General features: G+C 40.4%; 1 protein-coding gene across 3 annotated transcripts; it reads right to left on the minus strand.

Moving 5' to 3' along the window:
* Positions 1-46,189: 46,189 nt before the first annotated feature.
* Positions 46,190-114,077, minus strand: PIK3C3 (phosphatidylinositol 3-kinase catalytic subunit type 3). Of its 3 annotated transcripts, XM_053931658.1 has the most exons (25): positions 113,969-114,074; positions 111,707-111,895; positions 111,074-111,217; positions 108,705-108,834; positions 104,720-104,806; positions 102,603-102,698; positions 96,657-96,728; positions 95,458-95,562; positions 94,902-94,994; positions 94,530-94,715; positions 92,470-92,624; positions 91,148-91,235; positions 89,867-89,934; positions 87,148-87,253; positions 86,136-86,252; positions 84,466-84,597; positions 82,279-82,407; positions 81,879-81,948; positions 81,197-81,261; positions 78,904-78,988; positions 77,775-77,849; positions 69,131-69,299; positions 63,559-63,649; positions 50,780-50,905; positions 46,190-46,931 (listed from the first exon to the last, which is right to left on the minus strand). In XM_053931658.1, exons 1-25 carry the CDS (start codon positions 114,034-114,036, stop codon positions 46,917-46,919), a joined length of 2,661 nt encoding a protein of 886 aa, XP_053787633.1. In that variant the 5' UTR covers positions 114,037-114,074; the 3' UTR covers positions 46,190-46,916. The 3 variants fall into 3 exon arrangements, 2 of the variants coding, with proteins under 2 accessions (XP_053787633.1, XP_053787634.1); XM_053931659.1 differs by lacking the exon at positions 102,603-102,698; XR_008428494.1 differs by lacking the exons at positions 46,190-46,931; positions 50,780-50,905; positions 63,559-63,649 and adding an exon at positions 77,191-77,363 and having other exon boundaries at positions 69,214-69,299; positions 113,969-114,077.
* Between the last annotated feature and the right edge of the window lie 30,102 nt (positions 114,078-144,179).

A 144,179-nucleotide genomic window follows, 5' to 3' on the forward strand; every position in this document is an offset into this window, starting at 1 on the left:
CCCTCCCATTAATATTAGGTTATTACTTTCCTTACAAAAAATTATAAAAAGGACAGGGAAAATAGGAACAAGGAACCATTGTAGAACTTCATTAACTGATTTTCTTCCTGTCGTTATACCAGAACCGTGCAGACAATATCTACGCAGATGTCTGCTGCTATTAGCCTTGTTTTCTTCATATGGGTCCAGATGGCTGGAAGCTGGATGGCGCCACAACTGAGAGAAAATGTTTGGATCACGCTTGCAAAGTCCCTCCAACAAGACAACTTTTGCTTAGCCATGGGTAATGTCGATAACCGCTTTCCAGTTGCCTGGTGGGGATATCCCTGTCGCCCAATAACTACCCATACACAGGTAAAAGACCCAACTCCGTAGACACCTGGGATGAGTGGACAAGGATTTTACCACATGCACCACAGGAGCCTCAGGAATTGGACTTGCTGGGCTCCACACAAGCCATGTATTGTGTGAGGTTCTCTTATCAACCCACGCAACAAAATTGGGCAGAAATAACAAAAGTCCACCCGGTTGGCTCACATGAAATTGACAAAAAAGATGTATCTCCCCGTGATAGGAAATACAATGCGGCTAGTTGGTGTTAATTATACCAGTAACATCGTATCCAAGTCCTCTTCATTTCCCAGGGTGCTCCTGAGGGGCGTCTTTCTCATCTGCGGTGACAGGGTGTAGGCAGGGATCCCATCTAAGATCAATGGAGGTCTCTGCAGCCTTGGCCAGCTGACTATGTTAACTCCCAATCATAAATTGGAATAAGGAAAAACAATTGGCTTGCCAAAAGAGATCTTATACAGAATTCAATCAAAGCTATGATTCCCAAATCTACAACTGGAATAAAGGAAAGAGAGTTGCAGCGTCCATTTTCCTGCCTTGGTACTCAGCAACAAAAGCTCTTGGCAAACTCTCTCACTTGGGGTGTTGGCTGAGCAAGCAGGCCAACGCCACGTCCGCCGCACTCTCCGATCTACTGGCAGACGACTGTAGGAGGAGGGGTTGGGGAAGGCAGCCTAGGGTTGCCATAGGAGACGTCAGTTATATAACTTCCCCACCCCTTGTAACGGAATTGTATCCTCCCCCTGTTCTGTCAGTCATGGTTCACTCTGCCCCTTAGCCCAGAATCTTCTTTGTTCCCTGTTTCCCCATTGGTTCCCCCGCTGCCGTCGTGTCCACTCAGTGGTCGCTCGAGTGACCCGGCTAGGTGACACGGCGACGGCAGAGGGCACCCCCTTTGGGTTCCCCGAAGGGCTTACCAGGGGTGCCTCTGGAGGAGTGACGGGATGGCGAGACCACAGAGAAAAGAGGCTGACTCTCCTCGGGGGCAAACGTCAGGTTTTATTGTTAGCTCTAAGAGCTCCAACAGCATCTAACTCCAGCCGACCGACGAGAGCCCCAAGAAAGGCTCTGCGGCGACTTATAAAGGGGGGAGTGGAAGGGGAGAACAACCAATAGGGACAAACCAGGGAGTGACTTTCGAGGAAACAGATAGGGATGACAACCTATTAAGGGGAGGTAGGGGAGGGGTCCCTGGTCCTGATCCAATCACTCGACGCCCCTGATGGAAGTTTCCAGGTGGTGGGAATGGGCCGCCGGGTGATGGACAGGGCACCAGGGAGGGGACACAGGAATGACTCAGCAGTTCTGCTGAGTCCAGGGGTTGTCTAAGGGAAGAGTGATAAGGAAGGAACCAAAGGGATGTGGGGGAGCAACAGGGGCAAACCATCTCAACAACACGGGTAATGACAATAGTAATAACAAACACAATACAACACCCCGCCAAGACCACTCCTTCCCCTTTCCCTCATTGGTTACTGTTATATCTCCCCTCCCTTTAGCCCTTTCCCGGTTGGTCCCTTGTACCCTGGACCCTCCTACCTTTACGCAGTTAAAAGACCCCTCACCCCGCCCCTGTGGGCTCTCGGAGCTTGCTTCCCTTCTGTCTCGTTGTCTCCCCATCTGTGTTCCCTCAAATAAACGGACAGGATTTCAGCAACCCAAGTGTCCCTCCCGTTCTTCTGAGGGAGGACCCTCAGATATCCAGCTATCCGAGCCTTCTTGCCGACGGGCTACAAGCCCACGCAGCTCGGCAATTGGCGCCTGAACAGACCGGACACCAGCAGGTCCAGTCCTTGACCATCTCCTGGAGATTGCCTGATCTGCGACCAGCCTTCTCCAGGATCACAAGCGGCGTTCGGCACCAATTCCAGAGACAGTCATGCTTTCTTTGCGGAAGACTTCTGTCTCCTGGTTCTGCTGACAACCGCCGGACCTTCGAGCCCCAGCTGCGCGGCATCTGCGAAGCCGTTGGACCAGCAGAGTTCCACCGGACCCCTCTTTGACATCCCTTTTTTCGCCTGCATCCCACATAGGTACGTTTACTGCGCTTTTTACAGCGCCTGACCAGGCTTTATTCCCCTTTTTCTTTTCTATTCCTTTCGAAGAGGGTGATATAGCTGAGAGACGTGTTACATAATGGGCAATTGCCTGTCTCCAGCTCAGTGGGAGTTTTACCTCCAAGTTAAGTCCCACCTTGTTTTGGGGAACATTTCTTTTCATAAAAGGGAGTTAAAATATTTTGTTAAATTTATTTTCGAGCATTTTCCTGCTACCACGTAGGAGGATGCTTCTTTACCTGATTTCTGGGGAAAAGTTGGGAGAAAAATTTCTGATTTACACGTTCAGGGGAAGTTTTCAGTGGGTCGTTTTTTTCCTCTTTTCCATTCAATTTTTAATTTATTAAAAAAGAAGGGGGAGAGTTGGGTCCCCGGTTCTCCTACCCCGTGTTCCAACCCCCACAATCCTATTCCCCTTTCCCCTAAGGGCGGATCGGGAGACAGATCCTGCCATACTTTGGCACAGGGCTGCTGCCGTCTCCTTGCTGCTTCCCGATCCTCCCTGTCCCATTCATGTGTTGGGACTGGCCACCCCAACACACACCACTCCTGTTCCCTCCATCTCAGAGACCCCAATCCCAGTTTAAAACCCTGCTGTTCTTTACATGATTTAACGGGACTCGCCTGCCTCGTGGCGAAAAAGGACCCACCACAAAATGGCGTCCCTCCTTCTCCTTCACCCCAGAAAATTCCCGCCACCTTGCTCCCGCCTCCTCCTCCCCCTCCGTTGAGTTCTGTCCTCGCGTCGGGTCCCTCCCACTCCACTGCATCGACAAACGTGGTGTCGGGACCCATCCCCTCCATCCCTCTGACCACACCCTGGGTGGGCCCTCTGGGGGTGGGACCAGCCCCCAAGTGGGCCCAGCCCCCATGGGTGGGAACCCCCCACCAGAAAGCCACACCCCGGTGGGTGGGTCGGGACACACCTCCTCCTCTCCTGCCACTTCCAGTTCCCACACTACCGGAACCAGAAGTAGGCCTGGCCGGAAGCAGGCCATCTTGGCCTACCAGGTCCCCTGTCTCCGGGACCCATCGGCCAGGGAGAGGCACCGAGCCATAACCCAGCCTGCCTCATCCTTGGAAGAGGATGAGGAAAGTGGCAGCCCCTGGCCTACCAACAAGTCGGGGAGGGGTTGGGCAAAAATCAGAGAGGAGGCAATCAAGGATGGGGATTTAGAACTAGTGCGGGACTTGGGCACCTTTGCGGCACCGGTCATCCTCCGGCGGGGGAGGGAGCCAAAGTGGGAGCAGATTCCCTATGCTGAGGTGAAGGAGTTAAGGAAGGCCGCTAAACACTATGGCAGGAACTCGCCATTTTTCAAAAATGTTTTAGATTTAACCTTTTCTGGACGTTTGCTAGTCCCCCATGACTTAAGATATATCGCCAAGGCACTGTTTTCTCCCACCGAATGCAACCTGTGGGAGATTCATTGGAAAAAACTGATGAAACCTCTACTGTGAAAGTATGATCTCTCAGAGGTGGTGGGAGAGGGGGATGAGGTGATGGAGGCCCTTGCTGGAGAGGGGGAGTTCAGCCATCCGGAGGATCAGATCCTACTAGCGCAGGAGCTGCTGCAGGACAATGCAATGGCAGGAAAAGAAGCGCTCCTGAAGATCCCGGATGGCAAGACCCCCCTCCAAAACTTTTCATCCATTATGCAATGTTGTAGTGTGTTTTGTTTGAAGTTCATGTCTGCCCCCTGTTCTCCTCCTTAATCCCCTCCTCTCCCAAGCTGCCAATCTTCCCCAGGTCCTCCCTAACCCCCTCCATTCCAAGTTGTCAGTCCTCCCTTTCCCCACCCCTTTTCTCCAGAATGTTCCTTGTCAATCCTCCCTATCCCTACCCTTCCTTCCAGAGTGTTCCCTGTCTATTTTGTTATACTCGACACCCTATTTGTTACTTTGTGTTATTCCACTCCCCTACTTCTCCTGATAGGTTTATAATAGTTTAGTCCCACCTTAGACCACTCCTCAGCTTTACCCTCATTGGTTAATGTTCCTGCACCCCTCCTCCTGAGTTACTGTATAAAATCTCTGTTCACTCCCTGAGTCTTGTCTTGGGGCTCCATCTTGTCCATCCCATAAATACACTCTGGTTTCCCCAAAGACCCGTGTCTTCGTTATCTGTCCCTGTGCCGAACCTGCCGACAGCTGGGATTGCAGAACTCGCAGGGGGACGGTCTGGGATTGCAGAACTCGCCGCCCGGCACACCCCGTGACGGCGCGCTGCAACAAATGGTAGCAGAGGATGGTTCCCTTCTTCATCCTCTAAAATAAACGGGCCAATCTGTGGGGGCGCCCACCTCACTGAGGAGGAAGAGGGGAAGAAGAACATCGGCAACCGGAACCATCAACGAGTTCTGCCAAAGACCCTAAGAGGAGCCGAGCGGGGAAGATTGAGGCTCCAGGACTCTCTATCATCCTTGCCGGCGTGCTCTCCACCCCAGCTGTGCCTTGAGGGGTGGACTTACCCCAGACACGAAGAGAGGCGGCTTGGTGGACGGCTCACATCGGGCTGAGCCAAGGCAAGGCGCCCGCACCAGGACAAGCGCACCAGGGACCGATAGTGGCCGCGCCCAAGGGCTCCAGGGATGGGCCTTGAAGCACTGGGAACACCCAGGTCCCTGGGGGTGACAAGCCAGGAAGGAAAAGGTCCCCAGTTATCGGCTTTACACCAGGTCGGCGCACCTTAATAAGATCCTCCAAATCCTCAATCACCTGGGCTCGGAGGGTAAGTGAGCCAAAGCAGAGTATACCCCTGAGGGGCGGGTGGTTTTGGTTTCCAAAGACTGTGGCCGAGCTTGCGGAAACCAGAGGGTACCCTCTTGAGTTTTTCTCCACAGAGTTGGGAGACAAAAGGGATTGGGACATCCTGGGAGAATTTATTTTTCTTATTAGGAGAGTGTTTTTTCTGCCCTCTCTTCCTAACTCTGGGCTAATAAAAGACCCAGAATCCAAAGCCATCCAGGGCCCTTTCCCTCTAATAACCCAGGGGAGAGGGTATGCCTGTGTTTCTACAGATCGAGGACCAAGACAGATTACGGGGAAATATGTAAAACCCTTCGTAGATGTGCCAGCTCAACAAGACAACGGGTCCCTGGTACAAACTGCTGAGAACACCTCATCGCCTGACGGAGCTTCCACTGCCTGGAAGAGGAGGAGAAGAAAGATGGTTCCTCCCAACATCATGACACGTGTCCTGATCACCAGAAGATACTTTTCCCCACCGGACACAACACTCCCTATCACCCAGTCACCCCCTGTGTTTTTTCCCTTTCTCTAACCTTCCCTTTCCCTCAATCCTTGCCTTTCTCCCTTAATTTTAATTTGCCCTTATTTAATAAATAAAAACGGGGGAGGTTTGGGTGGAACCACTGAGAGGAATTTACTATTTTAAGTTATGTTTTCTTTTTGTACAAGACTCTGAGGATGACCACCACCCTGAGGACATCTTCAAACCCTCTGATGCTCCTGATCGCCATCGTCTGGCTGTCACTGGCCAGGAGCTGGATTGTTCCACAGCTGAGATAAAACATATGGATCACGCTGGAAAAGTCCTTGCAGCAAGATAACTTTTGCATGGCCATGGGAAGTGTGGACAATCCGTTATCTACGTGCCTGGTAGGAATTCCCCTGTCGCCAAAAGAATACCCATATGCAGGGAAAAAGCCTAACCCTGTGGACACCTGGGATGAGTGGAAGAGGATTCTGCCACATGCACCACAGGAGCCCCAAGAATTGGACCTATTGGGCTCCTCATAAGCAACATACTGTGTCAGATTTAGGTACCAGCCCTCCCAGGAAGACTGGGACCAAATGGCAAAACTCCACCCGGCTGGTACCCAACAAATAGAAAGACACGATGTATCTCCCCACGATCGGAGATACATTGCAGCCAATTGGTGCAACTACACCTTGCACATCATATCTAAGTCCTCCTCAGTTCCCAGGATGCTCCCCAGGGGGGGTTTTCTCATCTGCTGTGACAGGGTGTGGGCAGGGATTCCCTCCCAGATAAAAGGAGGCCCCTGCAGCCTTGGCCAGCTTACTACGCTGATACTGAACAAAACCCAAATTCTAGATTGGAAGAAAGAAAATCAATTGGCATTCAAAAATAGATCCTATGACCAATTTGATGAAAACTGTGATTCCGAAATTTATAATTGGGGTAAAACAAAGAGGGTCGCTGTATCCATCTTTTTACCATGGTATGCAGCAGAAAAGGCCCTCGGTGAGCTTTCTCACCTCGAGTGCTGGCTTAGTAAGCAGGACAATGCCACGTCCGCTGCCCTTTCCGACCTGCTAGCGGACGAAGAAGTCACCAGGCGCGCCACACTGCAAAATAGAGCTGCTATCGACTTTCTACTGCTCGCCCATGGCCATAGCTGTGAGGACTTTGAGGGGATGTGCTGCTTCAACTTGTCATCAAAGAGCACATCCCTTCAAGCCAACATCCAGCGGATCCGAGAACAAGTTAATGACATCAAGACAGAGACCTCAGCTGTGGACCCCGTAAATAAACTGCTATCCCAATGGGGTGTCCCAGGGTGGGTTGTCATCATTCTTACAGGACTTTTCTGGATTTTTCTGATAATTTTTATTATATAATTTGCTTTATTTCTGTTTAAACGTATGCTTGTTAAAACATTAGGAAATGCTTATTTAATAAATAAAAATGGGGGAGATGTAGGAGGAGGGGTTGGTGAAGGCAGCCTAGGGTTGCCATAGGAGACGTCAGTTATATAACTTCCCCACCCCTTGTAACGGAATTGTATCCTCCCCCTGTTCTGTCAGTCATGGTTCACTCTGCCCCTTAGCCCAGAATCTTCTTTGTTCCCTGTTTCCCCATTGGTTCCCCCGCCAAGACCACTCCTTCCCCTTTCCCTCATTGGTTACTGTTATATCTCCCCTCCCTTTAGCCCTTTCCCGGTTGGTCCCTTGTATCCTGGACCCTCCTACCTTTACGCAGTTAAAAGATACCTCACCCTGCCTCTCTGGGCTCTCGGAGCTTGCTTCCCTTCTGTCTCGTTGTCTCCCCGTTGTCTGCGTTCCCTCAAATAAACGGACAGGATTTCAGCAACCCGAGTGTCCCTCCCGTTCTTCTGGAGGACCCTCAGATATCCAGCTATCCGAGCCTTCTTGCCGACGGGCTACAAGTCCATGCAGCTCGGCAGACGACGAAACCACCAGGCATGCTACCCTCCAAAACCGAACGGCTATCGACTTCTTGCTACTTACCCATGGCCACAGCTGTGAAGACTTTGAGGGACTATGTTGCTTCAATTTATCATCAAGGAGCACCTCGCTCCAAGCCCACATCAAGCAAATCCAAACACAGATCAATGACCTGAAGACTGAAGCCCAAGCCATGAACCCAATGAACAAAATCTTTGCACAGTGGGGCATCCCCGGGTGGGCAGCCTCATTACTCAAAGGACTCGCATGGATTCTTCTCATCATTTTTATCGTTCACCTCGCCTTAACCCTCTTTAAGAAAACTGTAGAAAAAACCTTGGGGAATAGTTATTTAGTTAATAAAAAGGGGGGAGATGTGGGAGGAAGTCTTGAAGGGGATCTGTCAGGAATACCATGGGAAACTGCTGTAGTGTGAAGAAGAGCATGGTCGCAGAGTTCCCGCCTTCTACCATGTCCATCACTGGATGTACCTTCCCCAGTTAATGTCTGTCAAACAGTTATGCCATCCCTGGTTCTGGAAAGTTCCCTGTTCTATGTTCTGTAATTGTTTCTTTCCCTGTAACCATTCCTTCCCCCGCCTCCCATTGGATTGTACCATCCTTACTCCTCCCTCTGGCCCTAATCCCATTGGTTCGTATGTACCCTGACCCTGCCTCCCCTCCTCCAGTTATAACCTGTTGCATCCCAGAGTTTGGGTTTAGATTAGAGTTTTTAATTTATGTTAAAATAAGTCAAGTTCTGTAATCCCGCATTTCCCCTGTGTTGTTCCCCCCCGCGGTTTCTGGCCCCACGCTGCCCGCTGCTGGATCCTTACCCCTGTGCCGCTCCTGTAACCACCCTGCCGTCTGGCTCCGGGAAACCCCGTGCTGGCCACCCCAGGCCACACGATCCTGCTCAGCCCGTGGCTCGGTGCCCGCCCCTGCGGGGTTCTCTGGTTGGTCGCTGTTGCTGGCGTCACCGCCGCGGCAGCCGCCCCTATTGGCCGGCAGGCCGTGGATCCTCTCGCCCGCCCCTCCATAAAACCCTATCCCGCCAGCAGACAGGCGCCATTTTCTCCCATGTGAGTGCCGGGAGCGGTCGCGTCTTTCCATCGAACCGCGCCACGTGACCAATAAACCGTTCCTGCTAAGCACGGAGTAAATGGACAAATTCCTTTCCTCTTTGCCGGGTCCCTAGCGCACGGTAACAGAGGCTGGCCAGCCCACGCGCCCGAGACACGGAGCCGTGTCCGGGAACCCGTGGCAGCAAACCCCGGCAGCACGTGGAAGCTATGCCACAGCCAGGCTCCCAAGAGCCGCGTGCAGCCGGGGAGAGTGAAAAACCCACGCTGCAATTGGCGCCCGAACGTGGGGCCGAGGCCAGTGCTGAGCTGATCGCGTGGACGGAGGTTCACCGTGGAGCTCCAGGAACAGCGTCGCGAGCCGCCGCCGCTGGCCAGGGGCCGCGCCGCTGCCAAGGGGGGAGCGCCGCCGCCAAGCCAGAGCGGGCAGCGGTCTGCGCCGGATCACAGCTCCGTGCCGGACGGAAACTGAGAGCAGGGGCTCTCCAAAGTACGTCAGTGAAGTCTCCGTCGCCCACGGGGGACCAGACAGTGTGTCCTGCGTGGGACAGGAAGTGCAAACTTTCGCAGCCAAGAGGGCAGCAGAAAGGACACTTTTCGGGACTCCCGGACCCTGGTGGCAGCTTTCCTTTGCAGACACTTCAGTCTGGTAAGTATTAGTCGTGGAAATGTGTCCAGCTAATAGGGGGAGGACTGGCCGTGTTCCCGAGGTTGGGACGTGCGGCACACAGCACGAACGGCAGCCGCTGGAGTCGCCTGCGTTTTTTTGCCTTTTTTTTCTTTTTTACTGGCCCAGGGGTGAGGTGGTTTGGGTGGAAGAAGCATGGGGGACCGTGCTATCTGCCCAACAAAAGGAATTTTATTCCCAAGTTAAGGAAATCCTTTTGGTGAAGGGCCCCTACCCAAAAAAATTAGTGAAGAAATTTGTCCGGTGGTTGTTCTTTGCTTTCCCCCGTCTGTCTACCAAGGATGCGCGCAAAGCAGAATTTTGGGAGCAAGTGGGAAAAAGGCTAGCAGAAGGGATCGGTAGGGATCTCTCCATAGAAGACTGCTTCCCTAAATTCCATTTGTTAATCTCAGATGTAAAATCAGACCCCGCGCGAAACTCGGTTGGGGAAAGGAAAGAACCATCCAGAAAATCTATTACTCCCCCTGAATCTGTTTCCCCATCCCCTTCTCCTACCCCTTCTTCCCCTAACCCGGGTGGGTGAGGGGGGGCACCCCGTCGATCTGAGACACAGGGCAGCTCCACAAACGTGGACCGTGTTCCTGGCTCCCCCAAGCCACCCCGGCGTCCCTGCCTTAGCGAGATCAGTCGATTCGCTGAGGCCACGACCCTAAACCCCTTTTCCAATCCCTTTTTCCCAGTTGAAAATTCCAGTTTCGGCGCTACCCCACGCAGTTCTGTTTCTTTAAACCCCTTTCTTTGTTCCTCTGAGGAGGCCAAGGCCACGTGGTCGATCCCTTTGTCTTCCCAAGATGGAGGGCGGCCACATGGCAGGGTCTCTTCTTCCCACAACCCCTTTCTGTTCTTTGTTCCCGGTGTCCCCGCCTTTGACCCAACCCCCACCTGCCTCCCTGTGGGCGTGGGCGCCGCCCCCTTGGGAGGTCAGGTTACCCCCTCACCCATTGTTCTCCCTCGAATGGGTGTTCCCTCAAGTCCTTTGCATGTCGTCCCTGCTGAGTCATCGACTCCGCCCTCCTCCACCGGGGAGAGCTTTGCCATCTCCACCCTGCTGCCTGAGGGAGGCAGCCCCCGTCCTGTTGCCCGCACCCTGTCCCCATCTTCCCATGGGTCCTGGAAATCTGGGCGGGAGGGAAGAGGGGGGAGGGAGGATGGGAACCCCTATCCCCATCTTCCCATGGGCCCCGGAGAGCCGGGCGGAAGAGGAGAGGGGCGGGGATGGGAACCCCTACCTCCAAGTTCCCATGGGCCCCAGATGTCTGGGCGGGAGGGAAAAGGAGAGGGGGGGGAATCGGAGCCCCTGCCTCCACATTCCCATGGATCCCGGAGACCCAGGAGGGAGGGAAGCAGGGGGATGTGGGTTTCTGAGCATTTTCCAGATTCCGTGGAACGGGTCGAGCCGACAGATGAGAGGCATGTAGAGGGATCGGAGGTTCAGGACAAGTCTGTCCTGGAAGCGGCATCCATGAACACTGCTGCCTTGGATGCCGTGCCTCCAAAGAATGCTGGTCCGAAGCAGCCTCCAGCAAGACGCCAGTGCTTCCACGGTGATCAGAGAGGACATTTTGTTGTTCAGTGTCCATTTCTGGGCAGGGCACCCCCAGGGACAGTGGGAGGGGGGAGAGGGGGGGAGAGAGACCCCATTCCCCCCAAAAAAAAACCTGAAAAAACAACGCGCACCTGCCTCGCGTGAAGATAAAAATAAGGCAGGCCACGGCACCTTAAGGGGAGCTGTGATTTATCAAGCAATTGTGCAGGTGGTAGTTCAGAACATCAGGGTGCCTTTGAGTGCGGCAGATGACCCCACCAATCGGGGGGTTGCATCAAACAGCAGGCGACGCAAAAAGAAAAAGGACCCTACGATCTCCTTAAAAAATGTTTTTCCCCAAAGCCCCAGGAAAACTTTCCAGCCACCCCAGTCTGTGTGTGTCCCAAATCCCCATGTTTGTAATAAAGTTGTCCCAGTTTCCCTATCCCTAAACACCCTAAGAAGAACCAGCACCCATACCATCTCCAGGCCCTCTCCACCTGCGTAGCAGTCACCGCAGTTGCAGCAGCAGAAGAAGCAGAAGAAGAGGCCACTGCTTGAGAGACTGAATCAACACCACTGCTTTCTTTTTATATTTTATTAAGCGGGGAGATGTTGCATCCCGGAGTTTGGGTTTAGATTAGAGTTTTTAATTTATGTTAAAATAAGTCAAGTTCTGTAATCCCGCGTTTCCCCTGTGTTGTTCCCCCCCGCGGTTTCTGGCCCCATGCTGCCTGCTGCCGGATTCTTACCCCTGTGCCACTCCTGTAACCACCCTGCCATCCGGCCCCGGGAAACCCCGTGCTGGCCACCCCAAGCCACACGATCCCGCTCAGCGTGCGGCTCGGTGCCCGCCCCTGCGGGGCTCTCTGGTTGGTCGCTGTTGCTGGCGTCACCGCCGCGGCAGCCGCCCCTATTGGCCGGCAGGCCGTGGATCCTCTCGCCCCGCCCCTCCATAAAACCCTATCCCGCCGGCAGCCAGGCGCCATTTTCTCCCATGTGAGTGCCGGGAGCAGTCGCGTCTTTCCATCGAACCGCACCATGTGTGACCAATAAACCGTTCCTGCCAAGCACGGAGTAAATGGACAAATTCCTTTCCTCTTTGCGGGATCCCTAGCGCACGGTAACAGAGGCTGGCCAGCCCACACACCCGAGACACGGAGCCGTGTCCGGGAACCCGCGGCAGAAAACCCCGGCAGCACATGGAAGCTATGCCACAGCCGGGCTCCCAAGAGCCGCGTGCAGCCGGGGAGAGCGAAAAACCCACACCGCAATAACCCCTGGCCCCTCCTTTGGAGAGCAGAGCTCTCGGGACTCAGATCTCAGAGCTCAGGCCCTCGGAGTTGGCTTCCCTCTCAAGAGGTGGTCTCCCTGTGCTTTCCCTGCCTTCTCCCGCCCTGATTTCATCTACAATAAACACTTGAGAACTGCATCGCTCTGAGTGTCGTCCCGTCTGTTGGTGGACTCATACTCCTAGTCATCTGGGGCTCCTGCTGACTGGTCACCAGGGGTTTCCCCACAGGACCTAGGTCCAGGATGCCTCAGTTTATCCCTGTACCCCCCTATACCCCTATGGTTCAACCCATGTCGCTCCTCCCTAAACCTGCCCCTTGACACAGCATAAATGCTGAGTCATTCCTGTGTCCCCTCCCTGATGCCTTGTCCATCACTCAGCATCCCGTCCCCACAGTCTAGAAGCTTCCATCAAGGGTGTCGAGTGATTGGATGAGGACCAGGGACCTCTCCCCTGACCTTCCTAATACGTTGATATCCCCATCGATCATCCTAAAAGCCACTCCTTAGTCTTTCCCCATTGGATGTTAAGCTTTCCCCTCCCCTTTCCACTCCCCTGTTTATAAACAGCTGTCAAGTCCCTCTTGGGGCTCTTGTTGGTTGGTGCTGTTGGAAGTTGTTAGGGCTTGTGAGAGTTCCGAATAAACCTCTTGATGTTACCCCCAAGAAGAGTCAGCCTCTTCCTTTCAGTGGGCCTGTTGTCCGTCACTCCTCCAGAGGCACTCCTGGAAAACTGAAAGGATCCCAAGGGAATGGCTTCCGCTGTCACCGTGCCCATCTAGCTGGGTCACTCGGGCGGATGCTGAGTGGACACGACAGCAGCTTGGCGCCCAACATGGGGCCTGAGAAGACCGCCGGACCCCATGGAGGAGGTGACTGGACATTTCAGGGGATCTATCATTCCTCCGAGGATTTATCCTTGTGGACTACTCTCCTGTTGTGCTGGAGTCCTTGCCTCATTGGCCGTCAATCTACCCCGGTGGGAGCAGACCCAGTTTTAGTGGGTGGTGCTCCCGGGGAAGGGTCTGGTAGCCTCTCTGGCACCCGAGAGGTCAGACCCCCACTGAAGTCACCAGCCGAGGTCTTTTGTTCCTGCCCGGGCCTTCACTTTGCAACTGTGGGTAAGTTGCCTTCTCTTCTTATCCCTTCTCTTTTTGGAGTGTAGGGATTTTCTCTGGACAGCTCTGCCCATTCTGGGTATTGCCCAGCCTTTCTTTTAGCCCCTTCTCCTTCCTTTGTGTAAAGCGGGGGGAAGGAAGCTTTCTTTGGCAGGTTGCCAGGCAGCCAGAGCAGACTTTTTTTTTTTCCTTTTCTTTTCTCGGCTGGGGATCTGTGTAGTGAGACAGCTCTAATACCAGACAGCATGGGTGTGAAGCTGTCAGTCTCACAAAAGAGGCTTTATTCCCAAGTTGTGGGTATCCTTTCGGGGGGGAGCAGCAGTTTAAAAAATCAGAAGTTAAAAGGTTTGTCAGATGAATGTCACTGCATTTCCCTGATGTTTCAGCCCAAAAACTTCTACAGGTGCCATTTTGGGATAGAATGGGAAATGAAATTTTAAGACTGGGGGATCCATCCCTATCTAAATTTATGTATTTGGCCATGCAAATTAGAAATATAGTGAAAAATTATTTTCAAATGCAGGGACAGCCATCCACGGACAAACCATACCCTGGTTCGCAACCCAGTTCTTCCTGTCCTACCCCTCTCTCCTCTCCCGCTGCCCCTCGATTGGGGATTCTGAGGGGGGCAACTCGCCATTCGGGGTGGGGCTGCCAACGTCTCCCCGGCCCCCCACAGGATTCTCACGACCCCTGCCTGGGCAGTTCTGGGCAGACTGCTCAGGACCTTCCCTGTCCCCCAACTTCTCCCAAATTTACAGCCCTGTCCGAAAAGTCCATGGTTCAGTTTAGTACCCCTCATACTAACTCCCCTCAAAATGTCCCCCAAGGGGTACAAAATGGCGGGCGCCATGTGGTGATTCCCGCCACCTGTCCTTCTTCTCCCCATAATCCTCTTCCCTGTCCTTCCCAAAACCCTTTCCTTCCTATGACCAACCCCTTCCGGTCCCCCGATTTTCCTGCCAGTTCTCCTTCTCCACCCACTGTCTCTTCTAAGTCACCTCTTTCCCTGCCCTATCACTCTGCCCATTTGAGGAGATTACCATCCAATGCCACTCCCCCTAGCCCTGGGCTTATCCCTTCCGATTCTGCCCGATTCCCACGGTTCCCACGACCCCTCTTCTGGTTCCCATGCTATGGGTTCTGGGGGGCGGGGGTGGTAGTGGGAACCAAGGCCTACCTGACACCCTTCCTACTCTCTTGGCTGCTCCAATGTCATATGTCCCTCAGCTGGATGGTGGGCTCCTAGCCCAATGGTCTCCGATCCCTCAGCAAATGAAAAAAGGAATTGTGCAAGGCCCAAAAGGAGTTCAAAAGGGAAAGTGAATACTTTCAGGGCCTTTTAAAGGCGACTCTAACATCTAGCGAATATACTCCGGCCGATTTACGGACCCTCTTCTCCTGTCTCCTTACCCAAACTGAGTTTATGTTATGGGAAGTTGCACGGGAAAGGGAGGTCCGGGCAATCCTACCGGATTTGTGGGCCAATCAGGGCACTGCAGTCGATACTGAGGGTCGGATATTATCATTAGACCAATTATGTGGGAAGGGAGACTGGGTGTCAGGACAAAAGCAGGCAGAAAAAATCCCTAGGGGGGCTCTGCAGCAGAGTTTAAAGGAAGCTGAAAAAACATTGTTTAAATTAAAACCTGATACACCTGTTGACAACTGTGTTTATATTAAACAAACATCTTCTGAGTCCTTTGTAAGTTTTGTAGAGCAGTTGCATAAAGCCGTAGACCTGCAGGTGCCCAATGAGGAAGTCAAGCAAGGAATCCTCACCGAGATGGCAAGATTGAATGCCAATGAGCCCTGCAAGGCGGCCATCCTCAGCTTACCCCTGGATCCTGTTCCAACACTCCATGCCATGCTGGAGGTTTGCGAGAGGAAGGTCACCATCCTCCACAAAGAACATCAAGACTGCTTCAGCCCTACAAAAAGGATAGCTGCTGTAGATACAGCGAACATGAGGCCAACACCAATTCCACCAGCAGTGCCGCCGCGACGCCTCCCAGGGCCACAGAAGGGGACTAATAAAGACCAGCTTTGCCACCTGTGTAAAGAAAAGGGGCATTGGATGCAAAATTGTCCACTGAGGAATGAGTTCCTCAATTTTCGGAAAAAACATCAAGGGCAAAAGAACTCTTCTAAGGAGAAGGCTCCAAAAAACTAAAGGAGCAGCACAGTCCCTCCCTGCACGAGGACAAAAGTAGGGTGGGTCTTGTAACATCGACAGGGAGGGAAAAGGGACCAAATGACCTGCCTGGGAACCAAAACTCTTTTCTACTGGACTTGACAACGCCTAAGCAGACTGTCAACACAGGAAAGACTGTAGGATATTCATCCCCACTGGGAGAACATCCTAGCTAGCCTAATCCTATTTAACTATATTTGCTTCTTCTGGCTCTTTTAGGCTGGCATTAATGGAACCATTCCATTTAAAGGACAGCGATTGGCGGTTCGTGTCTGTGGACACTGAAGTGCCCGGGACTTGGAAGAAAATCCACAGTAAATACATTGTCCTTGGGGACATGAAACACACGCCTTTCGACATTGCCATTGCCCTGGATCCAGTAACAATGGATCCGGGGAATTTAGTGGTATGGCTGCATTGTGCTCACCCTCTGGTGTACCTGCCGAAGGGCCAAACAATTGCCCAGGCTCTCCTGGTACCTGAGCTGCCGTGGAACTTCGAACATCAAAAGAATATCCCCGCAGTTTGTTGGACTCAGGTGCTGGGAAGACAGAAACCCAAGATTTTGTGCAGGCTGCGCCGGGGAGGTGAGTACAAGTTCATGAGTGGACTTCATGAGACTCAGGGGCAGATGTGACGATCATTCCCTCTCGGGAGTGGCTGTCACACTGGGAATTGTAAAACGTGGCTGGCCATGTGCAAGGTGTAGGGGGAATCCAATTGGCTAAACAATTTAAAATCATCATAGAAATAGAGGGGCCAAATGGGCAATTGGCTTCTATACACCCATTCATTTTGGATTATTCAGAACGCTTGTGGGGGAGAGACTTGATGGCCCAATGGGGAGTCACAATTGACATCCTGACTCCCCAGGTTTTTTGGGCAGCGGTCACTGAAGAGCGCCCTACCCAAAAACTGAATTGGAAGACCAATGTTCCAGTGTGGGTAGAGCAGTGGCTGCTAAACAAACAAAAATTAAAGATGCTTGAGGAGCTTGTGGCGGAGCAACTTGCCAAGGGAAATATCCAGGAAACATCTCCTTGGAATTCCCCCATCTTTGTCATAAAAAAAACAGGCAAAGACGAGTGGTGGCTTCTCCACGACCTCTGGGAAATCAACAAAGTAATCGAAGATATGGGCTCTCTCCAACACAACAGCCGTGGTTTGGGGACCTGTATCCAGACTTTGAATACCTTCCACGAACTGAGTTTACCTCTTTTTAGTTATTAAGTTCTTTTAGTTACTAAGTTTTCATTCTTCCTTTTTAAAGCAAAAAGGGGGAATTGTTGTGTCGTGTTGGCTCATACTGATGTTGTTACCTATGTTTGTTAAGTGGTTTATCCCTGTAACCCCCCTATACCCCTGTGGTCCAACCCATGTCACACCTCTTTAAACCTGCCCCTTGACACAGCATAAATGCTGAGTCATTCCTGTGTCCCCTCCCTGGTGCCTTGTCCATCACTCAGCATCCTGTCCCCACAGTCTAGAAGCTTCTATCAAGGGTGTTGAGTGATTGGATGAGGACCAGGGACCTCTCCCCTGACCTTCCCTTATACGTTGATATCCCTATCAATCATCCTAAGAGCCACTCCCTAGTCTTTCCCCATTGGATGTTAAGCCTTCTCCTCCCCTTTCCACTCCCCCGTTTATAAACAACTGTCAAGTCCCTCTTGGGGCTCTTGTTGGTTGGTGTTGTTGGAAGTTGTTAAGGCTCATGAGAGTTCCTAATAAACCTCTTAACGTTTACCCCCAAGAAGAGTCAGCCTCTTCCTTTCAGTGGACTTGCTGTCGGTCACTCCTCCAGAGGCACTCCTGGAAAACTGAAAGAATCCCAAGGGAGTGCCTTCCGCCGTTGTCGTGCCGGCTAGCCAGGTCACTTGGGCGGACACCAAGTGGTCACGGCGGCAAGACAGTTGTGTTGTTACAATGTAATAAAAATTTGAAAACTGAAAGCATTCATAAAAGCTCACAAGAAATAGCTTTAAAAGAAGCTATACCCTTTTTTAAAATCAGATGACCTTCATGTGTTTGAGCAGTTGAACACTGGTATATATCTTTGTCTGAAATTCATAAATATAGAACCAAGAATCTTATTCGTGAGCAAAGGTGGGGTGTAGCCGGCAGCAGGAGCGGTTGGCGGCAGGAGTGGCTCTGCGCCATGGAGTGCGATGCGGCGGTGCAGGAGGGGCTGTGGTGCAGCAATGCCCACTTTGTGGCCTGCATGAGCTGCATCCTGGAGCAGGATAATCATCCCTTTGAAGGTGACATATTTTTGTCCATACATACTCTCACCTATGACACACCAGATGGACCAAAGCAATAGGGGCGAGTGTCAAACAAGGACATTAAAAAATGGAAGAAAATATTTAAGCATGATACACAAAGTCAAAAGAATATAGAAATATCAGAGCAACAGAGCAGTCTTTTTTTTTTTTTTTTAAATCAGATGACTTGTGTGCATTTGAGCAGTTGAACATTGGTATGTATCTTTACATTAAATTCACACATATATTACAAAGAGTCTTATTCGTGTGCAAAGGTGGAGGCGGCCAGCGGCAGGAGCGATCAGCGGCAGGAGTGGCTCTGTGCCATGGAGTGCGATGCGGCAGTGCAGGAGGGTCACTGGGGCAGCCACGCCCACTTTGTGGCCTCCATGAGCAGCATCCTGGAGCAGGATAATCATCCCTTTGAAGGTGACATATTTTTGTCCATACATACTCTCACCTATGACACACCAGATGGACCAAAGCAATGGGGGCGAGTGCCAAACAAGGACGTTAAAAAATGGAAGAAGAAAATATTTAAGTATGATAAACGAAGTCAAAGGAATACAGAAATGTAGCATCCTGTAAACTCTCTGCTCTCAGCCAATTTCCAAGTCTTCTGCCTTGGCAATGACAGTGACCCCCATAGAGTAGTATAGAACAAAGAGTCTTATTCATGTGCAAAGGTGGGGTGTAGCCGGCAGCAGGAGCGATCAGCGGCAGGAGTGGCTCTGTGCCATGGAGTGCGATGCGGCGGTGCAGGAGGGTCACTGGGGCAGCCACGCCCGCTTTGTGGCCTCCATGAGCTGCATCCTGGAGCAGGATAATCATCCCCTTGAAGGTGACATATTTTTGTCCATGCATACTCTCACCTATGACACACCAGATGGACCAAAGCAATGGGGGCGAGTGCCAAACAAGGACGTTAAAAAATGGAAGAAAATATTTAAGCATGATACACAAAGTCAAAAGAATATAGAAATATCAGAGCAACAGAGCAGTCTTTTTTTTTTTTTTTTAAATCAGATGACTTGTATGCATTTGAGCAGTTGAACATTGGTATGTATCTTTACATTAAATTCACACATATATTACAAAGAGTCTTATTCGTGTGCAAAGGTGGAGGCGGCCAGCGGCAGGAGCGATCAGCGGCAGGAGTGGCTCTGTGCCATGGAGTGCGATGCGGCAGTGCAGGAGGGTCACTGGGGCAGCCACGCCCAATTTGTGGCCTCCATGAGCAGCATCCTGGAGCAGGATAATCATCCCTTTGAAGGTGACATATTTTTGTCCATACATACTCTCACCTATGACACACCAGATGGACCAAAGCAATGGGGGCGAGTGCCAAACAAGGACGTTAAAAAATGGAAGAAGAAAATATTTAAGTATGATAAACGAAGTCAAAGGAATACAGAAATGTAGCATCCTATAAACTCTCTGCTCTCAGCCAATTTCCAAATCTTCTGCCTTGGCAATGGAAGTGACCCCCACAGAGTAGTATAGAACAGAGTCTTATTTGTGTGCAAAGGTGGGGTGTAGCTGGTGGCGGGAGCGGTTGGCGGCAGGAGTGGCTCTGTGCCATGGAGTGCGATGCGGCAGTGCAGGAGGGGCTGTGGTGCAGCAATGCCCACTTTCTGGCCTTCATGAGCTTCATCCTTGAATAGTACAATCAGCCTTTTGAAGATGATATACTATTTTCCACCCTCAATTATGATACACCAGACGGACCAAAGCAAAAGGAGCAAGTATCAAGGAAGGATGTTAAAAAATGGAAAAAATAACTATTTAAGCATGAGACACTGTGGCATTAGCATTAATCAAGTTATATTAAGCAGCCCGGCTCACCTCCATGTACCAGCCTTTGGGCTGACAGAAGCTCACAGCCCATGGGAGCTGTCCTAGGATGCAGCTATCTTACTGGTTCAGCCTGGGGACACACAGATAGGCCAATGACCTATCTCGACCTGGAAGTTTTGTATGGTCTATAATAGGTGCCGGAGACCATAAATGAGGCTGTTTGTCTGAGGAAATGTGGGAGACGAGGTTGGAGACAATACAACTGGAATACCTTGTTTAGCATAGGGAGAGAAAGTGTTACATCTTCCCAGAACCCTTTGCTCCCAAAGGCATATGCATACCTATCAACCAGAGTCTACTCCTTTGTTCTGGAAAGATCTGTACCCCCAGCCTCTCCATTGGTTTTCCCTTCACAGCCACTCCCTCCTTGTTCCCTATTGGTTAATTGTGTACCACCCCATCCCAGGTCCTCCCCTGGTCCCATACCCTCATCGGTCTGATTGTACCCTGTCCCCTCCTACCTTCCCTCAAGTTATACACCCTAGACCTGCCCCTCCTTGGGGCTCTTCATCCCTGGCTCCTTTCAACAGAGGTTGTGTTCCTGCCCTGCCAGCTACCGCACTGCATGATTATATTAAGTAAGTTATAGAACTCTGTCTTAGTTTTTAACTTTTCCCAAAGTACTTCCAAAAATTCTGAGGAGGCTGTAATCTCATCTTAAGACTCCTCCCATGGGACACCTGATAAAACCCCACAGCCCTGGGTCTGCTTCCTCCTTGCTCTCTCTCTCCCTCTCTGCTCTCAGGCTCTCTGGGCTTTGCCCAGGCTCGTGGGCCTCTGCTCCCCTGCTCCCCCTGGCACGGGGTGAGGTGGGGGGGATAAAATGGACTCCCCTGCTAAACAACAGAGATTTGTCCTGTCTGTTTTCCCTGGTAGTGGCCAGGGTAGTGGCTGCTGGTAGTGGCCTCCCTGGATCACAACTGTCACTGCACACACACCCTGCTACAGCTGTGATCCCATGAGAAGTATGAATAGAGAAAGAGAGTCGAGTAGTCCTGTGCTTCCCAGAGAAAAAGATTTCTGTTCCCAGGGATGAAGATGATTTTAGAGATAGATAATAAGAACTTCTGCCTTTGAACAGCTCATCTTTAAAACAATACCCCATAAGTCAACATGGCCCATTGACAAGCTGTGGGAAGGCTTGTGGAAATGGGAAGGATTTCACGATGGCAGGGTTCCCCAGGTGGCTGCTATTTGTGATGAAATTGAGAGCCATGAGAGAACTGTTTTTTCCTCTTGTGGAGAAGTCTCCATAACCTTAACAAGAGGTACTTCTCTCCCCTAGTGAAGAAAGACTGTTTTAGGGATGGTAAACTGACTGGAAATCTTAGGTTTGATTTCTTTACATTGTCAGTGGGGAAGAAAAGGTTGTACGAGGATGAGGAGTGTTCTGAAGGGTTTGTTTTGATTCTTACTACCTTCCCCCCCCTCCCCCTTCTAATTACTTTTAATAAGATTTTCTTTGTACCCTTTTGAAGTTTTGAGCCTGCTTTGTCTTTTTTCTAATCCTATCTCACACCAGGCAGTGAGTGTATTGGTGATTAGCCAGCACTGAACCTGCCACATTCTTTGCTGCACCGGCTGGGAAAATTTCAAAACTGGGGAAATCTTAAATTGGCGAACCAAAACCACTACATGAAATCCATGTTTCCACCCGGTTTCAAACTGAAACTGCTGCAGTTGTGAACAATGAAGTTTGCTGTCACCCCATGAACCTTGGAATGTCATGTTGTGTCCACCTCAATGACACACTCTGTGAACTTGGACCACCTAATTCCACGGCCTGCTATGGGCAGGGACACCTCCAGTAGACCTGTAGGCTGCTCACGGCCCTATCTAATATCTAGTCCAAGCCACTCAAACAGGCTCCTTGTGCTCCTGTGTCTGGCATGTGTTTTAGGACCAAAGGCCTGCTTCTCCTCTAAATGACTTTGACTAAATTTCTACCTTTTAAGGTAGGTAGCACACAGTTGGTTTCCTACCTGAAAAGCAGCCCTGTGTTTTCATGGGCAGTTACACTCCAGACTTGTTCTGGATAAAAAAAAAAACTCCAGAGGAATTTTTCCCCAGGGAAGAAAAACCACAGCCTAGCAAGCACACAGGAGAGAGAACCATTCCCAGACCCAAATATGCATCACATGACAGAATTGCTACAGCCCTGATGTGTCTCATAGTCTCTGTGCAAACATGTCAAAGATATACCCTTTTATCTCTACCAGGAGATAAAAAGTCAGCAAACTGGGCTAAAGGGGCAGGACAAGCTTAGTTTAATTCCAAAGGTAACAAGCACTTTGGATGGCCACCACAGCTGTGACCAGGCAATTCGAACCCGCAGTTCCTGAACTCTGCGTGGCTTCATCAGGTGCCAGGAGTGATGTAACAGCTCATGAAGTTCCTAAACAAACATCAAAACAGATTTGAATGCAAGAAAGTTTTGTACTATTAAATGAAATCCATGATAGATAGGAGGAGGCCAGAAGGCAAGCCTTTGCTGCTGTCAAGTGATTAATTTCAGTAAGAACATTGAAGAGAGGGAACAAGGAAAATGGATGAGATGCTTCCTCCTGTGGCAGAGAAAGCAGTGGGGGATTTTGCCAACATAAGAACTGCAGCCCTGTGCTCAGAGTTGCCATAACACATTGTAATTGAATTGTATTGGCTCCACATAATCTTGACAAGTAGTAAAACTCACTTTTCTCTGAAACAGCAGGAAATAGCAGGAGATAGAGGCATTTGAGAGAGGCTGGATAACATTACTGGTCAGCCTTTCCCCATCCCAAAAATGGTGAGATCAAGTTTAACAATCATACCTTTTAAAAAAAGAAAATCCCTGTGTTGCAATTTGGACCCTCAGTTTCCTCTTAGGTGGAAACTGTGAATTCTTTGCACTAGAGAGATCAATTTTAATCTTTTAAAAAATAAGCCAAAGATAATTGCATATTGTAGCTAAATCCCCATGTCAAGGATTTATATACAAAGGGACATGGGAGCTCCTAGCACTTCTCTCACTTTTGGGTATCCTCCAGTGTCATGAATACTCATTGAAAGATGTCAGAAAGAGAGAGAGAGAAAGAGGAATACAGTCCCTGGGATAGTATTTCTTTTCATGGACCAGGGAAACCTTGGGGTAACAGGAAAAGACTGGTTTTGCAGACAGAAGAACATTTTAACTCTGATTCCAACTTTGTATTGAACTTGGACTTCATATTAAACTTCAGGAAGATCACAGACTTCACTGAAGACTGGAGACCATGGGTGTGTTGACTTTGTGTTTTTTTTTTGTGCATATGTGTCTTTTGGTTTGGTTGATTAGCTAGGTTTGTAATGAGGGATGTTGTGGCATTTCTTGGCTTTCTCTCGTCTGGGGTCTTTTTGGGGGAGGCAGGGAGTACAGCATTGCCAGCCAGGCAAGGAGGGGATTGTCCCGTTCTGCTCTGCACTGGGGCAGCGTCAGCTGGAGTCCTGGGAGCAGTGCTGGGTGTTACAGTATGAGAAGGCTATTAAGCCATTAAACAGTGCAAAGGAGGGACACAAGGGTGGCGAAGGTCCGTGAAAGGAAGCCATGTGAGGAGTGGCCGAGGGCTCCGGGTCTGTTCAGCTGGAGGAGACTGAGGGGAGACCCCAGTGCAGTTACAACTTCCTCGTGGGGGGTAGAAGAGGGGCAGGCTCTGATCTCTGCTCTGCGGTGACAGGAACAGATCCCCAGGGAACGGCCTGAAGTTGCGTAAGGGAAGGTTTAAGTTGGGCATCGGGAAAGGTTCTTCGCCAGCTTAGCGGGCAAAGCGCGTGTGCTGCGAACCACGGGGCGCCCGCGCGGCTGCCGCGGCGGGCTGAGCCCTTTCCAAACAGCAGCAGGCTGCGTGCTCCTTCCGTCGGCGGGGAACAGGCTGCCGCGGCCACGGGCGCAGTCCTGGAGCAGCTGGAGGTTCCCGGGGTCGGGCACGACCGAATGCAGGCGGCGGCGACAGGCCGGTCGCTAGGGCAGGCTGGTGCGGCGGGCGGCCGCGGTGCGGGTGCGAGCGGGCTCGGCTGCCCGCAGGCTGGCGGCGGGGATGGAAGTGCCCGGGAAGCACGGCGGGGATGGCGGTGGCCGGGAAGCACGGCGGGGATGGAAGTGCCCGGGAAGCACGGCGGGGATGGCGGTGGCCGGGAAGCACGGCGGGGATGGCCGGCTGCAGCGGCGCCCGCTCCGTGTGGGATGCAGCGGAGCGATCGTGGCGATGACAGGATGGTTTGCGGGAATGATGAAGCAGGGAAGCAGCACAACGGGGAGAAAAAGCCCGGGGGGCGGGAGGAACGGCGGAGCGGATCTTGCAGGGGAGCCGCCGCTCCCTCCGAGCTACTCAAACAAAATGCGCCGTGCGGCGCCGCAGTTAGGCGTTTTTTCTCTGTTAAGGCTCCTCCCACAGCCCGATTTGGCGGGCATTTTTGGCGGGCATCCGGGCTTTTCGCTGCACCAGCAAGTGGCGGGGTTCACTCACGGTCCGGCCGTGGAGGCTGTCTCTGCCCTGACTGGCTGCCAGGAGAACTCCGCCCCGGGACAGGGCTGCAAGCACATGTACAGCCCCTGTAAGATTATAACATATGCTGAGGCATAAATGAAAATCAGATTGGTCCCTCTCACACTGGAACAAGCTCCCCAGGGAATGGTCACAGCAGCCAGGCTGATGGAGTTCAAGACAATGTGCTCAGGCACATGGTGGAATCCTTGGGCTGCCCTGTGCAGGGCCAGGAGTTGGACTTGGTGGTCGTTGTGGGTCTTTTCCAACTCAGGATATTGAGTGATTCTGTGATGCCGAGTGCTCTGGATAAACTCCACCAGCTTAGCCAGGTGGAGTTTGAACTCTCATTCCTAAGTGGCATAACACAGAGTATCAGGTATAAGAGAAGAAACTGTCATCTCATAAGTAAAAAAAACAAACAAACAAAAAGTTAATCCCACAGTTGGATTTTTCATGGATGTACAGGCCCCACTGCTTTCAGACACGTCTCACCTACTATGGGTTCTCTGCTGCATTTCCTCAGTCATTGGATTCTCCCAGATGGGAATCCAGGCTACCTAATGCTGAGGGTCCAAAACTCATTTGGACAATAGGGTACAAAATTTGAAAGTGTACGATCACTTCCTTCTTAGAAACAGGATTTAAACTTAATACTGTAACACAAATTCTGGATCTTCAGCAACCTGGGAGTGCCTAGATGACACTGCAGTCTGTCACTGTTTGTATTGAGATGTATGTTTTTAAAAGCCAGAGAGCTCTTGAGAGATTACTACAGCTGCAACCAATTTCACATACAGAGGTCTGGGACTTCCCTTCATGTATTCAGTAAAACACAGAGTAAATGGAAACCTAAAACATCTACCAGCAGAGATTCATAGATCTCAAAGGAGAATTGATCATAGCCCTCTGCAAGCATGACCTTCTGTTTAACACAGGCCATAGGATTTCTCCTGCTGTGGCAGAGGGAATTATTCTTTCTTTCTCCCTAACTGAACACTGTCAAGCCCAATAACTTGCTGGTGGCTGAACTATAGCTTATCATTAAGTAAGACATCCAGTCTTGGATCTTGGTGTAGACGTTCCATTGTGAATTTACCGCCTTCTTTGCCAAGCTTACAAAGTGCTTAAACACCTTGACTGAATTAAGTAGTTTCCATTTGAATTTTTTTTGAACTAACCTTCCTGCTATCCAATTTTATTATGTTTTAGTGGACTGGACTGAATACTCCTCAATATCATTTCCCTGGTTAAGACTGTTAAACAAACTAATGCACACCAGGGGGCAAAGTGGGCACTTTCAGTGTAAAAATCTGCTGTATCAACAGTCTGAGGTAGTTCAAAGGTTCTGCTCCATGGCAGAATAAATTGAACTGGGACTGCCACAGAGAGATACCCTGTCCCACTTGCACCACCCCTGGTGTTCCTGAGCTTGCTGAGTAAATCAGTTCAGTGAGTTCAGCCATAAGAAATCCAATACTATAAAAGTGATGGATAAGGATTTTGTTGGCTTGCTGCCTGAACTCAGTATGAAGGGGCCTTACCCGGTGCTGGGACAGGGAAAGGCAGCTCTGACAGAGTGGGTTAGGCTGTGAAGAATTCACAGTTTTGGGGAACCATGGTAGATTTGCACCATCTGTGCAGAATGGCCACAAAACACACTAGCCAGTAGGTCAAAGCTGATCTCAGGATCTGAGAATGCAATCGTGAACTTAATGTAAAAAAAAAAAAAAAAAAATTAAACTAAACCAACCCAACCCTCCTTGTTTCAACTAGTGATTCCTGAATTGATTTTCAGTGTTGGTCAGGGAATTCAGCACCATATGTGGACTTCTGGTAACAAAAGAATATGAGAGCAGTGACAATTTATAAATAGAGTTTGAAAACCAAGATGGATGATCAATCCCAGAATGCATCTCTCAGGCACTATATCCTGAATAAACACCAAAAAGAACTGCTGTCTCTGAAGTGAACAAATGCAAGACAGATTAATGAACTGACCTGAATAAAGGCGATCCATTTTTCATATTCTTTTAAAATATTATCTCTTTCCCCTTTCTAAATAAGCAACTGGAATGTTAAATCAGTTAAGTGCATCAATTTGATAAGAACTATGCAAATCTTTAAATCTATAAAGGCACCATCTATAACATTGACAGTTCAGATAAAGGGTTTAGTTTTAGTGGAAAATAAAAGTTCCCAGTATGGAATGTAAATGCAAACATTTGTTTTATTTATTTTTTTTAAGTACTTTGTATTTTGTTCTGTGACAGTTACAAATTGCATGGGTAATTTACTGAAGTTTTCTCTCGTCACAAACACAGCCCTCCCTTCGTGAAAAGGCTTGCTAATGTCGTAGGAGGCTGGATAGAAATGCAGAACTTCAGGGACATTGGGAAGGAAGATAATAAACACAGAGAAATGACACAGATTAAAGTAAAACAAATAGCAGGCAGCAGTTCAAATTACAAAATGCTGGGGTTATTAAAAAGAAATTTATCATGTGTGCCGGGAAAATGCATGAACTACACAGCATTCCTTTGCTTCCTTCCTAACTTGGGGCTCACTGTCCACCTTTTTTCCCCCCTTGAAAGGGAACTGGCTATTAATGATGTGCCAAGCTCAAACCTTGCCTATCAAGAAAGAAGACAGCACTGCAAAAAAGGATGGAGGTAAAGACAGTCCTTCAGTTTCCTTCTCTAAAGAAATCTTCCCCTTCCTTTTCCCCTTCCTTTTCTCCCCTTCCCCTTCACCTTCCCCTCCCATCTGCTGTACCAGCACAACAGAGTCTACAGTGATGTTGAACAAGGCAAAAGCATAAAAACTGTTTATTTCAACCCAAATAATTCCACAGACCAGGTTTAAACTGTAGCTGTACCAATAGGGCTGAAGGGATGGCAGGGAACTTCATGTGCTGCAGAAAAAGAAGTAGGATATAACTACTCCCAGGGGAGCCATTCAGACAAATGGTTTGCTGTGCCCATTCTGCCTGAGGAGAACAAATTCTAGGACGGATTCAGCTCAATGACATTTCATGGCAGTTAGGACCTTGCTTAGTGCCAAAGTGTTGTGTGGTGGGGTTTTATTTCCCTGAGTTAATGCACATAAATGGTCTTTTAAAACTAGAGAGTCTAACCTAATTTTGACCTTGCAGAATCTGAATGAGGATAAGAAGAAATTATACAGGCGACGTGGAAATCTGAAGAGTCACCTAAAGACACAAGACAAGGTGCTATGAAAATTACTGCGAATTAGATAAGTGCTCAATCAGTTTATTACTGGAAACACTTTTGTGCCTCCCCAAACAACAAAGTAAAGGCAGGCTAGAAATCCTACCCTCTGAAGTCCACTCCTGTATAAAACAGCATAAAACTCCCCTTTACAGAGTCTTCTGTAAAAATATGGAGCCCAGAGCACTTCATATGTTTGTAATCAAGCCAGCACCATAGGTACCTATGATGAATGAGAAGCTGGATGTATTTCTTGCTATTTAGGTGTTAGAAATAATGTAAAAGGTCCAATTTAAAAAGACAGTACCATCATATTCTCTGCAGAACTTTTTTCTTTTTTTTTTTTTTTTTAAGAAACTACTGTTTTTTGAAAACCTCCTCTCCCTGACTTTGGGTATATTTTGTTTTGAACTTTCTCCTTTAAAGAACATAAAGAGCTATACAAAACCCAGTGCACTGAGGTCTAAACCACTTCATTAGCTTTTTCCAGGGCATTACAGAATAGTTTTTACTAAGAAACACAGAATCATTAAGGCTGGAAAGACCTCTATGACCATAAAATCCAACCATTAACCCACCACTGGCAGGTTCACCATGAAAACACCTCCCCAGGTGCCACATCTAAACAATTTTTGAACATTTCCCAAGACAGTGTTTCTACCACTGCCCCAGGGCAGCAGGGCAGCCTGTTCCAGTGCCTGACCACCTTTTTGGAGAAGATTTTTTTTTCCCTAATACACAGATTAAACCTTCCCTGTCTCAGCTTCATTTCTTTAGGGCTGACTTTCTGCTTCTATGACAAGACTAGGATTCAACACACGTTTTTATCAGTCTGCCAGAAAGCTGAACATCAGAATGGTGGCTTGATAAACTATCAGTCTTTATCTCCTACAGTTTTGAAAGTCAGTAATGCAGACAGATGGTGGCAAAACAATCCAAATTCCATGGGAAACTCAGGACTGACACTGTTTTTGCATCATTGTTAAGTTACATCAGAAAACAGAAGCACTAAAACAGCTTAATATGCACAAAGCATTTGCTCAGTCTAAAAACAGCTCAAAGATTATAGCTGGTAAGTCCATGGGCCAAAAAAAAGTCTCCAGGCAGATGTTGCAACATTCTACAGCAACAGGAGCCTGATCCAGCAAAGCTTTTGGGTGGCTAAATTTATTTGATCAGAAAGAGATACTACCCCTGGGTGTGTTTTAGCTCATTTTAAGCTGGCGTCGGAGGTGGGAAGGGCCCAGCTCTTGTAGTGCCCATCTCTCCACATCCTCCTGGATGGAGGACAAGTCTGTTCTCCAGCAGCAGCTCAGAGTAGCCTTCAGACTGCCTCTAAAATGAAGGAAATGTTGAAATGCCTCAAAACTGGCATGAAAAGAGTGGTTTAGACAGCTGCCTCTATTGGAAAGGCAGGACCCATATCCTTGTACTTAAGGAAGGTTTCAGCTCTGTGCTGGGTCAGTGGTTGGACTCAATGATTTTGGAGGTCTTTGCTAACTTCAGTGACTCAGCAGCGGGGATTGTGGAGCACACACATCCCTGGAGCTCCCCAGTCTGTTCCTCCCCTCCCAGACTGCACGCTGGGATCTCATGGAAGGAAGCAAATGCTGCAGCTGAGCACCTGCTGAAGCAGCACCATCATCATCATCAGGATCATCAGGGAGCCTGGGCAAGGAACAGCTCTCCCTATACGTCATCAGCGGGTTTCCAGTAAATCCTACTGAGTGCCCTCAAAGCCCTGCACTGAGCCATGCACTGCATATATTTTCAGCACTACCTCCACTCCTTGCTGTACCAAATTCCTTGAATTAATTATTCTTTTCTTTTGCCTTTCCTCCCTCCCAAGCCTGCTGCCTCCCCTGTCAAAGCCTCATCTTTCCTTCGGTCCCTGATCCAATTTGTTCCCGAAGCACACCTGGGTCCTCCCTGGGTGCCAGGCTGGAGATTCCTGCGATGCTCTGATATCCTGCTCAATTGCCTCAATTAGCTCCTGTACACCTGGGTGTGGCACTGACATGGCATTTGTGCAGCTCAGGGAATGTCTGCTCCATTATGGAGCTTTTCCATCACTTCTAGGAGAGGATTACTGTGCCCTTAACTGTGTCACTGCCTTAGCTGGAGGGATCATCCTCCGCCTCCTTGGCTTACCTACAGCCACTCATGCTTCTTGGCAGAAGTTGAAACTCTGGAAAAATGGTTTCTCTGTGAGGGAGGTGAAATCACAGACCATCAAGGCTGTAAAAAGAGTAATTTATTGGAAAGCTTGAAGAGCGAATCACAGAGCTGCACAAGGATGTTATAACTGCTGTGCTTTGATTGAACTTTGTGTAATCCCAGCCAAGTGCAGCTCTTTTCCCTGTTTGAGCTGTCTGTAAAGCTGAGGAGCTCTTCAGGCTGCAGGGCAGGACTGTAAAACCCTCATCAGGCTCAGACCGCTCAAGCTGCTTGCAATAAAATGTAGACAAGGATTATCTTGAAGGGGATAGGTCTAGACTTTATCATGGATATTTTCCATTTGAACCCATGAAAGTTCTGCCCAAAGACAGGGCACAACTTTCCATGAAAGTTCTGCCCAAAGACAAGGACAATGGGAAGGGCACACTCAGAATATAGAAGTACAGACAATGTGCGTTGTTTTAAATATGATAGTAGCAATAAAGTGTTTAAAAAAGTAGTTTATTCAGTAGAGGTGATGAGAAGTGAGGACTAATGCTTTCTATCAAAGGAGATGGTTTTGCCATTGGATCTAAGGCGATAAAACAGCATTTTTCAATAAGACATCATGTTGGGTTCAGAATATTTTTTTTTAATATAAAATTCAAGCTCCCTAATATCCCTTATTCTGAGGATTGGTAGAGGAGAAATTGGCTAGCTTAATTTTATTTGACAGACATCAAAGCTGAGGAGAACATTTTCAGTGCTGGAAGGTATATGTTACCACTTTTCATACATCTGAGCTTCCTCACACTATAACTGCTGAAGCTGCCAGCTCACTTCAGCTACATCTGGTGGACTGGGGAGGTCACAAAGAGATTTTATGAATGTATGTTTCATGGAAATGAATTTTTAATCAAGAAAGGAGACCATATTAATTTCTTTGCTGATTAGAACAGCTGCGGTGTGAGAGCAAGAATCATTAAAAAGAGAAGGAGTATCAGAAATTTTTATAACCCTCCTAGCTTCAGGAGACAAAAACCTAAAACTAAAACAAGAAATACTGTCACCATTTGAAAATCCAGCTGAGTGACCACCCTTTAGCAGACCAGTCTCTTCCATTATTTGAACTTCCAATGTTCAAAGAACCAGTTGTTCCAATGCAGTATTTTGTGTGTCCAAGAGATGCCCCCTTGGATTTGATCTGTACCTAGAAGGAAGCAAAGCCAACACTTGTCTTTTTTCTGCTTTTGTAACTGATTCTGATTTTGCTTGCTTCCCTTCACATACACATGTCTCCTAGAAGACAGCTTCAGTTCACCTAATTCAAGCTCCACAGCAGTCTCCAATGACTTTGCTTGTGTGCCTGAAGCAGATAAAAAAGTTTGATTACTTTTAATGGCTATAAAACCCCTTGTTTCCAAGAATTTTAATCCGTCTCATTAAATGTTTGTCTGCCATTCATTTGTCTGCCAATGAATATCTGCCACTCATTTATCCTGCTAGATTATCTGATGATTAAAGGACTAGATATCAAGATGAATGGGCACCAAACTTCTAAACCACCCTCATCCCATAATGAAATTTTTCCAAAGCATTTCAACCCTTCACAGAAAGTCCTTAGAAGGCAGTGAGATCATGGAGACAGAACTGGACTTATTCTGGAAGCTCAGCTGTCTTTCCAAAATATAGAGATATTCCCCAAGGGCTGGGAAAGATGGAGCTCTGTGGTGTCTGTTTCCTTCTATAGTACTGCCTGGCAGGTACATGCTTTCCTCAACATGTAGGGAACTTTTTTCACTCACAGCACAGTTTTGGGGGGCTCTAAGCAGTGCACAGTAATTGATTTATCTTCATTTAAGTGTTAACAAGGCTTATCTTCCTTTGAACTGGAAGTACTTTAACTACATTGATCACTTCTCTCAATTGAACTTCTTTCATCCAATTTCTTCATTCAGGAGAGCCCTGTATTTGTCACTGTGTTTCATGTTAATTTATATGATTTCATTGCACACAGTCTCACAGTGTAACACAGAGGCAAGAATGAGCTGTGGGACAATAGAAAGAAAAGTCTGTCCTAAAGTGGGTTTGCTACTAGAGATAATCTCCCCTGGAAACTCACTATGAAAAAGATCTAAAATAGGTATCCTGAGCCACAGCACAGTTGTTCTCTCCTCATCTTCTATGAAGAAACAAAATTATAGAAGCCCTTTTTTCTAAGGGACCTGTGCTGAGCCAGTAAATCATTCCCCACAGAAGCAGCTCATAGTTTTTCATGTCTCTCGGACCGTGCGATCTGCAGGCAGTAATTCCCTTTTGACTGGGGTCTTTTTTTACATACTGAGAGACCACAGCACGTGATTAAAGTGGAATCCCAAAAAGAGCTCTACTGCCTTCAGGGGAAAACTATTTCTTCCAGAGCAGCCTCTCATGTCCTGCTGTGTCACTCTGGGTCTTTTCCTGTGGCAGACATAATTTCCATATATTGTAGTTAATTTCAGATAATCAAACAGCTCCACCAGTTGAAAACATTGTGCTGAAAACAAACCTTAACAAAATATTCATGTAAAGTATATATCTGTAGTTTTTGACTTCTTTTGGGAAAGGGAGAAAATCTCAATATGCTCAGTTCTGTTTGTCAGCAGTGCCAGGGTTTGCATTCATAGTAGGTCCCTCTGTGGAAAATTGATTAAAGAGAACAAAATCACTGTGTGCTGAGTTTTATAAAAATCTGTCCAAATCATCTGAGAAGCAGTTGACTCACTGGAGTGTAGGCTTGTCTTGACTACTATGGACTAAAAGTGGTTTTACAAAGCTCTTTGTGTTCATAAATGCTGTCTATAACATCTTTCATGTTGCCTTTTCTGCAAGGTACAATATGAGCTCACACACAGTGAATAATTAACAGCCAATGGGTTAAGCATAGTGGATATGGAAGCAGTTTCCAAGAGGGATTTTTCCTCTTTTTCTCACTTGACTTTTCAGAAGAGTATTTAAATAGTCAGAGACAGGAGGGATTATATCCTAGAGGTAATTAATATCAATCAGTCATCAAAACTAGCTGCTTTTATGATCTCTAATGAATGAGGAGTCCAACAGCTTGGGGGATTATGCTACAGAGGGAAGTTCTGGCCATGTCCTTACTCTGGTCCCTGGAGTATGGTGGAACTTTCACTCAGTACAGAGATTTCTGAGGGAAATCACAGCCCATGGGAAGAAGCAGTACTCAGACAAATGATGTCAGCCTGGAGCCCAGGAAGGACACAGGCTTTGGCTCTCCATCTTCTGGAAAACTTTCCTCAGTAGCCAACAACTGTTGTAACGTGGCTGGTGAAAGTCTGCGTAGTCTGATTCTCGACTTTGTTTCATATTTCTTCAGATCAAACCCATCAGATTGAGGCTGCCACAAACTGAGAGACTCACCTGCTCTCAGAGCCCTGATTTAAGTGCTGGTAGTGTTTAAACCCAGCAAAACAGACATAATACCGTGTTCAACCTGAGGCACAAACTTTAAGGTCAAAGAGAGTGACTGAGAGATTTGTCAAAGTGATCTGGCTCAGTGGGTGTTGTCAGCACCACAGACACTCAGATTCTTCCTAGAAGCTGTTTTAAGCATGTGTGTTCCTCCTTTTTCTTTTCTTACAATCTCAGCATTTAAATAAAGGAAATTTTTATCCCACTTCCAGCACAGTTACATGTTTCTTTTGTGTACAATGCTTTAAATCTCCTTTAATTATCATCACACATAATGGAAGAATATTATCAAGGCAATCAAAGTACAGACAAAGGGACTTGGAGCAGTTACAGCTGTGTTCAGCTCTTCAGACGAAGCTCACAACAGCTTCATGACACAGCATGTATCAGGCTCAGGTGCTGGCCACAGAAGTCAGTACTCACCCAGGGCAGATATGGGAGGGTGAAAAAAAGTAAAGAAAGAAAATAAAACCAAAACTCCAAAACCTAAAGCTGGAATATTCTAAACTAATTTAGAGGAAGAAAGAGGTAAGATATTCTATGGGATTCTTCCTACCCAGACAAAACTATCAGCCTTCCTGAGTTAGTAACCTGAGTTCCTCCTTTTCTACCATCTCATTCCAAAGTGAAGTGGAATGAAGGCAACAGCAGGAAAAAAATGCAGCCTTAATGAATACTGAAGCATAATTGATCTGGTTCATAATCATTGTTCCACAGGGACCAGCATGCTTTAAAAACAAGATGTATTTAATCACAGTGTCCCACTGACATCAGTTCAAAGGCAGCTTCAGCTGCTCTCATCTTCAAGAGAAAACTTGCTTGCCCAGACTTCAATTAATCCCCACACTGTCCAATTTCTCAACATTTTCAACCTTGTTCAGAATCTTTGCACAAAATCCTGTCACATCCACTTATTCTTCTCTGTTTGAGCTCACAGGTCTTCAGCCAGAAAGGAAATATGAAAACTCTTACCCAGACTTTTTCTTCCCTCCGCTGCAAGCCAGTGGCGTAGCTGCTTATTAACTTGTTTTTTTGACATAATCAAAGCTAAAGATAAACCCTAGGGTTCACTCTCCTCAATTGTAGTCCAGAGATAGCCAGACTTCTGGATTATGAAAATCAAATCCTTCCCTATTTTGCCTAAAAATTAATTATGATAAAACATTTTTTTCGGCATATGCTTCAGATTTTCTTAAAACTGTAAGATTTGCTTTTTTAAACAGGAAAATCTTCAGTCTCCTAATATGCTCCTGTGTTTTGCAAAAATCACAGACTTCCTAATTCCCATCTGACATTAAGTCATTTAAGTAATTTTATTTAAACTTCTATACTTTAGAAGTAGACCAAGCCTCTGAAAAGCATATTAAATATTCACTTATGCTTGAGTAGTTTTCAGTATGGAATTTCCTGTATTATATATGAAATAACAATTTTTAAAATAGCCTTTGCAGTCATCAAAAGCAGATATGAGAATGGAACTGTCTTGCTGAACAAACCTGATCTCTATGCAAATAATTTCTTTCTCTTCTTAAGGCACATTTTCTTCTTCTAAGACAAGCTGGGTTTTTTGGTTTTTGGGTTTTTTTTTTTTGTTTGTTTGTTTGTTTGTTTGTGGGTTTTTTTGTGGATTTTTTTTTTTAATTTTTTTTTCTTTCCCCAGAGCATTTGCAGTGAAATGGATTACAAAATGCACATGCATTGTACTTCTAAACATAGGACCAGCTATGCAAGGTCAGCTGTATCATATCATGTCCTTAACTGTGACAGGTAACAAAAGTCAACAGAAGAGTGAGATTACTTTGGTAAGAATATATGAATATTTTCCTGTTTATTCTCTCAGCTTCCAATAACTTGTAGATGTAGGAAATCCATGAATTGTGGGTAATACTGCATTTAACTGACCTTGATGAATGTTTCTTCCATGCATTTATCTAATTGCTATTTAGCATCCACAAACACTATGATAAAGAGCTCCATAGTTCAATTATGCACGGTGTAAAAAGTTCTTTTATTTGTTTCCAGCCTTTGTCTTGTTAATTTCCTTTTGATACCATCTGTTCACTAAGAAAAGTACAGTAATTTCTTCTTTATTGCTTTTTTTCCCTTACAACTCAGGATTTTCACAGTAGCTTATGATAGAGGGACCCTCTCGAGACCACCTGGTCCAACTCTTTTGCTCAAACAGAGCCATTTGGAGCAGATGTCCAGCTGGGTTTTGTGCACATCCACTGACGGAGATTTCAACACTTCTGTGGGCAGCCTGTCCCCAAATTTGACCACCTCCACACCTCTTCTCATGCTGCTGGGCACTATGTAGAACAGTCTGAGCCTCCTCTTCATTCCTTTCCACTGGCGTTTATACACATGGGTAAGATAACCCTGTGCCATCTCTTCTCTAGGCTGAGCAGCCCCAGCTCTCTCAGCCTCTCCTTACAGTGAAGTCCCTTCCTCAGCAAGTTTTTATTTTTCTTGTACTGGACACGGCGCTGCAGATTTTAAAGAGCTCTTTCATATTGTTCTCCATTCATCTCCTTCCTAGACTGAAGCTTCCTGGTCCAGCTATTGGTCCTGTGTTAGGAGGCATTTTCTTCCCTTGCTTATGTTTTTTACTCATCTTCCTGTTCTCTAAGCCAAATTCATTTTGGAATCCATTTTGGAATCCATTTTGGAATGGGACACCCATTTTTCTTTCCTTGCATTCAGTGTGTGGATGCACATGCAGACATGCAGCAGCTTGAGGATGTTCTCTGTACATTCTCTAATTCTAACAAATCCTACTGTATTACTGCTCTGTGACTGGTACTGATCATGAAAATATTTTTTTCCTTAAAATATTATGGGTATTAGAACTCTGGAATCTGTCACTGAATAAGCGTTTCAACAGTTGGACCTGCATAATGTCGGTTTTTCTTATGGTGCTGGTGGTGCTCCACTGAGCAGACTTTCTGTGGGAGGGGCCCCTGCACTCCCTTGGGAGGCAGCGGAAATCTAAAGGGACCTGTCAGTCACATGTTTTACCCTCCCCTGGTTATTGTCAATCAATGTTTAATGTACTCCCGGATTCCAGAAAGTTCTTAATCTCTGTAACCCCTATTGGTTCACTCGGTATAACTACTCCTCCTCCATACTCTCATTGGTTCCTCGTATGTCACCCCATCCTTGCTCCTCCTCTGGATCCATTCCCCATTGGACTGTTTGTACCCCAACCACTCCCACTCCTTTCCTCTTATATACCCAGTCCCGCCTTCCCTCAGGGTTCTCGGAGTCTGCTCCCTCCTTGAGTGATTGTCTCCCTGCTCCCTCTGCCTTTCCCTCGCCCTCTGCCTTTCCGACAATAAACTCTCAAGGATTACAGCAGCTCGAGTGCCCTCTCGTCTATTTTGGTGGAGCTATCCACGAGCCATCGGCCCCTCCCCGCGGACCAGTCAGTCGAGGATCTCCCCGGCCTGACTGGGCACCCGGGCAGGCCCTGAGGGGCCCAGAATTACACTTACAAAGCTTACAGAGTGCTTATAAGAAAGATGGGGGCAGACTTTTTATTAGATCTCTAGCAAATGGAAAAGGGATAGTGCTTTTAAGCTAAAAGAAGGTAAATTTAGACTCTATATTAGGAAGAAATTTTTCACAGTGAGAGTGGTGAGGCCCTGGCACAGGTCATCCAGAGCAGCTGTGGCTGCCCCATCCCTGGGAGTGTCCCAGGCCAGGTTGGATGGGGCTCTAAGCAACCTGATCTGGTGGAAGATGTCCCTGCCCATGGCAGGGGGTGTGGAACTGGATGGCCTGTAAAAATCCATTTAAACACAAATTATTCTGTCATTCCATCATTTTGTTACAAATAAACCTTGGATAATTGCTTTTGCAATCCAGCACATGCCTTCATGGTGAGGAGTCAGTCACAGGAAGGCATTACTGCCCCCTGAACAATAACATTTTTCAGGCTTAACTTTTGGATGTCTCTTTACAGCTCTATCTTGTGTAATACTAAACTCTCTGAATATATTACCTGTTTTGTTCTCCACCAGAAGTCACCAGCACAGTGTAGAAATCTGACTAAAAAGATTTTACTGTGTGCTTACACAGTTTGGTTTAAAACTAATAGTTGACAGCTCTTCTCACTGTGAATTAGAAAACAAAACCTTAATTTCTCTTTTCTGGTATTTTCAGGATGGTCAAAATGAAAATGTGCAAGTACACATTTTCTTCACAGGCTTTTATGCAGCTATCCAGTGTTCCTTCTGATTTTACAGTTAATTTAACTATCAGGATCTAGCTATGCTATTTACAAATGCCTTGTCATTTGGGCTTAGATTGTTAGTTTCTTCCGTAACTATTTGTATTATGGGAACACTCATTGATTCCAGACCTTTGGCAATAATCACTATGCAAATGCAATGGTATGATCTTTGCTCAGAAGAGCTTGCAGATTTAAAAGGTCAAGAGAAGACAACACAGATGGATGCATCAGATGAAATAAGAACCACTTGGATACTTGATACCTGATGCCAGATATATAGGATTTAAAGGAGACTGGCAAAACTCTTCATGTATGTGAAATGGAAAACAGCTGGTGTGATAGCCTGATAGCACTGGGATGAAGTCTGTCCTTTCTTGTGCCAGCAGGAATTCACCATAATTATTTCAAATTCAAGTAAACCTCATTTCTTCAATTATTCAAATACATATTAATAAGGAAAAAATCCTCCTTCTTATCCTCAGTCATGCTGGATTTTATAGAATTAAAGAAAATACTAAGGGAATAACCAATAAAATCCTGATGTTTGAAAACTGCAGTATGAAGAGAAATTCATGTTTAGTTTCACATAATTCATGCAAATCTCTACCTTAGAAAAGTTAATAATTTATGCCTTGTCTGGCATCTTTCCACTACCAGGAACTGAACATATTTGCTATTTTAAGCTTCACAAAACACCTGAAAGCAGGTAAATAAGAGAGATCAGAGAAAGCCCATCTGAAGCCTAGCTATTGTGGCAACTGCATGCAATGGGAAGATTCAGGGCCCCAGCTGGGTGTAAGAGAACAGCTACTTGATTTTCTGGAGCCATGTAATTATCTCCTCTGTGATTTAAGCTTGGTTGATGTGCCCAGTTGTGTGAAGTACACTTGACTCTGCTCCAGCTTCTGAGAAATTGGCATTTCTAGAATGTGGTGCTCTCTGCTGCAACATCATCCAGTAATAAATTTAGGGAAAAGCAGTCTGTCTTCTTGGGACACCACCATCCCCTATGGTTCTGGGGGAAGACCGCTCATTATAGCTCTCACAGAATCACAGAATCCTTTGGGTTGGAAGGAATCTTAAGGACCATCTCTTTCCAACCCCCTGCCATGGGCAGGGACATCTTTCACTAGCCCAGGTTGCTCCAAGCCCCATCCATGGGCATTTGAGTATGGGAAAAGTATCACGGTGCTCAGTGATGGGGCTTGTACTCCTTATACTTTATTGTATGTGAATGTCTCAATTTCTGGTGAAAATGGGCCCATGGGAAAGATCTTTCAGGCTCATGGAAACACAGGTAACGAGCTGGATAAAAATGTGATAGGATTAACCCTTTCCCTGAACACTCTTGTACCTATGACTCCTCTTGGAAAGCACGTGTGTGACTATAGAGTCAGACAAGTTAAAGCCTGGATGCACACCTAATCCACACCTCACAGTGAATTCCACTGCTCAGAGTCTGCGTGCCCATGGCTATGACCTCCTTTAGCGATGGAGATAGCCCAGTGCCTTGAACCTCTCTGCTGACAACTAGGAGGACCTGACTCTTAAAATTGTTGAAATCTGCCATGTCTAGGACATCTAGTTAGGAATGGAAAGAGTCTGTTTGGCTCTTGCAAGGAACATGCCAGTACTGGAAAGCAGAACTGTCACGTGTATTTCAGCTTCATACAAATACCTGCCTCAAGTTCCCAGCATGGTCCACGTAAATCTATTCAGCATTGTCAGTGGAATTTAGTAATTTCAGGATCAGCCCGTACTAAAGCAGGCATATGGGCCTTGATCCAATTTGGCTAAAGTGAAGAACATAGTGCCATTTGTAATGGCCTGAGGTAGCCAAGACTGCCATGGCAGGGTGACAAAGACAACATGGAAAACGGGTATATCCATGCTCCCATAGAGCAATGCTTAGAGTCCAGGAAGTCTAGTGGTTAAATTGAGGATCTACCTTGAATAAATCTCCTTTAGAAATCCTAATCCGTGATCCAAATGAAAAGCTAAGGATGGTGATCCTTACCTGCTAGTCTGGCAAGGCAAATGGGAAGATGAGATTCTTGAGCAGCTATCCAAGGGTAGTAAAGAATCCTACAGGATCCTGTAGATACTGGAACATACATGATCACAACATGCACACAGCTGGCAGCTTAAATCTAGGATAATTATAATAGGGGTAATTGCCCCAAATCTGTGTCAATGTGGTAGCAACTGCAATGGCCCCAGATTCTTCCTCAATGCTCCTGCATTTCAGTATTTTGTGCAACTGAATTCAAGCATTCAGTGACTGCTTCTTCAGAGAGAGTCTAATTCAAGACTGACACTGCAGTCACAAAACTCAGGACAGCTGGTAACCTGACCACCACAGCTGTGCCTGCCTTTGCAGCAGTGCCAACCCCAGGGCTGAAAAATGGCAATGGCTACAACAGAACTCAGTATGAGCAACAAAACCAACAACCTTTATGACTGAACAGAAGGCTCAACACTAAAACTGTTGAGGACCATTAGTAGGTACATGACCAGGGACATAAACATGGACAACCAAATAATGAAATGGTGGAAAAGCATATGCTAAGCAAGCCTTTTGTATACACACATAATAGAGATGTAAGACTGAGCTGTAGGCATCCTGATTTATGCTGATTTCCGAATTTGAAATGAGTTGTTCTTGCTCATTTATACATCTGAAACTGTAAAGAAGAAAATAATCCTTGGGACATGTAATTCTCAGTTGTTCTTGTATAGCTCCATTTGCATTCCATGTGGTGATAAACAGGAAAAAAAAAATCATACAGCTTTTAGCTGTCCTTCTGGCTGTATCTCTTCACTGAATGAAATAATTTATCTCTTATGACATGTAACATTAGGATGTCTTACGACATGTAACACACTAAGCTGGACAACATGGATGCAGGAAACATGGACACTGATAAAAAGGCCTGACAATGTGTCTTGTAGCTATGGCTTGCTTAAGCTGAAAACCTGCTGTATTTCAGTTCAGTTTTACTTGTGTATGTACAGAACTGTAGGATTGATTAATTATTTAATGAAAACACAGAAACATATTCATTTTCCTTATTTTTTCTAGAGCTTTCTAAGATAGAATGGTGGAGAGAACTGCCAGAACACTGTTTGACAGGATCAGGGGTTCCAGCAAATTTCTTCAGGCACCTTTGAGCTTTAAGGTATGGAACAAACAAAAGCCAATGAACCAAATCTGAGCACAAAGTGCAATCAAAACATACTGCTATTTGGCAAGTTATAATGGCACTGCTATTTGGCAAGTTAAAATGGCACTTCCCAGATCCATCTCAAATTAAAGCCCCAAGCTATGGTACTTTCTGTGTGAGACAAGTTAAAAATGGGTTCTGCACCACTGAGTTTACAGAGCTTGGGAGGGAAATGGAAGTTCAAGAAGCAAAAAATCTTCAAGGCCAATGGACAACATGCCATGGTTGTAGCACAGAGCCTCTCAGTTTGGATTTCAAAAGTAGCATTTGTCAAGTTAGAAGGAGAACAGGAGCTGAGACCTGTCATCTCCTTGTTTGGAGTAAGATGTCACAGAGCACCTTGTTACTGGCATGCTGCAACTTGGAAAAGGTAAATGCAATATTGCCCAATATCCTTGAAAATGTGCCGCCTACAGGTTTTAGTAAATTTTGTGGATTAACTATGCAAAACATCTCTGAACTATATAACCAATTTTTGCCATATTCAGGATTTCAAAAAGTACAGGTCTTACAGGTCTCCACAGCCAGGTCTCTGCCATGCAGTTTGCTTTTAAGACCTCATTCACTGTCCCAAGGTTTGCAGCTGTGGAAAAGCAGAACCTGACCAGAGACCTCAGCTGAATCATTCCTTTAAGGAAAGAGCTTCCTGCCATGCCAGCGAAGTCCTCATCCCTGAGGTTGGTGAATGACTCAGACAGCTATTACTGCACCAACATCTCCCCTTCACTGCCCTGGGGTAAGAAAACTCAGCATCTGAGTCTGTCACTGCAGGATCAGGGAAGTTATCTACATAAGAATAGCTCCCAGTAGGGACAGACAATGAGAGAAAAATTCCAAGTTTAAGCTGAAATGGAAGCTGCCTACTTCAGGGAATAGACACTGCTACTAGACCAGCTGTGCTTTCATCAGAAATCTCTCACTTGTATGTCAGTGAAAATACAGCTTTAGAAAAATGATAGGACAGCTGAAAGCACTGAGTGAGTACAACTGACATCACTAGGTAAGGAGAAAAAAAAAACAATCCAGTATTTACTAGAAAACAAAAAAAGCTCTGTCCCTGCCCTGAGGACACAGGACAAGATGCTACACCATCAGGTAGGCAAGATGCACAGCCATCTCTCTATACATGCACCCAGACATGGGACTTAGGTTACCCCACCTGAAGTCCAAAGGGAAGAAATTTGTGGATGGTTTTTTAAAAGCAGAGACTCCACCTAATTACTTCCTATCTTCTCAGCTAGAAAACTGTTCATATACGTCTGTGCAAGAAAATAAACTTACTTAAAAAGAACATTTTTTTTTGTAACGTGAGATTTTTTTAGTCTGTAATCAGTGAGAGATGTTAAATTAGATTTTAGAGAGAAAACCCTTTGATGCCCAGTGAAAGAAGACACACCAAAAAAAGGACTGTGGCAAATAATCTTCCCATTTAATAGATGAAGTAGAGACAAAGTCGTTTGTTTGTCACTTTGGGATGTGTATCTGTATGATTTACCTGTTAGATAATCCAGTCAATATTTAAACACAAAGCAAGAGAAAGAAAGTGGAATTATCTGACTGTCACTGTGAGGACAACAGGCTGGACCAAAGTGAATTGCCTGACCATGGAAGAAAGGAGTCCAGAGCTATCCAGACTGCCCACACTGGTTCAGCCACACCTTCACACCTTTTCCTGCACTGCAGGTTATGAACATTGACCCTTGTGATCAAACTGCCACCTTGTGATCCCTCACCACTGATGAAGGGGACACTCTTCTATCACGGGAAGGAATCCAAATGTTTAAGTTTTGCACAGCTTCTAATTGCAGAGATGTTTTATTTGGAATTTAAGTACCTCCCTGGGCTATAGCTTAATTCCCTTTGGAAAGGACTGTCCCACATGCAGCTGTAGTGATTAATGCCTGTGAGTAGATGAGCTATGAATTCTTCCCCAAGCAGTGTTCTCCCTGTTTCAGGTTTGAGCCCAGGCAGGTGAACCACTTCACTGTTAATACCCAGGAAGCAACAGGAGTTGGTTATCCTCCAAAATGAAATTTCTTTCCCCCTTGAAGGGTCCAATCTAAATGACAGAAGGACAGGAGGGCACCAATATCACACTTCGAGTAGCCTCACTATTACAAAGAATCATCACATCAGCTGAAGAGGTTACAAAAATCTATTTTAACACAATCAACCTGCAATCTGTTTTCAATGACTCCCTTAAGACTCCTTAAATGTAGGCGCTTCAGATACTTCCTAATAACCACAGTATTTTACCATCTGCTGATGATACCAGGTCTTGTGAGTAAAACCTCTCCTGACTACAAAAGGCAGGCCATTTGGACTACCTCTCTCTCTGCTATCCCCACTCTTCAAGGGGGTGTTATAATTCCCATTCGCTGTTCTTTCTTCCCTTTTCCAAAGTCATTATTCCTGTAAAGCCTTGCAAAAGGCTTTTTACTTTAAATTGCACACAAGAACAACAAAACCAGGTAACTGTCTGTAAGAACAGAGATGTTTCTTGCCAAAAGTAGAGGTCTTTTGTATTAAAAACACAGAGCACATTCACATCTTTCTCATTCCCCTACCTTGCCTTCCTGAAAAATCCTACTTTGGCAATAATTGCTTCAACTGGCAGTTGAAAACAACCAAGGACAGTCTACATTAGGGAAGGAAAAATCAAATTATTTAATTTGCTTCTCCCACCCTTGATCCCAAAGAATCACTACAGATTCTGTAAGAAAAAAGATCAGTATGAGACCAAGATGAATGCTGAAAGGCAAACAAAGCACCTACAAGGCAGTTTTATTGTACTTTTAATCTCAAGTTATATGAAATACAACTGCTGGTCAAAGTAAGTCCATGGCAAAATTACTGACTGTTTTATTTATTTTGCTCTGTAATGCTTCCTGGAGAGACTTAAGAGGGTGACTTTCAACAGGTTACTCTGTGACACTGTCTTGTTTTGGAAAGACAGGTGTCTGCTAAGGCGGGCAGGAGCCTCCCCTGAAATGGAAAAAAAAAATGTAGATCCACTCCCTCCAAATTGTTATAAATTTGAAATTAAGGGGGGGGTCTCAGGCAAAAATATGGGAGCAGGAATAAGAGTTCTTTATTAGGGAAGAAAATAAAAAGATAAAATAAACAATGCAGTGAACTGAAACAACACTGACAGAGCCACAATACAGCCTGACACCCTGTTAGTCAGGGTGTTGGCAGCAGTCTAATTGGGAATTATGGCTGCAGTCCTCCTGGAGTGTCAGGTGTGGTTCTGTTGGAGCAGTGATCCTGTAGAAAAAGGTGTAGTCTTCCTCTGGAAAGGCAGTGGAAGAGGCAGCTGTCCCTCTGGGAAATCCAGTGCAGAAAAAGCCGTGCTGGTATTCCAGAAACTCAAGATTATATCCAGGTAGGAATGCTTGGCTCCTCCCTCTGGGCAGAGTATCTCACAATGGGATGCTGTAACTTTTATCAGTAATGCAGTGACATTCAATTGCCCATTAACAGCAGATGTCCCCTGGCGGGGGGAGGATTGGTTTGTGGAAGAGATAAAGAAAACTGCCTAATTAAGAGAAGATAACACCTCTAACAGATGGCAACTGAATACATCTTGCCTTGCAATCCAGGACAGACGCCCCTGGTACAGCCTGGTTTCCTGCCACACGCTGCACCATGCTCCAGTACACATGATGGAGCTCACTGCCTCACTCCACGCAGAGCTGTGTTTACCCAGTTTATGCACTCACACAAGTAGAAGAGCAGGGTAATACTCCTGTCTGACATTCACATGGGTACCATCGCCTGACTGGGGTTCTACCTTTGTGAAATATACAAGGATTTCACCTTATAGAATTTACTCCTCAAGACAGAATTTTATGTAGTTATTCAAGGGATTCAGAATTTATTAGAGACAACAGACACATAATACACTCATGGTATTATACAGCAATATCAAGCCATGATAGATAACCTATTATACATATTAACTCCAGTAAGTCAAAGATTTTGGCAACATACCAAAAAAAAGGAAAATCTTTCATTTAAAACAAGTAACTTATTTCCCCTCAGCAACCCAGCTTGTTTGGTTTTCTTCAACTGTCTGTTTTACTTTAAATAAATTATGCCACATGGAGTGCTAAGAGCCATTAGATTTTACTAAACAAAGTCAGAACTTTGTACAAGACTATTAAAAATAAAATTATTGATTTTTTTACATTTTAAACAACACTTGGTATTTAGAAGATAAGGCCTAAAGTATAAATCTACTTGTATCTAGTATGTCGTAGCAGTCTCAGTGCTGTCCAGTTCTTCATTCTATAAGGGTTCCTATGAGCTAGGAACAGAATAGGCAGATCAGCCTAAGAAAAGCCACTAGCTGGATGAGAGACATATCCAGCTGGTTTGTCAGGGCTCACTGTTTTACAAAATTCTTTGGAAAATACACTGAAAATATATCCAGAGTCGCTTCACATGCTGAAACACATACGAACACAACTGCTTGGACTATTTTCCACTGATTCAAGCAAGCTTTTCTGCTTCTGTGACTGACATTCTCCATTTAAGAAGTAGACAGTGAACTACAGTGAAGTCTGGCTCTTCCTAAGCCTTACCTATTGTAATGACATTCCACTTGGGTTCACATGTTAACATTTATAACTTAAGACTACAGTTTTAATAGGCTGTTGCATAGTTGAGCATATGAACAGGTTAATTCCGAAACACAAGACATAGTGAACAACCATGCACTTATAAAGGTCAATATTTAACAGTTTATAAACATCTCTGCAAAGTGAGATGTGTTGTAGGATCGAGTTGATGATGTCTTTTGGGTTTTAATAAGGAGACAACCTTGGCCTGTCTGGTCAACTGGTAGACAGCAGGTCATGCCCATATCCTTCATAATTAGACTTGAGCAGGAATAACAGGAAGTTTTCTTCAGAAGAAATAGATGAAAAATCCTACAATATGTACAGTTGAAAGGGCTGAGGTCAGAGACGAGAACTCAAGTCAAATGAAGTGTGGCTGCTTCATAAAGATCCAAAGTTGTCTGAGCACGTAGGATGCACATTCGAAACATACTAAAAGAACGAAAAAGACCTTTTTTTTTTTTCAGAATTCTCTCTGAACATCTGAGAAAGCCAGGCTCTCAGAATTATACTCGGAAGATGCCACAAAGCACTGTACATAGAACAAGTTCATGCGAAACAGAGGCAGTAGAGGAATATATAAGTCTGACAGAAAAAAAACAAACAAACCACAAGAAAATGATCATTACTTCTTCTCCAAAGAAGAGTGAGCTAAAGATAAGAGGGGCTAAAGATACTGTGGCTCATCGTGGCATTGTGTATTGCTAGACAGCATGAGCACCAAGCAACTAGGGTAATGCAGTTCTTAAGTCACACATACAGGGCAAAAAAGGGACAAAAGCACAAAGCAAAACTGACTCACAAATACCAGTCAGATTCAGTCCCCACATTCAAATCAGTCCCTCTTATCTTTATAACTGGGAAGGATGTCTTCCTATCTTAAAATGTTATTTAAAAAATACAGGACTATTAGAGCACCCTTTGAAGAAAGCCACACACTTATGAAGAGCTAATTACATTATTGATCATACAAACCAGATTCATTATGAACTCAACATGTGGCACAAAAGTCATTTCATGAGTGGCATTATTCCAGCATCAAGTAAACTGAGAAGTGAAAATCTTTGCAAAAAGACAGTAGTTACAAACATAATCCTCTAGTGTGCCATGTCTCAGCAGGTAAGATTAAAAAGACAAAACAGAATACCTCAAGACTGCAACAACAAAGGTTTTTATTAGAGTGAAGAGTATATAATCACTGTACAGAAAACATTTAGAGTTAAAGTGTGAAATACTGAACTGCTCACTGTGCATTCCCGTTGCTGAGCCTGTTAGTGATCATTTAATTTGCTGCCTACAGCTGGGGTAACTTATCAGCACTTAAAAACACTTGTAAGCAGGCAAGAAATGATTGTCCGTTCTAAACGATAACATTGCCTAAGGCAGGAAATAAAGGATCATAAGAATTACATTAAAAACTTACTCAAGGAACAAAGTGGGTGGGGAGGGATGAAAGGGGATTAGTCTTTAATAGTTTTGTGAGGGGTTTTTCTGCACCGAGAAACTGTAGCCTCCCTGCTTTAGCTTTCTATCTACTTCTATTTTTAAATAAGAAAATATATTAACACGTACAAGAATTCACCATTAAATCCAACCTCTTCCAGTTATCTTTGGCTTGAGAGGAAGTTGCTTACTTCAACCTTTGATGCTCCCAAGGATGGTACAAACAGTCATCTTCCTTTAAAAAATGGTTGGTTTTAAACCTTTAATGAACAGAGATTCAAAAAGCTTCTCTACTTTCTGAGTTCTCAGTTCTTCACTCCATTAAATCTGCAGCTTTTGCCTTCCAAAACTGTTTGGTGAAGTCTACAAGGGCTTGAGAAAGTCTCTGTTTTGAGCATTTGCTTATTTCCACCAAGAGCAGGCAAAAAGCTTATTTTCTCCAATACTGAAAGAAAAAAACACAGCGCAGAGATTATTCAATCTGCTTTACTCTCAAAGAACAAATGCTATGCACAAATTGAACTCTATGTTGAAAAATATGGTGAAATGTGTAAGGGTAGATAATTTTCACAACCTTTTAAGGGAAAAAACAGAAGCCAACTCTATATGCCCCTTGACCAATTATTTTATCCAATATACACAGTCCTGCTGGTAGACATTCACTATCTTATTTTGACATCCAGTAGGAAGAAAAACAGAAGCCCTGCATTGAGGTGCCTGCACTCCCTGATGCAGAAGTACTGGGTTACAGCCTGGAGATATTCTAAATCCATGCAACTTCTATAGCTGAAACTGAGTTTGCTCCAAAACAGGTATCAGCCAACCATTAAAAAAACCCCAAAACTTCACAATTACAGTTTAGGTGAGACACCCTGTATCCCACTTTTCTAATCACTGCTTACTATTTCAGCCCTGAATACAAATGACTTGATTTGTAAATTTACAAGGGAAATAAAATGTGAAACTAGACACTTCAACTGTAGATTCTTTCCTTCCTCTGCAGGAATAAATAATGCTGCTAAAATGAAGTGACTCTCTAGGGAGAAATGGCTATCCAGTCTTCATTAGTATCAACTAAAATTAGTATGCACCTTTTCATCCTCTTGAGAACTATTGTACAACACCATTAGCTTATTCTAAATGCTGAATTTATTTACTTTTGAGACAACTTTTTTTATAACGATTAAGGAGACAGGCAGTGTATGAAAAGGTCTGTAAAATATCTGATAAAATAACAGATTAGAGACATATTAGAAATTAAACTAAAGGTTTCATAACACAGCTGTAAACTGAACACAATTTAGAATATTGTTATACAAGAACAATACTGAGCTGATTCTAAAACATCCAGAGTAGTTTATCCAAGAGCTTTACTTAATGCAGAGTGACATATACAACACTGAAACACCATGGTTACTGTTATAACTAGCCTTGTTGAAAAGCTCTTAAGTGCTGCAGGAGACTGCACAGATTCCTCACAGACCTATTTTGAAGGCATTAAAAGAATAAATATCTAATGATAAACAAAAAATGTATTGAACAGCATTTGAAATGAAATATTGTGTGGCATTAAGCCATATCTGCTGTTTACACTTGTGTCATAACACCTGTGTAGCGTTAGGATTTTTTCCAGACAACTTATAATACTATGAAGAGCAAGGCCACTGGCAATTCAATGCAGAATTACAGATGAAGGAACTGAAAGCTTCAATTGGCCATTGAGTAAGATGACCCCTTTACAGCAAATTCACGACCCATTAATTGTTCATTTGTTTAACGATTTGCAGACTCCAGGAAGACTACAGCAGCAAATTCTTAAGACTGCCTCAGACAAAAAGGAAAGATAATGATTTTGACTGATGAAGTAATAAATATCACTAAGAAGCATCCCATTTCACCCATAATATAGAGAATAGACATTAATTACACTTACTTTTCATTGGGTTTTTTAAAGTATTTTTAAAAAAAAAAATCATTAATAAAGCACAGATTCTTAAGACTTGTCAGCTGCTGATTAATCTTTGTCTATTCTTTTTGCATCCTCCTCACACTTGCAATCCAGTATCTTTGCAGAAGAAAGCCTGCAAGCCTAAATTTTTTAGAGTATGAATAAAGGCAGTAACCTGAACTCCAAAACTAGCATCACATGGAGTCATGAGATGCCTTTAGGACTTACAAATCAAGACACTTGTTTTTCATTCTAGGCACCGGATGCCCAAAGCAGAAAGGAAAGCTAAAAGCACATAGGCTGCACACTCTGCAACAGTGCACAAAGATTGCATAGAGCCTCAGGAAAATACCTCTGTGATGAAATTCAGCACAGGCCAGCTGGAGAGGTAAAAACTACAAAGTAAGATAACTGTATCAGGCCTACATTAGTGACTGTCACATCTGCTTATTTGGTATCCAAAGTGTAATACACCAGTGGGCTTGCATATTAATTTCTGAAAATATGAATGGAAGATGCAATCAGTGCTTGCTGGAATGTGTATCAGCTTTTTGCTTAGAACACCATTCCTGGGAGCCAGAATCACAGAACGGTTTGGTTGGAAGGGACCTTAGGATCAATTAAACCCAGCCCCTCTGCCATAGGCAGGGACACTCTCCACTAAACCAGGTTGTTCAGAGCCCCATCCCACAGAAAATGGGAATAACATTCTTGGGTACTTTTAAATATTCTGAACAAATCTGTCCTGTGATTTTAAAGGCAGAGTTAAGAACTGAAGAAAGATCAAGCAAAAACAAGCCTGAATGGAAAAAGAAAAGGTCACCCGAATCAAACCTGTAATACACTTCCACAATTGCAGTAACAATTATCTGGGAGAGTGTGGCAGTCACCTAAGGCCAATGAAGTAAAAAGACAAGTCTTAAAAAAAACAGTGACTGTCAGTATGTAATGAAAAGAAAGGTCTACACACATACTGGACAAACTTAAAACTTCAATCTTGAATATTTCTAATGGCCTTTTTTTTTTTATTTGAATCCTAAGGTTGATGCCAGGCATTTTTCACTTTGTCTTATGAAATTACCATCCTACATCCAAAGTTCAAAGTAATCCATAGTGAATGACAACAAATTTTGTCATATCCAAATCATTTCCATATAATTACACTTCCTTTTTTCAAATCTCATAAAACATCACCTTTATCAAATATATATGTAGATGGAAATGACATTATTTCTTCTCATCCTGCACTACAGTGCAATTCTTCAAAGTAAAAACTAAGTTTGAAGAAAAGAAGAGACACTTTTAAGCAAAATGGATAGCCATAACAATAGTTCTCCTCAGTTCATATCAGAATTTGACTAGTCTTTTGAAGAAAGAATCAATTAAAAACCAGGCTAATGACTGGCTTTTCAGCGCAATTTAATTTCCCCCCTTCATTCCATTTCTTATCATGGTCTAATACTTAAGGCAAATAGTATAATATCTTAAATCTCCTATAAACACAAATTAAATGTCAGATGGTTTTAAGGAAAAAAAAATTGGAAATTCAAAGCAGAAATGTTTTTATAAACACAGTTTGATTTAACATGGGAATCGATATTTTATTGTCTTAGTGTGTATTGTAGTAATACAGCACGGAGTATAAGATGTTGGGTTAAACACTTCATTCTTCATATAGGGTATATTGTAATAACAAAAGTAACAGAGGCAATAATCTATTGTCAACCCAGATCATCAGCAAGAAGACTGCTGTAAGGTCCTCCTGGAGCCTTCTCTTCTCCACTTAAAAATCCCAGCTCTCTCAGACTGTCTCACTAGCAGAGGTGCTCCAGCCCTCTGATAACTTTTGAAGCCCTCTGGACCTTCTCCAGCCGGTCCCTGTCCCTCCTGAGCTGGATGCAGTGCTCCAGGTGGGTCTCAGAAGAGCAGAGCAGAGGGGCAGGATGCTGCTGCCCACGGGGCTCTGGATGCAGCCAGGACATGTTTGGCTCTCTGGGCTGTGAGTGCCATGGCCAGGGCATGTCCAACCTCTCACCCACCAGCACCCCCAAGCCCTTCTGGGCAGGGCTGCTCTGGGTCTGTTCATCCCCCAGCCTGGATGGGCATCAGAAGTTGTCTTGTCCCAGATGCCAGACCTTGCATGACTGCTAAGATGCTTAAAAAAATTTTATAGGACCTCTACAAGCTTGCTCTCAGTCCTAGGACCTCTACAACCTTGTTCTCCAGTCCTTACAACTAAACCAGTTTCATCTTGTAATAAAATGAACTAAAACTTACCACTTGCAACCTCTCACCTTATTCAGCTACCACAGAGACCACCACCAGCTGAGAAGAAAATACCTCACCTGTGCAAATTTGTGTATCTGCTCCACGACAGCTGCAAAGAGGGCATGGACACTCTCATCAATTAGACTCTGCATATAATGGACAGCTTCTTCATCAGACAGGTCCAAACGAAACTTGTCCTGCACCTGGAATGGGAGTGGAAATGGCTAAAATTAGTTCCATGGTTAAAGACATGCTTTATTCTATCCATGTATACAGAAGACGACAAAGTGATTTTGGCTGTTTAGTGGAGAATCTCTCTCTTACTTCTAAACTACAGCAGAGTGTTGGAATTGTACAATGTTATTTAAAACACCTATTTAAAATCTTTTAATAAAAAACAGTGTTTAAATAAGCTAGAAACAATCCCCTAATTCAAACTAGTAATTTCAAAGCTCAAGGTCAAGAGTAGCACTTGGAAATACAAGTTTAAGTGGGACTGAAATGCTATGAGAAAAAGAGGCAACATTCAACATTCACTAGAGTATTGAGAAAAAACACAAAATTTCACATATTAAATATGAATTTGGAAGACTCCGGATGATCATATTAATTTTAGAAAGGATGTAACACTTTGTTACTCTAAACCTACTTTCAGGTAATGTTTGTCTTTCAGAAACTGTAGGGCAGTTAAGTAAAGAATACAGAATGAGAGGAAAGTGTGAGCAAATCAACTCCATCAAAACTGACCTTTGTATAGTAAGTGTGAATTTCATTAACTGTATCCACCGGCCATGAACAGTTCATTAGACACACTGCTACCCCTTACATGTTTCTTTTCTTTTGACAGCAACATTGTACCGGTAACAAATTCGTTTTAGTACTTGCAACTTGTATATGAGTTAAAAGCTGAATGCACAATAATTAAGAATACAGCAATACCTGTATTTTCCAATTTCTATCTTGGCCATGCCAAGATCATTTATGAAGGTGCAGTGGAGGCCTTTCTGTGACTTCCAACTAATTCCAAGAAAATAGTTCAGAATTGATCCAAAATTCCCTAATGTACTGGAGCCCAGCCCTAACTCCACTAAGCCTGGTTTTATCCTCTTTCTCCTTGAAATCTCTTTTGATGAGCCTAGATTCCAGCACTGCCTAAGCAATACTATGGCCATCATTTAAAGTACTAGTTACCTTGCAAAGTAGTGCTGGTAACAGTATGTAAATTGTCCAGCAAATTCACATTAGTTGTAGAAGATTTATTGTTGCCATGTTGTCACATGCTTTATTCTCATAAAGATAAATCTCAAACAATCCAAGCTCTTGTGGAGACCATCATATTGAAGTATTTCAGCCTCCTGCATAATGAACTAGGTAAAATGGTATCAAACAATCTCTTTTACCCTATCTTTATGCCAAGTCAGAATGTTTCACATCCTAGGTAAATTGTTTCAATGATTAATTGTCCTGTTTAACAACTGTGACTTATTTGCTATCTGAATTTGTCTGATTTCCATCTCACACAGTTGAGCTCATTAAAACTTTTTATATTAAAGAGCTGTCAATCAGGAATCTCTCATGTAGGAAAATATCAAATGATTTGAATTGGCAGGTTCTTAACCTGCTCGTGGCTGTGACTGTAAGACAGAATCAAGTCTTTCCTGAACATTTTCTAGGAATTCACTGTTTGTTAGCCATTGACAAAAATGTAAGCCAAGTTATTTCAACAATTTTCATAATAAGGTTGAATTTGTGAGGTGATACTACCTTCATGTCCTATTTTTTATGTTTTCTATGCACCAAGGATACCACATACTCACCCACTCTCTTTATGAGAGCAAAAATGTTCCAGGATTTCAGCTGAGTGTTAACTGATTTCAATTTAGTATAACTCAGTGTTCCTTCCAAAGGCAATATATTCCAAAATAGTGCCCTTCAGCACTGTAATAAAAAGCCTAAGCTAGCCAGCACAGTAGGGTAAGAGTACAGAATCCTTTAGGTTGGAGAAGTTTCCTCATTCAAAATAACCTTTATAACTCTGTTGCTGATGTGTTTGAAATAAGTATAAAGTGAGTTTTTTCCTCAACTTCCTCGCAAAAAGACGTTTGATCAATATGAAAGAATGGATTAAGCCAAAAAATTTCAAACTTTTAATTAAGCATGTTACCAGTGAGAGATTCAACAGATTATTCCAAGAAGTTATTGTTATGAAGAACTTTCATCTTCATAACAAACAAGGAGAAGGAAGTTTATTAACTCTCACATCAGAAGTTTTCAACAGTAAATGACGCAAACAGTAGAATCCAACAGAATTTAATTGATTACTCACATGCTTGCAATTATGCAAAAGCTTAAATACATCCCCAAATTACAGCAGAGATTTCTTTCAGATCTAGTTTAGTGCTCACAGAAAAGGTGATGTTAATAGAATTCATCAAAATCACTAAGTCCAGTTTCAAGAAAAATAGAAAAAAAGTCTCTGTAACACTCTTTTACACAATTTTAGTAGTCAAATATTTTGGCAATCTTCTAATTTGTTCATAGAAGACCTTCTCAGAATTTCTGCAGTTAGTTATATTAAGATGCAGCTTTGTTCTATGGATTTAATGACTAATTAAACCCATTTCCCACAAAAAACACTGGGCACACTGATATATGTGCAAAGAAATTCATCCATGGTTAGATCTTGCAATCAGTTTGCAATTAACAGAAGGCTCAAATGATGCCCAGTATTGTATCTTTGCTTGAAAGTTTTTCAGCTCTGCATCAAAACTGATTGCTGAAACCTAGATGAGAAGAAACAAGGCAAAATTACAAATAACCTCTTGAGCTGCAACAGCAGCAACAAGATTAATATGCGCTAACTTATAGTTCCTGTAGGAAAGCAACAGTAATCCTTATTTGAAATCTCTCAAGTTTCAGTGTGGGATGAGTTTTAAAAGCTGACAGTTTCTCACAGATGAGGTCAACAGGAAGAGATTTTTGCATGGTGTTAAAAATAGAGGTAAACTTGGGCTGTGAAATACTGATGAGATATATAGTTATCTCATTCTACACACTTATGAATGATGACCACCATGAAGGCATCAAAAACATCTCACCTGTAGACTCAGAGCTCCCACTTTGATAATTAAATCAAGTGCATTGTTATAGTTCAGGATTTGTAAAACAGACAAAAAAATAAGCTTGATGAATCTAGTTGAACTTTCACTTTGTTTCCAGAAAAGGAAACATTGAACTCCATTTGATATAAAAATACTCTTTTGAAACATTAAATCTCAACTGCAGAATTTGAATGTTCCAAGGATGAATAGGCTGAATAAGTAAGAATAGTCTATATCAAGATACTGACTTTCAACTTGAAACTAAATTAAAATTGTCCACTTCCTAACCCCCGGAAAAGACGACAGTTTAGTATCAAAGTCTACAACAAGAGGATTGAAAAGTTGTAAGAAACTCTTTGACTAGAAATTTTGCTATACTTCAGTTAAATTTGAAAGAAGTTTATAAGGAAATTCTATCAGTTACCCTGATACTGCTTCTGTTTTTCAAATGACAAAAAATAAAAAGAGAAAACAATATCAAGAACAGTTCAGAAGAAAATATGGGTGAGTGAGGGTGAGGGGACAAGCATGTAAGTGTAATTTACTTGTAGCTTAATTGTTGATGATGAAAAAAGAAGGGGATCATAACTTGCAGCGGAATCACACAGAAGATGGGAACTTCAAAGAAGGGGAAAAAATATTTTACATGAATAAAAAGAAAGAAACACTACTTCACATCACTATTATTCCAAAAATCTAACTCACAGGAGAAGAGCACATCTACCAGAATAACAGGCAACATTAACTGATTGTAAACTCAGACTCTGTTTTTTTCCTTGAAGTGTCTTCAAGGAGAACTAAAATGAGTATTGTTTGGAAAATGGCATCAAAGATGTCCTATGAAGCTGATTTCACAGAAAACTTAGAAAACTCACAGTAAGCCCCACAGAGCTTTACACTTTACTGTGTAAAGTAGGAAAAAAAAAAAAAAAAAGATGGCAAAAGGAAGAGAAGAAATATTCAAGAAAACATTTATCATCTTATTAAGAATGATAGTTAAAGATCTGAGAAAATGGGTAGGCCAGGGTCTTCATTCAGTTGAATGAATCTCCAAGTTCAACCTTCTGTCTTTGGCTGTTTGGAATGTGATGGACTTACAACTCAGAAATCATACGAAAACACAGTTGGGAGTAGAACTACTGTGGGTAAGTGCACTTCCCTGCAGAGTTCCAAGACTGTCGCTTGTGCCTTTTGTTCTCGAAGCACAAGACTGACCTCTCCCTTCCACCAAAGAGCAGATTTCTCTGGACTTTTTTTATCCTCACATCAGACTTGCTGTCCAATATGGACCACAGTTACCATATTAAACTCAGGAATTTTCACTAGCAAGCACCTTCTCACTCGTAAAACATTACCTGAAATGGATTAGTTACTTAATGCTCGAGGTTAAGACAAATTTTGGAAATTCTGTGGAAACTTTTATAATCTTTAAGGCAGCCCCCAAATCCATATTTCATGGATACTCATAGCTCTGTTTTTCAGAATTACTGATGGCATTTTAAGGTGACATATAAGATGTACATATGAGAACCCTTTGCTAATCCTATCTAGTTTTCAGACAAATTGCAAGTCAGGCATTCTGAAGACTGGTGGGGGCTTTAGTATTTATTCTTCCAGCAACATTAAGCAACACTGATTATGTTTTATACAATTTTATTACACTAGTATGGGATTGCTCATTGCAACTTCAGCTGCTTTAAAGAGAATCTTCAGTGTCCTTTTCTAGTGGGTCACAATATACACTGGCTGTAAGCACTACTAAAATGAGACAAAGATCAATTAACAGCAAAAAAAAAAAAAGAAAAAAAAGGGTTTTTTTGTGATTATTTTTACTGTTTTGTCTTACAATTATTACAGTATTCAGCATCAGTATTCAGTATTATGCCATATTACAATATTCATGTGGCAGAAACTGGCACTAAGTGCTTGGCTTAATCATTATCACATTTCCTCTTTTTCAGTAAATACTTTCCTGCTATTCCTGTTGCTTACAGTCCAAACAACTCACACCACAACCTATATAGATGCTTTATTTGCATGAACTTCATTTGAGAGACTATTCTGACAACAGTCCTTGTTTCCATGGGCTCAATTTGAATAAAATGTGCTTTGTAAACAAGCCCATGTAGGCTTCTCTAATTCCTTTTTTTTTTTTTTTTTTTTTTTTTTTTTAATTTTCTTTTATTTTTATTAGAAGATAATGAAGATGCTGGTGAACATCTCTAAACTGAACTTCTGTGAGAACTGGGGTTTCAGCCACTACGGTACTCAAAGATGACACTGTTCCTGCTCAGAATTTCACCATACTGGCCAAAAACGTATAATCAACTAGAGACTGATATAAAGCAACAGGAGCAAAAGAGTATTCTCACACTTGGTTCATGTTTTGGTGTTTACGCCAACTTCCGTATTTTTTCAATATTTTGAAATTAATTAATATGCATGAAAAATCAACAGCCTAGAAACAAAAAAGCTGGGTGTGCAGCTGCAGCATCATTACCCAAATGGACAGAGAGATGAACGTCTGCCGAAGCAAAATAAGCTCAGTGGCAATGTGACATTTTTACAAAGCATAAACCTTCATGGAGCAGCAAGAAAATACTACCGAAACAAACATACTCTAATCAAGTAAAAGTGACTTTACTTCTCCTGTAAATTTCCTACTGGCATTAATAAGTCTCAGGAAGATTTCCTAGCACCACCTTTTAACAAATACTGCTATTTTTGGTCAGGTGAAAAGGGACAGATATCCACTGCCTAAAAAGGCTTATCTAGCTCCAACTTAGAAAGTCCTTTCCATTTCATTAACTTGGGAACTCAACTCTCAGTTACCCTTTGGCTGATTGGGGAGCACAGGGGAGGGGGAAAGCAGTGAGTTTCACTACAAGCCAGGTGAAAAAAAATGGAACAATTAGTTCAGGTTTAGAAACAAAGTAGCTCAGAAGCTTTCTGTACCTCCAGTCACATCTCTGCTTCAGCTTTTATACTTGTAGAATAAAAATAATTTTACTTTGACATATTTAATGTTAAAGGAAAAAAACATGTCTGCTCTCTCTTTTTGCTAGTTTCCAAACAATTAGACTTATCATTTTCTTATCAAGAGGGGGTGAGCCCCCACAGCCTTGGAAACACAGAGAGTGCTCTCAGTATTACAGCCCACAGACAATTTTGCTCCCTTTTGATTTTATCCTTTTCTTGTGTCTATCCAAAGGTGATACCAAAATGAATGGCGCTACTTTCAAAAACAGCAGTTAAGCTTCTGCTTATTGGGAGTCTGGTATTTGTGCTTTCTGCGTTCAAAATAACCTTGCCTATAAAACAGCATTTTGCAGCACTTTCTTTAATCAATGGACATCTGAAACAGAGCTCAGTCAATTAGGACACTGTCCTTTAATGCCTCTGAATCCTTTGTCTGACAATGAATCATTGGTCCCTGATGATTTCTCATTTAAAGGTCAAATCTGCTATGAAGGACAGATAGAAACCATCTGGCTTTTCTGTAGAAAAATAAAAAGCTTTTTTTGTTAGGAGGTGACAATGCTGAATCCATTAGCTACATCTGAAGAGTGATGGTGTACCTCTTCCTTACACAAAACTGGCTACATAATTGACTCCAGATTTTAGTCATTACTACTTAGAATTTATAGCACTGACTAATTTTGCAATGCCCAACAATTAGCACTGCAGCTGTGCTAGAAATGGAAAAGCATGGAGCAATGGCAGGAAAAAAAGTGAGTTTAGCGATATCTTCATTGTATTATTAGTTATGCATTAACAAGTCAATATAATGATTTCAGCCCAGTCTTTTTCCTGAAATCTGAGAAATGGAAAAGCATATGTGAAGAGTTGAAAATTTAAAGGCAATTATCTCAGAGGCCAAAGAAAAGGAGACACAAACAGAGGAGAATCCTCTGCTACTTTTCAATTTAATTCCATTTTGTGACATTTTTGAGCCAGGTTTTCAGAAAAGCCTAAATCAGAGTGGCTGTAGGAGACGGTGCCATGAACGGTGCCGTGAGATGAAGCACACTATACTGACAGCTTTCATTATAAATAGTATGGAGAGGACAAAAGGAGATGAAAGGATCAAAAAGACCACTAATTTTAGGCTTTGCAGTTACTTTTTCTTGGTCAAAATCTGACAAGCTTTTTACTATGAAACTAAACACCAAGAATCTGAAAAGGGTTTCTCCAGGTTTGAGGGTAGAGACAATTTTGTGTAGTTGGTAATCCCTGTTTTCCAGGTTTTCCTATGAGGAAACCAGTGATCAAAACTGAAGTGAGGGAAGTGAGTCAGTACAACAAGCTTTTCTTCCAACTGGGAAGTCCTAGCCTATTTTTCTATAAATACTGGGTAAACTCAATGAGTGATACTGTGTATACCCACTGCAAGCAGACAGCTGGTTCCCAAACCAGTTTTCCATACATTCTTCAAGAATAGTTGTGAAACTTCAAACAGAGCTTTGTTTATTTTCAGGTCAATGCTGACTAACTTATTTGCAGTCCAATTTAAGCTATGAAAATGCATAATTAAGGTCAGCACTGATTTAATTTCTGAAAACAAATGCTATGCAAAGCAAGTAAGAATGTATTGCCAAATTATCATGTGCTCTAAATCTGTGTCTTCAGGTGAAGCCATAGGGAGTTTCAGTTTCTTTTCATGCCAGCAGGAAAAAGTTATCACTATTGCCATCTTTTTCTGGTAATCAGTTTGTGTAGTCTGCTATCTTTTGTACAAGAAGATTGTTGAAGTTCCTTCAGGGAGGACAGGAACAGAGCACCCAGATGTGCTTAGACCATCCTGTGCCAATAAACCATATAAAAGGTTTAATAGGTGCAGTCTATACTTATTTTACAGAATGTTGTATATGACATATGCTACTGTTCCAATTTTGCTTTCACTCAATCTGTGTTTCTCTCAAGATACTTTGTAACTTTTGGACAGAAACAACACTTGGACAATATGCCTACTGTTAGATTTTAAGCTTGATTATACAATTGTATTCTGTCAGTGAGCTCCCTCAGATGTCCCACTGTTATTAGATGGTAGAGGATAATTTGGAAAAAAAAGCCCAAAATAATTTGGAAAAAAAAAAGCCCAAAAGCCCTGTCTTTGTTCCTCAGGTTAGTAGTTAGAGTCTTTAAGAATATTTTCTGTACTCAGATTTTTCTGGAAGGTCTCATTCAACATATCAGTATGAAATTCTTAAAAAAAAGTAATCACAACTCAAATCATCCAAGGCCTCACAGAGGAGAACATGTTTCCTTCTGTGACTAAAAGTAAGAAAGTCCTTCCAACATCTCCTTTTAGCTACTCTCACTAATGAGCATCCCATTATTAAACACCTATACACTGCAGGAAATGACAAGAGACAATATCAAGACATGGAATATCAAAGTAGTGTTCTTTATTTTATTCTAGCCATCACTACCATATGGTAGGTGCACATTCTATTTTTATTTAGAATGTGTATATGATTACTAAAATCAAACCTTCAGTCTGGCTCTAAGACCACATAGATTATCTGCTGAAAGTTCAGAAAAGGGGAACACAAAATTTATTTCTGAATGCAGTTTTTACACCTTTCTGTAACTCGCATGCAGACACTTCCTGCAAAGCACCTTCTTACCCACTGGTGGGACAGGATGTCCCTTTGTGAAGACAAAGATTAGATTGGGAGTTCAACTACCATCTAACATTGCAATGCTTTCACTCTGAGGAAGCAAAATTGTGACCATTAAAGAAAAGTCATTCTTTAGCAATAACCTTTAGAATGACCCATGCCTACTTCATAACAGCAGTATAGCTACACCTACTGAAAATATTGAGTATCAAAGTTCCTTACGCAAAACAAATTGTTTGACAAAATAACTGCAGTGTAATATTTCAATAGGCATTATAAGAGATATAATATATATACTACTTCAGTAAGCATTCCTTTGTTTTGTGAAAAAGGAAATTACTCTGCTTGTAGTTTAATCATCAAACCAGTATTCTGATTAATCCAAACTGAAACACAGGTAACGTATCTTGTTGCCTGTAAGCCCAGAGCCTGACTAGCTCCAGGCCCCTAAAGCAAAAGAAGGGCTCTACAGAAATGTGAGCATGAGTGCTGCCAGTACAGCATCAATGAGAAAAATACTGGCTATGAACTTCACCTCTACTCTTCACCAGGACACCTTCTTAAATACAAAAACATTGGTAAATCTCCACCTTTGTCTTCTGTGAAAGTGATACCCTGGTTGAAATGGCTATTGACTTGTCTCACACATCAAAGGTAATTCAATTTTGCAGGTCAGTCCAAAATGGATCTTTACCTAATTTGAGTCTGTTGAAATATATATAGATTTTTTGTTAAAGCTTTAAGGAAAAAAAAAAAAAATCAATTGAGATGCTGAAAGCATTTATTCAATTTTTCTACAACAAGGTACAGTATTACCTTGTTAAATGACTGAATCAACCTGACACTCACCCCAAGAGAGGCAAGGCACCATGTTCCTTTTTTTATTAGTTCTAACAAAGCTTATAACTGATTTCAGATGGGCTTCAGATGGGCTAATGGGTATTTAATACCCCAAACAAGTTTTCTAGCACATTATTTTAAAAAACCCCAAACAGCAATGACCTATTCAGTGTTATACAATAGGTTAAGATTATTCTGATCCTAGCCCATTTAAAGCTATTTTCTGGTTTATGTTATTAAAGTAAAATAGTAAAATGAAAAATTGAGAACTAAAGAAAACAATTACTTTCACAGGAATTTGAACATTGTCATAAGCATCCAGCAGATTGTAGTATCAACAACTGCTTAATGGAAGGCTCCTCTGCTTACCCACTTTTTAGGGATCCTGGGATGATGTATTATTTTTGTACAAATTTAAGGAGTATATTTAAAGGACAACTTTGAACCAAAAAGACCAAACTGTCAAAAGGGTTCAGAGACAGCTGAGCTGTCAGGAAAAAAAAAAAAAAAGTTTATAAAAGATAACAAAACTTGAGAGAACTGAACCATTTGGCTGTCTTTCTGACAATATCTTACTGCGCGGGTTTTGGGTTTTTTTTTAAGGAACAAGCACACTCTACATTAACTTAAAAGAACCTGGGGAAGTAGGATCTTTCCCTCTCAAAGTGATATGCATTCCTTATCAGAAGCACTCTCCTTACTTCTTCAGTTCTATCTGCTTTCGTATGTTAAAGCCTCTGTGAATGGACAGCCTGGAATCTCCCATGAGGATAAAAGACACAGTTCACCAAGCTGCAACACTGTCAGAGCTCAGGATCCTAATAACTAACTGCTGCATTTGATCTAATAGTGATCCGTCACATAACAACTAATGTCATGTTCTTTTCATGCAATTAAAGCACTGTTATTTCTACTTTGTAATGGAATTTAGAATAACCACACGGATCCAGTTCAGAGTTCAGGTGGTCAGAGTATGTGCTGGTAATGCCACAGCTGTGGGTTTGATCCCACATGAACCACTCATTTGAGAGCTGGACTTGAGTATCTTTGTGGCTCCTTTCCAACTCACAATACTCTGTGATTCTGAATTTCCTTTTAGATTCTGCTGCCTTCGGTGATCTCCAAATGTATGCAATACTGTTATGCTTTACATAATCTTGATTTTTAAATATTGTACATAAGTGAACTGTAATATACTTCTCAGCTGTAGAAAAGACTTTCTGGCTTTCAATTTTGTACCTTGATTTGTTAAGTCAATAAAATTATATTGGAAATTTACAGAGAGTAAAAGAGTTTTAGAAGAGTCTGAAATACTCAACTATTGTTATATTAAAACCATCCTTTACACGTATTTTACAGTACCCAACATCCTATTATCATAAATTACTGAAAGCATATACCCTTGGACAGCATTTCTAGAGAGTCTTCCACCATAAAATGCAATGCCAAGATATTAATAAGAAATACGGATATTGCATGTTGATTAGCAGGAAGTATCACAAGACTCTTGCTAAAAAATATCACAGCTCACAAGAACACATTCAAGACAAGGATGAATAACACTGTCACATGAGCACCCTGTCCTAGTGGAAGTGGCCCATGGCAAGGGGATGGAATGAGATAATCTTTAAAATCCCTTCCAGCCCAAGCCATTCTGGGATTCTGCAATTAAATGACAGGGAACCCTGGACCAGTAATGAATAAGATTAAAATGCGCCATTAAGTCTCAAACTTATTGGTGCAAACATTAAAGAACCAGCACTTCTGAAGTTCAATTAAACCAGTGGTTGGACCTCCTGATGACTCTTTCAATCAAGCACAAACTTATCCCAAATTAGCCCCACTCTACCTTTTGATGCATACTTCAAATTTTACTAGGATTTATGAAGCATTTATTAGTAGACTTTGCAATATAAAAGATCTTCCCCCTCCTTACTGTATTCACTCATGTTTCCAATGGGTAGGCAGAGCCAAATGCGTCTTCTTTATAAAGATGAAATTCTTAAGACAGGACTTGCATACTGTTGGGAAGGTCTCTTCCTTGAAAAGAAGATGTCTCTACAAAAGTGTAGTTACTTCCAGAACTTGGCAGGTATTGAACCATTTCAGTTGCCTACTTTAGGCTTTTATCTCCTATGTTCTATGTAAGTAATCTACTCCATCTGTAGGGCATTTAGGTACAGAGGTGAGGTTCAAGTATTGATAAAAAGAAATTATTTGCTGTCATTTTCTCAGGAAATCAGCTAAGTGGAGGGAAGATTGACATCTTTACCACAAAACACAGCACTTGGACTAGCTTAGTTTCCTGGATATGAAACTGAGCAGCTGCAAGAACTCTTTGTATTGATTTGGAACCAAGAAACTCTAAATAGAAATGCCTGGATCCTTGAAGAGAAAAGGAAAAATCTGTGCAAGTTACAATTTAGTTTTCTTCAAGCAAATTTTATTAGAACATGAAATATTTATTTGAAGATTCTGAATCTCTGCTATCATAGCTTATTGAAAACAATGAAGAACAGCCTATCTGAAAGACAATCCACTGCCTGAATAAAAATTACAGTGAACTAATTTCCATTGGATGCACAGGCTCCACAGAGTATTTTGGAGAATTAAAACAGATAACCCTTCACTATAAATCAGGTTATAAAAACCCCCAATATTTGTCTAAAATGTAAGTATAATGAAATCTAGATGGAGATGTATCCAGTATTTTTCATGTCAACTATTGCTCAAACACCAAATGGAGAAGAATGACTTAAGCTGGTATAAAGGACTAAGTTAGAATTATGGGACACAGGTCTGCCTTCCCAATAAACAAAAATTTATTGTTAATGAAGATAATACCAGCCTACTGGTTTTAAATCTTCAGTAGACTGGTTTTATAACTAGAAGAAAACTGGTTTTATAAAACCATCCATGTCTTAAAGGGTTCTAGACTAGATGAGACAATGTTTTGTGACACAGTCAGTATTGACTGCTTCAATTCAAAGCTTGATAAGGTGGAAACACTATTTTTAGCTAAAGTACCCATTGGAACAGAGTGCTAGAGCAGAGTGTGCAGCATTACATGGATGATGAAAAGCCATTCTGTATTCATTGGCACATGTGCTAAGTGTTCTCCAAGTATATTCTCCTATCTTTAACTTCAATGATGAAAGAAATTGCTCAAAGCTTATAAAACCAGAGCAAGTATTTTCGGTGAGAGATAAATAAGTCATCATCACAAGTGACTGAAATTTTCATAATGAGATGCCCTGGGTCACTGAAAGACAATGAAAACTTTACAATTACCTTTTTTACAGTCTTGTCAGGTTCAAGAGCAATATCTGGAATGTTGGCATCAACCATGAGGGAAAATAAATTCAAGATCAAGTTGGAATACCTAAGCAGAAGAGCAAATTAGGTAAAACATGTTGTAAACTGTACAAAAGACATTTTGTAAACAATTTAATTTAAGAATTCATCATCATCTTACAAAGAACTTTTAATGCTTCAGAGATCCATTTTTAATACTAATTGAAAGTATTTGTGTTAAAGAACACAAGATACTGACATACACTATCAAAGTTTAATCTTCAAAATCTCTCAAACTGCCAGAATTTAATAAAAGGCTCTGATTTTGCTCTTGTTTTCTAAAATCGCCAGAACATGTACTCAAATACACATCAAATATAAACTGTGATTTCATATATTTTAAGTTTTAATGCCATTTTCTACCTCTGTTAGGATACACATATGCTAGAATACTGATGCAAAGTTTATTTTTTTATTATGAAGTGATACAGCAGCATGAAATATATTCAAAGAGATGAAGTCTTCATAAGTACAAAAAAATTATTTTTCCTATCACTGCGAGGGCTTTTGACATAATGAGTTAAATATACTTAACCAGATCCAAGTCTTCAGTTGCTCAGTTAAGCTCCAGTAATAGTGGTAGCACAGTACATTTAGGAAGTACAAATGTCATCCATAACCATTAAAAGTGACAAATCAGAGAAGAGTTTTCGGCTTTAAAATGGTGTTGGAAACTCTCATGACTATCTTTTCAAAGAACACCATTTTGCCCTTGCAGAAAATTAGCTGTCAGTTTCTTTTTGAGAGGATAACTTTCAAGTTGTTCAACACAAACTGAAACTCCCCTTCCTCTGCAAAATATCTAGTTCCCTTTAAGACACAAAATATGTTACTGACTTCACCATTTGAAATATTGCTTTGCTAAGAGAACCAGGAGCTTCACAGATGAGAGAAAATTAATTCTTAGCAGCAAAACTTGTTTATTAGGAAGCTGCTGAATATGTATCAGCTGACAATTGCAAGGAGTGCAGAGTATTTCAACTAAACGAAAGGTCTGCTTCATAGCTGTATTTTACAAAGTAAATACTGCTCAAAAAAGACACCTCTCTAGAAAAATTTAATTTCAACAAAACCTCTTGACACTTTATTATTATCATCTGGAACTAACATTACCTAACACATTCCAATATAAGTTTTCAGACATTATAAGAAAAGCATTAAAATCAACTGTTTGGCTAGAAATCTTTAGTGCGTTATTTCTTTCAGCAATTTTACTTCACTTCTTCAAGGGCAGGGAGCTGGAGCAGGAAAATTACTTTTATGACAGATGAAAAGAAACAAAGGAAAGTTAACTACCATTTTGTTTGACGTCTGGCTAAGAAATCTGGAAGTCATGTTGCTTCGCTGCTAGGAACAGACACCACAGATTTTAATCAATTTTTCTTCTACTTGCCTGAAACTAGCAGATTTCTTTTTAAACATGCTTAAATGTTATAAGTACATGCTCTGAAGTCTCTTCCTAGATTACCTTCTATCAGTAGTTTTCCCTTCAAACTGACACAGAATCCAAAGTCTCAGAGTCCCTTTTGCTCTTCAACTGCATAGAGGATAAAAGCTTAAAAGCACTACAGGTTATTGGAGCTATTTATGTGATGGAGGCTTGTAAAAAAAGATTTTAAAGGTCTAGGCATCATTGTTAGATGCCAGTTAAGAGACGGTTCTGTTCCATACAATGCAATCTTCTGATTCTTGAAGAATAAGATCACCTGAAGAAACTCATTTGGGGGAAAAAAATAAATCAAGAAAAGGTAATCTGGGGGGGAGTATGAAGTGGAAAAAACCTTAAAAATTGAAGAAGAATTGCTCACTATACTACCTGCAGATCTGTCCTCTGCCCCTCACCCCAACATTCTATAACCCAGTAATCAACTGCAATACTTCTTACAGGCAACACCTTTGGCAAACATGCCATGAGGTTTACAGCTGGGGAATTGACAGCCCAAACTCTAGAGGAGAGATTTTGCTGAATCACGTGAGTTAGGAGCCTGACTCATCTTTGACACCTACATTACAAAGGCCTCTGGAATGGCTGACATCCATCCACAGCCAGAACAAACTCTGAGCCAGGTTTTCCTAGTTTTAAGAAGGTTTAATGAACTACCTAAACTGAAACCTAAATCCTTCTTACATTATTCTTTGCCTTCTTCAAACTCAGAACAAATTAACTCACAAAATAAATGAGGACTCAGCTGCACTGAAGGTTGGTCATCTTTTGGTTTGAACATGAAGTATTGTTGAAGAAATTCAACAAAAAACCTCTACCTTCTACATAGAAGCGGTCTTATATAGAGACTTTTCCCTCACAGAGGGAAAGAAACCTGTAACAGACAAAAGATCAAATTCTCATTACTATGTTTTCTGAGAATAGCAACTTTTGTTTTCAAGTAGATATCTCAAACACCTGCTTGATCCGAAGCATTCCTTCATTTATTTTTTCAATATTTACCAGACCCTTTGTATATAAATGTCCTAAACCAATAAAATATTTAGGATGTTGACTTTGCAATACTCTACCTAATCTGAAGCTACAAACATCCACTATAAAGACAAGGACAGGAAGGTACACAGTTATCTGCAGTCCTAAACTACACCCGTGCTTATCTGGTCTAAGTCAAAATTCCTACGTTTAAAATGCCTTAAGGATACTACCCTTCTTTCCCTCACAACAAAATTAGCTTCTCAAGAGCATGGATACTCCCTAATCATTATCATGTCACAGTTAGATGTAATAAATTACAGCATTTATTCTTCCCAAAGTATTTCCTTGCAGTCCAAACTCCATGAATATGGACCTGATCCCACGCAGCTTTGCTTTTGCTCTTCTCTCTTCACCATCTAACCCCAGCTTTTAGAACATTATCCAGACCCTGCACTACAACCTTTCCCAAGGTTCATCACACTTTCCACTTGTTGCGCAGTGTTTCTATTCAGATCTGGACAGCACCCTCAGTCAGCTGGGAACAGACTGGGGAAAAACTGCTCCAGCCAACTGGACAAACCCACCCACACAGAGAAAAAAACCTCAGCCCAAACTACAGCTTCTGTCCCTACTCCAACTTACCTCCTACTCTTCTGCCCTCACCTATGCCCACTAACTCAAACTGAACAGCAAGTTTCTCACAGGACTAATGCAGGGGAAAACCTTACTTGGAAGGAACAAAACAATCTAGAGCCTCTCTCTGGAAAAAAATTCTGAAATGCTCTGACTCAATTCTTTGCTGCCACAGATTACCCAGAGAGGGTGCAGAGTCTCCCTCAGTGGAGATATTCCAGAACATTCAGAACATAACCCTGTGCCATGTGCTCTGGGACAACCCTCCTTGAGCAGGGCGGTGGGACAAATTATCCATTTTGTCATACTATGGAACCTGCTGAAGACATGTAAGCAGGAAATTCTTGATGGAAAGGAAATGCTGACATGTAGCAGGATTTATACATCTTTAAACAGGCTCAACACGTATAATGAAAGCATAAGAGGCTGCTACAGCCCAAGTCCTGCTGACAGCTACAATTTGCCCTGAAACACATTCAGAATGCAGCAGCTGCTCCTTCACTCCAGCACTGCTGACAAAGACACTCAAATGATTACTGTTGCTCAAGTAGAAAGCATCTCCTTATTCCTACTCCCCAAGAAAATCCCCCTAACTAACTAAAGAACATACAGTAATGATCATATGCCAAACTGCTTACAACCAGAAACAACAGACACAACTCTTCTTTCACTTGTAACTTTAAAATTCCTTACTTTTTTTTCACTATGCAACATCCATTCCACCAGGAATCCTGATACACCAAGATACAGTACTTGAAATATGCAGAGAACTGGTTATTCCTCAGGGAAATAAAGAATTAAATAAAGCACAAACTGATGGAGATGACAGTTTGCATTTTGTCTTAGCTATCAGAGGTTATGATTTCACATTACTTGGCCAGAATATCTGTCTGTAAGTGGGTTTATGTTAATATGCAGAACTGTTAGAACTAAAGTGCTCCAGAACCAATTATTCTTTTTTAACAAGTAATCTTAATTATTTTTACTTCTAGCTGCTTAAAGTAATAGTTACAGTACTTTTAATATTATCATACATAGTAATGATGTACATGCAATGTAATATAATAGATATTATCATAGTATTGTTGTTGAAAGCCTTAAGGGTATTTATCCAGAACCATGTAAAAATATTTTCCAATAAAATGAGCAAATATTGGCGATACTATAATTACAATGACAATTCCAGACATTAAAAATGAAACCATCTTGATTCACAGTTTATTTGTATACCCAAATTACCCCTATCCTACAAATTTAATGATGATCTTCGTAGCAAATCATTACATAAATTAATTCAATGAATAATCTTTCATTGACACAACAGACCTTTTCACTGAAACAGGTTTAAACAAAAACAACTCAAGTATATGACAAATAAGAAATACAGCATTACAAAACAGCTTTAAAGAAAGTTCAGAAGTTGGACTGTTCTCTGAAGCCACAAATATTGCTTGTTGATAACATGCCACTGTGTTTTTTCAAATTGCTGACTGGTTTTTAACCCATTAACAACTTCAGTACCTAGACCAACTCCTTAGTCTTCCTCCTTTTATCAACTGAAGAACTACATGCAGCATTTTATTTTTTATCACTGGCTGCTTTCCATATTCCAGGTACTTTTCACATAAGCTTACCATATTACCAATTTCTTACATATATTTGAAGGTTTCCATTAGGGTATCTTTGATATTAAAATGAAAATCTTTCCTCTTCATTGAAGACATGCTAAATCAAATCACTGGACAGACTAGGATTGCTTACCTGTGCTCTGTTCAAAATGAGCAAAAACATGAGCAACTTGTCTCAGAAAGTTAATGTATAAGTAATATAGTCACTGCGAAAGAATGAAGCTGATTCTAAATTTAAAAGAAATATCTGTTGGTTCATAGACACCAGAGTCTAAAGAGTTTTTAGCTGCCACAATTCTGGGTTTTTAAAGAAATTTCTAACATGCTTGATTGTCACTACAAGTTGCTAATTTTTGTCCCACAGGAGCTGAATTGAACTAAGCATATGTGTGTATGTCATCTTCAAGCCAAAGAATTTGATCATCACTAATTTAAAGTGGAGGAGGATAAAGCAGCAAATGAGTAATGACTTAAATTAAAATGACAGTTCCTTGATCATCAATAATCGAAGGAAAAGAAGCTTAAGGGCAAAAACATACCCCAAAAGAAATATAATTTAATATCCCACTTACGTTATGAAATGAAGCCATTTAAGTTATTAAACAAGCAAAATTGAGGCATTTAACTTGAACAATTACATTCACCCGCCACATTACACCAACACTGTGATGTCTTCATTCCTTTGTTTCATACAAAATCTTGTGTTCACATTTAAACAAGCTTTGAATTTTCAACAGAAACATTTCAGCAATTCATTTACTGGTCTCCTCTCCTGCTTTAGAGTGGCTCTCATCAGTTCTGGCATAAACCATAAAGCCAGTGCTGTTACCTGCGGAGGTGGAGAAAGGCTGTGTAGCACTGCTTACGGAACTCCTGGTACTGCTCACTCTGGGTGCCTCCCATGCCTTCCACCATCTCTTTGTTCAGCTTCATTGGGGGAGGAAGGGGCTTGGGGTCCCGGCCCAAAATATAACCAAAGTCAATGTGAAACAGTTTACCTGTAGAAGAAGCAAACACTGCACATAATAAAAGTTCTTGGCACAAAACTTAGAAAAATAGAATCATTAAGTAGATAGCAAGCAGCTCTCAGAAAGTTTTCTCTAAGGTTTATAACAGTATATTTTTATCTTCAGCTGTTAAGTGGGAATTATGGTTTTAAAGAAGCAAAGCTGATTTAAAATTCAAGGTTTTTTGATTTTTAAACATGTGGAGTATATTCACAAAGACAAAACCAATACTGAAACTGGTCAGTAAATATTAAATGTACAGTTTACATAATAGATACTACTAATGCTTTGCACTTGCTTTATAATTTCTTAGCAAATTTAAAAATTAATACTTAAAGCAGTGTAATGTGTTTCACATTTGGTTGCTGCGGCAAGAAATATGGTAAATTTAACATAAAAATAATATAACAAAGAGAAAGTAAGATTCATCATCCTATAAACAACCTTTCAAAGCCACTGAACACCAAAGATGAGTTCCATGCTGCTTCAAAAGTCTTTTGAGTTGTTCAAGTAGAGTCAAAAATTATCAGTGGTTTTGAAATACACTGAAGAAATATCACTACAACTTCAAATTTGAAAATGGATTTCAAATCCACCAAGAAGTCTTTCATACCCTTTTTCAGTACTAAAATGAATTCCTTCAATTGATCACTAAGTTTCCATCCTCATTTCAACTGATTGCATTTATAACACTTCTGCAGCATTAACAAAAACTTATATATGCCTCCTCTTTTCAAATGCACAAGGCAATTGCCCTTCCTATCAACAGCCTGCCATGCTGCTCACCATAATGCTCACACATTAACTGGGGAGAATTCAGAGTGTTCCCTTCCAATATTACTGAACTACACATGAGATGTTATCGGTGGCAAAATGAACAACTGAACTTCCCCTGGTAAACTTCAGTTTACCGGCAACTTCAAAAAACATAAAATATTTAGATTAACTGAGGAATAAATATATTATAAATACACAAAAAATATGGTACTAGAAATAAAACAATTCATAATTCTTAGGTAGCCATTTTTTAGGAATAATCTTGACTCAGTTAAATACTGTCCATATTAAACAGAAAAAAATGTCTCTTAATGTGTTCTGCAAATGTATTTTCAGTTTGGAATGTGTAATTTAAGCAATGACTTGAGCCATACCACAGCTATATTACAAAAAGATGGTGAGACTGCAGATATGCATGCAGGTACAAGATAGAAGATCTTTAAAACAAGAAGGTAGAAAATTATTAGCATGATTGTTATCTAGACAAACACAGCACAGAAGATAGAGTCCTGCTTCAGAATTATGGAACTGAGCAGCATTACAGACAGGGGTGTATTTGCTATGGAGTATTTTAAACTGCAGCATGTGTATTCATTTTGAGACTTCATAAGATTAGGTTCTCAGTGCTCTTGGGGAAAAAAAATACAGCAGTCATATTTTACAGTTAATCATGCCTCTTTGACTGTTTCATTGAATAATAATGTAGTATCAATAGAAAAGGCTTTTTGAGATCTGTCATAAGCATTCTTCTTCAATCCAAGAAACAAATTCCATGACAGTCCAATTTCAAAGAGAGATCACAAGTATCCTCAACAAGAGGCAAAGTATTTCCTGACTGATAAATGCCACAACCATTACATATTGCATAACTAATTGTGCTATAATAAAAAACATTCTTTCAATACATTCTTTCTGGGCTGGTGTCTTAAGTTGACTGTATGATGCTTTTATCCCCAGTCATCTGTTCTGTTTATGCTGAATAATCAGTTTTGCACCTTTAAGACTTGTTCCAGGAGTGAAGTGGGGGGAGAAGAAGCACAGATTTTGTTTTCAAAAACTGCACTCACTCCTCCACATTCCTCCTCCTGGCTGTGTTGTCTGCGGACAGACAGACAGCGAGACAGAATTCTCCTTTGCTTTTTAGTTAGTTTTAGCTACCTGAAGCAAAGAAGTTCCCTCGACTGTGGCTTTTCCTTTTCTTTGGACCTGCTCAAACCTGCTCTGGACTGAACACCAAGAAGAGCACTGGCAGCTCACACCTGTGGCCCAGCGGGCTGGACCTGGGCCACGGCATTTCCTGAGCCGGAGGGACCGATCAAAGACTGAGTGAGCCGAGCTGCAGCCCGGGGTGGGGGGGAGGAGATTTTTCTGAGTTTGTCTGTATTTTAGAGTGGCAAGAAGTTTCATTGTTTAATATTGTTTAAGTTTTCTTGTTTAATAAACAGTTTTTTCCACTTTTGTCCAAGGAAGTAGTTTTTCCGAAACCAGTTGGGTGGAGGGGCCAATTGAATCTGCCTTCTAGAGGAATCTCTTTAGGGGTTCTCTCCCAAATTTGCCCTGAACCAGGACAGCTGGTAAAGGAGATTCTTTTAGTGCTCATTTTTGTACACCAAATTTTGGAAGCAATCACATACAGAACCCTTTCATCATGAAGCTAGAAAAAATTTTTAACTGAAAAGTTTTGGGGACTTGCTTTCTGTTCACTTATTCAAACCTGTCACCTTGAAGAGTCAAGAGACAAAATTTTGAATGAAACAGTAGCCCTTGTTGCAGAAAATAATTTTTTTGCAGTTTGCTCTGGAGATAAGGAATAAAAGATGATAATTAATAATTTACACTGGTAACAAAGACATCTAAAACGTTTAAAAATATTTCAATAATTGAGTGACAGACATTTAGAAAGTGAGATGAGGCCATCCTGCATTAACTTTATAGGTTTCCTAGCTGTACTTCAAAATTCAGCTGTCTTTTAGGCTGATTTAAAATATATGTACAAGCTCACATTTAAGTAAGTATATTAAAAACCTTTCAAACCTGTCTACTAAGTACAGACTTGATGAACTTTAAGTCAGCTCCTGCAAGATCAATTAAACCAGCACACCATGCTACAGAACATGGATAAAAGGCTCTCCCTGGTGCTTGCACAAAGCTGCTACATCAGGAGCAGCCTGAGGGAACACTGAAGGTCTAGAGATTTCTAGAATGGAACCTGACTCGTGTTACCCTCCAGGACTTAACAACTGAACAAGTGAAGAACAAGCCTGCTTTGGACAAATTAAATTGGCTACTTATTTAATACTGAAAATAGGTGATATTTATATTCTTATTTATGTTAATATATAATAAATTTATCAAGATAATAAATTCAATAATTTCAAATCTTTAATATCAAGATAAAAAGGTTGCAAGTATCTCAACTGATCTTTCCAAGTGCCATTTGTGTCAGGGCATTACACTGACTATTCCACTTTCATTATATTCATGAATGGGACAATTTTCACTTAGAATAACTCAAATTGCAAGAATTAGGAGACCTCTGGAGGACATCTAGTCCAACCCCCTGGTTGAGCAGAGACACCCAGAGTCAGGTGCCTTAGCCAGGACCATGTCCAGACAGTTTCTGAGTATCTCCAGGGATTGTCTCTGTACAACTTGTATCAGTCACTTCCCTACTCATATCATGATATTTATATACAGTAATCATCTATCCTCCCAGTAATCCAGCCTTCATGTGAACTTTGTGCAACACTACTTTTTCTAAAGTATGTTATGCATATTCTAAAGTATGTTATTCTTTGTGCAACACTACTTTTTCTAAAGCATGTAATTGTTTGTAAAACATGGTTTTACAATAAATTACATGTCCTTCCTTCAATATACAGTGTGAGTTGTTATAACACATACACTTCCATCTGTTAGACCATCATGTTTTACCGTGATCCAACTTCTTCTGATTTATTATGTCTTAATTTAAAGGGCTCCTAATCTTTAGATATGCCTATAAATTACAGACAAAACTGGGCCTCTACTTTGGTTTACTACTGTTCCCAAAGGAGTGCTAAATCATAAAGGTGCGGGTTTTTTTTGTTTGTTTCAGTCATGATTAAAACTAAAACCAGGAGTTACTTAAGACAACACATGAAACAGATCTCATCTTTAAAACTAGTGCACTGGAAATCACCCTGCCCTCCCCATTTATTTTACTGTAGAAAAAGAAAGACCTAAGGCATTTACTGACTGGAAGAAGATGAGAAGCTTCCAGGAGTAAGCAGCATGCATATATAATTTTTTTTAATTCAAAATCTAAAAGTTGATGCTATTGGGTACTTTTGAGCTTTTGTTTTTTTAAATTATTCTATGAGTTTGACTACCTTTTTCCACTCAACACGTGGTTTTCTAACATATGGAATAAAGAGGAAAGGCCACTGGTAACTTCAAGGATATGGCACAAAACTTGGAAGTTACTCTGACTACTAGTCAGGGCATCAGGGATTTCCAAGTCCATCTGACTTTCTTTCAGCAATGTTTGATTAAGTGAAGCATGGACCTGCAGAGAATAAAAACTGATACCTGGTGTTTGCAATAGCAAGTAACACCTGACTGCAGCTGGAAAGAGTGATCTGCCCTTTACTTTCATTACTAATACCTAGATTTTAATACAGGAGAAAGTGCCTATAAAGCAGCACAGAAAATGTTTCATTTTGCCAGGCAAAAAACATGAAAACCAGACAGAACTCTGAAAACCTTAAAAAAAATGCAGAGGATGGAGAAAATTAAATGCATTTACTGAAATAAAGTAAGTCTGATGGCAATTGTCTCTTAACAGTAAAAAAGCCAATTATTTCAATCCACTCTGTTCGCATTGTTGGGGAGTAGCAAAAAAAAACACTAAACCAAAACACAATTTTCAAACTAAAACAAAAATTTAATTACTTCTTTGTAACCCTCAAGCACCACTATTATTTTAACTTGGCCCATATAAAAATATACAATTTAGTGATTATTTTAACTGAATTCCTATTTTAAATCTGAAGCAATAGGATGAAAAGTCCTCGATGAAAATGAGTGGATGGATGGGGTGTTTTTATGGCTTTCTCAGCAAATTTTAATACTACTGTCATAATTTATCTTTTGCTAACAGACCACTGGCATGATGAAATAATTGGAATGCCTAATTTACTTTCATAAGCAGTATCTTACAACTTTTCTAAGACTACACAATAATGAAAGCAATGTGAATTTTTAAGAACTTATTCAGGACACAGGTTTTGAAGTCAGCATGCAGCAACAGACGGAGGTAAAGTCTAACACTGTCACCCATTTAACTGGTAAGAGCCCAGCTTGTGTTAAGCATTATAACTCACCCCCCTCCCCCAAGTTGTCCATTCTCAAAATACATTCTATTCAGGCATATTATAAGAAAAAAAACAGGTCTGATATTTATAACTAGATGACAAATGCTGTTCAAGGTACCTAGAAGAAAAAGTGTTCTAACAGATTAAAAGCTAAAAGGTTATATTCTTTTTAATAATAAGCATCACAGAAAATGGAATTCCAGAGATAAGTCTAAAGGACAAAAGTATGCATTAGTTTTTATTTTTTTTAAAAATAAGGATGTCCCTCTATCAAGACCAGTAACATTTAAAAACATATTTAAAAACTGTATTTTACATATTACAGTATTTTGCAACATTAATAAATATATTTAACAATGTACTTGTCTAAGTACTGACAGAGAGTGAATGTTTGAATCTTGCAGGTTTTCCATTTCTACCATCTCAAACCTGCTTTGGGATAGATTTTTTTTTTGACTGAAAAACTCAGGAAGTACAAACACATGGTGTCATTTCATATATGAATGTGTTCAGGTCCTTGCTGTCTTTCCCGGTAACCCTTTCTAACTGAGACTGAAGAATAAATGTGGTGTCAGTTGGTGACCACAATTCTACCTCTAAGCATTAAATGAGAAGACAGTCCAGTTCTTTCATCTATTTACTTGTGATGCCAAAAGCAAATGTGGTTTTCAAGTTCTGAGCACCCAGTCTCTGACCTGCTCTTAGATATTAATAACATTTTATCCACATAGTAATTTTTCCTCTGTATACAGAGCAATGTCAAGTGTAGGTACTTTGGGAACTCATATTGGGAATGTGCATTTTCATGCAGGTTACTGAGGTTACTGAAAGATAAGCTGGTCATCACTAGGGTGAGAGTAAGTTGGTCAAAAACACACATAAGCAGTGCTATCAAGAAAGCCATTTGAATGTCTAGGATATCCTACAATATCTATACATAGCCTGAACCTTTGTGAAACCTCTGCATGTCTATAAAGCAAGTTGGAGTTACTAAGATACCTCTAATGGGACAGGAGACTTTACTTGTCTATGAAAGCTGAAATACTTTCTAACTCTCCTTATGATTGTACTGACTGTCTTGCAAATATGAAGACATCCAGATCTGGATATTTTATTAGTACCTAGATCCTCACTCTACAATCAAATCAGAGAGTTTAAGAACTGCAGAACATCATGTTCTCAGGGGACGCATGGCATAACTGCAATATAATAGCCTAGTGCATATTCCATGGAAGTTAACTGAACACGTTACACCTCATATATCACAATCCAGCTTCACAACCACCCAGATCTTCCTTCCAAGGCAACAAAAGGAGTGTTAGCTGTTAAATCAGACGCCAGCTTCAATATATAAATCAGGCTGTAATCCTAAAAGGATGCACTGATGTTGCCTAAACCTGGGCATACAGATGAAAAACAGTGCCTTGTTACCTACAAATCACAGTAATATCTGCTACCAATTGAAAATGCATTTTATCTCAATGAGAAGAAAAAAGTTCAAAGTTTTCAGAGAAAATAAATATCCCTGGATATCATGGAATACTGAGTATATAATGTGACCTTTGGGTTACCAGCCAAGACACATTTATGAAACTGATGGAAGTATTTTTGTAATTTTTAACACTACTGACAGATAAGGATGTTTTGACTAAAGGTTCCCCACATCTCCTTTCAAACACACTTCTACAGTTGTCCTTGAAGTATAATGATACAGCACTTAAAAACCTGAAAATCCAGATGATTTTTTCAAGACCACTACTACAAAAAGAGACTCAATTTCTAGAACTTTAGGCATAAAAGAGTCATGAAAGACAACAGAAATTATGTCATTAGATAACTGACATCTCATGCAAAAAAACACATTTCTGATGTGTAGAAAACAATATGTTTTTATGAACTTCTGTATCTAGTGCTTAATATTTAAATTATACTGTATCTATTATAAGCATGGACATCTGTATGTTACAAGATGATGCACCAATTCTATTGGAAGGAGTCTAACAGATGTGGCTACATTCATCAAACTGAAAGGTTGAGCCAAAGAAACAGGTAATGAAATATAAGAAATATGTGAACCCACAGCTGGTACCCAGCATTCTTTACTGGAAAACTTCAATTCATTAAATGAATATCATCAAGAAAGGATGCATATAGAGTCGTATGATTTTGAAGGAGGTATCTGGAACATGCATTCTTCAAGAGAAGAATGAAATTAGCTTCTTCGAACTTAAGGCTAAGGGATTCTCAGTAGCAAGAAACAAGCCTTGGTAGCAAGTCTTTATTGTACTTGTAACATGTGGAACATAAGGATTTCTCTTGATAGCTCACAAAAGCTCTCAGTTTGTGGCAGACTGTGGGTTTTCAGACTTGGGAAGTATGATGGATGTGCACTGCCCTCTGCTGTACTCCCCAAATTCTTCCAGTAAAGCCACCGTGCTGTACTTCTTAACACAGAGAGGTAAGATGCACTTTATCCCAAATCAAAACACTGAACTACTACTACTCTCAGCATGCAAGCAGAGCCTCATTTGAAAGATTTATACCCACCACCACAGATAAATGAGAGACCTCTCAAGATAGATCTTTAAATGACTGTATCTTTTCAAACAGATAAGGTAAAATACACTTGCTTTAGTTGTTCCCCCATGAGCTTAGAGCAAGACCTTTTACTCTAATCAAGGCCAATTGGTAATTTTCTATTCTTTCAGACAGACTATCATGGTTAAAAGCAGTATATGCTTCAGTCTTACCTGTAACTAACAAGCCTTCCACGTGGATGGGTCTCTTTTTCCAAATAACATTTTTTATTTAAACGTTTCTCATTCAATAAACGTTTCACTTCATAATAAACACTTAACCACAACTCTTAATTCTCCACCACTATGTAATGAAGGTATTCAAGCAATCAGAACTCCTAGGGAAGCTGTAGTTCAAAAGTAAGCAAGCAAGTAAAAATAAGCCAAACAAAAATTCAAGAAGACGTTCCTCTATAAGAAATGTTATTTGTCAAAACTTTGTGAAGCACAAGCAGCTACACATGAACTCATTTTCAATGAAAACAACTGGAATTCCCTCTATCCTACAGCAATGATTATAATAGTTGAAGTGGTTTTATTTTCAAATCCTTCATTTCCTCCAGTTAAGAAATCATCTTCTTATTACACACTGGAGCAAATATTACTTTAAATGAGACAATATAACTTACATTTTAAAATATAATCTAGTCTGCAATACTCAGTGGGTTATATTCACAAGGAAAATGAAATGGAAAAGTATCAACACATTAGAAATTAAACAACTGTTGCTATAAAACTATACTGCTAAAAAGAATTACCTGTTTTTGTTAGCAACAGATTATCCAGATGTCTATCTCCAACTCCAAGGATGTAAGTAATCACACAATAACCAGCTGTAAAAAGTAAATTGTAAACATCAGTATGAGTACCTTTCCTGGAGAGAAACAAGTTCCACACAATTAACAACAGCATATTACATTATCCTAGCTCTAGTACACTAACAATAAATATACCACAGAGACTTGGGGCAGGAGCGGTGCTGGTGAAGAATAATGAAGATTGTCAGCACTATGAAACACATTTGAAGTACAACAACTCTGGAACTTATTCAGTACTGTCAGGATTTTAATTTCTTATGATACAATTACATGCCTAAGCCTTAAAGACTAAATTAGTTCAATATTGGAATAAAGGTACTTCAAAAGAAGCTGAAATATTTTTAACTAAGTGAATGTACATGTTTTGAACTCAAGTTATTTTAAGGCCACTGTAAACAAGTATTAGGCACGGATATGAGCTTGGATATCCATGTCAGCAGCATTCACAAGATCAGCAGTGATAAAAAGCACATTGTTTCAATTGATGCTTTCACAACAGTTTGAAGCAATTCTAAAGACTGCACCATCAGGAAGAGAAGGGCAAAGGAGAAGATACTGTCACACCTGAATGCTCTTTTTTTTTTTTCTTTTGTTAGAATGGAGGTTTTTTTAATTTTATGGACAGCAAATGTGGTATTTTAACACAGTCACCGGTTTATTGAACATGAAATACACTACCACTTTCTCTTTTACTACAAATGTAACCACAGACCCCAAAAGGCCTAATATTTTCAAAACCAAATAGAATTCTGATACAGATGATTTATCATTATATAAATGCTTTAGGTGTCCCCGCATTATGAAGACCCCAACTCACAATACAGAGATGGCAGAGATAAGATTACTGCTGGAAAGCAAAGAGTGCTCATACTCTCTTTAAGAACCACCAAGAGTGTTCTTGTGTGTGACATGCCAGGCTTAAAATTATTCTTTTCACTGCATTTCTGACAGCAAGTACATGCACAGTGCCCTGTTTGCAGCCACCTAAACTGAGATAACTTAATATCTCATCCACCATACCCTTCAGACTTCCCCTAAGAAGTTACCAGCTGTTAAGACTGTAACTCACCACAGCTCTTAACATACGTGTCCATCACCTCTGCACTGATTCCATGAGGGCCAGTCTCACTAGGGGCATATTTTCTGAAGAAGTTCTGGACAGAATGCAATGAAGATATTTAGTTATTCCACATAATATGAAACTGGGTCTTTAGGGAAAAAAATATTTAAATCAAGAACACACATGGCCATTATTGCAATCTGTTAAACTAACAACTACCCCCAAAACACCTCATAAGATCTAGTTTAATATATCTTCATTTATATCCTGTCTCAATCATCATATTCTTATACTCGACACAGAAACTGAAAAGCAGTTTCCTTTATTAAATGTTTCAGAAAATTAACAATGCACTCAAAAGTTACTAATCAGTAACTATGAGTGACAATACTTCCAAGGCAAACTATTTAGGTCATATCAACAAAAACTAAAACAGTATTAACAGCTTTATAACTACATCTGGGGAGCCTGCTTTTACGGGGTTTAGCATCCTTATATGTCTCCCTATTAACCATTAAAACCAACTGCTGCTATTGAGTTTAAAAAGAAAATAAGCCTAAGTCATCAAATGGAAAAATATTAATTTCCTGTGAAATGTGGACAGGGCCAAACAATCCTCTTAACCTTCTTGAGTAAGAGAAAACTCAGTTATATTCAAGCCTAAGCGAAGTTTCTTCCAGTAAGCACAATCTAAGAAAGCACTGTAAGAAGAGTGTAGTAGTTCCCTGGATGGCATGTAAGTTACTAAAATCATAATGAAAAACTAGGACACTTATGTAAATGAACTTCTAAAACATGCAATTTTAAGGTTGTTGATAGAAGGTAAGTAACACTGAAACACCAAAACACCTTTTCTCTCCTGGAGATCTGCGTTTCACCAGGCAGCACTGCTTTACTGGCTTTAAATCTTTTCAGTAATTAATACAGTAGTTTCATAAAGTGCTCATCTTTACTAGAACTGCTGTGAAATCCAAAATGAGTATTTCCAAAAAGAGTAAACCAAAATTCCACAATATTTAAAAGTGCTCAATTACTTTTCATTTCCTTGGCCTACGATGCCCAGCTATTTTATCATGTTTCAGCAAAGGAATCTCAGTCTTTTGCTGCACTGTCTATTTAGAATAAAAATTCTTCACAGAAATAATTGCTCCTTATGTCTGCATAGCAACTGATACAATAGGATACCTATTTCCAGTCACATGATGTTGTAAGGAATTGAAAAATAACAGTTTCAGCAGCATTTCTAAACACATTATTTTATAAAAACATGTAATGGAATGAATCACGAATAGAACACTTCCAAATTACAAAGAATTGTCAAGAAAGCACTTTATAAGCACTGTAAAATTATTGACTGTGCAAATGTACCTTATCACAACCAATATGGAATGGAAAGCTAAAAAAACCCCAACTTATGCAACTTGATGCTGGACACTGATTAGTGATAAGCATTTTTTATATGTGATAATTATTTGGTAAGCTTATTTGTTAAGCAAATGATAAATGATTTAGATCTTCATATTTTTAACATAGGTAGTTTATAGGAGCTGAAAGCTAGTTTGCTTTGGCTCACAGTTACTGAGCTATAAAAAAATGCAAACTTCAGTATCATCTACACAAACGGAAAAAAGGACTGTGACAAATCAGATCCAAATAAATATGTTGTATTTTCATTAAAAAATCCATTAGCTGCTCACCTCTTATAGCAATTTGGTATGATTTTATCCAGCTATATTTATTTCAACCAGCTGAGCTCTGCTATCTCACTTGTGTTTTGGGCTTGAAAGCAGTATGAGTTTTGTGTGCTACTATTCAGTTGTGTGTCCCCACTCAAATCCATGAGAATTAAGAAAATCTGCTAACAAAACCAAGTTACAGTACCTATACATCCACTATTGAGGGGAAACAGGCTCCAAAAATTATATGAACAAATTATTTATTTGCTTCATTAAACAAAGAAAAGAACTAATCATATTTGGACAAGGTCAAATGAATGAAAGACAAACACTCTGAAACAAAACATGCAGCAAAAAGTGTCTGGTATCTGCCATTTGTCATTACAGCAAAGCTGGGATTTCAATATCATAACTAAACTCCACTGTAATTTATTTAAACAGTGTTACTTTTAGAACATGAAATACTCATGTATACCTTTTTAAACAAACCCCAAATGTTTCCAGCTGTAATTTGTCTTCTAACAGATCAAAAAATCAGCTGAGAGACTAAGAATTTTGCAAAAGATCTAAGCCTTCAGCTTACACTGTTTGATCAGAAGACAATTTACAACTCCCCCATCACATACCTGTATAGTTTCCTCAGTAGCAAGAACTTCTGCAACTGGTACTGATGGAATAAACTGCATGAAGCCTATGACAGAAAACAGCCAGAAGAGAAAATCTTCAATGCACATACCTTTCAAACTACTCTGTAATACATGTTTATGAATTGGCAGAATTCATAAACAGAATTCACAGTCATTCAACTGCTTCTCATAGGAAAAAAAAACCCACATTTTTTTGGTCCCATTTTCCAATCTCCTGTCTTCAATATTTTTAAAACAACTTGTCATTAACACCAAATTAACCTGCAAAAGGTGTGTTTTCACAAGTTTTCAAGATGAGAGAAAGTATGTTGATGGCCTTCTAAATATTTATCCAGAATGTATCTAAAAGTAGTCAAGTTTGATTTTTTGTTTTTGTCCTCCACTTCATGCAAAGATCTCTAAATAGAAGTGTTAGGTTATTTATTCATGATCATCACACTGCAAGCCAGCAGCAAAGATTGGTAACTGCTGATTGTCATTTACTCCTAAATCCTGACCAGGCTCCTTTTATGAAGATATTTGAGTCACCTATGGAACACTGTGGTGATTCAGATTGTTTACTTCCATGGCTTAAACTCTAATAAGACTTTCTTCCACACTAAGAACACAGGGAGGAGATTCTTCTCCATACTGTATTTTTAGGAAATAAATGTATTCATACCATGTTTTGTACTAGTTGCCAGCACTTTATAGGGTGTCAGCTTCAAATCCAGATTCTCTTTTCTTAACAGCTAGAAAAAACAATATAAAAAAAGCAAAGATGAATGCAACAGAAAGGCAGATTCTATTACTAAAAGGATGTGTATTGGACATTGATCTCCACTGTTCTTCACTGAAACTGATAATGAGTAAGAGCCTGTTTGGCAATTCTGTATTTTTTTTCCTTAATCTACATAGGGTAATTGCACGTCTATACAGAAAAGAAAAAAAGGCCAGCTGGAGATCTGAGAACTCTGGAATTATCAGCAATATAAGCTGTATTAACAGTTTTTGATAGTCTTGCTTTTGACAAGGAAAATCAAGAAAAAAGAAAGACAAGCATATAGATTAATAATTTTCACCTTATCCATGAGTGAAATAATCTGAAGAATAAGTTGATCTTGACGTAAATCATCGCCATGCTTAAAAATTACAGGATATTTGCCTCCATCTTCTGTCTTGAAGAATAACTGAGCAGGCATTAAGGCACTCTGCAAAAGGAAATGTACTACTAAGCTGGTTCACAGCAGTGCTCATATTAACACATTACTACAATGGAACTCAGAAATAAAGTCTTTGCATTGTATTTGCATTGCCTCAATAGTTTAGAGTGTACCACTTCCAATTACCAAAATTGTAACTGTATTTTAATAAGAAAAATACCTTAATGCTTTCCTTCCTTTTTTATCAAGGATACATTCTCCCTCCCTGCACCCCACAGCAGCAGAAGAGGAAAGGGTGGAAGTATTCAATTTTTTTTCTGTTTGCTTGTAACTCCAATCAACAAGGAAGCACTATGCAAAAGGTCACATCAAAACAAATTTTAAGTGATCAGATCAAAAAGCGACACAATTATAGGATAAGCAAGAAAGAACTCCTAGGGGCAAGTCATCTTAAACAATTAATTGCTTCCTTAATCTCTTTAGCAAAAGCAAAAGTGCCTTTTTATATTATTGTTTGAGAAAGTCCATTTTATTGTTTGCAATTTTTCCCCATAAAATGGGTCAAAGGGGATCAATTATCTACATGAATGTTACAATCTATTGCAACTGACCAAGTCACTTCTCTCCACAGCAAACCAAACAAAATAATTAAGGTACAGAGTTTAATCTTGAGCAGTTAGATTACATTTTTAAATTAATACCACAAAATTATTAAGTTCTAGAAGTAAAGGCAAAATTATTCTTTACATAGTCCTAAAAAAGCTAATGTGATGTCCAAGGGTACCTAAAATTAGTAATTCTTTCCTTTTTAATTCCATTTGGAATTTTATCCCATAGCCCAGAATGAGATATTAAATGGAAAAATGTAAGCTATCAGACTTAGGAGAAGAAAAAAAATTCTCTGATTTTAAAACAAGTTACATCTCACATTTTTGGTCCTACATTTTTTGCACAGCTACAGAAGACCAATATATAAAAGACTGCCTTGAGTTTGTCCTGAAGAACTTCAGCTATTATTATTGATAGGAAACAGTTGCTGTTCCAGCAATCTGTTTCTCCACATTCTTTCCCTAACTCTTAAGTCATACTCACACAAAATGATGATTTGAGTTTGCAAAAGTTTGCTTTCATAACAAAATCTTTTCAATGTTGCCTCCAACCAAAGGTGCAAGAGCATGTCACTGCAGAAGCCTATGATTCAAAGGAACTAACTTGATATAGAAAAAAGCAAGCTAAAACTGGTAGAAAGCTATGCACAAATTATCTCTGATTTTAAGCAAACTCAAATTACAACAAAATCAACAAGGCATCTGATGAAATTACTGTGCATAATAAATCTAGGACCTATTAGAGGTGACAGATTTAACACTCTGCTGTCATAGCAGCCTACATGAATTCTTTAACTGGCAAACAAAGGGCTCCGGGACATAGGCCCGACCTGTACAGCAAATTTTGGTCATCCTAAAATTAGATTGCAGTTACATATAGGAATTGAACGCAAATTTATAAAATGTTCCAGCACCACTGAGCACAGGTAATAAATTACACCGCAAGAATTAACTTATATTTCAAGCAGTAAGATAAACAAAATAACCCCAGCCCTTTCAATGGTACATGGGCTGTTTTTTGGTCATAAGCAGCAGCTACATTTCAGTTTAAGGAATTACCAAGCATAGGGATATAGTATTTACCTGTCAGCTGACTGCAACTACATGATATGGACTGGCACAATGCTTTCCACTCTCTATGAACTTAAGCTTTATTAAGCAGTGGAATAGACACACAGATTTAAATGAGACACAGCACACCAGCTTTCATTTACATGATTTTGATCTCAAAATGCTACTCCTGTTGAACACACAAACAAAATTCTGGGAAATTCTGAACTTCATCATCTGTATCACTCTTATAAAAGCTGCTTTAAAATTAAAAAAATTAAATTGAAAAACAAAAGAAAATAAGGAGTTGTTTAACCACTTAAAGAGCATGCTACAATTGCATTTTGACTGGACTATGTCTGTCCCTTTAAATCTTTCAACTGATGTTTCTAAGCTTAGGATTCACAAGACTTGTTTGTATTTCAGCTATTCAGAAGCTCTCATTTACCTTGAAGAGTGTGGCTTTTTCAGGGATTATTCCTTTAATTTTCACCTGAGGTTCCAGAGGAAGTGGAATAAGTTCCATATCTGCTAAATTCATCTTTTCATTATCAGCTAACAATGCCTGAAGCCTCTCATTCTAAAAGAATGAAAATTTGTTTAAGAAAAAGCCCCACAAAACATAAGACACACACCAGGTATGTATGAAGTCCATAAACAAAGGATGCATTACTAACAAATATTCAATTTATTCTATTCTTTATCTGTACAAATAATCAAGGTTTCACTCATATAATCCAGGAAAATAAAAACTCTCTATTTGCAGTAATTTTAATAACAAAGGAGATACTCCATCTAGTGTTAGTATAGTCAAGCAATCTTCTAAGTTCCAGATATAATAGCCTTAAAAAAACTTGTTTAAATTGCCCACACAAAGCACATGATGATTTGTTTTTCATACCAAAATTAAATGTTAGTTATATTTCAGAAATTGATTTAAATCCATCTTAGAAACTTTATATCCCTCAATTCCCCCAAGGAATTTCCTACCACCAAGGAACCAAACAGCCAATAGCTTGCACTGATCTGATTTCCAGACTTGCTCGACATTCCTACATCTGTAGTTATCAGAAATACAAAACTCAACAATTTTTGAGTACTTTACACTTGGTGTTGTATATAATAAAGGTTGAATATGTTGAAGTCCCTAGCCTTTTCCCTTGCTGAATACAACAGACACAGACACCAAGGAGGCCCACAACTGTTACTAATAGTTCTAGTGCTTAATTGCTGCTAGCTAGATTGCAATCTAAAAGTAAAAGCCATGTATGTCTTAGTTTTACAGAAATTTCTTAAAAGAATATACAACTGAACACTACCAGTGCACAGGAAGGAAAGAGAATCTTACAAATTGAAAAATTCTCCTCTTCTTTTAGTCTTTGTTACTGACACACAGAACAAGTTGCCTTACTTTTTGTTAATAAGTGCTTTATTTTTCTGCATAAATATACCCGATACATTTAAAGAAACCATCACACTGAAAAATTCATGTTCATCTGTTTCAAAAAATACTGATGTGTGTCAAAGGAAAAGGTTATACAGAAACAGAAATCCCTCTACCATTTCCACTTTCTTTCCCAGATCTGCCTGTCAGGTGCACTTAAAACACTTTAGCTTACAAGGACAAAGCTTCTTGAAACATGTAATAGAAAGTCTTTTCCTCAAGACTCAACAGAAAACAAAGTTCTGATAAACACATATCTTATAGAAGAACAGTTTTGTTGCTCTTGGAACAAATGAAACCTTGCCTCTAACTGGTTTTCACTATCTATCCTGTTCTATGACTCATGTAACAATAACCTGATACTCTCCCACATCCCCCACAACATGTTCAATTATATCATCAACTATTTAATTATTCTGATATCTTTCTTTGGCCGAAACACCCCTCAAGTGCTCATAAGGGCCTCTTCTGTTTTCTATCTAGAAACTTTGAACACACTTTGGAACTTTGAACTATCGAAACCTTTCCAAAGTTTGTTCACAGTTAAACAAAATTATTACAGAAGGATGGACATCTGTTACAGATCTCAGTGATAAGGAACTTTAATGAAAGGCCAGCATTCCTACCCATTGTCAAATTTAAGCTACAGACAGGCTTTCCAATCCTTTAGTTACCTTTTTCTTACGATTCCCACTTTCACGCTGCACTGCCTTCATTACATGAACCAACCGATCTACAAATGTCTGCTGGGCTGCCAAAAGCGAGCGCATAACTCTGACGGACTTATCACCCTAAGAGAAAGAAAAGAAACAGAATTAATTCCTCGTTCTGTAACTATTTTATCTAGAAATCATTCCTTTCTTCTTAGACCTTTGGGCTTTTAAGAGGTTAAGTGAATAATGATCAATTTCCCGTCAATTCAAAAGGTATTTTCTGTAAAACACAATCACAGTCACTGTAGCTGGCAATCAATTATCTGACCTAAGACTGCACTTCAATTTGCTTCAACAATTTCAGTGGTGAACAGTCATGCATGACAAACCAATTCACACAGCCAAAATAAGTTAGTATGGATAACTGTGAAATATTCTTATGAAGCACAAGAGTCAGAATCAAGTAACCCCCCTAAAACTGGAAATAATATTAAGTGTGAGATACATGAAAATCTGTAAAGACTGCATATCTGCTACACAGAAAAACTTCCAATTCACAGATGTTTTTTCAGCAATTCTAGTTTTTTTTTTTTTCCCTGCTGCTCCAGCACCCTCTGCTGCTGACACACAGAACAGCAAGTGCTGTTTCTGAGTTCCAGATCAGACTTAAGTAAGTAAGTAAGTAAGTAAGTAAGTAAATAAATAAATAAATAAATAAATCACATTGATTACACAAGGCTTTTAGAAGGTTTTTGACCCAGTGTAAGGCAGAGTATTTTAGAATCAGTATGTTGCTAACAGGAACAAACAACAAAAGAGAAGAAAGAGCTCTCAATATATATTCTTTTCCTTTTTGGCAGTTTCTTCAGCTTACTACAAATTCGAAATTCAAGCAGAACTGGAAGCTTTTATAAAATTTCAATGCATGTGACATACATACACAAAACACTCCAACTCATCCTCTTAGACACCTGAACCTTTTTAAGGAAGGACTATCTCAAACCATTATGGACTTCTTACACAGAGGCATTACCTTCAGCAAAGCCTGACTGAATCTTCTCATCACGTTTAAGTACATTTCATGAGTCTTTGGGTCCCTCTGCTGAGTATCTTGGTCTTCACACTCCACTATTACATACCTGCAGCACAAAAACAACCCATGTTATAACATACTCTTGAAACTACACAATTTGTGAGAAATACAGTATCCCTGTATTACAGACTTGGAACTAAAAATGAATATGATCTTTGAAATCTTTAGCTCAACCAACAGCTGAACTCTTAAAATTGCATGGTCCCCAATTCCATTTGGATCAGGAGAGTCTATCAAAGTGTCTGTGGTTCTTCACTTACAGTGAAGCATCATGACTCAAAGAGGACATACCTGAAGTCCAAATCATACGAACACACCAGCTTATAAGTACAACTGAGCATGTTTTCCGCTGTGATACCACCTGCTACATAATTTAGTGGCTGCAAACTTGTTATTCAAGAGCACCTACAATACAAGGAGCATCTCACGTGACCTGCTCCCTATTTTACCATTAGAAATAGTGGAATGAAAGGTATTAGTCCTACAGCAGCTCTACAGAGTCTACATGCCAGGGTTTCCATTTCTAAATTATGAATTGGATACAAACCTTAATAATACAATATGTAATACTTACACTGAAAATTTATTTTGATATTAAACAGTCATTTGGATGCTTTTGCCTACATTTCTACTTGCAGCACTGACAAGAAAAAAGTATCTATTTATTGAAAGCTACATACATGTCTTCTTTCTGCTGGTCAGTGTACTACCCAGGAAAAACATGCAATAAAATATAATAAAGTAAAAAAAAAAGTAATTAATTGAAGCATGCTATTTTCATCTTCATTTGTTAAAATCTCTGGACAGTTTCTCAAAGCTATCTTGAAACAAGGAGTAAGAGTAATGCTTCATACTTGGGTAGGTGCCCCATATGTCCAAAGAGGAGACAGAAGAAGTAGTAGCACTGACTTCTGAGGCCACTGTTGAAGGACAAGATAGCTTTACAATGACAAGTGACTGAGCAGAAGGTTTAATTTTCAAGGGTTATTGTACTTTTTCCATTGATTATTTTAGTTGCATGCTGTGTCTGGACAGTTGAAACAAACAATTGATCAGTAGCCATGAGGATTTATGGCTACGTCAGCTCATACACTGGCTGGAACATTTGTATTTTGTCACTGAGAAATTGAGATGTCTGGAAAGAAAACATAGAATAAATTGACTAGGGTTTTTGGCTTGGTGGACTTTTTTTATTTGTTTTGTTGAATTTATTTTTTTTAAGTCATAAGTCAAAAACTTCACAGAGTTATGGACGTTTGAACTTTCTGTAGACGAAGTGTCTGAGATGTTGCTGAAATGTAAGAGAACAGTTTCTAGCAAGCTGATAGAAGTAAGTTAAGCTACCAACATCTTAATGAAGAATATTTGATTAGGTCAAGCACTTGGTTTCACACCAATTAAGACTGCAATTATTTTAATAATTTATATTTAATAGTATTTTTTAATGAAGCCAAACATTATCTTTGGCCACTGCAACAGAAGTAACTACTGCTTGCAAATGTACATTAAGTCATTCAACTAAGTATCTTAAAATTCAACCTACTTAAAATAATTACACAATAAAACTTAGAAAGTTATAAATAAAATCTCTCAGCATAGTTTACAGGTTTCTTGCAAGAAATTTATAAAAATGGTCTGTTAGGTTTTACATCACATATCACACTTAGTTCCCAATTCACAACTTATCTGTGGTTAATGCTCTTAGCACACTAAAATATGATCATTTGCATCAGTATTTTTAGTTTTTTGATGTAGCTACAAAGGCTACAAATGAGAATCATGTGACATTGGTCTAGCTACGTACAAGGCACTGAAAGTCCTCCTTTTAAAATACATGAGTATATGCAAGTAAATAGCTGTGTGTGTTGTGCATATGCAGATATTTGTACACTAATACACACATAGACTCACACTTCCACTATAACTCTACTCATCTAAGCTTGCTTCAAATGAGAAAATTCCTACATGCAAATGCTTGTTCAGAAGGTTTGCAGATTACTACTTTAGACATCTAATTTTACTCTTAATACACTGACCTAAGACAAGATCCTAAACTAAGCAATCCTACCTCTCTACAGTATAGATGAACTAATATTTACAACTGAAGTTCCCCCTTAAGATTGCATGTATCTGCAATTTTGTTTGTGCTCATAACCATAAATGGAATAAAACTAAAATTAGGTTACAACAATAATAACAAAAAATGCTTTATGAATCTTCCTAACATACACCTTTGATTGATACTTAAGTGTATAACTTCAGTATTCCAGCCAACTCTGTCAAACATTGTAAGCACAAAAAATTACAACTACACAGACAGCAAAGCAGAGCAAAGGTGAACTTAATCTCCTCCTCAACACCATAAATAGCTTGAATGACAACTTTTAACATAGTTAGGCTGCCTTTTGTGACATTGTACGTAATGTTCTAGACATCACCTTCTTTCATGTAACAGTAATGCATATTACTGCATTTTATAAGCCTCCGTTTATAAATTACTGTGCTCAAAGGCATGTTGTTTCAAATCTACTACCCTGAGAAAAACTGAGACTCTGAAGCTCTCAAGACAGGTCATCTTTTGATGAGCATCCTTCTGGACATTATAGCTTTGATTTCAATTACATGCTGATACAGTATAAATAAACAGTTTCTAACATACCAGTACAAGTAGTTTGCCAACGTGGAATTTTTGCATGCCCGTGATATCAAGAAAGTGCAAAGGTCTTGCTGGAAGGGATTTAAGAAGAGCAAAAAAGAAAAAAAATTACAAAGAGATCTAAGCATCTGACAGAGAGATAAAGTTAAGGAAAAACACCAAGTTTTAAGCATAAGAGCTGTGAGAGATATAAAAAAATCTTCTAAAATCTGAATCCAATCTCACCTAATATTTAAATCACAATAATTTAAATATTCCTTTAAATCCAGCAACACTACTAAAAGTCAAAGGTCTGCTACTCCAGTAATGTATTTACCAACATATAAAAAGCACATTATGGTCTACAAAAATAAACCTTTAATGTAATTTCTATTTATAATACGTTACTCTTTCCTCCTATGCAATTGCATCTTACTGGAAATGCCATAACAATCAACTTCCAAAGAGATTTCCTACTCTGTTTTGTATCCAGAGCATCTAACAATCTTGAAGATGTTCTACATTTCAAGAAAACAAATTTGAATAAGATATACAGCATTTAGCTGCTTCTTTCAGGTTTAATAGTCCAGGTAGCAAGAAATCTGTGTATCTTTACTGATATGCTCAATTTGAGGCTTATTTTCTATGCAGTATTAAGACTCAAATAGGACAATTTACAACTGGGAATTGATCATTAGTTCAAAGACCAATTAATCCATATATCAGATTAAAATCAGATTCCTTCAAAATGTCTTTACCTTCTATCTTTCCCTTCCTCCCATCCCATTCTTATTACTCATCTATTTCTGGCATAAACTGAATATAGTCCTTGGCAGAAGTAAATCAACAAGGTGTCTTACTTAGGTCAAAAAAGATAACATGTCAAAGAATACAGCTACAGAAAGAACAGATTGCAGAGACTGAAATATTTGGATAATTGTTTTCTGTTAAAAGACTGTTTCAGAACACCTTGAATACATGCAGTTTTCAGTGTCTAATCAGTATGTGATAGCATTTGCTATCATATAATAATTTTCTCCTTTACAGAAGAATATTTCAATTTCAATATCCAGTACCCCAGCTTTGGATACTATGATCATGGACATAAAGAGACATCCTGTAAAAAAAATAAATAGTTAAAAAAATGCTATTTTCTTAGAATTTACTTTAAATCTATATTCTTTGGGCACTTTATATATTCAGTAAGATTCACCCAAAAGATCCAAATATTCACACACAAAAGCAAGAAACAATACCAGGTCACTAGAAAAGAACAACAAATACAAAGTAAATTGTGTGACTTACATCAAGGTTTTCATTTTCTGCAAGCTCTTTCGTCTTAGAAGTAAGAGGTGGAGAGGAAACAGGTGGAATAGGACTCATAATCTGGGAACTACACAAAGGAAAGCATGTAATTGGTATGATTCAAAGCTCTTGCTTAGAGGCCAGGGAGCATGCACGGAAATCACAATGAATTTCACTTCCACAGCATAATTAATTCAGAAAACCAGAAGAGTTTCTTTGCTACCTTTCTTTGAAGGTAGCATTCCAACCCTGTTTCAGAACAAATTGCATGAACAGCAACTTTGACAGCTGCAGTTCCTGAAAACAGCAACAATCTGCGCCTAGAGAGCTATACAGTTTATGCTTGTGAAGGACATTCACTTAAAAAAACTTTGCATTTTATTACATCTTCCATTCAAAATAAGCAGACATAGATAGTAATTCAACAAATCTGTATTTCAGGAGCTTTCTCAAATGTTCTAAGATGAAACTGCTAATACACAACACCTGCAAGCACTAGTCTTTGGAATGAACTACACAGAGTAGACAAACGCTTATTTGCAAGGCAGTTTTCAGATGGCAAATTTACCTGAAAGGAAGTAATTAAATAGCTCTCCTAAGATCTAAGTATCATTGCAGCCTCAAAATACACCACCCTTCCCACAACACCCACTTTTATGGCTTTGCAGAAAGATCAATGAAAAGTTGTAGAACTGTAACACAAAAAATATACCCTCATGTTACAACTCATTAGAAGCTTAAGACTGAAAACACTGGAAATCTGTAACAAATGTTCACAGAAGACTTTGGTTACCAAGTTTGTTTGCACTTTGCTTAATATTTTATTAGCTAACTCAGTCTTTCTTTTGGATTCCTGCAAGTATAAGAAGTATGCTTCCACAAGTCTCCCCTTACACCTTCTTTCACAGAAGCAAGATTAAATTTCTTTTCATTTCAAATTGATTGGACTTTTAGATCCACATTCTGTGATGAAAGCAGGAAGTGGAACCTCATATAACTTCCGTGAAGACATCTTATCTTTTGCAAATACAGAAGGAAGCAACAGCAGTGTTTTTCCTGCTCTACAGAAGTTTTCTTCCTTTTGTGTAGTAAGATCAAAGGCCACAGCTTTAACATTGCTCTGTAAACTATGTGTAATCAGGAAACACATCTCATGAATGCTCAGGATTTGTTAGGTTTGCTTTTATTCTTAGGTTTTTTTTAATGTTCAGATTATAAAATAACATGATGAATATGCAAAGCTCCCCTAAAAAGAAGAAACAATTTGATGGCTTAGAAAATTACATGTTTCTGCCTTTCTGCTGGAAGTCTAAGCTTCTTACCTGTCTATTTCTGGAGCATTAGATGCAGATGTTGTCATAGTTTCTGACATGGAACCTTGACTGTCCCTCTTGCTAGGCTCCAGGCCATTCTTTATGTCATCAAAGTTTTCATATTTCAATGCTTGGACTAACTGTAGCAGGTACATCAGCAAATCCTTATGGAGGAAAAAAAATCCAAGTGAAATAAGGGTGTCAGTCAAAGCAAACTAGAACTCCTTCTGTTTACAAAATTCTAATTTACAGATAAACTTAGGATTTAGTGACCTCTAATAACACAGAAAGGGAAGTCTCCCAAAACAAGCAATATACCATAGCAACACTGGTGTTGGATGCAGTTTGACTCCCGAAAGATACTGAATTATCATTCTACTATTCTTTGTTACTCAAAGACAGTAAGTGCTAATTTAGTGAATATTCAAGTGTTAGTTAAGTGTTAGTTAAGCTGCCCTAATTGCTTCCAGCATCCACAGAATAAAGCTTTCAATTTGTGTCTCAAAAGAAGAAAACTGAAAATTCAAGCATAAATTGGACTATGGTATCAAGAATGGAGATTCTCTCTTCTCTTATGGACTATTTTTTTAATCCTTTGTGTTATGAACAATAATAAAATTTAAACTTTTGGGGAACGTAGTTAATAATGGTTAAATGTTGTTACAGACTTAAATGTCGTTAATACAAGTTAAATGTTGTTATACAAGTAACAAATTGTGATTAGTTGTATTAAAACCCAGTACTGTTGTTCATGTATAAAAGGGGAGTGGAACCGGGGAGGAGATGGGGTGCCAATCTTTGTGGAGGGGCAGAGAAACTTTCAGGAGTATTACATCATAGAACACAACCACAACTTAAATCAAGATTGGAAGAGAGACCAACCAATGGGAGGCAAGAATTCCAAAATGATTGGCCAAGACTGCTCCAACTTATAAGCCAATCAGCAACGGCAAAATAGACCTGTCACAGCACGGATCCTGAGCGCCCCAATCAGGAGACAAGAGAGAGACTTTAAAAGGCCTGTGTGTCTGACACCCGGGTCTCTCCTCAGAGCCGGTTTCACTGGAAACACCCCTAGGTTACAATTACTAAGTTGTTGAAACAGTCTCCGGACTAGCCGGAGGCTTTTACTTCCAGTTGTTCGTTTTGTAATAAACAGGCTTACCTTTTTAATTAACCTGCCTCCTTTTTGTTACTTTAAATTTTCTTTCTAAGCCTGTTCGCAACATTTGTGTAGCTGGGGAATCTAAGAGAAAAAACATATATCTAATCTCTTTTAGATTAAAGAACAGATTTTTAACCATTTGCTGTCTAAAATCAATTTGTTGCCTTTACTGTTCTTCTGTTTACTTACGTTCCAGTACTTTGTAAAAGGTGTATTTTTAATGTCAAAGCAGTATAATCTAGGCTATTGAAGTAGGCTTGAAAAAATATTATATATTTATGCTCCCTATTTTAAACTCTATTGATTGCTAAAGATTCAAGAGTTATGGTAATACATTCAAACCTGGGTTTGTTTTTTTTTTTAACTGTCAAAATAAAATATATAAATCACTGGTATTTAACATATTAGATTCTTTTAAGTGGGCTCAATTCATAATCACAGCTCATCACATGCTAATCAGTATACAATTACAAAGACCTCATTTCCACCGATAATCTCCTACTCATTTTCTTTAGCAAGAGTATGATTATATACTGAATTCACCAGATGAATCTGCTGAAAATCCTTCCATTGACTATTTAAGTTCAGAGCACTTCTGCAGGTTAACACTCAAAATTTATCACTGGTTTTTGGTGAGAGTGTACTGCTGTTTTACCTTGTTTAACAAAACCAGCTACTACTGGCAGTTCATACTAAGGCAATTATCAATGTGTGACACTTAATAATGCAAAGACTGCTCCCCAAAAACCTTACAATAAATAGCAACACAGTGAATCATCTTTTGCTTTCCTTTACCAATATTCACTAAAATGTCATAAAAAGTAGCAAACATTTCAAGGACTCAATACGATCAAAAATCCTGAGACCAGCTAACTTTTCCATGTACCAGCAGACCAGTGAATACCTCATCATCAGCCTGCTGAAGCCTGGCAACAGCATAGCGCCGAACCGTTGGGTTGGTGAAGTGAGATGACAGAAGCTCCAGAGAGTCTTCCACATCCATGGGCTTCCATTTGCCCAGCAGCTCTAGTGCTTGCTTTGCCTCCTGTGGTAGATCCCAGTTGACACACTTCAGGAACTTTGTCAAGGCCTAAATAGGAGATTGGACAATTCATCAGTAGAAAGCTAGCCAAAGGAAATTATTTCAAAAATTAATGTCTTACACAAAGGTAGAACCAGATTCAGATTATATTTACATAAGCACAGACCTGGAAAAGCTTACTGATATAAGTGACAAGGTCCCTTCCAGCCCAAACCATTTAACAACTCAACTCACCTTCTCCTGATGAGTAAGGTAATATCTGAATTTCCACACCAAATCCTGTTCCTCATACGTTAGTTGCTTTGTTGGTGGATAACTCACTATGATCTATTTGATACACAGTCAGAAAGTGAGTTTAAGAACATGAACGGCATAATTAACAAGTTAACAAAGTATACTGTGAGAAAGCACAACAATGACAACACAAAAATAGCTAGGGGAAAAAAAAAAGCTTTCCAACAACACAAAGCTATGGTATCATGGTGATGCTTCTCAGTAACAAGTTGACTGAATTGACAGTGCAGGCAAACACAGTTGCTTTAAGTGTACCACTCACACCTACATGACATGCACAAAATACACATTCTTAACCCCTCTAAATGGTTAAAAAAAAAAAGAACAAGTACCTTATGTTCCTTTCTGAGTTGGGCTCTTCTATCTAAATACTATGAAACATTTCATTCATGATTTTCTATAAACTGAAATTAACTTTATTTTCCTTAAGCTGTCACCATATACCAACCTACCTACCTACCTAAAACTGAACTTAGCCATCGTATGACTGACTTACATTAAGCTGGTCTCGTGTAGTTGCATTAGGCTTCAGGTCATGATCAGAAGGTCCACTTCTTAAACTTCGAGCAAGTTTGTGATGTTTGCTTTCTACTAAGTTCTCCTAAATGCAGAGGGTAAGTCAGTATTTATACATAATAAATTTCAGAGAAAATTACTATTGAAACAAAACCATCTAGAGAAGACTCACCAGTCTTTTGAAAAATCATGAAAATGAAAATTCAAATCTGAAAGTACAGCATCTTTTGTTTTTTTTGTTTGTTTATTTTACAAAAAACTCCTTTAATAATACGTGGAGGGTTGTTGGGAGTTTTGAGGGCCTGTTTCAGTTTATGACACAGCATTAACAAACCCTACCTTGCCTTTTGGTGAATTGCTGCAAAACGTAAGCATTTCAGTCAACACATCCATGATTGACAGCACTCAAACGTGCTAGACACTTCATAAACATTTTCTTTAGGATGATGTTTGCAGCATAAAGCTTTGTATGCAAGGAAAAACATCTCAAAAACTGGTCCCACTGTTAATACCATGTTAGCAACAGTAGGAGCCACAATAGGAGCCACAGTGCCAACGAGATTTCAGCAGCCAAGGCAGTTTCCAGCATTGTCAGACTTGCTATTGCAGTGTTAGATTACACGGTGCTCAAACAGTGTTGCCAGTACAAGCCCACTTACATTAAGGTTCCCAAAGCTGCCAATACCAGTCCCACTGAATTGGCATCCACAATAATGGAAATCTTTTCTAGAACTGTACTTAGGCACTGTCTACATGAAAGACAACATACAAGAGAGTGTAGGGAGAAAATAATTTAACAGAGGAAGTGACCAAAAGTTATTGCACCAGTCTCTAAATTCTACATTCCTCTTCTTCGTCTCCCTCTTATCTTCCCACCCTCTGATCTCTTTTGCCAACAATTCCCCTCCTCTGCTTTCTTGCACCTCAGAAGCAAGCACATTATGCATGGAAAGGAAGAGGTGAACATCAGAATTAAATCAATCCTTGTATTTTAATCTAGAAGCAGCAGAAATAGAAAAAAAAATTACAAAATTCAAACCCACTGATATTTCTCAACTGGTTAAATGTATCTTGCCACTGGAATTTAGAAATATTTAAGATGGCAAACTTTCATCTACATTTATCAAAAGTTCAACAGTAACTCTGTAATACAGATGGCACCACATGTAGCATGCTTACCATAGACATCTGGGGATCTGGAATCTTAACAATTTCAGGACTTGTTAAAATTGGAGATGACTCATCACCATCCTGAATGACAAAAAGTTGAAGACATATTAAACATCTCAAGTTTTAGGAAGAAAATATATAATATTAATGCATTGCAAACTCTACTACAGTAGAAGAATGATTCAACAGCTGACAGTTTTAAGGTGAAAAAAATAAAATAATAAACAGATTATTTTTCTTGTTTGTCTTTTTCCCAGATGAAAAATGATTTGGCAAGACAGATGGAAGTTCACCAGAGGAGACGCAGCTTGACAGCTCACTACTATGATGCCACACAGGTGAGTGGAGAAATTTGCCACCACTGTCATGTGTCCTCTGGAAGAATGAAGAGAAACAAAACCCACAAAAGTTTTCCACAAAACCCACACAGTTTTCTAGAAAAAAACACCACATTGCAGAAAATGTCTCCTAAAAGTTCAACACTTTTAGAGTTCAACAGAAAGATCTATGCAACCTTGTCTATCAGATGTTCTACATGCTTAGAGTCTAATGTGTGCTGCCTAAATAAGGAATAGAGATGCTAAAAGATTCCTGTCTGAACCAGACACAAGGAAAAAAAATAAAAGGCTGCCATCACATTACAAAAGTAGCAACTCTGTCTTCTAGACACACCGTAATGTGGTTTTCTGCTTCATAACACAAGGGTAACTAACATTAATAAAAGCTATGAAAAGACATTTCATTTAAAATACAGAATAAAACAGTCAAACTCAGAACAAAACAAGCTCAGCATAATATGTGCTCTGCTATATTTATACTGAGTCTAATTTATTTTGCTGTTAATTTGAGATCAGAATAAAATTTTTTTGACATACCAACATTTCCCACAGTAACTAAGTTTTGAGGTAACTTGCTTAGGTTTCTTTCTGACCCCCTCCTCTTTTTTTCCCTACTTTTCCATTCACATATGCCCTTTGGGATAGCTTTACTTTTATACTTTTCAGAAGTAACTTTCAAATGAGAGGTTGTTTCAAGGGGGAGAATCATTCATCGCTAACAAGACACATGAGTTTAAAATTGCCATTAACCTCCCAAGAGAAACATCTTTTTTTCCTACTACATAAATTTTGTGTTGCTGGCTACAGTAAAATCTCTTATTATTAAAATGCTTCTTTAGAAAGACACTTAATTCCATTTACTAGTGTCCTATGCATTTCTGAAGTAACAATTTTGACAAAAGTCAAAGTAAAAGCAGTAAGAATACACATATCCTTCATAGTTAAGGGAAATAAACACACCATCTGCCTGTGGCTGATGATGGTCCTAGAATATGAGCAGGTTGCTTTTCTCATTAGTCTTTTTAAAAAAGCATGCTGAAGAGGCAAAGATGACATTTGCTTACAGTACCTCTGCTCTAAAAGCATACTGCCTAAATAATGAACTTAGCTCTGACCTCACTGGACAGAAATAATAGCATCAAAGTATGTCCATAATAACAAAATATGCTGCATCACTAACAGCAGACTGAACTGGGCTGGAGTCACAGTGACACATCAGCATTCACATTGTAATAAGCCTCTGCCATCTCACCAGGCGGAATGCTCAGATCATGTCACAGTAACTTCATAAAGTCAAATTATATAAAAAACAATTAAATTGTTGCAGGTGGGAGGAATCCTTCTCATAAACACATCTGATGACAGACCAATTTGTATCTACCAATACCTTGTCTTCCAGTTCTGAACTCTAAGGCTGCAATCTGACTTTGCCTTTACAGAAACAAAAGATTCCAATCTCCCAGTGACAAGGCTCCACCCTGTTTAGAACCTTCACACAAAAACCTTGTATGAAAAACTTGACACAGGAGGGGATTCAGTAGCAACAAGCTACTAACTTGCTACTAACAAGCATTCAAACTCTTTAGAGTATCCAGGTTCCATGAGGATTCTCTAGGGATAAGCAATAGTAACACCCACTGCTGTTATCTTTCCCTCAGTGAAAAAATGATAAAATCAGATATATTAACTGAAAAAGGAAAGGTTTCAGACTGGTAAAAGTGGAACACTTACCCCACAATTAGAAGTCTGTGGCAGACATTAAAAATTCAAAACTCATCAGGATGAGAATGCCAAAAGCACTACTGTCTAAAATTTGCTTACTTACAAAACTAACAAGAAAAACAAAAAGAGCAAAGCCTTCCAGTGTCATGTCAAAATGTTTATAAATGAAGGTTAAGGAGTTTTTTTTTCCAAGATTAACATTAAAAGAATGATTTGTAAACTCATTGCTGGCAACTGTTTTTGGAACCTTTCAAAAGAGTCACAAAAATGACTGTTTATTTTAAACTCTTTGAATGTAGTCAGATCATGCTGTAGAGTGAAACTGACAAGCTCTAGCTATTCAGTTCAAGCACCAGGAAAACCATTCCCAGTGTTTCACTGCATAACAAAACAAAGCCTTAAGCTAAACCAAAACTTGCCATGAAATGAAGTTTTTCCAAGCATTCATGGGACATTGTTAGTTACATTCAAGTTACAGTGTCAGGAGCGAACATTTTGAAACAGACTGTTTAATGAAATACTCAAGAATGACATTACCTGTCCTGTGGACAATGTCAGCTGTTTAACTATCCTTTTGTAATTCTCCATTATAGCTTGAGAGCAACATGTGTAGCACCACAACCCTGACCATACAAACTTACTAAACCCAACCAGTGCCTAAATTAGCACTTGAATTTGGCCAAGTGTGTCCTTTTGAAGTGTCTTTCCTGGTCATGCTCATATAGGCAGCTTTAGTTCAGATCATGGAAATCTCAGAAATCCCTGACATCCTCTAACTGCCAACAACCACGTGGGATATGATGAAAGACAGACCAGAGCACAAGAACATGGTGCAGACACTGGGCCTTCAGCAGCGTCTTCCCTCAGTGAATCTGCTCCTCTTGGCTGCAACACTTCCTAGCACAGGCAGAGCCTGAAATGACCCTGCTATTTTGCCACCAGGAAACAAAAGCAACATCAATACCAAACAGCACTGACCTGCTTTAAACTGCTGTGTTACAGAACTCTAAAGATATTTCACTACAATAAGATCAGTGTGTGACTTTATATTAGAGTCCATTTAAGTCAGCTTACAGAATTTGCAAAATTTTCCAAACCAGCAACATTCCTCTGTACTTGCCTGAAAATCAGTTTCATAGCATAAATAAATAAGGAGGTTCTATTTATCTTATTTTAACCAAAACACCATTTAAAGTAACACCAATGAAATCAACATCTCCTCCAAAAAAAAAAAAAAAAAAAAAAAAAAGGGACAGACAACCAGTGACAACCACTACTTCTTCTACTTCTACTTTAAATCCATGAAAATATACCTGATAATCAAATTTATTTCTCTTTTTTTAATAAACTGGATGCACTAGCGCAAACATGTGACATGTTTCACTTGAAACCTGCACAAAAATACATTAGTGATAAATGCTGGTGTTATGTTGGTAAGTTACACAGAACTTCAGCCTAAATGGAGAATCAAAAGTGACGCTGTCATTACTAGCAGACCCTATTCCTCACATCTCGAACACTGTATTTAAATGAAGTTAACAAAGAACATGGAAAGAGACACTGCCACTTCACTTCATTGTAATTGAATGCTGAGTCAAAGAACCCCAAATTCTATCAGTCGCTGTTTAACAGGCTAGTTCTTCTTAAACACTTGAAAACAAATATATCAACAAAACTGTGACAAGTAATCTCCACTTTGACAATCGGTCACAGGCAGGTGACAACAGAACCTTCTTTCATTATGCTCGGTGCACTGGATTGGCGATGCCCGATACATAGACTGCACACTGTAATTGGAAGCATGACAAAACTGAGAAAACAGGCATTAATTTATGTACCATTTTCTACTGCTGTCAGAAAAGGGTCAAGAACTTGTTGGAAAGCTACTTTGTAACAACAAATCCTTCAAACTGCAGTTAGTTACAGCTCTAACATGTACTATTACACATTCAATTACTTCATTTCTGCAAGAGCAGCCAATTCACAGTTATTCTGTTCCATGCACTTTTAATATGCTTCAGAAACATCTGTTAAAAGGAAGATGCATGCTTGGAGTCTGAATCTTCTTTCTTGTATCGTGCACATCTATAAAACCACAATGATGGAAAAACAAGAAGTCATGTGTGTAAATCAGAAATAATTCATCTATAATGGCAGGTTGCTGGAGGTGACGGAGAGAAAACATTTTTAGGAACGCCATGTTCATTTATAAAAAGAAAAGAGCCAAGAGGACACAATGCCACATGCTCATATGTTTGCAACTGTGAAAGGTATAGCATGTTCTCACGTAAACAGCTAGCTGTTAGCAAAAAGTAAAAAGTTTCAAAGTATCATATTATGTTACGCTCTCCAGACAAGTATTTCCTTTATTTCCACAGAAGTAAATAATGTTATTTTGTTCATGGGGAACTCTGACACATTGTAGGTAACACTGTGATTTGTAACACAATATAGTTTTGCAATAGCACAGTCCTCTATAATTGCTAGTTTTAGGGTAAGTGTACAGAAGCACTGTGAAAAAAGCTATTCTAAAGGGAAAAAGATTTGAAATGTGTGGAGAGGTCTCACTGTCAACTACAGTCCCTAAAAAGAAATGCTAAACAGCTAACCTAGACAGCTGCATAAGACCCACTTTCATCCATTTTACCAAAATTCACCAAGAAACTAAAGTAAAAGAAAAACAAAGTCACAAAAAGAAAATCAAATCAACTGTCCCCTACCACAAAACCCACCAAAAATCTCCAACCAAACACTGCCCTCAGAAAATACTCCTGAAAGCCAAAAAACTCCAAGTCTTAACTTGCACTATATCAAATAATTGAAGCAGATTCTGACCTGTTTTCTTTTTTTTTTTTTTTTTTCCTAATCCTGTGTTTTGCTATTTATTACTGTATTTTTCACTGCCTTCTTCAAGAATTTTAAGTTAAATCACAGGTCTTTCAGGCTGGGCCAATCAGTAATAGGCATATACACCAAAATACTCATAATCCATTTTCCATTGTGTTAACATTTTGTGTAATGAATTAAGGTTTTCAAAATTCTCAGAATAAATGCTGCTTAAACTTAGTGTCTCTGGTCTCAAGAGCACTCCAGTTTTTTTTCCTAGCTTCTATCTCTTTCCAATAAAGCTGCATTATTCAGTGACTTTCTGACTTCTTAAGAATCGAAATATGATGAAAAATCTAAGAGACAATTTTATTTGAAATCAGATTGTAGATACACTGCTTTTTCCATCTCAGTGGGTCTTTCCACAATACATAGAGTGATAATGCCTTCCAATACCACACTGATGTTTGATAAGCTCACTTATAAGCTCAATGCTTCATCCCATTAAATTTTGACTTTAGAAAAATACTGAAGGCAGAATACTCTGCAGATCTGTTTCATAAACAGTATGGAAATATGCAAGTCATTCCAATCTAGAAGTCTTTTACTTAATTACTCCATAGCATTTTCAGTACTGAAGACTAAACTTCTATATTTGTTCATTTTACAGAAAATGTTTACCAGCAGAGCTCCTGTGCAAAATTTTAATAACTCATCTTCTATAAAGTTACCACTCAATACAGGTATATATCCTCTGGATCTAAGTCATAATTTTACATACAGCTACTCGGAAAGTACTGCTGGATGACTGAAGGAACTATAAATCAGAAAGTTTTTAATCACTCACACTTGTTAAGTTCTGTAATCTTGAACTCTATTACACAAATGACTGACATCCGCAATCATGTTGCATCTATACTATTTGATTTGTATGTACATAAACAGTTGCCACTGACAGCTGTCTGCTGCTCTACTGCAGCAGAATATTTCATCTCAGCAGAAAAACCCATTCATTTTAAGTGCATATGCTGCTTTTTAAAGACAACCATAAAGCCTGCAGGGCACATACCTTTTCGTAGTAAACTATTCCATATTCTTTATCATCACACTTGACACAACGGAATTCAATCATCAGGTACATAAAATTGGAGCTTCGTTTTTCCCTCTGAGGAAAGAGCCACCACAGATGTGTATCATTTTTTGCAGGGCATCAATCTTCAGCATTCTCAGTACAGCAATTACCCTACTTCCTTTGTGCTGTAACTGATTAATTAGGTTATCAGCTGTTGCAGCAATTATTTAGTTAATCATTTCATAGAACTACTTGAGACCATATCACCTCCTTACTGACATTCTTCCTACTTGACATTCCCACTTCATGACACATATTCACACTTAACAGATGAAAACCTGTTTTCATCAGCAGCTTCCAGATGTGGGCTAAAGGTATAAAAAAATGCAAGGCAGAATAATCAGATGACCAGTGGGTAGTTGCTGTTTGCTTTTTTTGTCTAAATCATTACTTATAATTATGCACATCAAAGAAAAAACGAGAAGATATTAAAAAAAAAATCATTTTTTTAAACCAACACCATAAAAGAGACAGAATAAACTTGGACTACAAGATTAGATTTGCAGCTTATTCATCTTCAGTGGAAGATTTGCTCATATGTGCATTTTTTAAATGCTTTACCTAGAGAAAGTGCCTAGAACTTTAAAATCTGGGTGAGAAACAAGAAAGAAGTTTAACAATGAGTAATTTCAGTTCATTTAATGCATTCATAATGGCTTGACTTTCCACGATAGACAAAGTGTTTAAAGGACAGGTCTAAAAACTTTTATTTCACTGTACTTTTACTGTCAGTAAAGAAGAAAAAACTAAAGGAAAAAAATGGGATAAAAAAGATGATAGTCTAATTTCTAAAAAACATTGAAATATGTATAGAGGCTTATAAAACCACAGATTTTAGTTAAAAAAAGAATCTGACTTCCAAAGCTCCAGTTACCAAAAAGACAACAAAAATCTCAGAGCAAGGGGAAAAAAAAGAGTTCTTTGGTACAAGACGAGTATAATAAATTAAACAGTTTGAGCTGATTTTGATCAATGAGGGTTATAATCTCATTTAGGAATTAAACTACCAGATTATTTTATTTTTTAAAAATATTCGTTCAAAACTACAAATGTCTTTTTTCTGCATCCAAAGTTAAAAAAATAAAGTTGAACAGGTCGGAAGCCAAGGAACAGGTCAAATGTCTAAAAAGCCCCCCATCACAACCTAAAATCCTAGAGCTAAGCTAGTCATGCCTAACAGTGTTTGTTCCAAGCTGTTCCAAATTATTAATAAAGCCTGTCTTCTGTGATCAAGTTCACCTGAAGCTGAAAACAGCTAAGACAGCTAAGACAGCTGTGTACTGTGATGGATAAAGTGCTGGACATAAGCTGGCCATGTGCACTGGCTGCCCCAAAACCACCTCTGTGCTGAGCTGCTCCTCAGCAGGGTGGGCAGCAGATCACGGGAGGGCACTCTGCCCCTCTGCGCTCTGAGACCCCACCTGCAGAGCTGCATCCACCTCAAGACAAAAAAGATGTGGACCTGATGGAGGGAGTCCAGGAGGCTACTAAGATGCCCCAAGGGCTGGAGTACCTTTGCTTTTGGGACAGGCTGGGAGAACTGGGGTTCTTCCGCCTGGAGAAGAGGATGCTTCAGGGTCTTTAGAGGCCCTTCCAGTGCCTAAAGGAGACCTGCAGGGAGAGCTGGAGAGGGACTTTAGACAAGGACATGGAGTGAGAAGACTCCTGTGAGAGTGCTGAGGCCCTGGCACAGGTTGTTCAGAGAGATGGTAGAAACCTCATCCCCAAAAACATTCAAGATCAGCCTGGACAGGGCCTAGAGAATCCTGATCCAATTGAAGATGTCCCTGCTCATTGCAGAGGGGTTGGAATAGATGGCCTTTAAAGGTCCCTTCCAAACCAATCTATTCTGTGATTCTCATTACTGCTAAAGTTAAATCAACTTTAGAGTAGGCACAGCAGCACAAAGAATTACTTTTTCCTTTACCATTTGCACTGGCAGTTAAAGGAAATAAAACCAAGCAGTTAAGAGCTAAGTCTCCTAAAGAAGTGAAGATTCATATTAGCATGATAAAACGCCTCAAAATTCCAAACCTGACCCTACAATGACTTACCTCATTGATCATTTCTATTTCTCTAAAGGTGAGTCTGTCCAGCCAATCCACTTTCACCATGTGACCTTGCCGATGAGACTTGGTGAGCTGTATTAGAAAACCACAATGATAACATTTAAATTGCTCAGAGCAAGAAAAAGAACACCAAAGTTATAACAGAGATACTAATATGAAATCAGACAAAAAAAATAAAGGAAATGAAAAAACTGTATTCACCTTGTATAGCATACACATAGTGACATAGTACACACCTTGTAAACAGCCAAACCATGCCATAAAAATAAGCCTACTATCTAAAATACCAATCCCTGCAAAGACCATTATAATTATCCAAGCACATCACCTTTGCATTTTTAACACAGGAAAAACAGGAACTTGTTGCTTAACTAAAGTCATGTAAAAAAGACATACCATTTTTTGTATTTCTGTTTCATATAGTAAAACTCACCAAGCCGAACAAAAATAAAGTATTTCATAAACTATCCATACTGAATAACTCTGGCCGTGTCAGCCTTTCCTGAACAGGAAAGGCTGTTTCCATACTGGGACTATAACTGGGTCAACTGAAGATCTTAGAGCAAGTCACAGACAGTTTGCTCTGTCCTTTAGTCATCTGATAACTAGCTCAAGTTTTATTACTATGTTTACAAACTGCTGTAGCAATAGCAAGAAAATTGTTTAAAGGACTCATTAAGAATGGAAGACAAGATGAGAGCATACTACTCGTAGTTTTAGATACACCAACACAATTTTTAATGGAACATCCAGCAGAAGACCATACAAATATGAAGATTGCCTTTTCGGCTGCTAAGAAATAACAAGTGTTCTTCAAAAAATTCAGTGATTATTGCAAAATGCAAGAGATGCAAAGGGACTAGAAGACGTGAAGTTCCTTCATCTCTCAAAAAAATTAGGATCTGTCTAGAAAATGACTAGCAAAGAGACCCCTCAAAATTATTCTTATTAGGGGAAGAATATTCCCTTTATTTCATTAACTTTGCTCTGTGGTCAGCCAGCCCACCCATGACCATCTGGATGTGAACAGGCCATACAATGGCACCGACTGTCACTTCTTGCCCTAAGGGACAGGCAATACAGAGACCTAGGACAGCAGGAAGGAAGGCACTGGATGCAGGAGAACACAACAGCCTGCTGCTTTCACATGGAACTGGAGATGGTATTAGTACAGAAAAACAACACAGAAGATTTAAGACCTGGGACACATGGGGAGATGTCCAGGTTGCAAAATCTGTCAGATATATGCACTAGACCTTCCAGAGCTCAACACTAGAGGTACACTAAAAATAAAAGTCACTAAGAAGATAGAGAAGTGAAGATTTTGCACCAATTTTACTGTTTCATTATTCTCTCTCAAATCCTCACTAAACTGATGTCTTACAGGCACAATACATTGGGCTAAAGTTTCTGTAATCAAAATCTCAGAGAAGAAAACTTGTTTACAAATTCTTAGTTCATTTTCTTGTTCATTGCACTAGAGAATAAAGAAAATGAAAGTTAGTTTGTGTGTTTCAGAATAAAATTATTAATATTTTAAACCTTTAAACCTTCCTTATAGAGGAAAAAAGTTGTAATACAGCAATTAATTAGGTCTGCATACAAGACCTGGAAGATCTGTGAGCATATAGATACACATGAAGAACTATTGTCTTTAATTAATATTTACAGTTTAAAATAAGAGAGAAGCTAGTATCCCCTTCAGGGAAAGAAGCATTCATCATTTGCTACTAAGTAAGATGCATCCCTTTAGATAGTATTTCAACATTATTATCTAATTTCATTCAGCCAGAAGAAGGTGTAAAGGAAATGAATGGATCAAAAAGAACTTAAGAGTACTTTAAGTAGAATAAATTAACACACCACTCATGGGAGAAACCTCTTTATGTCATTCATGTTTGTGAATGCTAAAATACTCTTCCCATTAATATTCCTTAGTACACAAAAAATCTGCATTCACAATGCCTCCAGAATGCAACGCCATGGTTTTTTTCATCAGTAGCAGTTTTACTAGTAACATTAATGTGTTTTGTGAGAGTACAACCATATGGCACCTCAACATGAAAGGGGAGACTTGCCACAGTATCTATTATTTAAAGTAAGGTAAAACTCCTTGACCACCTAGTCACTGGTTTTATACAAATTCCATGTGACAATAAAAAACACATACAGACAAACTCAGAAGCATGTCAAGAAAGAAGCTATCATCTAGGTGGAGAAAAGATCCTTCATAAAACTTCTCCAAAGTTAGCCGTTATCTGGAAGATTCTAGTTTGGGCTCTGGTACCAGATATCAATCAATAGCACAATACTGGACAAGTCTGTTCAATAAACAGAAAAAAAAAAAAAAAAACCAAACCAAGAACAACAAAGCCCACACAAACTTGTCATGTATGTACCTAAGTCTTAGTCCTTTTACCTGTATTTAAATATACCTTCACACAGAGTAGCATGAGAAGGCATTCAGAAACTGATGAATAAGTTACAGAAGAACTGAAGCTGAGTATGTTTGAACAATGGCTGTTTAGGAGTGACACATCACAAGAACCTCCTCTGCTATGTAAACAGCTATGCAAATGAAAGCTCCCATAGACACACTACCCAGAAACCCTAATTTCCCTAGCACCTGATGGAAAAATGGTTTTATGAAAAGGAATACAACAAAATATCTGTGAAAACACTCCTCTTTCAGAAATTAGCATGTCCCAAAACAGCTTTCAGAAGAAAAGAATGGGGGCAGTGATGTTATTAGCTTTCTATTAGCCATTAACTACAACTGTCATATAGGATGTGAAGAATTCCCTCCTATTCCTCAGAGGCTGTGGGCCATCATTTTCCAAACGCCAAAACAACAGGCTAAAACAGAATGAGCTATTTAAGATGGAAGTACGCTACTTTATTTGTGCTTTTTGAGCTAGAGAGAGTGAATGGTAATATCTGCACAACAGAACTAACATGAAAGGCATGGCCTACACTCTCAAAGCCTCTCTCAGAAACCCATGGCATCCAGTATATAACTGTGTGATGAACTGGAAATAAGACTTGGTATTTAGTGCCTCTCTACAGATTCCTGAGGCTGAGGGCTTTTATTCTACTATGATTAAGAAATGGGGCACCACTGGCTTTAATGAGCTTTCCATTACAAATTCAGTGCAAACTATACTAATAAAATAGAGAATGAAAGTTAATGAAATGAAAGTTAAATGAAAGTTAGTTTATCATTGTCATAATCTCTAGATGAGAAAATCTTTCATTGGGAGTCCCACAAAAGTCTGCATAAAACCTGGGAGACCAAGATTAAGAAGAAAGCTCACTGAATAAGCATACTGAGCAGTTTGGAAAGCTTGGGGTAAGCTTACCTGAATAGTCAGAAATTATCTAGTAAAATAGCCCAGTAACTAACACACTCTGACCAATTGCAGTAGTTTTGATGGCAAAAATATACTCTGCCATCAAAAACTTGCAAGCAAAAATACTAATGTACATATTTGTGAGCTTAAATTAAAGAAACTTTGGTTAATTTCTGCAGTTCTATTCAAGTTCTTTCTAATGTACAGGTATGACACATACTTCTGAACACTACGCCAGACAGTCTCAAAGATAATGGATGCCTTCTGAAAGAAACCTGACTCACAAGTCACTGTTAAGAGAGGCTCCTATTAAACCTGACAGAATTTTGGCTTTAAGCATCTTCAAGGCATATTCATGTTTCCATTCTTTACAAAAAATTTAGCTCTTAAGTTGTTCCAATAGAATGCTATGTGTAATGGAAGGTTTTTTAAAAAAAACACTTCAGAAGCAATTAAATATGATCTGCTTTACTCCTTTATATAAATCCTGTGAAACACCTAAATAACCAAAGGAAGAGAGCTATAACGTGAGAAAACAGCACTGGAAGCTGTCTTCATTTCTCTCCAGTGAAGTGCATGCTTGTCGCATACATTTTAAAGGCTACTTGCTATTCCATTACCTTTGCCAAGCGGCTCATTTGATCTTCAGAGACTGTACTGCTGGTTCTCCCAGGAGTTTTGGTGGGCTCAGAGCCATCAGCTTCTACATTGGGCCAGACTTTCAAGTCATGCATTCCTTGTCGAAACATACTGCATGGAAAAACGAAGAATCACTTCAGTAAATTCAAAATAATACAGCTGTCAGGAATGAAAGTTGAGCAGCAGCTGCAAGAAAATGAAGTTGCTTCCTTTGCCAAAACTACAAAATTGCTTAATTGAACTCTACTGCATAAGTGCCTTGCACCTTATGTTCTCTACAACCTTTATTTTACTGGCGCATGAAGTTTAGAAGAAAATTGTGAAGTCAGAGATAACTTTCTTGGCAAGTGGAAGAAAAATGGGTAATTCCCAAAGCCAGTGGGGTGGTACAAACACAAATTGAGGAGAAAGATCAACTTTTATAGTTTAATTATTTGTAATGAAGCAGAAAGTATTCCTATTGACTTGCAAATTATAACAGTAACCCTAGGTCTGCCAGTATGAAAAAAATTAACTAAAAAACTACCTAAGTTGCATTTGAAGGTCAACGGCTATAAAGCAGCCTTCTGAGCTGCCAAATAATTTAAAAAAAACAAACAAAAACACACCAAGAAAAAAATGCCACAACTCTACACACACCACTTTCTCCACCAATGCTTGAAATTGAATTGATAATTGAAAGTGTGCAGTGAACAGAACTTTGCAGAGTAACTGACCTCATCTTTTCTCTGCAAAACCCTGCTTACTTTGCACATTTGTGCTGATCCACCCATAAAAAATACCCCAAGAAATCAAGTGCATTCATTACCTTTGCAAATAAAAGCTGATCATTTAACTCTAAAAACTTCAGGTAAATACAACTAACAAGAACATTTAAAAAAGCAAACCATTAAAAATGAGAAATAACAATTAGAAAGACCATCTGACCTTTAAATTACATATTACTTCATGAAGTATTACTACAAGGGTTTTCTTTTAAAAACTACAAAATTCAAAAATTTTTTGTTGGTTTATCACAATCTACTTCATCCAAGTTCCACATGCTGAAAGTAAGACTTAAAAATGAAATTTATTTTTATCTTTTTCCAGGTACTGTGCTTTAACAGCTACCAGCAGTCTTTGGGGCACAGTCCAATTGATCAGGTTCAATTTTTTGCCTTAAGGCAATGTTATTCTTTTTTGTTAAAGCAGTATCCTCAATGAGAGAGATACAACCTCTCTCTACAGTCACTTTGTGCATTCAAGCATCATTAGAGCAGCTTTCTTAATGACAATCTAAACTTTTTCTGCATTTCAGTCTAACCTTATTACTTCTCATCCACTGGCAAGACAAAACAGGCTATTTCTCCCCATTTGCCAGCAGTCTATACATACTAGAAAAATGTTCCTACATTCATTTTTTCATCCTGACTAGGCATAACACTTCCTCCATCACACCTATTTGCTAGACATTTAATGATACAAACTCCCAATAGTCTGAAATTTGACTGAAGTTGGTTAGAAAGAACAGAATACACCCCATCTGAGTGGAAAATGAAAGGATAAGAAAAGAAAAGGGTACAGAAGTGTCTCTTATGCACATACTTGTAAACCATTTATGTAGTCAATGTTGTTTGCACATTTCACAAGAGTTCCGTGATGCTGAACCACACAAAATTTAAGATTCACTCTAAAATACAAATGTGTTCCTCTCTTTTCCTGGGCAGCTGCTCCCCACTCTGAATGTGATAATCAATTGCAAAAAAGTACCTGTGCCTCTTAATCTTCCTTAGACCACAACCTGTTTTTTCAGTCTCCTTTGCACTTAGGTATGATTCTTTCGAGGTATTGTTCACCTCACAGATTATTACTGTAATCCTTCCCACCTTAGTCTTACCATCCACAAATTTACTGAACACACCTTCTATTGGATCATAGTATATTAACTTTGAAAAGTGCTGATTTACTGAGTGACATTTCACTCCCTATAAATAACAGTGCATTCACAGCCTAATTGCAAGCCAATTAAACAATTTTTTTTTAAAGTAATCAGTACTGGCATCCATGCAGTACAAGGCTGTAGATGTGAAGTCATTTCAGCACTTGCCATCTTAAAATCCAAGCTTGCAGATCATTAAAAAAAAAAGGAAAAAGATGTTATACAGAAGACTTCTTTTATACAACACTGCAGCAAATGTGAAATTACATTCAAGAATAATCAGGAGCAAATCACCTTTGTGTCTGATTTTTCAAACATGGAACTGTTAACCTAGTTTAGAAAATATTTAAAAACTTATCTCTCATAACCCATCCAACATTACTATTCACAGGTGAGCTTTAAATGTGCACCAGAGAAGAAAAAGCAGTATACCCATATTTTCCGAAGAGCGAGACTGTTGTTCCTCCCACAGGAACAGCTTTACCAGGTCCATACACATCCCAGATGGTCAGAGCCACCTGAGCATTTCGAGGCAAGTCTGGATACTTCACAGGCAGTTTCAGCCACTCGTTCCAGCTGCAGAGAAACACTATTTATTAGTCATAAAGCTTTAGAATTCAAGTTACTCTCTATTACTTTACACAACCCAGATTCTCCTCAGAATATAAATTTCTTAGGGCAAATGGACTATTTTTCTGTGGGGTTTAACCATTCAAACCATGGAGCATGACTAAAAGGCTACAGAACAAAAGAAAAATATTCTGGCTTGATGATTGAGTAGCAAGGATCAGGCTGTCAGCAAACAGCATGAAAATGTATCATTTCAGGCCCCAGAAGTTACTTAAAGTAGCACTACATGCCCAAACACACAAGTAGCATTTTATCACTTACCCTTTACACAAAAAGGTTGCTTTTGTGCTGGCTGGATAACACTAACCATACAGACACTTGAAGAAACATAAGCCATTTTATAGAAGACAACAGAAAACAAATCTTTCTGACAGAAACAAATACTTGATGCCCCAATAACTAGGAAGAATATGAAATAAAAGGCAAGCCACTTACTTCCATCTAGTACTAAAAGCCTTGTAGGAAGTTCTAACTGGAAGAGCAAGCGGCTTCCCCTCTGCAAACACCTGACAAGTTACATACAAGTCAGAGCAAGTCTCTTGGTAAAGTCCTGAGAACTTCAGCATTGGATCTTCTAGGAGAGCTTTGTAGCTTTTCTGTTCTCTTTTCCCTTCCAGACTTCCTCTAAGGAGGAAAGGGCAGAGGAGGAGGAAAAGAAGAAAACATAAGTAAAGTGTAACTTACTCTATCCATAGTAGAAATCCTGTTGCATTTCCATAGCTTATATTTAGATTACCCAGTACTGAGGCTATTCTTACTTTCAATTACTGCTTCTAGTGAAATCCAAACACCAGAGAGGAACTCAGGATGTGAAATGCTGAGCAAACACAGAATGTACTGCTGTACTGATTTAGGCAGGGGTGAGGGGAAGAGCAGGGAAGGCAAGAATTACTTGTTTGTTTTTTAAACTGAGGTAACTTCTAGTACAACCTGTGGATTCTCATACAGACCTTAAGTAGGGCAACAACAAATGAGAAGACATATGCTGCTATTATTGAAATTGACAAAACAAACATGAGATTATATGTGCTCCAAACACTATTGGAAAAATACAACCCAAAACAACTATGGTAAGTAAATTTTTAAGATCTATGAAATGTATGACTGGTTTTGGAAGACAAGCATCTCTCAAATCCACAAAAAATAAAGTTCACTTCAAATAAAATTTGGTTAAAGCCTTGCACCACTTTGCACAATGTTACTGTTAAGAGGAATTGATGGAATTTCTCAGACTTCAGCTATACCACAATTAAAACAGCCATGCACATTAGATATGCTCATGCATATTAGATATCTGTCTGTGGATGCACAAAAAAAACACACAAACAAACAAACAAACAAAAAAAAAAAAAATTGAGGTGATGGTGATGGGAAAACATGTAAAATCAATCGATCCTCCACCAAACAAAAACCTATTTGTTTCCACAAAACCATTTCAGTGTAAATTAACAAGTTACTTGCACAGAACTGGCACTGCACATTCGAAGGGTGACATACACTTCTATGTGCTAAAACAAAAAAAAACCTGGTAGTTTTAATTTTGTTTGGTGGAATGAGCTATCAAAGAGGTCACATGAATCTGACTCCTGATGGCACAAAACAGTGTGGGCTGGCAGGGACCTTAGAGATCATCCAGTTCCAACCCTTGTCATGAGCAGGGTCACCTTCCACTATCATCACCTGTTCAGAAATTAAACAACCCTTAACAAGCTTCTCCAAGTTAGTTTACCAGAAAAGTGAAAGATACTTTAATATTCCCCCATTGGGTACACTACATTTGAGAGTCAGCCACATCTCTCCTACTTCTCAAACTTCTCATTGCTGTGATGAAGAAAAGTAACTTAAAAAACAAACCAAAAATTACATCACTGTGTGGAAACTCCAGCTTCAATAAAAGTGCTTCCACGTGCTCAGGTAGGAATATATTTATATGTTGCAGTACCTGGATCTTGCTACAGTAAAACACCACACTAAGACCACCATGCTTTCACAGGAGCATGGAAACAAGCAGCAAGAGCGTCACCAGTTTATCTCCTTTCCGTAACACTCAGGAGTGAGCTGTGACACAGTGGTGGCCCTCCAAATCCTGAAGGGAACTTACAGGAAAGAACAGGCAAGACTATTTACATAAGCACATAGTGACAGGGCAGGGGAGATGGCTTCAGACAGAGTAGATTTAGACAAATTAGAAACTAATTCTTTACTGTGACGGTGGTGATGCCCTGGCACAGGTTGCCCAGAGCAGCTGTGGCTGCCCCATCCCTGGGAGTATCAAAGGCCAGGCTGGACGGGGCTGGGACCAACCTGGAAGAGTGGAACGTATCCCTGCCCATAGCAGGGGGCGTAACAGGATCTGCTTTAAAGGTCCCTTGTAACGCAAACCCATCCGTGATTCTACGACAGGTGAGGGGCCATGGGAGCCTGCACTGACAATCGCTGCCTTGGAGCACCTGAGGACACGGCACATCTGACACGCGTTCGCAGCACAGCTCCAGCCCGGCCCCTCGCCCGCCCCGTCCCGTCGCCTCCCCGCGGGCCGGGACGCTGGCAGGCACCCAGAGCTGAGCCAGCACTGCCTGTCCCCGGGCACCGCCGGGCTGCGGCATCAGCGCACCCCGCCGAGGGGCGGGCGGCCCGGTACCCCCCCCCAGGGCGGCAGCCACCGCTTCCCTCTGAGCCCCGACGCCGCTCACTCACATCTTCAGCTGCACGTTGATGTCCAGGTCGCAGCTGTACACATAATAAAGCCTCTCGGTCTCGCCCATGGCCGCCGCCGCCGCTGCTGCTCCCCGCCCGCCCCCTCAGCGCCCGCCGGCAGCAGCACCGGCCTCCCCGGCCGCGCTCCGGGCATGCGCCGCCGCCGCCATCTTGAGTAAGGGAGGAAGGAGCGGTGCCGGCCCTTGACCAAAATGGCCGCCGGCCCGCGGCCGCCCCCCCCCCCCCCCCCCCGCCCCACCCCAGCGCCGCGGGTGCGCGGCGCGCGACATGGCGGCGGCAGCCCGCCGCGGTGAGGTGGGGTCTGTGCCGCTGGAGGGCGGAGGGGGATGGAGCGCGGGAACAGCCTCACAGAATATCCTGAAGGGACCCACGAGGATCATCGAGTCCGGCTCCTGGATGCCCCAACTACATGGTAGGAGCCGTGTGTCTTGAGGGCTGCCCATGGGCTTCTTAAACTCGGGTTTGGTGTTGTAACCACATCCCTGAGCAGTTTGTTCCAGTGCCCAGCCACCCTCTGGGATAAAAACCTTTTCCTGAAATCCAACCTAAACCTCACCGGACTCAGCCTCAGGCCATTCCTTCAGATCCTATTGCTGGTAGCAAGAATGAAGAGATCAGTACCCACCCCTCCTCTTCCCCTCATGAGGATCTCGAAGACCACAACGAGGTGTCCCCTCAGTCTCCTCCAGGCCTAACAAACCAAGTGACCTCTCTGCTACTGCCTTTAAGGCTTTACTTCCAGACCTTTCACTATCCTCATGGCCTCCTTTGGACCCTAATAGAATAGTTTGGCTTGGAAGGGAAGGAATTTAAAGCTCCTTTATTTCCGACCTCCTGTCATGGGCAAGGACACCTTCCTCTAGACCAGGGTTCCGTCCCATAAACCAGGTCTCCTCCCGGATCTCAGAGCTCCATCCAGCTATGCCATTATTTATACATAGAAGTTCAGAGTTAATAACTTTTCCAGCAAAGCTCCTCCATTATGATTAATTAAGTAGTTTTCATAAAAGTTAAATAATCTCAGCTCAAGGAAAGGGTCTTCCCCAGGGCAGGGGTCACACAATGATCCTACATCTGGCACAGGCAGCTAGAAACTACCCACAACTTAAATATTGTAAAATAATATATGACTTAAAAAATACTTAGTGTTTTGAGAATTAATACAGATTGTTAGCACCTTTAAGTGACAAAAATACAGATACTACATCCATGTAGTTATTATTATCCTACTCTTATTCTGTCTATGTAGGCAAAGCAGCCAGCGCTGACAAACAGAAGTTTTGTGTTTTACGATCCACCACAACTGCTGAACTTCTCAGGACTCCTGAACAAAAGTATAAAAAGTGCTATTTTGCTCTAGCTCACTGTAGTTAAAACACTTTTGATCCTGAGGAAGCATCCAGGCAGGTGCTCTCCCACAGCACAGCTCAGACTAAAAACAAAACGTAATTGTCATGTGGAAACAGCGTTTTCTCTTCCATTTTCACAGGAGGAAAATGGTTAACAGGGTTTACAGGTGGGCGTGAAAGGACGTCTCAGCAAGTCCTCTTCTCCTGCAAGTCAGCAGCTAGGAGGGAAGCGGCCAAAGCAGGGAAGCAACGCTTGTTTAAAGAGAAGAAGGACTTTTCCACCTTACCACTTTTTTTTCCCTCTCAGGTGCTGTGACTAGAAAGTATTCCCTTCCTTTTTCTCCAAAACAAATAGGAAACTAGAGAAGTCCCTAACCCAGAACCTGTATCCCTAAAACGAAGTCTTTGCTTTCCAGCACCACCATGCTGGCATGTGTGTATCATGAGTGCAAAACATAATTTAAGCATAATTAAATTAACAAATTCCTCTGCACAATAAAGGTGATTTGTTTATCTATCTTTTCTATCGTAATTCTTCACTTTCTGGTCGCATTTACAGTTTCAACAGTCCTGGCAGCTGCCATTCATTTGTTGCCTCCTCATAATCTTTGATGTCTTCTGTTTTTTTGTTACTTTGGTTCCATATATGTTTTTTTTTTTTTTACGTAAAATCTCTGCTTTCCGTAGCAGGAATAAAAAAAAACATATTTTTCTCCTTGGGTATGAAGAAAAAGTAAACCATAAACCTGCAAAAGATTAAAAGACAAATAAATGTCACGGTTTTAAAGCTAAGCAATGTATGTCTCTGTGCACAAACAATTAGTACATTCATGTGTGTGTACCTGTTCTGCTATGATTTTTTTGTCAGGAAAAATTAGATTCTTTCTCAATTAATGAAATTAGTGGTATCAGTTTAATAATCTCACACTCTATTGCACCACTGTAGGCTCTTTCAGATAATTATTTAAGCTTTGCTTAAAGAGAAAAAAGAAAAGGAAAAAGCTAAGGGAAAAAATTACAGAAGGCCTCTGAAAAAGGCAATAAAAAAGTTTTTTTTTTTAGATTCCAGTGTGTGTAACTAAATAACTAAATTAGGTGAGGCAAAAGAAGAGAAAAATGTTTAGGAGAGACATTTTTGACAATAAAATGGAAGAAAGATGCTATTTCAATCAGAAATGTCACTTTATACCACTCTCTGATATTAATAACCTTACATTTCTAGGTTCTCATATACTGCCACAGAGGCAGATAGGAAGAGTATTTTTCACCTTGAAGGGTCCTGAAGCACTTGAAAGAGGCAGTGATGAACATCCAGGGCCATTGCTTGTGCTGTGACACAGTTCTGGCTGGAGGTGATGGGCATCTGTATTGGCACAAACCTACAGCCAGTGAAGCTGAATGGGGCCTTTCCCTGTGGAGCAGATGCAGAGCTGGATAAGGACATTTTCCTGTTTTACTCTCTGCTGTCACTTCTGTGTGTCCTTCACTTGCCATTTGTAGCAACATCTGAACTAAATGATAAAAGTATCCACCATGGGCTGTTGCCCCTGGGTCAAGTAGTTCATGTGACTCACAGCTACCCTCTCTTCATCTGACCTCTGCAGAGTGGTCTATCCGTATCCCAACTGGTTGATCTCTTCTGTCTTCTAAAATTCAGTGACCACTCCTGTGGCCAAAATATATTTATTTTAATTATTTATGTATGTGTTTTCCAGCTCAAAGTGCCTGATGTAGTAGCAGACTATGCTGGCTCAGGTTTCCCAGAGAAGTTTTGGTTGCTTTGTCACTGGAAATGTTCAAGGCCAGGTTGGATGGAGCTTGAAGCAACCTGGTCCTTCAACCAGGGAAGGTATCCCTGCCCATGGCAGAGGAGGAGGAGGTGGAACTAGAGGATCCTTAAGATCCCCTCCAATCCAAACCATTCTGTGGTTCTATAATCATACAGTATAAGGACTGTTTTACTGCCTGTGGGAAGGTTTTGTAGTGTGACACCTAAGGCACGTCATGAGAGCACTTCATGGTGGCCTCTTGTTTCTGGTTTTGGCCTCTTGAAGTAGGGTAGGATTATTCCAAATGTTGCATTTCAAATGAGGCACATTTGTTCTCCTGTTGCTGATCTGTAGCAAACCCATAAGCAAACTCTCCTGGCAACTCTGCTTGGGTTTCTTCATTAAGGAGTCTAATAAATATATGCCACAACGGAGCCCAGGAGTGAACAGCTTGCAACTACATATATGTTGATAGCAGGAACACGTTCTGGAAGCAAACCAGAGTGTCAAGATTTCTGATGCTCCAAGTGCATTGTGAATCAAATTCTGACCTTCATTGTGCCAACAGAAGAAGGAGCATCTGTCCCTTCTAGCTTAGGGTGAAGCTGAGAGTGACATGACGGACTATAGGAGTTACTCATGGCCAGTCCCTCCTGCTTATGGCCCATGACCCCATTTCAGGAAGTTCTGTGTCCAAACAATGCCACAGAAATCAGTCTCCTGCTCTACCACAGCCCTGCCTGACCCAGCCATAGACTTAATTGAGCCAATTCCCACTCTTAGACTAATGTCTCATCCCCACAGAGATGCCTGATGCCCCGGTCTGGACTTGGTCTGGCAGCACTGCAAATCTTCCCTTCTTTCTGGTGGATACAGTGAGAAAGTCCCTGGCTTTCTTTCCTGGGACAGCCCAGAAACATGTTCTTGTAGTTCTCTAACATTTACCTCAGTGTTTGGTCTTGAAACACCAGTTTAACTCAGAATATGTGAGTGTTTAAAATTTCTTTGGAAAAAAGTACACCAAGAGGAATTTTTTTTTTCTTATGAAATCTATAATAACTGGCTAGCTACACCTAGATTTAGTTGCTTGCTGATATTATGCCATTCTTGTCATTGGAAAAATAGCAAGCATGAGATTAACACTCTTCATTGCTCCGCTCATGCATTAGAGTCTCCACTACCCCTGTTCTGTTTTTCAGTCTGATAGTTTGTCAGCTTCCAGAAGTCTGATGAGGTGAATCATTGAGAAAACAGTGGGAGCAATAGAGAGGTCTGCTGCTGACACAATTCTCTTTGGAGGGAATAGAGCTATTTTTCTTGTTTTGAAGCAGAAGTGTCACTTGCAGTTCACATTCAACTGATAGCCACAGAGAAATACGTAACCTTTCAATCCCACCAAGAAATATATGCCATCTTCCAGCATGATTCCTCATATACCATCTATTTTCTGCTGGTGGGACTACCATGGTATGGAAGAGGACTGATCAGATGTCCAACCATGCCCCACATTGCTTGCAAAGACTTTTAGCGAAGTTGTTGTAAGTAGCTATGTTGTCTGACTTGTTTTATCTTTCCTGAATGTGGACATCTGTCCACTAAAAACTGGACCAAGACAGCTAGGAACTATACATAACCCTTAGTGCATCTGTCAGACAATAATGACTTTCGCTCACTAATGAACTGGAACAAAACTGCCTTGGCAACTGCCTTTTTTCCTCTAGTAATGTCCTGAGAAAGACTTTACATGCTGGGTGTACAGCAGAGAGAATTTCTGCTATTCAAATACCACAGCAGTGATGAGATTTTCAAAACCACAGTGGAGGAGTGGTTAGCACATTGTATTTCCTTTAAAAATGGATAAGAATGGAATTTTAGAAAAGAACAACCCTTACCTTCCCTTGATTTGTGGAATTTTACCTAATAAGTTTTACTTTTCGCCCGATTTTATATTTTTCTATTATTCTGTGGCTAAGTAGTACCATCTAGCATATGCCCAGCCTATTCTCATTAAGTGATCCTATGAATAAACAAACTCTCTTGTTTCCCCATCCTTCTGTCCAAAATCATTCCTTGTGCTCAAACAAACCCAGGACTGGCCAGCATCTCTTATCTCTTCACCCACTCAGTCCCACCCTTTCCTGTGATCAGCACCAGCTGTTCAGTCTGTCTCAGCAAGCTCCACTTTACAAGCTCCACTAAGACCCCGAGATGGATGTGCTAACTCCTCGTAAGAAACAACCTTTTTAACTTTGGCACAACCATAGGGGTCTGTTTTCTCTGAGCCCAATCCAGAGTAGTGCATTTTAGGTAATTTTAGGAGCCTAATTCTCACAGTCTTACCTTGCTCCTGGGACATTTGTCATACGAGTCAGTCAGCCCTGCCCTCAGTTGCCATTGATAGAATTTAAAAATCATAGAATCATTCAGGTTGGAAAAGACCTTTGATATCATCAAGTCCAACCATGAACCCAACTTTCTCCTAACCCATGTCCACATATACCACATCTCCATGTCTTTTAAAATCTCTCCACATAAGATGAAATGATGACATGATGGAGAGGATGGGCATAAGTGTAATGGTACATTACACTTAAAACTTGGGTTCTCCAGGGAATAGGTAGACATAAACAAGATATTATTAAATGAATTTTTGAAAATAATGAAATATTTGTTCTAATCCATTAAAACAAGGTATGATTTTACCTTTTCTCAGTACCCTCAGGTTTCATCACATCAACTGAATATGAAGCACTGGACTTCTTTAAACATTTAATTTCTATTGAAATTACAGCAAAGCTCTGAACTTCCTTTTGTTATAGAATAAGCCTCTGAAATAATTCTCTTTGGAGGAGTCCCTGAACTCATTCATCTCTATATCACTTGAACTCAATATATTAAGTTGCACTAGGGAAGAGTTTGGCCCATTAACTTTAGTTTTCTAATGCTGTTTAGTCAATAAGCCATATAATTCCCAAAACAAAGAAGGGGAAGGAATAATAATAATAGGAAACATGAAATGTCAACACCGCCAATTCAGAAGGGGGAAAAAAAAAAGCTAAACACAAACCGGAATACTGAGTTAGGTCATCACCTAGAGAAAATCTGTGTGAGTTAAGTTCAGTGAAATCAAGTAAATTGTATTCAATTACCTCAGATCAAGTCCTGTCATGTAGTTATGTAATTTTAGGGTTTTCAGTTCTTTCTCCCCTGCCCCCATCAAAAAATTTATTTTTAAAAAATCCCCAGTCTGCTAGATTTTGCAAGTTCAGTAGTCTGTTAACTGAGTAAGTAAAGATATAATGAAAACAATAAGTGCTGAAACATCACACATGCAGTACATATCTCCAGCCAGTCCAATTTTATGCCTAAGAAGACTGGCAGAGTTACTGCTGTGATTCAAATCTTATGTCAAATTTATAAACTTGTTTTCTCCATTCTCCTCTCCTATCCCTGTCCCCATCAATCAGAGCTTATACCTACACAAAAGGCTGATCCATCATTAAGGAGGCAGGTTGCAGCCAAATGTAAATTTGCACTTAAAAAAAAAAAAAAGAAAGAAGGAATAATACTCATGCTGCAGGGCAGGGTCATCCTCTGACCCTAGGCAATCTGCCTCTCAATCTGCAGAACACAGGCTAAAATAATGTGTCGGTCGAGCAAGCAGTAAACTTTTGTGCTTCTGCCTTTTTGAAGATTCTTGGAGTTGCTGCGTCTGCCAGCTGACACTCTGTCTGACTTTTAAAATATGAAAATCTCCTCCATATGCATTGAGCTCGGTTTTCTACTTAGCATTTCAAGAGCCCTAAGGACCTTCAGGGAAAAAAAAAAAAACATATTCTGAATTTTCAATTTTGATGACAATTTGCTTTCCCTGCAGGATGTGCAGAAACACCTTGAAAAACTTGTCAGCTGCTAAAGGAAGCGTTCTTTGCCATGGGAATGAGGGCACATCACTTTCAACTAATTTAGGGAAAACAATTTTGACTCTGCACCCCATGTTTCCCCAAAGTAGCTGAACATTTCTTTTAGGTTGTTCTAAATAAGAAGCAACAATAATAAAACTTTAAAAAAAATAACAGACATAGAATCCCACAAATACAGATTTTGACCATACAGTAAAGAAAATTAAGTTCATCCATCCATCCATCCATCCATCCATCCATCCATCCATCCAGTTGCAGAAGACTCCCATTTTCATAGCATCCAAATCCAAATAAGGATTCAGGCCATAAACAAAAGATTATTATTTTCTTTAAAATTAAATTGTTATTTTGGAATACATAACTTTCCCTAGTCTGGGCTAGTCTCCCCTTGGATTAGAGGCAACGGAAGGAGGCAGTAATATTCAAAAGCAGTAAAATCACACTCACCTTCAGTAATTGTGTGAGGTCAGGATGTTCCTCTATTTGCAGTCCTGTTTTTGTCAGAGAGCTTGTAAAGGGAACCTAGATGATCTGCTTGTATTAAACCCAGTGTTTTTAAGCTCATATTAAATGGGGTGGATACCCTCCTTTAGCTGAGATTTATGTATTTTCTCTGTAACTTCCACATCACTAAAGGGCACACTGGAAGTGTTAATTCTCCAAGCACCAGAAAAAATTTTCAGGGTATGTTGGATTTCGTATCTTCTGTGCCACAGAGGAAAGGTGCCTAGCAGCTGAGAATATGAAGCTCAATATTTTCTTCCCCAACCAACATTAAGGACAAAACCATAATTGACCCTAAAGTGTTCAGGTACAAGTTGTGGAGGTCCCTGCTCACAAAACCCAAGGTTACAGAATTCACTAGATTTCATTAGTTGGGATGCTCAATATTCAGCCTTCATTAGTGATCTCCAGACAGATGAATCTCAAGGTGAGCTAGGAATAGGGGTGGCAAGTCTTGATTTCAGGGCTTGTGTTCCAGAATTAGACAGAATATATCTTTAAACTAGTTTTAGACACTGAACTGATGACAGTTGGGGTTTTTGTTTGTTTGTTTGTTTGTTTGTTTGACATTACAGTATTTTCATGTTTTACATAGGCTAGATGAAGTGTATGAATTCTAACATAATTTAGCATTTCTGCTGCTAATCCTGGTTTAGCTGTGACACAGACAAATCTGGTATTAAGCAAAGAAGTTGTTGCATAAACACAGCAAATGCTGCCTCTTTTCCTTTCAGTGGACTCAGAAATTCACACCAGAGCAGTCAGTTAGAATATTCAATTTATACTGCAGACTATTTAAATGTTTTAAAATGGGAGCATTCATTACAAATGCCTTCTCTAACCTTTTATTCAGGGTGAGATGCAAATAAAGCAGTGACTGATAAAGGGAAACATGAAAATGAATATGTATGTTTGCATAAGCTGTATTTCTTTGCTGCTGTGGAACAAATTCTGCTCTTAGTCCCATTTAAGCATCCGCTGCTGATTTCAGTGTAGTTATGAGCATGCAGCTGAGGCCAGGATAAATCCTTCCGTCCATCTATTGCATGATCAAACCATATTTATTATGGATCCCATTTCTATGTGGAAGTGAAACAGGCCTTGATCTCAAGGGCAGGCTCTGCAGCATCGCCTCTGCAGCCCCGTGACATGATATGGGTATAAGCCTCACTCCAGTGGGTGCTCATGTTGGCTATAAAGGGAAAAAAAGTACCACATGCCTCTGCAAAATTCTGGGGAACAGTCAGACACCAGCAATTAGAAACCTGTTATTTTCTTTTTAAAAGTATTTAATAATAACTAGAAGGGCTAAGCTCAAAAAAGCAAGTTGAAAATTCATCATCAATTTTGTCGTTGCCTTTCTTTCTTATTGGTAGGAAAAAATTACTCAGTTTTCTCCCACCCTCAGATAAGACTAGGCTTTTGCACTCTATTAACCCCAGGGACTAAAAGATAGACTGTTTCCTAACAGGTGAATTAGTGCTAGATAGCATTACCACAAATGCCAAGTCATTAAACATGTAATTGGATTTTTTTTTTTTTTTTTGCTATCTTAACTTTTCTACGTTATAAAGGATCTTTACAAATTAATGACAGAATATGAAGCTGCCCTGAGAGCTATTTGCCCATTAAAAACAGGCATGAAAAACTCCTATCCCCATCACATAGAGAACTATCCCACCAATTTCCAATTACTTCTGCCACTGACAGTTCACTGGACTGTTAAGTTATATTCTGCACCATGCTGCTTAATGTGGTTAAGTCAGGCAGGAATTTTCTGCTTTTTTCTTTCTTCTTCTTATTTCTAATTTTTTGTCCCCTGATTGTGAAGCAATTAAGCAATGTCAATAATGAAAAAGCAGAATTCTATATAGACACAGTTAATTTAAAGATGGATTCCTAGAAATCACTGAATAAATGCTCCTAGCACCCTGGTCCAAAAATGTTTCTCTAAGTTTATTCAGGACCTCCAGTTAAAGCCTGTCCTGTGTCATTCACAGACATTCAGAGGCAAGAAGCCTTAGTAAAAAGCTAAAGAACTCACTTTTGTTTAAGATAATGACAATGATAATATTAGAGTTAATGGTAATAAGGAAAAGGATTCACAGTGTCTTTTTTTTCCTTCCATTTTATGAGAACCTTCAATTGAAAATGCAATAAAATATTGAAAAATGCCACTTATGTGAAGAGTTGGAAACAAAAAAAAGTAAGGCTTTAGAAGCTCTTTGATGGGAAAATCTAAGTGATGGTTGTGTTAGCTTTACTATTAGGTGATATAGTCTTTAAAAAGAGATGTTAATGGTATCACTGAAGTTGGATATGGAAGTGAAGCATCCTGTGTCCATGGATACCCCGCTACAAGGTAGAGCTACTGGGGCAGTTGTGTTCTGTGTGTTGTGTGTGGTTTCAGTTCATAAACCTCACCTCCTTGATTTGCTTGTGATATATCCAATAAGGTATTTGCTCTTTGTAGGTTGATGATTAAGTACCACACAATTCAGAAGTTTGTTAAATGCAGTTTCTGTGATTTAAGTGAGATTTAAGGGAACATTTAACAAATAAAAAATAATCCATCTCAGCATGGCCAAGGGTGAGACAGCCAAAATGTAAACGTACTTAATAAAAACATTGTGTCAAATGTGGACTTTCCTTCAGGTTGCTGGTAGGATTCCTTTTGAACCAGTTGATACCAGTGCTATTATTCATGAGCTTAGGAGGAATTGTAACTTAGCGGTTTCAGTTTTAAAAAGAGAGAGATAATCAGTTATTACTGAGGAAGAGGAAAAACCTATGGTTCATAGAAGTTGTGTGATGTCTGTGAATCATTTCAGTGATGCAGCTAGAGGAAAGACAAGTACAAAAAAAATATAACAGAAACTTACAGGCACTAGTAGCTACAAAAAGACAAATCCAAGATGGAGTGGCTACAGAGAAGGAGTATTAAAATTAACAGGGGAATATAGAACCTATTTTATATGGAGACTTAAAAGAGACAGGACTTTAAACAGGGCAAGAGCAAGGCAGGGGAGTAATATTAATACTGTATAATTACTTTTCCTAATGGGAACAAATGGTATCCAAGTTAAAGAAAAACAATGAAAAATGTGGATAGGTGCAGATAAGTTGCATATCTGGGTGCAGCTCTCCTCTGGACAGAGAATGCTGGGAACACCCACTTGCCAATTTTAAGCATCCTCTTTGAGCATCACTGTGTATCTAAAGTATCTCCTTTATCACATACACTCCATGTATATTTTTCAGTGCATCCTAAGAGATGTCTTTTTTTTTTAAGTCTGAACTCCAGCAGGTAGATCTCTCAAGTAGATTAATGCTGAGATATTGCTGGATAACATGGTATTTGTACTGGAAACAGTAACTCATTCCACACTTGCCAGATTTACAGGATATTTAATTTACCAGACTTTTTCTTTCTCCATCTTCAATTCTCTCACTGAAGTCTTATTTTGATATTTTTATATTATCAAAATTTATCTTGGCTCTCTGATTTGGAGAATTTAGTTTGGCCTAACCAACTAAATAGAAGAAAATAACTGATGCTTTAAGATGGTAAAATGTGTTTTCACCTCTTGCTGCTTTTCCTTTCCTTGTATGCTGTTCTGACTCCTTTGGCTTCAAAGATCTCCAGGCACATGTTAGAGTTCAGGTATTCCTTCATTTCTTAGCCTTGTACTTATTTACATTAGTGTGATTACAAGGTGGAATGTAATGTATTACTAAACCAATGGAAGATGATTTAACACCCCTTTTCAGGGTGTTTACCAAGGCTAATTATTTCAGAGAATTCCTGTTTTAAATGCCCATGCTTGGTTCAAGCACTCCACTGCTACTCTGCAGCACCATATACAAATAATACAATTTAATAATGAGCGGGAAACCTCCTGCTCCAACCTGTAAATTAATAGTTGAAATTTACTCTTGAGCAGACAGCTGATATCTGGGCTGGTTTACACCTGGTATCACTTCAGGGCTTGTGTGAAACTCAGGCAGGCCACGGGCTTTGTGCTGGGTTTTTCAGCAAGGTTATTTTCACTCTGCAGTGAGCAAGTGCAGTCATATGTTTCAATAAGGGACTTATCCGTTAGCATGTGAAAATGTTACTGCTAATTTTACACCTTGAAAACAAATCAGGGTTTCACAGTTCGAAAGCAGAAACCAACCAGCTATAAACCGTCAGATTGACTGTGATCTCAGAATTGAATAGGTCTATTTGTTCTAACAAACAGTTAGGCCATTAAATTGCAAAGCCTTTTCAGTGTTTGTCCAGGTAAATAAGGACACATCCAAATTGATTATCTGTTGTTCGGAGGTAATGATACGTAATAAACTATTCGCTCTGGATAACGTAACAGAAATGTGCTGTAGCCCACAGATTTGCTGTATCTTCCCCTGTAAAAGCAGGATTTGTCCACTAGCTGCCGTCCAGGTCTCCACATTCCACCCTCCTGCCCTCCCCAGCCCTGCAGGCAAGATGCATTTGTCTGATGAAACAGATGTGCACATTCTTGCTCCCATAACCCTATGTGATGCCCCTGCTTCTGATGGCGATTCCTCAAAAATCTGCATGCAGGTACATCTACAACTCACAGAAAAATACTTCAGGGATATTAAATTTGATCCTGTTCTTTCCAGTGTCATTATACTCATTTGAAAAAAAGAATATCTGTCATCACAGATGTCAGATCTACTGGCTGCCCAGGAATAAATCTTGTGCTCATGTCAAAATGTCTCCAGCAGAACTTCTAGGATGAAAATTCACAGCTCAACATTAGGCAGCAATTTATGATGTATGATACAAGCAGCATGAGCCGTATTCTATCAGGAAAAGGGGGGATCTCTAAATTTTGTCAAATGGAAAGTAGTTAAATGGTGCTTTTCTCACTTAGGAACTTAACTGACTTTTTTAACTGTCATATAAGAATTCTCCCTGTGCGCATATTCTTGGTAGCTCCAGTTAGACTATGGCTATATGCAAATATGGCTGGAAATCTACATTGTAGAGGAGAAGGCATAAGCAGCTGGGACTGAGAAGCAGGGACAGAAACATTTTCCATCAGCAGCAGGACCTTCTTTATGGGATCTTGCTCCATCACTTGTGACAAACACCAAATTGAATGTTTGTGGGGACAAACTCAGAGAGGGTAATAGCCCGTGCTGAGGCAGTGTGAGAATGATAAATGTTTTATTGTCTTTATTTTTCTCACATCACTTGCCAGCTAGACTTACAAGGTGAAATTAGTAACCTTCTGTGGTGGAGTTTGTCTTGCCAAATTTTAGCCAACTGAAGTATCGAGTGGAATATTATCTGTAAATAAAACACTTGAATTTAGACACCTATAGATGTTTATGCCCAGGTTGGTGTTTAGGCTGTCCTTACAGCACTGCCTGTGGCTCCTGGGAAGCTATTGGAGCAGTCCTGGAGCCTGAAACAGCATCATCCCCTCACTCCATGAGCTGCACTGACTGATGGCTCTCACAGCACATCAGCAGAGATGAAGCATGTGTGGACTCAGCTCATCCTTCCTGATTTCAGGGCCTTTGAGCTGCTGTGGCACCCTCCTGCCCTGGGCTGCCAGTCAGGCAGAGGAGTCTCCTGAAGGCTCTCTTTTGAGGAGCTTGACTATCACTAGAGGTCGATGGCAAGGAACCTGATAGATAAGCAACTTCTGTAATCAGGAAGAAAACATCTTAAACATTTTAGCTTAATCTGTCATAAATATCTATTTTGGAATGAGAAAAAATCTAATTTCTCCCAAACCATTGTTTAAATGGGACTGAATCTGATTACTTAACAGAGATTTGGAGCCTTGTGCTGGAAGAGAATAACATAGATTTGGTGAAAAAGAGGAGGTCACCTCTCCCTGTTTACAGTATAACTTTGCTGATATCAGGAGAGCAGCACAATGGGTACATTTAACCAATGTCCACTGACATAGAAAGCAAGATAACTAATCCAACAAGCGAACCAGGCTTATCTCTCAGTGATCATGTAACAGATGGCAGGCAATATGGAAAGGAGAACACACAAAGAGAGATATTAATATAAGATAGGCAGATAGATGGAGCAGTACTTTCAAAAATAATAAATGGCTCAAATTGAAGGCCAGTTCTCAAATGCATATTCAGAGACATATGTGTTGAACTCTTAATGGAAAAATCGTCTAAAAAATAGAAAGTAATGCAGGATCATATGCTGACATTTATTTTCTCTCTGTAAAAGAAAAAAAACCACACATTTACATTTTTCTTGATCCCTCTTTTCTCCAAAGTTGATAAATATTGCAGTGGAACTGAGATGATGTAAGTAAAAAGACATGAAGATTTTCTTTCAAAAAAGGGAAAGAATAAATAGAAGAGTGTTTATTTTTATTTTATTTCAGAAAATGATAAGGCTAGTTAATCCCTTAAAAGATGCAGAATTCTGAATCCAAAAACCCTCGAACAACAGACATGCAAATATGTTTGTAACCACTAGATGGTACTTAAAGCACAGGATTGGAATGAGTTGCTCTGCTTTGAGATGTGTAGTGAGGCTATCTGTGTCAGAGGCTTAGCAAAGTCGAGGTTGGTTTTATTTTTTCCATATCCAGGAGAAAGGGGGTGGGGGGAAGAAAACCCAAAACTAAATCTCTTCTGTGCCTTTTTTTGACTTAAAAAAGAAAAATGGACGTGGCAAAAGTGTTTCTGATTAGATTGGTACAAAAAGATGATGCATTCTTTCTGGATGAATCAGGAGATATGAGGTTCTGTCACTCTTTAGATATAGACCTGAAATACTAAGCTTAAATTTATAGCCTCTTGAATGAGCCACAGGACTCTGTTTACTCATAGAGTAGAATTGGGTGCAGTTCCAGCAGTTCTTCTCTGTGATCAGTTACTTTATCACCTTGATCAGTTCAGAAGATACAATAACTCTCTTTTTTAATACACCCTACTACAGTAGATCCTTTATCAACCTGCTTTGGATTTAATCACACTTTTGGGTCAGGAATCCTCTCCCCATCTGTCTCTTTCACATACATGCAAACACATGCCTGCACAGCCATAAATGCCTGCATGCTACTTTTTGATTGTTTTTTGCAATTTTTATGTTTTCTGGAGGAACGGCTGGAAGAGATAGGGAGCAGGTCTAAAGAAGCAACAGCTCAATTGCAGCAGCTCTCTTTTCCCCATTCTAGTTTCCAGAAAGAACAATCTATTTCCAAAAGTAACAAGTAGAGGAATTTCCAGTCTTAAGAATGATATTGCAGGGGCTACCTGGAAATTTAAGGGTGTACTTGGCTGCAGATTTTGGACTTTTGGTCTGACTTTTTAGCATGAACTCAAACCTGTTGTTCTGTTTGTTCTGGGTAACCTCCCCCATTCGGACCCAGGCTCAGTAGTTTAATCTGGTGCTTTGGCTTGGCTTCATTCCCCACATAAATTTTTTACAGCAAAGAGCAGCACAGGAGAGGTCAGTGAGATTTTCCAGGAAATCGCAAATAACAAATGTCTCTCCGTGGTTCCTCCCGATGAACACCCTGCTATGCAACAGGGAGCATTTCTTCCTGACCTCTTCTGCCTATAAGCTGTCCCTGGAGGTTTGTGGATCGATACTGTTGCTCAATGTACATGAAAAGGTTAGGCTGATTCTTATTCTCTAAAAAAAAAAAAAAAAAAAAAAAAAACCACTAGGTCTTTTCTAAAAGTATCTAAAATGATTTGTTTCTAAGGTATCCTGTGTCATTGAGCTCTAAACCCTCAAAATATTTGTTTGGTGTCTCTGATTATCCAACAACAAAAACAAAAACCATACCAAACAAACAGAAAAAAAAACACTCCAACAACAACAAAAGCAAACTCAAACACTCCTGTGATATCTTTATACAAACAACTGTGAATGACATTAAGGTTGGAAATATGCATCTAAAAATGTTATAAAGTGTTAAATGATACAGAGAGTTGGTAGGAAATTACTTTGTTACCTAGGCCTAATTTTTCCTTAGGAAAGGTCAGTCTCTCTCTGCTGCTTCATATTTCTTTGCTTTTCCATAGTAAGCTTCCTCGCAGAAAACCAACAGCTTTGGGCCTGATCTAAAACTCCTTGAGCACAGGACAAGTTCTCCTGGAGGACAAAGTCCATTCATTAGTTTCATGGCAGCTGATATGAGCAGAAACATTTTTCAAAAAAACAAAGTTTCAGGAGTAACTCTAGATCTCATCACTGAGATTTGCTCTTGCATAATAGCTTTGCACGAAAAGGTTTGGCTTTGGTAATGAGACCATGTGTAAAATGTTTGAATGTGAGCTTTACAGTTCTTGATTTTGTCCAGCTATTGTCTGGGAATTATATTTTAGGATGAAGGTTGCTCAGAAGTAAACTTCTGGTTACTTTTTATTTTGTTCTGTGGTGTTTTATAATGATGCACCCCACCGTCTTCAGAAGTCGCACACTGGCTGTATCTCTTGGCTAGTTGTGCTCTAAAGCATCAAAAGGGGTCAAGGAGCTGAACTTGGCACAAGCACACCTAAGAGCACTTTCCTCTTTCTTGCAGTTGGCAACATCTGTTTTTGTAGTTGCAACTTGCCTCCAAGCCCCTGAATTTCCTTTCAGATATTTGGTCCAAAGCTATACTGCTCTGAACTCAGTCATGGAAGTATTTGCCATTTCTTTTTCTGAGAGAAAATACTGTCTGTTCCTGTCTGCCTGCTGCTCCATCTGTCTGCCTGATCTGCTGCTTCATAATCTGGAAGAGAATACCTTTTAGGTTGTTTCATATATATTTTGCAACCACTACAAAGCTTTGCTTGAAGGAGCCAAACTCATCCATGATGGTGAAACTTTACTGACTTCAGGTAGTTGTACAAGGTGAATCAGATCTTCCCTTGGGACCACTCCTGATAGAAAATGTGTAGATGTGTGTATGAACAGGCAGAGGATGAGAGGGTAATCAGAAGTAAGGTTTTTGCAAGATTGTTCTAGGACAATAGTAAATCATACATTCACTGCTGCACTGCAGAGAATGCACTAAAGGAGTGCAAGAAAAATGAAGGAATATGCAATTCTGCTCACTTCAGCAGTTAAGCTTTTGTTGGAATACTCTTAAGTAATTACAAAGCTGCCAGGACTGTCTTTAATTAAATATGTAAGTATCAGTACAAAAATAAAACACAAGCAACACTTACATCATGCCTACAAGGTGTTATTGTTCTGCTTATTTTTTACAGATGGACATTTTTTCAAGAATAAACTTGTCAGGTGTTGTGAGAGAGAGAAGGAACAAAAGAGAGAAGGATGTAGAGGGAAGTACTGAAAAGAAATATGGATGCTACAGGAAAAATAGCAGTGTTTATATTTCAGAGAGGCAAACAAAATACTGTGCATCTGTGACAAGGAAGTATGACTGGATTTCCCTACTTAAGCCTTCATTGAAATTGCCCAGTACTTGAGAGAAAACAGATGACAGAATAATTAGAGATGGTGCATGTAATTTGTCAGTCACAGTCTTGAACTTCCTGTAGCTGATTGGAATGACCAGATGATTTCTTACTAACAGACCATATATTTTGAGGGGATGGGAGAAAAGGAGGAACATAGCTAAGCACAAATAATAACTCTTTATTTGCCTAGACTCATAGAATGGTTTGGGTTGGAAAGGATCTCACAGAGTATCTAGCCTCAATTCCCTGCCATAAGCAAGGATGCTACCCAGTAGATCTGGTTGCTGATTCAATGAAACCTGAATCTTTAACTCATGAGAAAACTTGCTTACAGATGTTCAGGTGAGGGGTGACACAGCCATCCAGCACCTTTGACTCTGCTGCTCTTTCTGGTAGAGGCTTTGAACTCCCAGGAAAGTATGGAGCTGTTTTTGCTCCCAGTGGAAGAGGGGTTCAGTTGTCTACAATGTCCTGACTACACTAAGGCTTTACCGACAGACAAGGCAGGTTCCAGAAGGGCTGTGTCCTCACAGGGTCTTACAGGCCTGACTTTTGCCTAGTGAGAAAAACTGGCACAAGACTTCCTGGGCTTCTTTTTCTTGGCATTAGTGAGATTAATAACAGATTTGCATATAATCCAGATTTTAAACTGCAACTAGTATGAGGTAGGAGAATTCAGAGACAAAGTGGTACACTATATATCATCTTGGTTAAATTTTGTCAGAAATACAGGTGCACCCTTTTTCTGAACACCAATATTTTCTGAAATGTTGGTGTGCTAGATGAGGCAGCCAAGGCACGTTTCCTTCCCAGCTACCGGTAGTGCAAATTATTTTGACTCCACTGGCAAAACAATTTATAATTGGACTCAAAAACATCAGGTACTTTCTGGAAATCATAATTGTGCCATTACTGTGGGGGTTTTCTTTTTCCCAAGATGGGGATCAATTCTGCACTGCAACTTACTACTCACATCCTTGAGAGATGTACCTACAAGTGCCAGGGTTCTGTGCCTCCCAGGCACAGGACTTAGGTTAAGTAAGAGAGGCATTTTGGTCTAAATGCTGGAGTGCTGTCTTGAGTGTTATTTCAAAGGAAGATGATCACCACAAACTCATATGGGTCTGTGTGTGAGGTTCTCCCATAATTTTACGTGAACTTCATTTGTCCCCATTGCCTGGAAGAATGTTTACCAGCAAAGAAACAGGATATTCTTACACCAGAGAAAAATGTCCATATTGTTACTTGGGCATGAACCTATTCAATCTCCAGGAGGGGGAAATAAAGAGAGGTTCATACGATGTAACAGTTGGATATATCTTTCACTCCCTGAAAGCCGTGGCTATCATTTTCAGAGAGGATAAAGGAATTAAGTATGTATTTCTTTTTCAACTCAAAAGTCCAAATCTCTGACATAAGCCTGGAAAGTAAATGTTTTGCTTGCTATATTTTAGCCTCAGAACTGATCATATTTTGAGGTTATCCATGTTCCTTTGTTATGTGAACAATCGCATAGCATTTATTATGCTAGTAGAAGACTCTTATGTTAACTTACAAAGAGAAACAATTGGAGGCATCCATAAGCTCCCACACAGAAACACTGATGAGGAAACAGCTTGGTGTTGGGTGCACTTTCTGTATTTTCCTCAGACTGTATCAGGAGGAGGCTGCAGAATGAAAATACTTCAGTGATAAACACTTGTGAATGGTGGGGAAAGACACTATAATTTCAGGTGCAAATCCGATAATTTACCCTGTGGATTGAGGGAGAGGATTAGCTCCCTTCACTACGCTCTTCTCATACCTCCACCCACCCCCTATCTTCAAGAACTATATCCGAACCCTCCATCTGAACCAAAAAGCTTTATCTGTCCCTTAGTGAAACGTCTTTTATTTGCCAACTTGTTTTTCCCACAGACTCCTGCTCCCTTTTGTGTTTGCGCTAATGTTCGAATGTCTACACCGCGTAGCCGATGATTATTTGTGAGACAGAGTGAGTTAATGCAGATTTGCAAGCTGTTCCCATTTGTTAAATGTCAGAAAAACACATGCAAGTCACTGGCTTTAGCACTTAGCTGCCAGCTGGCTCTTCTGAAAGGAGGGGACAAATGACAGTCTATCAAACAGCATGCTTTCAAAGAAAGAGGAGACCTGTTCCAGAACTGCAGCTTCAGAGGCTCTTTTTAACAACATAAGCAAAACTGGGAGCCAACCTCATTTTTTCCCCCTGGCTGTAATGAATACATAGCTTAGCGACAGCACCCCTCTCCACCCCCTGTAAAAACGAACCGGAATTACAAAGCTTATGAGGAAAAAAAAGTGTAAATTTCCCCCCACTCTCTCTTTCACTTCAAATTTTATTTATTTTTATTTATTTTTTTTTAATTTTGGCTCAAAAGTAAGACCAAAAATGCCAAAAGGGAAAGGAGTGGAGTTCTGAGATCAGTCACAAATCTCAGAAGATTGCAGCAAACTGTGCCAAATGGAAGTGTTTATCCATGGGTAAGTGCCCAGTGTAGATTAACATATTTTAATTATGGTCTCCGGGTTTACTGCACTCCCTGAAGAATACATGGTTTAGGCCTCACTGGTGAGCCACAGTTGTCGGGGAGGGGTGGAGGGATTATTTTTGGTTGTGCATGCTGGTGGGGTGCTGCGTCCTTGCCGTGCCTGGAGTGCCGAGACATGCCTTTCTCCTGGAGCAGATGCCGCAGGATGGTGGCGGCGCCAGTTTCTTTGTGCCACCCGACATGCTCCGACCCTGACCCAGAGGCCAGCGCTCCTCCGCTGTGGCTGCCAGCGCGGGGGCCGGGGCGCAGCTCTGCTTCCCGGGGTGATGTCCGCCGGGACCTCCAACATCACCCGCTCATTAGGATGTCTCTGAACAGCTGTCATGTGGTGCTGACTTTTTGTCACGGTTGACAGCGGTGAGATTAAAGCAGGTAGCCGGAGGCTGAAAAACTCTGTGTTTTGTTATGAAGCCCTGAGTCATCTAACCCCCTGTTATAAATACTAGGTGTCAGATTTGGATTCACAGAGTCACTTGTAGCCTTGGGTAGATCCCATTACACAAATGGTCCAATTTATTACAGCAGGACTATTTGTATACAAGATTGCCATCATTGTCAAGATGTCAAAATCTGGCCTCGTATGTTTAATGCTTCATAATTAACAAGCTGCATCATGCTAGTGAGCATCTTCCAATTATAGAATAAGATTTGGAATGAGTGGTCATTTCCCAGAGTTTTCTATGGTTTAAACTCAGTGAAAGTTAGGACAGAGCTTTGGGAAGAAAGAGTGTGGTGCCAGGAAAGGTCCATCTTTTCTTTCCTGTTCTTATTTTAAGATGAATATCCAACTTCCTTCTTATAGGAGAAAGGGAGAGACAGAGCCATGAAGAAGGTAATTCATGCTGCATAGCTTGCAGATGAAGGGAGTCCCTTCTGCTTACCTCTGTCACTGGAAGGACCCCAGGTTCAGTACTACCTGATGGAATGGGATAAACTAGGTGAGATTAAATGTTTTCTAAATGCAAACAGTGCCTGCAAAGCCCATTGCTCTGTTGCTCATAAATTCATTTCAGGAATACTCTTAAACAAGGAATTTGGTGCCAAAGATGCTCTCAAATTGCCATTTAAACCATACCACCTTTCAGTTGTTTAATCCATGGGAATAATAAATCTCTTGGTCTCTATGCTTCTACCCTGGAAATATACCCTGGGCACCTCTAAATTTGAACAGTGGGTTGGCTAATTCCTGCCTAAATCCTATTGAGATCCAGGAATTAGGCAAAGTTAAGGCTCTGAATCTGATAGGTATATAACTTGAACCATCCCTGATGTCTTCAAGTTCAGCACAAGGCCTTACTTTACTCAAGGCCCCTTTCATAGATAAAAAAGGTCTAGCTATTTAAACGAAAAAGTGAGATATCCCAGGTTCCAGGCTGTCCTCATTCAGATGAATATGAAATAAGAGACTTCAATTGCTCTAAACTTCTCATTATAGTCTCAAACTCTAGGCTTTGAGACTGTCTGGGGAAAAGGGCTATAAAAGTTATTGTTCTGCAGCTGGAGGAATCTAACCCCATTTTGAATTTTGAATGCTCAGGGTCTTCAGAGCTATGTCCATAGAGATATTCAGAGATATTTAGGCACCCAACTGCTCTTTGTCTCAGTGCCTTCATCAAGAGAGATCACAGTCTGCTTGGATGTAAAGCGTAACAGAAAATGAAAGCACCAAGCAATATCAGCCTGTGGAGAGAGTGAGAAGACAGTTGTTAATCTGAAAATTTCCTCCACATTATATTCTTATTATCTTTCCTTTTGCACCATAAACTGTTCCCTGCAATTGTACTTGGGATCATTCAACTGAAAAGAAAAGCTCCCCTGTCCATCTGCCTGGCAGGACTGTCCAAAGGTACCTCCTTTTCTCCTTCCTTTCCTCAGATCTGGCTGGCAAAGCTTATCTGGCAAAGCTTATCAAACAGAGCATTATGATATAGTAGCCTCTTCAAGCCTCCAAAGTCTGACTCTGAATACTGAGATCGCTGAATTTGTTGCATAGGGCACACCTGCATTTCTAGTGGCTCGAAAATATTGCTAGGGAAACATCAAGTTCAGCAGCCTAGGAGAGCTGAGACTGCTACAGATGCGCACCAGAGGTCCCACAAATATGGAGACAGAGTGTGTATTCCCTGCACAGAAACATATATGTATTTATATAGAGATGCATCCAGATCCACACTCCTCAAAGACACTCCACAAACACAGTCAGCACCCACAGCCCATCATGTCTCCTCTCTGGCTGGTCAGGGTGAAAGTCTGTGCAAAATATACATGCATGGATAAAATGTGGATCCACCAGCAGCTGGGCTCAGACACTCAGTCTGACCAGTAGCTACCTGTGAATCCCAATCTCCCTCATGTTGCTGGCATCTGCACATAGGAGGCTGCAGCCCAGGGTGATACAGACCTTGCACACACCATTGCAAATACACACACACACAGGATCCAGACAAGAGCACTAGCCAGTAGTATTTACACACAACAGACTGGTTTATTCCCTTTTCCTTCATTTTCCCCATATTTGGTTGTCCCAAACCACTTTGATCCCCTCTTTCTCATGTTTTTAGTTTTCTTACTTCTCCCAATTTTTCCATAAGCTCCATCCTATTCCTATTCTGGTGCACCTCATAATGTGCCCCTGGGTACTGACCTCTCTTCGTCCCTGAGGTGCCCCAAAGAGCAGCTCCTGTGGTTCACCCAGGTGGTGTGATGACACCCCTGGGAGGAGGCGTAACAGGGGCTCATTTCTTCCCTGAAGTTATTTGGGTGGCCCTCCTTCACCATTATTATGCTCTGGGCATCTCTGTGTGTGTGGAGATTAGCCTTTTATTTCACAGCCTGACAAATACCTGGTTTCTGACAGAATTTTCTTGTTGCCTGGGTAGATCCTTCTTTGTCTCTGAGGCATATAAGCTCTGTCATACTTGTTACATGAAGAGCATTGAGGTGAGTAAGCCCTTTCCCTTCATTTCCTTGAAGAATGTCAGGCTGAGACTTAAGCAGTAAATGCTGGTAACAGCAGCGTGTGGTTCATGTAAGCAAGTGGCAAAACAAGACCAGTCTACTAAGTAGAGTAGGATGTGTCTGTGGAGACTAGTCATCAGCTCATGGATTTCTGACCATGTGAAAGTCAGCAAAAAGGGCAAAAAGGGTTGTTATTAGTGCTAGATTTTTCTTGGGGCATCACTGTCTATAAGTGATGGCAGCAAAATACTTCAACAGTTAAGGGTGTCAGATATGCACAGACACTTAATTTTTAAGCGCACATGAGACACAGATTTTTAAGTATGCTTAGATCAAAGATCTTCCTTATGTTCAAGTGAAACTTCCTGTGCATCATTTTGTGCCCACTGTCCCTTGTCCTGTTGCTGAACAACGCTGAACAAGGCCTGGTCCATCCTCTGACACCTCCTTCCAGACACTGAATGACACTGATGAGGTCCCCTATCAGATGTCTCTCATAAACTAGAATTTTAGACCTGGTAAGAGACTCAATAAATACAGCAGAATACTTGAGAGCAGGCTGAAAACAATGTTCTTATTTTCTATTCATCCTGAACCCTGTTTTGTCAGCATGGCAGATACACTTTGAGACAGAATGGTGGTAAAGTACTTTATATGATTGAAAACATTATTTTCTCATTTTACTGCTTCCTGTGCTAGTTGAGGGAGGTTATCCTGGGCATTTGTGTTTGATACAGCCTGGAGTGCTGTACATTGAGCCAGCTCTTACTGAGGAGGCTGTAGGACCTCAGTTTACCAGCACCAAGCTGGGATGACCAGTCTGCTTGAGCAGCCAGAACTAGCCTCTCCTCAGGTGGCGATGCTGCAGTGCAGACGTTCAACCATTTCGGAGCCAATTTAAATCTCTGTCTCACAGTGATGTTCTGTGCAGAGCAGGCGTGTGCTTAGGGCCTGATACACAGCCCACAGAAATGGATAGGATGCTTTTGACTGTGCTTCAGCAAACCCCAGCTAAATCACTAAATTCTCCCCACCTCACTTCCCTTCCTTGAAACAGGGGCAACCACCTTTTCTTCACATAGTGCCCATCTTGCTCAACACCACAGATCCCTAGTCATTCCAGGAGGAAGAGAAGAGAGGGGAAGGAAGGGCAGATGGTATCATCCTAATGCAAATAATAAATAATCAAATTAATCCCTGCATCATGACAAGAGTTTCATTAGGTTCAGAACTAGGGAAAAATACTGCTGTGTTCCCCGGGAGCAGCTCAGAGGGGAATGTGATAAAAAGTGCTCCCAAGCTTGCTTTTTTTTTTTTTTTTTTTTAATTTCTTTCTTTTCTCCTCATTTGTTTTATACTGGGGGCAGATCAATGTGGAAGAGCAAAGACAGAAAATTAGTGTTTGAAGTAAGCTTCTGTGTTTAAGAGATTTTTGTCAGCATCTCACGAGCAGGGTGACCAAATGCTCACATTGTAGGGGTCTTGTTTTCGTGATATGCGTCCATATGTCACTTTATGAGAGAAGCATGATCATGGATTAAAGAAGGCAGACCTGAAATGTCAGTGGAGGAAAGGTAGGAGGAAAGCCCTCTTTTCTCTGAATTTTTTAGCTGAAATGTCGAGCTCTTTGCATTACTGTTGCTGCTTCTTGGTTGGACTGCTTCTATTTCTGCAGTGTCCTCATGCCTGTCATTGCCTGGACCCGGTTCAATAAACACATTAGCCACATCTGAGAGTACAAATATTTCTTCAGAAGCTTAAATGTCTATTTGAACATGTGATTGCAGTAACTGCACGTGCAGTCAGAGCCAGCCCAGTATACATTATCAGTACTGACACGTCCAAATTTAGGGAGATCCCACACAGGAGGAGCTACACCGACGTGAGATGACAGGGAACACAGGCTGGCTGCATCAATGGGCCTGTAAGCCTGAAGTGGTCCTGTAAGTCACATCAGAGGTGGGGTGGGATTGGCAGTCACTGGAAACCCTCTGTGTGGAGGATGCACATCATGTCCAGCATTGGCTGTGCTTCTCCTGAGCATGGCTTTCCATCTGCTTGCTCCTAACCACCATCTGGGAATGTCACCTCTTACCTTGTTGATGTAGCAGTGGCACTGGGATACCATGCACCAAAAGGCCCGTGGTGGCATTTGTTCCCATACTGCAACCCAAAAAGTGAGCGTGGAGATTTCTCATTGGCAGACACAAGATGAGAGGAAACTCATCTGCCCTTTTCCCAAAAACAATCCCTTCTTTTGCAATTCTAAAGTAGGGGTTTTTTTTCCAGTGCAACGGCAGCTAGTCAATACACACTTTCGCAAACTGCATGAACTGAGCAAAGTGAGTGTTTAATATCTGAAGAATGATTTATAAGGTGCTTTACAGAAAAGTTTTCAACAAGTCTGAATTCTCTATTAAAAGCTGCTTGCTTCATTACAGAGTTACCAAAATAGGCAAAGAAAATATTCTCTGCTTATCCCAAGACTCCTTAACTCCTGACAATTTTAATAAATCAAGGAACATTTGTAAGTACTAAATGTTAAATGTGTATTCACAGTTAATTTTTAATCAACTAACAACGGTGATGTGTTAATTGAATGCCATTAAGAAACCATAACTTGATGCATTAGCTATTTTCCTATGCACAGGAACTTTTCCCAAGGCTTTCAGTTGTTGCCCAGGCTGCTTTTGAAAAAAAAATAAAAAGTATTTTAAATGTGTTTAGACCTAGACTGTTCAAACCCTAAAACTGAGCCAAGTTCACAGGGTTAACTGAGGTTTGTAGTTCTATGAACCTGAGCTGAATTTTAAACAAGCCTGGGCTAAGTTTCAAGTTATCTTGTGCCTTAAGGTATGACTTGCAACCTACAGTGTGATCATGTAGGCTCAGCGTGTAGTCTTCTGACTTCAATATAAATTGCTTAATTTTTGAGATGTCAAACAAAAGATTAAACACAGAGGGGTGACATACACCCATCTCTGTGACTTGTGGAACTTGCTGGTTTTGCATCCAGCTTATCAGCTGACTTCTCCTCGGTGTGAACTAAGTAGAGCTATGGCCTTTTCATTACAAATGAGAATTTGCACTAATACCTTGATCACTCATCTACTGGATGTAGTGCAACTCACGAGGAAGATGTTGCTTTCTGTCTTCCCCATCTATTCTGTTCTGCTCCTGCTGGCCTGAGGAATGGACTTTTTTTTTTTTTTTTTTTTTTGTATGTGAAAGCAAACTAGGTTTGTTTAACTGGTCTAATTAGGAACTCTTTGCTAAATGTCAATAGGCACTGTTCATATAAGCAGCTGAGAGAAAAAAGTCTCAAGGGACAACACTGGGTAGAGCAAATGGGAATAAGCTGAACCTACCCCTTTGGCTAGCTATGGTACAGATAAAAAAGAAGGTGCTGATGTTCCCAGATTCCTCTCCATACATAGTCATTGCTTGGATGTTTTACATATTTCTGAAATAAGTCTGATCAGAAATGCAAGGATGAAAGTGGGAGGAGAACTGTGACACAAAAACAGCTAAGTTATAAATATCTCTATTTTTAGGTACTCAGATGAAATTTGCTATGGGGGTTTTTAGTGATGATAATCAGGAGAAGAATGAAGGGCATCAGTAAAGATGATTGAAACCTATCCAACAAAAATAATCTACTGCAGTTGGCTCATTTTCTTTCTGATGTTGTGCTCAATGAAATGAATTTAAACTGTTTATTTTACAATTAACATGCAATGTGCATTTCTGAAGTAATTTATGAGAAACAATTTTCTTTTTATGTGGGGCTGCAACCGACAGAGAACAGAGCTTCAGTTCACAACGTCAAGGTGAAGCTCCAGGGAGGGAAAAGGTGCTTTCTTATATATGAATTTTGCCAATTCCTATAAAACTTGTGTGCCCTTTCATGTTTCTTGGCCACAATAACCTCAGGTTGCCAGAAGGGGAAGCTGGAGGAAGAGGATGAGGGATATCAGGCTCACTGTTGCAGAGAGCATTGTGTGGTTCATGAAAGTCAGAGTACAGTCAAGGCAGACATTTTTTATTAGGTTAGAAACAGGTTGAAACAGAAATGTGGGAAACAGTCTGTCTCATGAGAGGCCAGAGCCATACATTGCTGACTTCCTGAGATCTTTGTGTCCTGTATAACCAGGTCTCTTCTGTGGTGTCCCAGCTGCCACATGGAGTGTGTATCACTGGACGAGACAGAAGTAACACTGTCCTTTCTCACAGTCTCACCTGTAAAAACCCTTTCTGCATGCTGCATTAATAACCATTATCCATCTCCATTCTCCAAAGTGCTGTCAGCAGCATGGATGAGATGATGATCTTGGCATTATCCTGAGATTTCAGAGTGTAAGGTTTGGTTCCTTGCTCTGTTATATATTTCCTCTGTGACCATGTGTAAGTTGCCTCCTAAGGGAAATATGCTGGGTTGTAAAAGAATCTTGAATCTTTAAGATAAAGTCTTAACAAGAGTCAGTGGCTGGAAGCCAGGCAAATTCAAATGGGAAAAAAAGGTGCACATTTATAGTGGAGAAGGGAATTAGCTCTCAGAATAAACTACAGAGATGAGGGAAATTCTCTTGCTTTTGATGTCTTCAGTCCAACACTGAAAACTAAATGTAACCAAGTTCAGATTAAGTTAAAGCAAAAGCATTGACTGTATTTAGTGCAGGTACAGTTGTGTGGCAGTAAATAGCTGATGATATCCAAGTGGTTATACTAGGTGACCTAATACTCTTTTTCCAGGCTTTACACTTCCTGAGCCAGTAGCACAGAAGAATTTTTGGAGGACTGTATCCTTTTCTCAAGCCAACATTTAAATAAAATGAATTTGACTCCACAGGAAATATCTGATATGATATCCATCTCACCTCACTTAAGCTGACTAAAAGTAAGTCACCCAGCAACTAGTTATCAAGGTTTTGCTTAAGTTGATGACAAGTGCTGGCACATGCCATGAGTGTTTTGACTGCCAATAGTGGAGATGCTAGGTGGGCCCTCTGGTCATGCTGTCTCCATCAACTAGAAAAGAGCCTAGATTAACTTGAACCTGACAAAGATCTTTTAAGTGGATGAAGTTGGATGAGATGATTTCCAGCATGTACACCCCTAGCTCAGATGTTTAGCAGATGTACTGTTGCCTTCATTTTTCTTGTCTAATAACACCTCTCCTTCTATTCATCACTGTTGTAGGACATTCCTACATTTCATACCCACCCCAAAACAACTTTCACTTTACCAAAATCAAGACTGGTCCTGGGCATTAATTGTCCTCTGAACATGTTTGCCTCTTTCTATTATCTGTGATGGAGCCTGGGTGTGTAGCTCAGACTTAAATAATTTTCTGTCCTAAGTGATAGGTACAGTTTTGTAAGAGATTGAAAAAAAAAACCCAAAACACTACGTTTCAACCTTGCTCTGCTTGAATTTTAAGAGATCTGAGATTCACCCTGACGAGAGGAAACATGCTTATATTTTTAAAAAGAAAAGCAAGAGGAGCACTTCATGTGACTTCAGCTGTCAAAAAGTTGTAACATAACGATGTGAGGTTGGTCATGTTGTGTTGACACCTCTAGAATTGATGTCACCAGTTCCAGATGCCTGTTCCAAGATGAGGTCAATCACTGAACAAAGAAGGATTAATTCACTTCCTTCAAACACCTTTCTACTGATCAGCTCCTAATAAGGGGAAACATTGTTTTATTTGGCTGATCAAGGAATTTGGAACCAGGCACCAAATTCAACTTCAATTTTTTAACTCAGCATGCTAAGTAAGAAGTAATCCTATATTGGCTGCTTAGGCAGGGATGGAATAGGCACCTCTAGAGGGTGATTCAACCCAAAAAAAGAGCAGAGTCACCTTCTCAAAGAACATCTTCCTCTCCTTCTCTCTTTCAACTCTAGAGAAATACAAGGATGAGCAAGAGACCTCAGTTACAGCAAATAACTAAATAGATAAAAGTAGCGAGGGTGAATCTGAAGAATCTTATGAATCTTAAAACCCAAACCAACTTAAATTTTCAGAAGTCCCCATCTTGTTTGTTGACACTGCTCTAAAGAAGACATAATTTTAAGTTGGCTCAAATGCCTCCATGTAAAGATATTTATATATTCATCTATAGATACTTACATGTTTATCTGAATATTTATATATGCATACAGATAATCATATAGATCTCTCACCAAACAATCCTCTAATTAGGTGCTGTCAATGAAGAACGGTATTACAAAAAGAACTAGGGATTTGGGGTAAGTTTCATGGGGTAGCAGCTTAGGTCCCAATCCTGCAAACACTTTTTGTATATTAATAGCATTACAGTGCAATTCATGGTAGCAATTATGTAATTAACTTATTCTATTAAGAATATTTACACACTAGACCCAATCATGCTAGATAAGGTACATATATTTTATATTAAGTTATAAGTCATATAGGGCAAAATAATGAAAAAATACTGCTAGACTTCTCTCTTGGTTTGGAAAGTTCCTGTAGTATTTTCTTGTGATTGAGCATTTTTGTTGTATTTGTTGGCTGGAAATTCTTTTGCTATCTGAGGTAGATCATGATAACCCAGAGACATTTAAATGTTGTCTGTTTATGAACTTCTGTGATGTTTTCCATTTCAGAATTTTAATTATGTTCTTCCCTCCAGGGAATTATCTCTGCACGGCTCCAGCCTTAAGTTCACAGACTGCCCCAAGGACTGGACATGTTTCTCCACCCATGTGACCTCTGTGAGAAACAACAGAGCAAATTTCCAAACCAATTCTCTCATCTCATCTATCACATCCCTTTGACTCCTCTATGGTCTATAAGGGTAAAATTCTTTCTTCCAGTGTCTGAGATGCAGTTTCTTTTCCCCCAGCATCTGTCTACTTCTCAGCATCAGATCCTTTCTCCTTGTCAAGCATGCTTTCATAGGAGCCACATGTGCTTAGAGCTCATACAGCAACTTGGACAGAGTGGTCTGCTTTGATTTCCTCACTCAACAGGAAGAGACATCTGGATATACAATGGGGGAAAAAAAGCCAAGCAACCACTTTTTGGAACATCAAAGAAAGATGTGATTTTAACATTTAGCATTTCATCCCCAAACTAGCTATTTTTGCCCCAGGTACAATCTGCACTGACTCTCATGCTTGTGTTGCTGTATATCCAAACCACAATGCATTTGGAGAGGAAGGTATTTATTTTCCATCCCCAAAGTGAACAGTGGAAGTGCGGCTTGCTGGATGCCAGAAGGGAGTTGGGAGCATTTGAGCCCAGGATTCAGGAGTATATCTGTCTCCATGTAGTGGGTAGGATATAATTTGATCTGTACGGTCAATTCACTGTAACAGAGCATGGATTGCAATTTTTTCCACCTACAAAAGCAAGATTTAATACTGCTAGGTCCTGGCATGCCTGAGCGTTTCAAAATATGTGTTAAAGGTCTGTAAGAGTTAAGCAGATGCCCACCTAACAGTATGGGTATTTTCCACAAAGCTCAAGGTCTTTCATTTGTGGAATGGTACAGGTATGCTGATGGCAAACTTTGATTACTCCTAATCCTCTTTTGTCTGCAGGGGAATAAATCAGAAGGAACGTGAAGTACACAGTAAAGGAATTTTTTTTTTTTTTTTTTTTTTTTTTTAACTGAGGAACATTGTGCTGTATATTCCTTAGCCAGCAA

The sequence above is a fragment of the Vidua chalybeata genome, chromosome Z, assembly GCF_026979565.1.
Source record: "Vidua chalybeata isolate OUT-0048 chromosome Z, bVidCha1 merged haplotype, whole genome shotgun sequence".
NCBI lineage: Eukaryota > Metazoa > Chordata > Aves > Passeriformes > Viduidae > Vidua > Vidua chalybeata.

What these genes read in the sequence shown, in the direction of transcription:
- PIK3C3 (XM_053931658.1), bottom strand. Translation starts at nt 114,036, where the DNA reads ATGGGCGAGACCGAGAGGCTTTATTATGTGTACAGCTGCGACCTGGAC. An exon ending in CAGAAAATGAAAACCTTGAT is followed by an intron (nt 89,935 to 91,147) that starts GTAAGTCACACA and finishes AATCCCTTCCAG; the next exon opens with CAAGACCTTTGCACTTTCTT. An exon ending in AAAAAGCCACACTCTTCAAG is followed by an intron (nt 82,408 to 84,465) that starts GTAAATGAGAGC and finishes TTCCTTTTGCAG; the next exon opens with AGTGCCTTAATGCCTGCTCA.